At 48.0% G+C, this 124,823-nt stretch overlaps 3 protein-coding genes across 3 annotated transcripts; 1 reads left to right on the top strand and 2 right to left on the bottom strand.

The window, feature by feature from the left end:
* Positions 1-10,040: 10,040 nt before the first annotated feature.
* Positions 10,041-32,666, top strand: LOC119978760 (conserved oligomeric Golgi complex subunit 7-like). Its single transcript, XM_038820617.1, has 11 exons — positions 10,041-10,258; positions 18,059-18,186; positions 20,672-20,826; positions 21,395-21,511; positions 23,870-23,935; positions 25,718-25,904; positions 26,040-26,180; positions 26,461-26,544; positions 27,241-27,355; positions 27,771-27,914; positions 31,618-32,666. Exons 1-11 carry the CDS (start codon positions 10,153-10,155, stop codon positions 31,779-31,781), a joined length of 1,407 nt encoding a protein of 468 aa, XP_038676545.1. The 5' UTR covers positions 10,041-10,152; the 3' UTR covers positions 31,782-32,666.
* A 15,251-nt stretch (positions 32,667-47,917) lies between these two features.
* Positions 47,918-76,560, bottom strand: LOC119978761 (amiloride-sensitive sodium channel subunit beta-like). Its single transcript, XM_038820618.1, has 12 exons — positions 76,241-76,560; positions 74,148-74,421; positions 73,740-73,930; positions 71,157-71,260; positions 66,927-67,090; positions 64,589-64,687; positions 59,853-59,970; positions 57,796-57,874; positions 55,107-55,164; positions 53,389-53,450; positions 52,342-52,417; positions 47,918-49,038 (listed from the first exon to the last, which is right to left on the bottom strand). The coding sequence occupies exons 1-12, from the start codon at positions 76,558-76,560 to the stop codon at positions 48,676-48,678; spliced, it is 1,908 nt and encodes a 635-aa protein (XP_038676546.1). The 3' UTR covers positions 47,918-48,675.
* Positions 76,561-91,447: 14,887 nt separating this feature from the next.
* LOC119978615 (amiloride-sensitive sodium channel subunit gamma-like) lies at positions 91,448-124,396 on the bottom strand. Its single transcript, XM_038820393.1, is given in 17 exon segments — positions 91,448-91,584; positions 91,587-91,727; positions 91,730-91,817; positions 95,474-95,549; positions 100,066-100,127; positions 102,327-102,384; positions 102,727-102,804; positions 103,507-103,606; positions 103,609-103,627; positions 103,722-103,820; positions 107,863-107,924; positions 107,927-108,025; positions 112,775-112,878; positions 115,993-116,192; positions 121,637-121,949; positions 122,752-123,091; positions 124,319-124,396. Coding segments are annotated over 16 exon segments (1,947 nt in total). The 5' UTR covers positions 123,072-123,091; positions 124,319-124,396; the 3' UTR covers positions 91,448-91,456.
* Between the last annotated feature and the right edge of the window lie 427 nt (positions 124,397-124,823).

Below are 124,823 nucleotides of genomic sequence, written 5' to 3'. Positions count from 1 at the left end.
TCTCGGATCGCCACCCCCTGGGCCGTCTGGGTCTCCAGCAGCTTGTCAATTGAAGCCTTCAACGGCTCCAGCAGCTCCGCTTTAAGCTCCCTGAAGCAGCGCTGGAGAGTCTCCTGCTGCTCCTGCGCCTACTGCCTCCATGCCTCCTGGTCTCCGCCCGCCGCCATCTTGTGCTTCTTCCCTCGCTTCTGCTTTGGAGTTGCAACCACTTTCTTACTCGCCCCACTCCTGGCTCAGGCCATATACTGCTGGGGAAACTTGCTGATTCCTTCCCATGTCGGGAAACGTCGAAAAAGTACCGCGGGGGGCCCTAAAAAGAGCTCAAAAGTCCGATCCTGGCGGGAGCTGCCGAACGTGCGGCTTAGCTCCGCAGAGCTGCAACCGGAAGTCGGCTATACCTGTTTTAACAGTAGTGTACCAGAGAAGTTATGATGCCAATGGAGGCAGTGCTTAAACCATTGTGCCCTACAAAAGTGCAGCTCTGTAACCCACAGTAATTAGAAACAAGCATCATTGCTGTTAAGAAAGGGAATTTGATGCATAGTTGAAAAGGAAAACAATTACAGGCTGGGGGAAATGTTTAGAGGAGTGAAATTAATTGAATAGCTCTTTCAAAGATTCGCACAGGTACAATGGGCTGAATGGTCTAATGTGATGTATCAGTCTAGAAGGATGGGTAAACTCCACTCTCACAACATGAAACATAAAAGAAGCACCGAGAGATATGCATATATTGTTGTGAATATATATTTATCCTGACTTTGAGACTTAACTGGGGCAAATCAAGTTGTTCTATCCAGTAATATATAGCATATTATGAGAAGAGTTGTGCAATGCCTCGGTACATTGGAGACTACAACCAAAAAATAGGCTGAATATAGAAAGTTCAAAGGAGAATTGGAAGAAGCAAAAAAGAGAAGCAAAGAGTGAGTATGAGAAGAGACAGGCAGCTAACATAAAAGGGAGTCACAAAGTCTTCTACAGATATATAAACAGTAAAAGGAGGAGTGGGGCCAATTAGGGACCAACAAGGGGATTTGTGGAGTACATTGCTGAGTATTAAAATAATGTATTGTAACTGAATTTACCAGTGACCAAGGTGCTGCGCAGGACATGGTGGAAGAGGAGGCGGTTCAGATACTTGAACGGTTCACAATTGATAAGGAGGACGTATTGGATGGGCTCCCTGTGCTGAAGAGTTGATAAGGCACTAGGATTGGTTGAGATTCATCCCAAGAATGCTATGGGAAGTAAGAGTGGAAATTATGGCCTTGCCCCCTGGCCCGGGCACCCCTGTATGCCCTGCCATCCGGGGTATGTGGGTGCATGCGTGCAACTGCCCCCGGCCTTCCTCCCTCCCTCTCTGTCTTATGCTTCCTCTCTCTCGTGCACTCTTGCTCTCTCTTGTGCTCATGTCTGATGTCTCGTGTGTGCCCAGTTACTGTTTCTGAGCTTTGGACTTGTCAGGAGCTCAGGAACGAATGATGACAGTGGGCATGTGATAACCTAGGATGGGTGTGTCCCTCGTGCTTTATCTTCCCCCTGGTAAATACTCTGGGGAGGATTTTTTAAAAACTATTTAATGTCATGTGAGCATATCACTGCAAGGCCAGCATTTGTTGCCTATTCCAAATTGCTTTTCAGAAGATGATAGGGAGTTGCCTTCTTGAACTGCTGCAGTCCATCTCGTATAGGTAAATCCATGATGCTGTTTGGGATAATTTCAGTATTTTGACTCTGTGATGATGAAGGAACGGTGATATAGTTCCAAGTCAGGATAGTGTGTGAGTTGGAAGGCAACTTTCAGGATGTGATGTTCTCATTTGTCTGCTACCCTTGTCCTTTGAGGTGGAAGATGTCGTGGGGAAGGTGTAGTCGAAGGAGCCTTGATAAGTTGCTGGAGTATTTTTTTTTAGAATTAGAATTAGAACAGTACAGCACAGGCCCTTGGGCCCTCGATGTTGTGCCGAGCAATGATCACCCTACTCAAACCCACGTATCCACCCTATACCCGTAACCCAACAACCCCCCCCCATTACCTTACTTTTTAAGGACACTAAGGGCAATTTAGCATGGCCAATCCACCTAACCCGCACATCTTTGGACTGTGGGAGGAAACCGGAGCACCCGGAGGAAACCCACGCACACACTGGGAGGACGTGCAGACTCCGCACAGACAGTGACCCAGCCGGGAATCGAACCTGGGACCCTGGAGCTGTGAAGCATTTATGCTAACCACCATGCTACCGTGCTACCCGCGCAGAGTATCTGCTGTTACTCTGCATGAATGGTGGAGGAAACGATTGTTTAAGGTGATGAGTGGGGTGCCAATCATGTGGGCTCCTTTGGACTAGATGGTGTCAAGCTTCTTGAGTGTTGTTGGAGTACATTCAAATTGGCAAATGGAGAGTATTTCATTGTCCTGACTTGTGTTTTGTAGATGGTGTACTGGCTTTAATGAGTTGTGAGGTGAGTTACTTGCTGCAGAAATCATTTATATCAGCAGGAATGTATCTGGTGACAAATTGACTGTATCCCAGCAGGAGTCAATCTCAGTACCAGGGCAGCTGTGGACCCAGTAGGGTAAGTGTTGTTTTCCTGTACTGGTGGAGCTGGCTGGAGCGGAGTGTGTGGCTGTGAAGGACAGGAAAAATTTACAACAGTTAAGTGCCTCGTTTTGATGTGGGCATCACAGCTCCATAATGCTAAGTGAAATTGTGCAAGGGCAGAGTAGTTCTCAGCTGGCTGCAGGTATCGCAATGTGCCAGTTTTTATGTTCCCATAACAGTAAAAAGAACAACACCTTGTCAATTTAGCTTCTGAACTGATGCAGATAACAAGTCCCATTAATCACTGGAATGCGTCCGTGGAATTTGTTCAATGACAACCTGTGAACTGGTTGTTTTCTGGTGCTCTAGTGTTCTGAATGTGCTTAGTATTAGGGCAGCACGGTAGCATAGTGGTTAGCACAAATGTTTCACAGTTCCAGGGTCCCAGGTTCGATTCCCGGCTTGAGTCACTGTCTGTGTGGAGTCTGCACGTTCTCCCTGTGTGTGCGTGGGTTTCCTCCGGGTGCTCCGGTTTCCTCCCACAGTCCAAAGATGTGCAGGTTAGGTGGATTGGCCATGATAAATTGCCCTTATTGTCCAAAATTGCCCTTAGGTGGGGTTACTGGGTTATGGGGATAGGGTGGAGGTATGGGCTTGGGTAGGGTGCTCTTTCCAAGAGCCGGTGCAGACTCGATGGGCTGAATGGCCTCCTTCTGCACTGTAAATTCTATGAAATGTCTCTTTTTATTCTCCCTCTCCTCTCCAAGTCTCTGAATTGACAGTCAGCTGGAGATTCCAATAACTGCTATCTATACCCAGCCCCTGTCTGCCCTGCTGTCCACTGTAAATGAATCACAGCAAGTCTGGGCATTCCTGTTTCAATCTGTGACCTCTGCTGAATTGGCTGACCAACTGAGGTTGGGGTTAGGATCCTGAAAAGTGCATCAAGCTTGCGCTGGAGGGCGAAGTGAAATTACCCAGAGTTCCCACTCTTTGCCTATAGAGTGGCCGCCAGTAGCAAATGTGAGCTTTGATTGCACCATTTGAATGTCACTCTCCCTTATCTGGTCTTTTGCTCTCTCAAATAATTTAATATAACACTGAACAAAACACTCTTATCATTTACAGTCAGCTTTTATACCCTTTAATGGAAATATTCCCCTCTGCCCCTTCAAGCATTTGTTAAAATTCTTGCCTTCCTTTCTAATTGTTTCCCAGAGGGTATAGTCTCCAGTCCAGTACGAATTGTTACAAATGTATTAAGTGTTCTGCCTTATCTCTGATCTGTTTCCAAGAATAAGTTTGTGTTAGCAGATTAAACATTACTTCCGAAAAGCAATAAATGTGAAATGTCAGGTAAAATATCTTCGGATCTCGCATGCCGTGTTCCATAACTGCAGGCAACTTATTTAGGGCAGCCAACCATAGTCAAGACTCATATTAACAGAGAATTAAGTCTTTGACCGGAACTTTACCTGCAGCTAGACATGTGATGAGAAATAAAGGGGAAGCAGTCAGAGAAGGTTCAAGTCCCACGCCAGTGACTAGAGCACGTAGCCCAGGTAGACATGCCAGTGACTAGAGAACACAGCCCAGGTAGACATGCCAGTGACTAGAGAACACAGCCCAGATAGACATGCCAGTGACTCAAGAACATAGCCCAGGCAGACACTCCAGTGACTAAAGAACATAGCCCAGGCAGACACTCCAGTGACTAGAGCAATAGTTCAGGCAGATACTCCAGTGACTAGAGCAAATGGGCTATCCAGGTAGATACGCCAGTGACTAGAGAACATAGCCCAGGCAGACACTCCAGTAACTAAAGAACATAGCCCAGGCAGACACTCCAGGGACCAAAGCACGTAGCCCAGGCAGAAACTCCAGTAACAAGAGCATAGCCCAGGCAGACACTCCCGTGACTAGAGAACATAGCCAAGGCAGACATTCAGTGACTGGGGAACTCAGCCCAGGCAGACACACCAGTGAATAGAGAGCATAGCCCAGGCAGACACACCAGTGAATAGAGAACATAGCCAAGGCAGACACTCCAGGGACCAGAGCACGTAGCCCAGGCAGAAACTCCAGTAACGAGAGCATAGCCCAGGCAGACACTCCAGTAACTAAAGAACATAGCCAAGGCAGACACTCGGTGACTAGAGAACATAGCCCAGGTAGACACAATAGTGACTATAGAACATAGCCCAGGTAGACACACCTGTGACTAGGGCACATAGCCCAGGTAGACACTCCAGCAACTAGAGAACATAGCCCAGGTAGACACACCAGTGACTAGAGCACATAGCCCAGGTGGACACTCCTGTGACTAGAGCACATAGCCCAGGTGGACACTCCTGTGACTAGAGCACATAGCCCAGGTAGACACACCAGTGACTAGAGAACATAGCCCAGGTAGACACACCAGTGACTAGAGCACACAGCCCAGGTAAACACTCCAGTGACTAGAGCACATAGCCCAGGCAGGCGCTCCAATGACTAGAGCACATAGCCCAGGTAAACACTCCAGTGACTAGAGAACATAGCCCAGGTAGACAGACCAGTGACTAGAGAACATAGCCCAGGTAGACACACCAGTGACTAGAGCACATAGCCTAGGCAGACACTTCAGTCTTTCAGATGAAATGTTAAATCTTAGCTCCATTTTCCCTTTAGATGGATATAAGCAACAAAGTATTGAAGAGGAGCAGAGGAATTCTCCTCTGTGTCCTGGCCAATATTCCTCAACCAACACCTTAAAAAAACCCATATTATTTGATCATTATCATGTTGCTTCTTGTATCTTGCAATTGGCTATCACATTTTCTACATTACAGCAGTGACTGGACTTCAGAAGCACTTTTTTGGCTCCAAAGAGCTTGGGCATCCTATAGTTGCAAAAGACCAGTTAATAAGGAAGTCTTTCTGTTTCTATAGGGGCACACGAGAGAGTAAAATGCATGGGATGATTTCTATTTGGAAAATAAATCTGGAATCAAACAGGAGAAGGTAGAAGCACAAACTAAAACACCATCGCCATAATAAAATGTTACTGTGGGGGTGAATTTGAACTCCCAAGCAGGTGTATTGATTCTGTTATTAGACTTAAGAGTCCAGATAATAATTCCAAAATGTGTTCTTCGAGTTCAGGTTTTAAAATAACTGGAAATAAAAAAACTGGTCTCAGTAAAAGTAATGATCAAGCTGTTAGATTTTTGTTTTAAGGGCGGCACAGTGGTCAGCACAGCTCCCTCACGACACTGAGGTTCCCGGTTCGAATCCCGGCCCTGAGTCACTGTCCGTGTGGAGTTTGCACATTCTCCCCATATCTGCGTGAGTTTCACCCCCACAACCCAAAAGATGTGCAGCGTAGGTGGATTGACCACGCTAAATTGCCCCTTAATTGGAAAAAAAATAATTAGATCTCTAAATTTATTTTTTAAAATAATGTTTTAAAGAAAAAAGCAACTGGTTCACTAATATCCCTTCAGAGAAGGAAACCTGCCTTTCTTACCCATTCTGGGCCTATATGTGGCTGCAGTACCACACCATTGCGGTTGACTTTTAGTTGCTCCCTGAAGCAGTCTGGAATTTTTATGAAATGACTCCCAGCATTTCGAGCAAGTTCACCCCCAACTTCCCAGAACTAGGGATGGGCAATAATTGTTGACCTTACTGAATGTGCCCATGTTCCGAGAAGGTATTTTAAAAAGGGTGGAGATGGCAGAAAGTTAGCGCTGGGGAACAAAGACACAATCACAAAGTAGGTAGGGTGAGAGCATGGGTGGATTTGAATCACCACGCCGCCCACAAATGTAAGAAAGGACTTTGGATTTATGGCAAGGCTTTATCAATTCTCAAATTACCGATAGGATAGATAAAGGAAAGCCCTTGATGTGGTATGTGTTGATTTTTCAGAAGGCCTTTGATAAGAGGCTACTTGGCAGACAGTGAAGAGAATTGTGAAAGACTGAAGGAAGACATTGGGTAGCAGAATGAGAAAACAGGTACAATTTAGTGTGTGATAGGAAAATTAAGGATAGGTAGAGACCTAGGGATTCAGGAATTCCCTGAAGGTGAGGACATATGTAGTTAAACCTTTAGAAAAGGTCAATAGTTAAGTTTCGATAAAAATTTGAATAAAAATAATTTTAAAAAAAAAAAAAGAAAAGGCCAATAGGGCAGCATGGTGGTGCAGTGGTTAGCACTGCTGGCACACAGTGCCGATGACTCGGGTTCGATCCCGGCCTCAGGTCACTGTCCATGTGGAGTTTGCACGTTTTCCCCATGCCTGCGTAGATCTCACCCCCACAACCCAAAATATGTGCAGGGTAGATGGATTGGCTATGCTAATTTATCCTTTTTTTAAAAATAAATTTGGAGTACCTAATTCTTTTTTTTTCCAATTAAGGGGCAATTTAGCCTGGCCAATTCACCTACCCTGCACATCTTTGGGTTGTGGGGGTGAGACCCACGCAGATACCTGGAGAATGTGCAAACTCCGGGGTCTTCGGCGCCATGAGGCAGCAGTGCTAGCCACTGCGCCACCGTGCTGCCCTTAAATTGCCCCTTAATTGGAAAAAAAATGAATTGAGTACTTACAATTTATAGGAAAAAAAGTAACGGCCAATAACATTTGGGAGCTTCATAACTGGACGGTATAGAATATAAAATTGGCCTCCTTCTGAACTGTAGCATTTTATTCTAGAACAACACCAAGAAACTAGAGATATGAGGTATGATTGAGAAAATGATAACTTGCGCTGGAGCAGTGGAGGCCAAAGGAACATTTAATAGAGGTTTTAAAATTCTGAAGGGCTTTGGTTCCGTGAATAGGGAGTCTGTGTTCCCACCAGGTAATGACAAGGGACCATCAATTTAACATCAGCTACAGTGAGAAGAGAGTTTAGGAGATATTTCTTTACACTCAAGGTTGTTGGAGTGTGAAATTATTTGCCACAGGGAATGGTTGAGTAAGAGGCCATTGTATCTCCTTCTGTATTGATCTTTGATTTTGCCTGGTGGCAGACCGTGTTTTCACTCTGTATGTGAACTTCGCAAATGTATTTCCTGTTTACATGGATTTCTCAGAAGGGAGTAAATCCTGACATCAGGTCGCATGTCCACACAGGCGGGCTGCTGGACTGCAGTGACAATTTTCCCAGCGGCAGCTTCTTAAATAGCCATCTCTGGGCTCACCATTCAATTAAGAACGCTGTGCTGCCCAATTGGAGGGCTGGCAGCTGTGCATCGTCAGTAGCAATACACAGAGCCAGCCACACCACATGGTGACAGCTGCTCCTCCACTAGCTAACTAGATGGCCCTCAATTGGGCCTTTAATTGGCTACATTTACCACCTGCCGAAAGTCAATGGATGGGCAAGCCGCTGCCATTCCCACCACTGTTAAATGGCCTGGAGGGAGGGCAGAATGGTGGCGCAGTGTCTAGCACTGCGGTCTCACGGCGCCGAGGTCCCAGGTTCGATCCTGGCTCTGGGTCACTGTCCGTGTGGAGTTTGCACATTCTCCTCGTGTTTGCATGGGTTTTGTGGGTTTCCACAACCCAAAGATGTATAGGGTAGGTGGATTGGCCACGCTAAATTGCCCTTAATTAGAAAAAATGAATTGGGTACTTTAAAATTTTTATTTTTAAAAAAGATGGCCTGGAAGGGAATGTCCTGGAGGGGAACTATGATGGGGAAGCCCCTGACCTGGCTGCCCAGCAATTTATCGGCCCCCACCAATCCTCCTAGCCTGTCACCCAGGGGCCTGTAAAATCTTGCTCTATGTGATCAGATTAGTACAAAGAAATGTTGAATGGCTACACCAAGTGTGTGTTTGGCATTCCTTGGTCGCTTTCATATTAACTCATTCAAAATGTCATCTGTAATATGTTGGTTGGTTTGTGTATGTCAGTGTTTGGCACACAAAAAGATGTGAGAATATAATATTATAAACACCAGGAAAGTTCTGGCTCTTTGCTATAAGAGACCTTTTAAATGGTGTACAGTACATTTTTTTTTAAATTCCCAAACAAATGAATAACCAACAACCTGTTGAAACCATGTTCCCCAGAGGCAAAAAATAAAAATAATCAGTTCCCAGGGTCTTATTCAAAGGAGAAAATAAAAACAGAGGTTTTAACCCTTTAACAACCAAAGACTTTCCAGTCAACAATACTTTAAACTCCTTTTCTGGAAAGAACTTGAAGTGATTTTAGATACTCTCTTTAGGTACCATGCCCTAAGATGGCATTGGCAACCACGGATATCAATGCATCGGTCCATGGTTATGCTTGGCAAGGTACTGTAGTGATTTGCCATTGGCTTCAGCAGGTTCTAGCTGACTTGGAGACTCCCACTCCAATCGACCTGTTTGGCCACGGAAGGTGCATTCATAACATGTCTCGGAGTGGGACTGTAACCTGCAGCTTATGGCTCAGAGGTAAAGGCACTTCAATTGTGCCACAAGGGCTCATATTTTAGATACTGCACATTTTTATTAAAAAAAGGTTTATATATAAGTTTTACAGGATGGGATTTACCGACCAACCCGCCGCGTGATTTTCCGGCGGCGGAGGTAGCCCGCCAGCAGGATCGACCGATCTCGCCATTATCAATAGGGTTTGCCAGTGACCGCACCCCTCGTCGCCAGGAAACCCATGCATTGGTGTGGGACTGGACTATCCAGGCGGTGTGAACAGCCAGTAAATCCCGCCCATAGTGTTTTTCACACATTCAAAATGTCTCCAAGCCTGTACATCAAATTATGTACTTCAGAAGTGTACTCACTATTGAAATGTATTGTTAGATATAGCCCAGAATACCAGGGTGAACCACCCAGTTCTTCTTCAAAAAGGTAGGTGGGGTCTCATTTTAGCATCTCATCCGAAAGACAGCACCTCTGAGAGTGCCACACTCCCTCAGTACTGCACTGCAATCCCAACCTGGCTTATGTGTTCAATTCTCTGGAGTGTGACTTGAACACATGACCTGCTAACTCAGGCGAGAATTCTATCCATGGAGCTGCGACTGCCAGTTTTACCTACAAATAGTTTTACCTATAAAAGTGTCAAGCATCGTGTTCTCAACACATTTGCTACCGCTTGGAGTATTTTAGGTTAATAGCATAGATAGATTTAAGGGAAAGCTAGATAAACAATTGAGAGAGAAAAATAAGCGGGTATGCTGATGGGGTGGCAGGAGTCTTGTGTGAAGCATAAATGCCAGCATACACATTTTGGGCTGAATGGCCTGTATCTGTGCTGTGATACTTCCCATACATTACATGCTGTAGTCTTTGGTTTTGTATGGAATTCACTGGATGAAAGGTGAGGATTTATGGTCCAAAACCGATTGATATTTTCACTAGTAGTAAGTGAAGTATTAACATTTAATTAAATCTCTTCATTACTTTTTAATGTTATGATTCTTGCTGAAATTTGTTCCAACTTTAACTAGTTCTGTACTTTGAGACTGTTAAAAACTGTAGCTAAAAAAACTTTTATGTTGACCAGGTCTTCAGAAACCCCTGCGAGATTGTTACTGTGCTACAGATCCAGACCCTGGGGGCCATTGTTCCATCAATCCCTGTCTGCCTCAGCACAGCAATGGAGAGAGCAAGCCAGGAGGACAAGCTTCACATGCTACTGGAACTCCATGGCAGTACTGTTCACTTTGCTAAGGGCCTGGAGGCAGCAATGCATCCACACCTAGGTATGTTGGCACACTGAATCTGGCATTGTACAGGAATAGCAGGGGTGCAAGGGAGGGCATGCATGTATGACAACATATTGGGCCGTACCTTCCTTGGAGTGGCAATCGGGTCGGTTTGCCACTTTGCATCCACTTACCTGTGCTAAATTTCTTCAGTGCCTGTCTCGCCCAACCTTCCAAACTCAGGCTGAGTGCGATTCACGCAGCGCCAGACATCGGATGGGCGTTGGGGGTGGGCCGGACATCGGATGGGTGTTGGAGATGGGCCGGACATCGGATGGGCGTTGGGGGTGGGCCGGACATTGGATGGGTGTTGAGGGTGGGCCGGACATCGGATGGGTGTTGGAGATCGGATGGGCGTTGGGGGTGGGCCGGACATTGGATGGGTGTTGGGGGTGGGCCGGAAATCGGATGGGTGTTGGAGATGGGCCGGACATCGGATGGGCGTTGGAGATGGACCGGACAGCGGATGGGCGTTGGGGGTGGGCCGGACATCGGATGGGTGTTGGAGATGGGCAGGACATCGGATGGGCGTTGGGGGTGGGCCGGACATCGGATGGGCGTTGGGGGTGGGCCGGACAGCGGATGGGCGTTGGAGATGGGCCGGACAGCGGATGGGCGTTGGGGGTGGGCCAGACATCGGATACGTGTTGGGGGTGGGTCGGACATCGGATGGGTGTTGGGGTGGGCCAGACATCGGATGGGGGTGGGCCGGACAACGGATGGGTGTTGGGGGTGGGCCGGACAATGAATGGGCATTAAGGGTGGGCCGGACATGGCATGAGTGTTGGGGGTGGGCCGGACAACAGATGGGCATTGGAGATGGGCTGGACATCGGATGGGTTTTGGAGGTGGTCCGGACTTCAGATGGGGGGCATTGGGGGTGAGACGGACATCGGATGGGGGGGTTGGAGATGGGCTGGACATCGGATGGGTTTTGGAGGTGGGGGGCATTGGGGGTGAGACGGACATCGGATGGGGGGGGTTGGAGATGGGCTGGACATCGAATGCGAGACATGGGGGTGGGCCAGACATCGGTTGGGGGGCGTTGGGGGTGAGCTGGTCATCAGATGACGGGAATGGGGGAGGGGGGGATTTGGGGTGGGCCGGATATCGGATGGAGGGGGAGAGCGGTTAGACAACGGTGGTGAGATGGACAACTTGGGGGATGGTGGGAGTGATCCAAGTGGGTGGGGGTGAGGACAAGTCGGGTGGTGGGAACCTCCTGTGGGGTCGTGAGTGTGAGGGTTTGCCCCATGCGGGGACTGATCTGGGTATTTAAAATACTTAGACTGAAGTTAGAAATGGGTTTATTTCCTCCTAACCTTTTCAGAGTAACTATTAGTGGCAGAATCATTTGAAGGTAGAGATTTAAATCACTTTGTCAGATGGTTTCCAGCGAAGCGCAATTATCCAGGATTCCCCAGCGCTTCTTTCCAGCAGCAGCCCCCCCCCCCCCCCAAAAACTCTGATCTGATACGGTGGATCTAGGAAGTTACAGGCCATTGAGTAATTCTCCTCTTGGAGCAGAAGAATTCCGAGGAACAGGACAACTAGCAGAACCTATGCCTGTGTGGTAGATCGATCCTGCCTATGTATTCGGCCGTAAATTCACACTGGTCTGCCCCCAGAAGGAAATGCAGGGTAGAAGGCTAGTCCGTGGCTGTCATAGCTCTGTTTCCAACACTCCAACACTTTGACTACAGCTCCCATTAACAGTGCAGGACTAGTGGATTTACCCCCCTGTTCCTTAATCCCTGATGCACCTGGTCACCTGGAGAACTTTTTCAACTGCCTGCTTCAAGTCTTGTTCCACATAGCAGCTGTACCATGTACAAAATGCAGTGAAGCTTCACCATGGAGATTCCTGCAGAATCAATCCAGATTGAGCATCTGAGTGCACTGAATGTGACATGTGTGTTCTTTAGGAATCTATATTGGGGTTTAAGTTTTACACTCACTTGGATCAGTGTAAATTCTATGATCAAGGAACAGCATTCCATATTCAAGTTTGCAGACAACATTAAGTTTTGGAGTACGCTAGTATTGTGGCTATGTTACTATACTAGCAATCCAGAGGTCTCGACTAATGATCTCAAGACAAGTTCAAATGCCATTATGGCAAATGAGGATTTAAAACTCAGTCAATACATTAAAAGTTGGAGCAGCGCGATGGCGCAGTGGTTAGCACTGCTGTCTCACGGCGCCAAGGACCCAGGTTTGATCCCAGCCCAGTGTCACTGTCCTTGTGAAGTTTGGGTACTCTAAATTTATATTTTTAAAAAAGAGTCAACTATGGTGGTGTGGGTCTGGAGTGACAGACAAGTCAGACTGGGTAAAGCCAGCAGATTTCAGTCTCTAAAAGAGCATTAGTGAACCAAATTGAATTTTACAATAATCTGGTAGTTTCATGCTTCTGATTACCAATGTTAACTTTTAATGAATTTTTAAAAATAAATTTAGAGTACCCAATGCTTTTTTCACCCTCAATTAAGGAGCAATTTAGCATGGCCAATTCACCTACCCTACACATCTTTTGGGTTGTGGGATAAGACACATGCAGACACGGGGAGAATGTGGACATGGTTGTCAGTGTCAATGTCTGCATGGTGTATTCTGGGACATCACGAGGCACATTCTGTCAGAGTACGTCCATTATGCCTACCCTCTGTCTCCTGCCTCAGCAATTTCATAACCAGTTCATTAATTTGCCTTCAATTCCATGAGCTTTAACCTTGACTAACAGTCTCTTATGAAGGACTTTATAAAATGCTTTCTGGAAGCCCATAAAAATATCAAAGCAGCAGTGGTTAGCACTGCTGCCTCACGGCGCCGAGGTCACAGGTTCGATCACGGCTCTGGGTCACTGTCCGTGTGGAGATTGCACATTCTCCTCGTGTTTGCGTGCAACCCAAAGATGTGCAAGGTAGGTGGATTGGCCATGCTAAATTGCCCCTTAATTGGGGGAAAAATTGAATAGGGTAAACTAAATTTTAAAAAAAATAATTTCAATAGACATCACCTGTTCTCTACTTTAATCATCTTTTCCAAAAATTCAGTCAGATGCATCAAGCATGCCCTACTCTTTACAAATCCAGCTCTCTCGATCAGCTGAAAATGTTTAGTGGGGCAGCACAGTGGCGCAGTGAGTTAGCACTGCGGCCTCACGGCGCTGAGGTCCCATGTTCGATCTCGGCTCTGGGTCACTGTCCATGTGGAGTTTGCACATTCTCCCCGTGTTTGCGTGGGTTTCACCCCCACAACCCAAGCGATGTGCAAGCTAGGTGGATTGGCCATGCTAAATTGTCCCTTAATTGGAAAAAAATGAATTGGGTACTCTAAATTTATACATAAAAAAAGAAAATGTTTAGTCACCCTATCCTTAATTATAGACTGCAGTAGTTTTCCAGCAATAGATGTTAAGCCAACTGGTCTATAATTCCATTCCCCCTCCCACGTTTCTTAAAAAGCAGAGTGACATCTGCAGGAACGGTTGCCGGATTGAGAAACTGAGAAGTTTATAGTTAAGGCATCTGCAATGTTCTCCGCTACATCTTTTAAACTCTGGGATGGAAACTATCTGTTCCTGGAGACTTTAGTGGCATTAATTTTCTTCTTCATTATTTTTTTACAAACATTGATCTGAGTGAGTCCCTGGCCCTGAAATGCTGTCCACTTCCTTGACTGTAAATGTGCATGTCTGTTGTTTTCTTATGCTGATCAAGAACGTCACCTCCGATTATCAGTTATTAAGGCCGCCTCCCCCCCCCCCCCCCATTGCTCTTGACCACACTTTTTCATAATGTAATTTTTATGTTAATTTTGATACCCTTGTAAGTTTTTCTTTGTACTCATGTTTTGTAACTCATATTGTTTGGCACCCTTTGTTATTTGTGTTTTTCCATTTGCTAGGATCTGTACCGTTTTCATTTTTGTATGTTTTTAGTTATATGCTGTCTCTTATTTGTCCATCGCTGTCTTTTTTCACAAGTATGAACAAGGGGTATGAACTAGTTTTACGTCACATTAATTTTTTTTTAAATGTTCTCCTTTCTCAGAGTTGCAAAGCAAATATGTACAGTGGATGGGGCAAGCCCCTAATCCAATTCAAATTCAAGTCATCCAGACTCGAAATGTCAGCTCCCTTCTCTCTCCACAGATGCTGTCAGACTTGCTGGGATTGTCCAGTATTTCCTGTTTTTGTTTCATCCAGCATCAGCAGTAATTTGCATTTATCAAATTTAATCCCCACAAAGGAAACAAAATAGATCCAAGGTGACGGGAACAGCATTCACCTGATTTTTTCTTTTGAAAAAACATACTTTATTCATAAAATATCTGAAAGAACATTGCAAACATTTCACAATGGCCATCACACAAAGTGCAATAATGTTCAGGTTTTCTACACACACCGTGTTGCAGTTTGAGGTGATGTAATACAGTTCAGGTTTTCTACACACACCGTGTTGCAGTTTGAGGTGATGTAATACAGTCAAAGAAACATTACAGACATTTCAAAGCAGTCGTTACAACTGGTACAAAGGTGTTTAAGTTTTCCCTATAGATCAAGTTGCACTTTGAGGTGCGTCCGTGCAATTGTGATACATGTAATATTCACTGTATACATTCAAGTCATACAGCCCAACGGGGTTCTATACAAATCCCCTCCCCTCTATTCACTATGGCTGAAGGGTCTTGTACAGTGATCTTCCCCCATTGCGCCTCTGCGGGGCTGCCCCAAGCTTTAGTGCACCCCTCAGCATGTAGACCTGGGCTTTGGAATGTGCCAGTCTACAACACTAAATCTCAGAATGTATGCTCTTTTGTTGGTTATTTGACATATTGCAGCAGAAAACCATCCCAGATACAATCTAGAACCTTTCTGCCCTTCTGGCATGTGCTAGTGTGCTAATCCTAATCTATGTGAAGTTAAAATTCCTATTAAAACCACAGCCTCTACCAGGGTCCTAAACATAACCCCCTTGTGCTCTTAAATCTTTTTCTATTTCTTAATTCTACCCTCTCCACCGCCTGTTTGCTAGTTATGTTTTCCTTTCTTGGCACTCTGGCGGTTCAGAACGGCAACCTTCCATCATGTAGGATTATGGTTTGCGTGTGGTGGTCAACTAAACGTGAGAGTAAATTAGTGAGAAACATAAAAACAGACTGTAAAGTCTGCTGAAGATATGTAAAATGGAAAAGATTAGCAAAAACAAACACGTGTCCATCACAGGTGGAGTCAGAAGAATTTATAATGGGGAATAAGGAAATAGCAGAGAAACTAAACAAATACTTTATGTTTGTCTTCATGGAGCAAAATACTGAAATCCTCCGACAAGTGCAAATGAAGAACTGCAAGATACTAATATTCGTGAGGAAAAAAAGTACTAAAGTTAATGGTACTTAAAATAGATATATCCCCTAGTCCTAATCCCAGAGTGTTGAAGGAGGTGGCTGGAGAGATAGTAGATGCATTGGTGCTTATCATTCAAAAATCTATAGACTCTGAAATGATTCTTGCAGATTGGAAGGTGGCAAATGTATCCCTTTAAGAAAGAGGGAGAGAAAAAATCGGGGGAACAACAGACCTGTTATATTGATGTCAGTCATAGGGAAAATGCTGGAATCTATAATAAAGGTTTTAACAACAGGATACTTTGAAAGTAATGGTAGAATTGGGCAGAGTCAACTTGGACTTATAAAACAGAATTCGTGTTTAACAAACTTGTTGAAGTTCTTTGAAGATTTAACAAGCAAAATAGATAAGGGGGAGCCTGTGAATGTGGTATATTTAGATTTTTAGAAAGATTTTTAGAAAGCTTTTGATGAAGTCTCAAACAAGAGGTTTGTAAACACAATTAGAGCATTTGGGATTGGGAGTAATATACTGACATGGATTGACAACTGGTGAACAGGCAGAAAACTGGGAGGAATAAATGGGTAATTTTCAGGTTGGCAGGCGGTGACTCGTCGGGTGCAAGGATAAGTGCTTGGGACCCAGCTATTCACAATCTAAAATCAATGATTTAGATGTGGGGATTAAATGTAATATTTCCAAGTTTGCAAATTACACAAATCAGGGTGGAAGTGTGAGTGGTGAGGAGGATGTAAAGATACTTCAAGGGCATTTAGAGAGACTAGGTATGTGGGCAAAGAATTACTGGATGGAAGACAATGTGGAGAAATGTAAGATTATCCATTTTGGTAGGAAGAAAGGCAGAGTATGTCTTAAATGGTGCAAGGCTGGGAAGTGTTGAACTTCAAAGGAACTCTGGTGTCCTCATTCATGAGTCACAAAAAGCTAATGTGCAGTTACAGCAAGTAATTACTTGTTACAAGAGATTTTGAGTACAGGAGTAAAGATGTCTTACTGGAATTATATAGAGCCTTGGTGAGACCACACCCTGGCATATTGGGTGGGATTCTCCCCTACCCGGCGGGACGGGGGGTCCCGGCGTAGGGGAGTGGCGCCAACCACTCCGGGGTCGGGCCTCCCCAAAGGTGCGGTATTCTCCGCACCTTTGGGGGCTAGCCCCGCGCCGGAGCGGTTGGCACCACGCCGACTGCCGCAAAAACCGGCGGCAGCAGCCTTTCAGGCCCGCCGCCTGGCAGTGGGGCTGGCCGAAAGGCTTTCGCCGGTTCGCGCATGCGCCGGCGGTGACATCAGCGGCCAGCTGACGTCACCACCGGCGCATGCGCGCTGTGGGTTTCTCTTGCGCTTCCGCCGTGGCGGCGGCGGAGGAGAAAGAGTGCCCCCAGAGCACAGGCCCGCACCCTGATCGGAGGACCCCGATCGCAGGCCTGGCCACCGTGGGGGCACCCCCCGGGGTCCGATCGCGCCCCCCCCCTCCCCAAGGACCCCAGGGGACCGATCCCGCCGCCACCAGAGGTGTTTCAAACCTCGGCGGCGGGAGAGGCCTCCCAGCGGCGGGACTTCGGCCCATCGTGGGCCGGAGAATCGCCACAGGGGCCTCGCCAATCGGAGTGGCGTGATTCCCGCCACCACCACTTCCCGGGTGGCGGAGAATCTCTGCCACGGCGGGGGCAGGATTCTCGGCGGCCCCAAGCGATTCTCCGACCCTGCTGGGGGTCGGAGAATTTCGCCCATTGTGTGCAGTTTTAGTCTCCTTACCCAAGGAAACATATACTTGCCATAGAGAGAGTGCAACAAAGTTTCACCAAACTAATATCCTGGGATGGATGAAGAAAGATGAACTAGACTGAGCATTTATTTTCTGACGTTCAGAAGAATGAGACGTGATTACATTCAAACATACAAATTTCTTACAAGACTTGACAGGGTAGATGTTTCCCCCAGCTGTGGAGGTCTAGAACCAGGGGGCGCAGTCTCAGAATTAGAGGTAGGCCATTTAGGACTGAGATGAGGAATAAATCACTGAGAGGGTGGTGAATCTTTGGAATTCTTTGTCCCAGTGCGTTGTGAAGGCTCAGTCGTTGAGTGCGTTCCAGACTGAGATTGTTAGATTTCTATATATTAAAAACTTCAAAGGATACAGGGATTGTGGAGGAAAATGTCATTGAAGTAGACAATCAACATGAAGGCCTTGAAGGTGCAGGCTTGAAGGGCTGAATGGCCTTCTATTTCCTATGTTCTTATATTCTAGTCTGGATTGTTTATATCTACTACTTTGTTACTCTTTTCCTAAACAATAGCTTGTTCTAAATACTGGACAAAAAATTTAAATACTTATTGCCTCAAGCTTATATGAACCAATACATTCAGATTCTGTGAAATTGCAGCAAGCTTTTAAACAATTGTTACTTTTCATTGATTCGCAGGTGAAACCAATTTGGTGAAAGTTACTGAATTGGTTGCAGCAATCCACAGCCCATATCTGCCTTATCAGCTGCAGTACGGAGACCTAGAAGGGTCAAACCTGCTTATCCAGATCAGTGCAATCCAACTGGTAAGACCCAGACTATACTGCCCGGATCACTGTCTGCCACCCTGCTGATGTAACAACAGTGGAAGAGATTGTAATGGAGTTGGGAGGGGGTTATATTGGGGACAGGGGTGGGCTGTACTTGGGACAAGGGAAGTTTTGGCATCATGGCAACTGGTGCTGGTCTTGATGTGAAATTATTGCTGAACCTTAGTTTTAAAAATCTGACAGAAAGGGCTATGGTATGATGTGTACTGCTTTAATTTTGTTTTTAGTGATTATGTGGAATGAGGAGGACTGGACATGATCAGTATAATCTGTACTCTGCAAAACTATCCATAGAATGGCATGGTCTAATACCTGGAATTATAACGTGTGCTGGAGCTTGGTCTCAACACACGCCATGAAAGGAAGGCTTGCAGGAAGTGCGGCACCCAATTTGCTCACAGCCAGCTTCCATAACAGCAATGTTGTAATGACTAGATAATCTGTTTTTGTTTCGTAACATAAAATTGGCCAGAAAAGTTCCCGGCTTTACTCATTGTCTGTGCGGAGTCTGCATGTTCTCCCCGTGTGTGCGTAGGTTTCCTCCGTGTACTCCGGTTTCCTCCCACAAGTCCCAAAAAACGTGCTATTAGGTAATTGGACATTGAGTTCTCCCTCTGTGTACCCGAACAGGCGCCGGAGTGTGGTGACTGGGGGCTTTTCACGTAACTTCATTGCAGAGTTAATGTAAGCCTACTTGTGACAATAAAGATTATTATTATATTCTGTGGTGATTAACTCGGGGATGGGATGTTTCGGCGTGGCCGATTCGGCGGGGCCAGTTCGGCGTAGCCGATTGGAATGGGACGTTTCGGCGTGGCCGATTCGGCGGAGGAGTTTTTCGGCGGAGGGACGTCAAATTAGTTATAGTCGCAAAATGTTTGTGCAGCCCATTTCTTGTATTTTTTCCTTCCAGCCGCCTCAGATATCGTGTTTGTGCACCAAACTGGGTCTGACTTTACACAGCCGGTGTTACTGAAGATATTGTGACTTTACACAGCCGGTGTTACTGAAGATATCGTGTTTGTGCACCAAACCGGGTCTGACTTTACACAGCCGGTGTTACTGAAGATATTGTGACTTTACACAATGTGTTAAGTCAGACAGCAGTGTAGATCACTGGGCAGCTGCTTCAATACTTTCAGTAACACCGGCTTTCTTTAAGAGACCCGGCTTGGTGCACAAACACGATATCTTCAGTAACACCGGCTGTGTAAAGTCAGACAGCAGTGTAGATCACTGGCGAACTGGTTTAATGTTGGTGCCTTTCTTTAAGAGACCCGGTTTGGTGCACAAACACGATATCTGAGGCGGCTGGAAGGAAAAGATACAAGAAATGGGCTGCACAAACATTTTGCGACTATAACTAATTTGACGCCGAAACGTCCCTCCGCCGAAAAATTCCTCCGTTGAATCGGCTACGCCAAACTAGCCACGCCAAACTAGCCATGCCGAATCGGCCAAGCCGAAACGTTACAAACCCGATTAACTCACCTCTTGACTCTCTAGAGCCTGTCCACCAGCTACAAAGCATGTCAGGAGGGTAATAGAATACCCTCCACTTACCTAGATATGTCCAGCTCCAACAATACACAAGACGTTTGACACCATCCAGGCAAAAGCAGCCCACTTGATTGCCACCTCATCAACCACCTTACATTAACACATTCCACCACCGATACAGTATATACTGCCTTCAGGTTTCACTACAATAGTTTGCCCAGCCTTTTTCAACAGGATCTTCCAAACTTTTTATTACCTTGAAGGACAAAGGTAGCAGATACATGGGAACACTGCCACTGCAACATCTCCTCCAAGTCACACACCATCCAGACTTGGAACTATATCACTATTCCTACACTGGGTCAAAATCCTGAATTTCCTCCCTAACAGCACTGTATGTGTACTAGATGCACTGCATCAGTACAAGAAGATGGCCCATCCCCACCTTCTTGAAGGTAAATTGGGATGCAATATTACATAGAATTTACAGTGCAGAAGGAGGCCATTCGGCCCATCGGGTCTGCACCCGCTCTTGGAAAGAGCACCCTACCCCCTACCCAAGGTCAACACCTCCACCCTATCCCCATAACTCAGTAACCCCACCCAACACTAAGGGCAATTTTGGACACTAAGGGCAATTTATCATGGCCAGTCCACCTAACCCGCACATCTTTGGACTGTGGGAGGAAACCGGAGCACCCGGAGGAAACCCACGCACACACGGGGAGGATGTGCAGACTCCGCACAGGCCGTGACCCAAGCCGGAATTGAACCTGGGACCCTGGAGCTGTGAAGCGATTGTGCTATCCACAATGCTACCGTGCTGCCCTAAATAAATGCAGTGTTGCTCACGTCCAGTAATTAATTTAAAAAAAAAGAATTTGTTAACCTGCCCTTTAGTATTTTAAATGTTCATCTTCATTTGTTAATAATTCCCTTTTTGTCTGCCTTTTCCCTTCAGGAGTGTGGAGAGGTGATCGACTGTGTCCAGGAACTTAATCAGTCAGTGAATAAACTCTTCAGCCTGGCCAATGGGGCAGTGGACAGATGCATCAAACTAACTGATGGACTTGCAGTTTGTGGCCTACACAAAGCACTGAAATCTCTCTTCTCAAAGTGAGCCCCCTTTCGATTATCCAGTGGCCGCATGCTGCTGCATGGCCCAGCACCCACACGTTGATGCAGTTTTCTGACTGCAGGCCGTTGCATCACCTGGTGCCTGCGGCCTGCTGCGCCGCCTGCTGCGCCGCCTGGTGCCTGCTGGCCGTGGGCTTCTGTGCCACCTGGTGACTGTGTGTCAATCATGTAAGCTTTCAAGAATTAGTGGGATAATGCGACAGCAGTCCAGAGGAATTTTTACTTGACACCTTTTTCTGTGTTGCCTCGCTGCTGCCTGACTTTGCATTATAACATCTACACATACAAAATTGTTAATCTCAGTTGCCACCTAATCATATTTTATATACATACAGCAAGTATTCAGATTATTGTACTGCAATTCAGGCCCTTGTAGCAGGAAAATCATCTGATGCACTCAAATTGGACATTATCTATATCAACCATTTAAATTTGTTGCATGTTTTTCTGTGGTGGAGGTTATTCTGGATCAAGTTAAATTCTCAAGAGAGGAAGATGCTGGCTCTAGGGACGGTACGCTGGCTCATATTTTAATTCTTTGTTCCAGATATGTGTCCAGCTTCGCCAGCGTTCTTCAGTCTATTCGCAAGAAATGCAAACTGGAGGAAATTTCCAATGGATCCTTGTTCCAGGAAGACTGGACTGCGTTCCAAAACTCTATCAGGTGATGGGGTAGTGAGTGAATGCAGAGCAGAACCATTCTCCCCCCCAACATCACATATATCTGAGTTATATGCTTCTTCTCCACCCAGATTGGCAATATAACATACTGTTTTACCTGGAAATGTACCCGGTCCTCAATGTAACACACACTTGTCCACATGTTCCTTTCTTCACCGCTGCACCCCCTGCTAGTCTTTTCATGCCCCTCCTCACATTGTCTGTCTGATTGGTTTCAGGGTCAGCAAAATGTTTTAAAATATGATTTCCCAAGGACAGACATTTTCTACATCCTATTCTTTTTTGCTGTGAGTTACAATGACAGTTGCTATGAGAGCAGACCTGCATTTCAATGAGGACTGACTGACCCTTCCCACATCATAATCATTCGGTATCAGAGAGGAAAGAAGCTGCTGTGTTTTTTTTAAATTTAGAGTCCCCAATTATTTTTTTTTCCAATTAAGGGGCAATTTAGTTTGGCCAAGGGCAGCACGGTGGCGCAGTGGTTAGCCCTGTTGCCTCACGGCGCCGAGGTCCCGGGTTCGATCCCGGCTCTGGGTCACTGTCTGTGTGGAGTTTCGCCCCCACAACCCAAAAATGTGCAAGGTAGGTGGATTGAATACGCTAAATTGCCCCTTAATTGGAAAAAATTAATTGGGTACTCTAAATTTATTTTTAAAAAGAAAAAAAAATTTAGTTTGGCCAATCCACCTACCCTGCACATCTTTGGGTTGTGGGGGTGAGACCCACGCAGACATGGGGAGAATGTGCAAACTCCACACGGATAGTGACCCAGGGCCGGGATTCGAACCCGGGTCCTCAGTGCCGGAGGCCCAGTGTTAACCACTGCGCCACCGTGCTACCCTCGGAAGCTGCTGTGTTTAGCGGTGGTGATGTTTGAGTTCAGTCAGGCCAGTAACCGCAAGCTCCTTCTTCAAGAATTCTTGGCAATCCTTCTTTTGACAACAGCAGATTGTATTTATACAGTACCATTAACATAATGAATCATAGGGCAGCACGGTGGCACAGTGGTTAGCATTGCTGCCTATGGCACTGAGGACCCGGGTTCGATCCCGGCTCTGGGTCACTGTCTGTGTGGAGTTTGCATGTTCTCCCCGTGTCTGCGTGGGTTTCGCCCCCACAACCCAAAGATGTGCAGGGTTGGTGGATTGGCCACGCTAAATTGCCCTTTAATTGTAAAAATGAATTGGGCACTCTAAATTTATATTTTAAAAAAAGGGAAAGGTTAAGGTGGAAATTCCAGAGCTTAGGGTCTAGGCAGCTGAATTCACGGCTGTCAAATTAAATTAAAGTTGTGAATTCTCGAGATCAGAATGAGTAAAGGTGCAGATATATGGGAGGTTGTCTGACTGGAGGAGACTAGAGAGAGAGATGGGGAATGACCATGGAGAGATTTGAAAACAAGATGAGAATTTTTCGTGGCGCTGCTTGGCAAGGAAACAATGTAGGTCAGCGATCACAGGGGTGATGGGTGAACTGGGCGGCATGGTGGCACAGTGGTTAGCACCGCTACCTCACAGCTCCCGGAACCTGGGTTCAATTCCTGCCTCGGGTGACTGTCTGTGTGTAGTTTGCACTTTCTCCCCGTGTCTGCATGGGTTTCCTCCGGATGCTTTGGTTTCCTCCCACAGTCCAAGGAAGTGCAGGTTAGGTGGGTTGGCCATGATAAATTGCCCCTTTGTGTCCAAATCAAAATGTTAGGAGGGGTTATGGGGATTGGGGGGGCGGCTTGGGCTTGATTGGGTGCTCTTTCCCACGGCCTGTGCCGACTCGAAGGCCTCCTCCTTCTCCGCTGTAAATAAATTCTATGAACTGAACTTGCCGCAAATAAGGACATGGGCCACGGATATTTGGGTGATGTCAAATTTACAGAGAGGAGGATGTGAGAGCAGACCAGGAGTATTTTAGAAATAATATAAAAGGCTTAGATGAGACAGGGACAGAGAGGCGATGTTATGGAATTGGAAATAGATGGAGGGCTGTCGATAGGTTCTGTGTGTCCTGGCTTTCATTCATTTCAGTTTTTAAAAATAAATAAAGCGCCAAATTCTTTTTTTCTCCTCATAAAGGGACAATTTAGCGTGGTCAATACACCTACCCTGTACGTCTTTGGGTTGTGGGGTGAGACCCACGCAGACACGTGGAGAATGTGCAAACTCCACACGGACAGTGACCCTGGGCCGGGATCGAACCCGGGCTGTGAGGCCGCAGTGCTATCCACTGCGCCAACCTGTCGCCCTATTTGTTTAAATTTTGACCAAAGTTCTCAGTTTGTTATGACTGCTATGACTGACTATTAGATTCTTTTTCATTCTCTAATTGTGCACTATTTTATTTTCAGAATTATAGCAACCTGCGGTGAACTATTACGGCAGTGTGGGGACTACGAGCAGCAGCTGTCCAACAGGTTAGCTCCAAATACCACACACATGCTTCTATTAGAGCCAACTGAAGGATTGATAGCATAATGGGGCTACTTGCGAAGATGGAGTAGGAAACCTGTGAGTCTGCCGAATGGGGCTGGGGATTGGAGGGAAGTTGAATATTCCTCCAGTGAGGCTAGCTATGTGCGAAGTGGTTTTAAGGCCATAAAGTGGGTAGGATGCCTGCGCAGCTGGTTACAGTGGGGTACGGATGGCTGAGCGTGTCGATTTGGGTTATTGGGAAACAGTATGCTAGCCAGGAGAAGCTCAATGCTAGGCATCAAAATGAAGGAAACATCTTGGAAGGGGAAAGGTTTTTAAGGCTGGTGGCTGGTTCACAGCTTAAAACTAAATGCAGCCATTCCAGAATTATGCTTCCAGTCTTTAAGCAATGTTGACATTTTCTTGCCATTTTTCTCCCTTCCTCTTGTGGCATTGAGTACTTGCTGGGGTACATTTCCTCAAGGTCTGGTCCCCTTTCTATACCTTGCCCAAGTGACAGTTATGCAAGGGTTAAACTTGATGATGAGTATTGGCTGCCTGTTAGCCGAGGGGCAGCACAGCTGGGTTGTATCCCCTTGGCCACTTCAGCTGAGGTCAGCCCACGCTCTGCTTTCCTGGTCTGTAGAGGTTGGCCATTCACTGCTTTGAGTCCTTGAGGAAAGGACTCTTAATACCCGGCAGCATTAGCATCCAGGGGCGGAATTCTCCTATTTTGAGAATAAGTGCTGTGGCGGGGGCAGGAATGTGGAATGATTCCCACTGCGGACGCTGGAGGGGAAAACACACCAAATCTTCTAGCCCCAACCATGCTAATTATTCACCCGGGTGTAATGCACTGTATTCAATGATGGGGCATGCGGGGGATGGTGCATAGTTTGCCGTCACGCCTGGGTGCCATACCACAAAGGCGCCCAACATCACTATTGAAGAAAGAAGGTTGACCTCCTCACATTGAAGATGGATCTCCAGGAACACTCTGAGGCTGGGAGATGGACCCCAGGACACCAAATTTGGAAGGTCCACCCACATGCTCCCTCAACCCACTGCTGTGGTGGTCCAGGGTTGCCGGCAGTCTCCACCCTGAGCTTTGGAGGCAGCCCCAGACATTGTTCGGGTGAGGTCCGACGTCTGCATGGGGGGGATCAGGCCTTCATTTGCATTAATGGATGCAAATGAGGTTCATGCCAGTCTCTGGTGGGTTCCCTGACCCACCATGGCAGGCACCAACGAAAGATCCGGCTGTAAATTCACAGCAGCGTAATTCTGATTTCTGGGCCTTCTCCATATTCTTCCCCCACGTCTATCATCAAGCCCACCGATGAGGGCTTGGAAGAATTCCACCCCAAAAGTGCAAGTGCCTAAGGCAGACGGTGACTGCTTTCTGCAAATGTGTGTTCCCACCCAACCTAAGCGCTTCAGGTAGGGAAATTCCACTGATCAGCGACTGAAAGACTCACAGGCATGAATTCATTGGGAGGTAGTAAAGAGTGTGGTTAAAATGTGGAATTTTCTTTGACCATTGTTGAAGCAGTCTATAAATTCTTGTACAGAGGATTCGAGACCTGTTTGAAGAAACAAACTATAATGAGCATGAGGAAGAAGGTGATTAATGCAGCGATAGTATAATGGCATTGTTTAGTACAGTAATAGTCTATGTATTGGGGAGAGACCTATTGAGATACTATTTTCGACTTTACAAATGCCTTGCCATGTTTAAGCTGAATTGTGAGCAGCTTTTCAATCCTTTGGGATCCCTCTTGCAGGATATTATCTACTGCAGGGAAGTATTTGTCTGAATCATACAGTCCGCACAGTCTAACAGGTATACAAGAAACCAGCTTCTCCGACAAAAAAACCTCCATCAAGAATCCTTGGCAAGAGTATAATTATTTACTGAAGGCAAATCCAAGTGAATATGCCAGTCTGATGGAGATGCTTTATATGTTGAAGGTAAGATTTCATTCCTTACTACAGAACAGGAGAGAAAACTGAGAGGGGGGCAAGTCGAAACTCTTCCAAACGTCAGATATAATGAGACCCTGTGTTAAGGGTTCCTCGCTAAAATTCCTTCCTTCTGCTTTGTAGGAAAAGGGAACAGGGAACAATAACTTGTTGTCGGAAGCTCGCGCAGCACTGACCCGGCTTAACCAACAGGCACATCAGCTTGCCTTCGACTCTGTGTTCCTCCGCATCAAGCAGCAGCTCACACAGGTGCCCAGAATGGAGGTGAGTTGGGAGAGAGGGTTTGGTTTTCAGCTCATTGGAGCTTATCCCTCCCTCACTCAGCTTTATAGGATGAGGTATTTGGTGGTGATTGAGAGGAGGGGGGCAATCAGCTGTGGTTGATGGGGGAATGTCTGTGGGGACGAGTGGTCAAGATTGGGAAATTACAATGCGGATGAAAAGGAACTTGGCACAAATACAGATGTTTATGTTGGTTCCATGATTGTCAGTTTCTCTATCACATGTACACTAATCCCTGTGATTTCCCTTCCTTCCTGAAAAGATCTGGAATACGGGAACAATGGGAGAGACACTAACTGAGGATCTCCCAACATTTAGCCTTGCTCCTCTTGAATACATCAGCAATGTAAGTGTCTTGTTTTCTTGAGAAGCAGTTTTGTCTTTGTTACAACTGGTATGTGTAATTTTTCCCTTGTTTCTGCACCCACTCTGACCAGGTGAGTGATCACAAATAAATATCTTTACTATGTGGGTGTTACAGGCAAGGCTAACATTTACTACCCATTTTTGATTGGTGTTGAGAAAGTGTTGGTGAGCTGCTGCCTAGAACTGTGTGGTGAAGATACGCCTACAGTACTGTTGGTGGGGATTACCAGAATTCTGACCCAGCAACAATGAAGGAATGGCCACCATATTTGAAAGTCAGGATGGTATGTGTGACTTAGAAGGGAACCTGGAGGTAATGGCGTTCCCATACACTCTGGTACTAAGTGGTGGAGGTCACGGGTTTGGGAAGTGCTGTTGAAGAAGTCTTGGCAAGTTGCTACAGTACTTCACGTAGATAGTGCACTTTGGAAATAGAGCTTTGAAGGGAGTTGCCAGAATGGTCTCGGGTGGACAATTCTACTGTGAGGGAAGCAGCTACCCTCTACTTCATGTGACCATTTCCCCAGGACCTCATCGAGAGTCCCTGATATATGGGAAATTGTGGGATAGAAACACGCAAAACATGCATAAATGCCCCAGGTATCTGGCACTGTGAGGCAGCAGTGCTAACCACTGTGCCATCTAATTGTTTACTGGTGATATCTGTTATTTCCAGATTGGCCAGTACATCATGTCCCTACCTCTGCACCTGGAGCCCTTTGTAACACAGGAGGATCCAGCACTGGAGCTGGCACTGCATTCTGGGAAACTTCCATACCCTCCAGAGCAAGGTAAGAGCGGTTGGGGGGGGGGGTATGTTCTGAGAGATGAGTGAAGGTTAGATGAGATAGTGTTTTTATAGAAGGGAAGCAGAGTGTTCAGTCTGAGAGAGTTGGGCCAAGGGTGATCGGAAGAGGAGGGAATCCAGACTCTGAGTTGGAAGCTGAATGGAGAATCTTGTAGAGGTATAAAGAAACTGGCTTCAGCACAAATAGCTCTAAGATTTGGAGGAGGGTATGCAGGGAGCCAGTGTAGAATATTGAGGTATGCAGGGAGCCCAAATGGGTCAGTGGGATAATAGGTGAGTGGGAAACTGATGAGGGCTGTTAGATAAGTTATGGGGCAGTGATGGAAGTACGTGGATTTTCAGTTTGTATTCACTTACGGATGCTATTTGACACTTTGTATGCTTGTAATCCCTGATAGGCGATGAGCTGCCAGAGTTAGACAACATGGCTGATTACTGGCTGGGCTCTATTGCCAGGGCGACAATGCATACTTACTGTGAATCCATTCTACAGACCCCAGAGCTCACACCACACACAACCAAACAGCTCGCCACAGATATCGGTAAGTGGAACGTATACAGGGAAGACATTTGTGTGTTTTATTGAGACTGTTATGGTCAGTGATAGAATCATACAGCACAGAAGGAGGCCATTTGGTCCATCTTGTCTGTGCCAGTTTTTTGAAACAGCCATTCAATTAGTACCATTCGCGGGTGCAGCATTGGGCTTTGTTGTTGGTGGCCCACAACTATGCTTTTCAGCACTGGCTTGGGGCACAAATTGCTAATGCATAAAGTTGCCTACCCCTACCCAAAAGGATTCCACCATCGCCTGTACCCCAGGAGATCATTCTAGCTTTAAACGTCCTAGTCACTCTGCCAGTGTCCATGGGCCACATTCGTAACCGGACCCAAACACACCCACTTCTCTTAAAGGATAAATGATTGATACAGTCTGGCTGGCGTTATGAGAAATCCAAACAGCTGAGGCCCTGCTTTACTCGTCAGGATGAGTTGACATGTTAAGATGGTGTGATTCCAAGGGGATCATGGGTGGTTGTTCCACCTCAGGCCAGGGGGCCCCTCCTTCAGGAGTTATGTGGCGCCCACCCAGGCTCGGCCTTGAGGTTTGCAATGGGATCAACAGGCACAGCGCAGAACTAGGGCAGACCAGGATAAAGATGCTGGTTCGGAGTTACCGTCTGGTGGCCTGACATACATTAAGCCATTGAAGAACTAGTACAACAGTGCCACCCTTGCCAAATGCAGAAATCTTTGCCGTCTTCCGCCACCTTTTGGAATGACCAGGTTGCCAGTGGACGAGGGTCCACGTTGATTATGCAGGCCCGTTTATGGGCAAGATATTTTTGGTGCTAGTGGATGCCCTGCGCCGAGTGTTCATCATTCAAGGGTTTCCCGAGTCAATTGTTTCGGGCAACGGCACCCCCTTCACCGGGGATGATTTCCAGGTTTTTGTGTGGGCCAATGGCATACGCCATATGAGGACAGCCTCCTACCATGCCGCAACGAACAGTCTGGCTGGGAGGGCCGTCCAAACTTTCAAGACTGCCATGTAATTATTTGTTGTACAACTCAACCCCTCATTGAACCATGGGGGTCACAGCAGCTGAGCTGCTCATGGGCTATCAGTTGAGAACCCGATTAGATCTCATATTTCCAAATTTGGCGGGGAGGGTGAAGGCATACCAAACCTCCCAGAAGAGTCGACCATCACAGCAGAGGGGTGACAGGTCATTCTGTGTGGGAGACCAGGTTTGGTCTGTAATTTCGCCTCAGGTTCGCCTTGGTTAGAAGGACGGGTTGTGGCCCAGTCAAGGCATGTATCATATGCGGTCAGTGAAGACCATCAGAAAGCATATCGACCACTTGAGGAGTTGAAGACTGGCGATCCCCAACAGGAGTCGGCAAGTCCAGCAAGCATTATGAAGTCAGATCTAACTTCCTGAAAGTGAACCCTCGGAAGGCGACGGGCCCGTCGGGATCACTGGTCGTGCACTCAGAGCCTGCACGGACCAGCTGGCAGAGGTGTTCACGGACATCTTTAACCTGTCCCTATTTCACTCCGAGGTCCCCACCTGCTTCAAGAAGACCGCCATCGTACCGGTGCCAAAGAAGAACCAGGCAATGTGCCTCAAGGCCCTGACTTCAGTTGTAATGAAGTGCTTTGAGAGGTTGATCATGAAACGCATCAGATCCATACTCCCAGAGCGCCTTGATCCACTGCAATTCGCATACTGTCACAACCAGTCCACAGCAGACGCCATTTCCCTGGCCCTACACACATCCCTAGAGCATCTCGACAACAAGGACTCCTACATCAGACTCCTATTTATTGACTACAGCTCCGCCTTCAACACCATAATCCCAGCCAAACTCGTAACAAAGCTCCAAAACCTAGGACTTGGCTCCCCACTCAGCAAATGGATCCTCAATTTTCTGACCAACAGACCACAATCAGTAAGAATGAACAACACCTCCTCCACAATAGTCCTCAATACCGGGGCCCCGCAAGGCTGCATACCTAGCCCCCTACTCTACTCCCTGTACACACATGACTGCATGGTAAAACTTGGTTCCAACTCCATCTACAAGTTTGCTGACGATACGACCATAATCGTCCGGATCCCGAATAACGACGAGTCAGAATACGGGAGGGAGATAGAGAACCTAGTGGAGTGGTGCAGCGACAACAATCTCTCCCTCAATGCCAGCAAAACTAAAGAGCTGGTCATTGACTTCAGGAAGCAAAGTACTGTACACACCCCTGTCAGTATCAACGGGGCCGAGGTGGAGATGGTTAGCAGTTTCAAATTCCTAGGGATGCACATCTCCATAAATCTGTCCTGGTCCACCCATGTCGACGCTACCACCAAGAAAGAACCACAGCACCTATACTTCTCAGGAAACTAAGGAAATTCGGCATGTCCACATTAACCCTTACCAACTTTTACAGGTGCACCATAGAAAGCATTCTATCTGGCTGCATCACAGCCTGGTATGGCAACTGCTCGGCCCAGGACCGCAAGAAACTGCAGAGAGTCGTGAACACCTCCCATCCATTGACTCCATCTACACCTCCCGCTGCCTGGGGAAAGCGGACAGCATAATAAAAGACCCTTCCCACCCGGCTTACTCACTCTTCCAACTTCTTCCATCGGGCAGGAGATACAGAAGTCTGAGAAAACATACGAACAGAGTCAAAAACAGCTTCTTCCCCACTGTTACCAGACTCCTAAATGACCCTCTTATGGACTGACCTCATTAGCACTACACCCTGTATGTTTCATCCGATGCCGGTGCTTATGTAGTTACATTGTATACCTTGTGTTGCCCTATTATGTATTTTCTTTTATTCCCTTTTCTTCCCATGTACTTAATGATCTGTTGAACTGCTTGCAGAAAAATACCTTTCACTGTACCTCTGTACACGTGACAATAAACACATCCAATCCATTGTGAATAACCCTGTAACTCCGTCAACTGAAGGGCAGCCAAGGACTCTTGTTTCTGCTCAACCAGCTGAGCCTGTAGAGGCCGGTGAGGCCACTTCGCCTGTCGTTGAAGTGGTGCATCCTGAGGTGGCACTGACCGTAGACCACTCGATCTTCCAAAATAGTGCCAAGCCTCTTGCAGGGCTACGGAGGTCCAGGAGGATCCAGACGTTTCTGGACAATTGATTTTTTTGATGGAGTATTTTCCCTGTTGTCTCTGTTAACATTTGTAATTTCTGTATGTAGTTTCTGGGGTAGTTGTAATAAGGTACTTAAGGAGGGACGGATGTGGTAACATGGTCTGTTTCAGAGGATAGATTCCACAGACCGTGTGACCAGCTCTAGGCCAATTGGGCATGAGTGCGTGAACGCTGGCCAATGTGGAGTTTGCGTGGGGCCCCTGGAGCAGGACCCCGGGCAGTGTGGATCAGGAAGCTGAAGTGTTAAAACCTGTTGGATAGTGTTCTATGCCTGTTACGTTACTGCCTTTGCCTTTCATCTATAAACCCTTTTGTTAACTATTGGGAACCTCCAGTGTACGTCTCAAGCCACCACACTCGCCTTGTCTCTATCTCCTATACACATATAAGCTTTAAAAACCCACAGTTAATGTGACCTAAATGAAGAATCCTCTCCTGTTTCCAATCTCGATTCTGTTCTGCAAAATGCACTATATAAATGGAAGGTGCTGTTTGGTGAATTCTATAATGAAGTTTTCTTACTTAAAGGAATGTTGCATTTCTTCTGTTCCCAGATTACCTCAGCAATGTCATGGATGCTCTTGGTTTACAGCCATCCCGGACTCTGCAGCAGATTGTGACTGCCTTGAAAGCGAAGCCCGAAGAGTTTAGGCAAGCAGCGAAGGGATTCCCCCGAAGATTGACCAGCGCGATCACAGCCATGAGGAACATCCGTTAATGACCGACAGTCCTGCTCACAAAACAATAGTACAAGTACACTACATACTGACAAAATCTGTCTTTCATTCTGTTGCATGAGGACTGTCCTAATTTTGGATTGGCTCTCAATCAACTGCTAAGATGCTTTATGCTGAAGACGTGCTCTTTTAGAAAGGTTTATGTGGGGGGGGATCTTTTGATGGTTTTCAGTCCTGACTTTCTGTCCCACTTTTGTATTTTACTTGTGCTGTCAGTTGGGTTGGTGATTGGAATGCTGGTAGGAAGGGAGAAATGGAATAAGGCTTTGATTGCTATCCAGAGACACATAACCCTATAACCCCCTCCCCGAAGCTGAAGATTGTGTGTGATTGGGAGGATGGGACCAGGATCAACTTGATGGCCTGTTCATGCTTCCTATTCTGCTCACATAATTGAAAACGATTCTTTGAGTTGTCCCAGCACCTAATATGCAGTCAACATCTCCAAGAGCGAAGGGAAGAACTGAACGTTTAAGGTATGTTCCAGAGAGGAGTGAATTTTGGGTAGCGCAGTGTAGCGTGGTGTAATGATGCCATTGCACATCTCCCCACTGCCTCCCACCCGTGGCAGCTTGCCCATTCCGACTTGCTCCAGAGAAGACCCAAGAAGGGAAGTAAAGAGGCTCGTCTCATGGTCCACTGAGGCTGACCAAAGGACCATGTTGATCAAGCGGAAGAGGTTACTTCCACACCCTCATGAGAACTAAGGAAGAATAAGTGTGCGTGGTTCTGTAATAAGTTGAATTAAATACCTAAGTCACAAAGTGTTCATGGCTGTGGTTTGTACAGGCTGCAAGCGCTTGTGGTAGAATTTTACTTCAACATCCGGTGCTGGAATCAAGATAAAATTAGTGGCTATGTTTTGATGAACTGAGGCTATAAGAATCATTTGTTGTAAGTGTGTGGTGGAATATTGTATTTACAACATCTTCTGTCTGAGGAATCTCCATAACCATGGTGGTATGGTGGTGCAGTGGGGAGCACTGCTGCCTCACGGCGCTGAGGACCTGGGTTCGATCCCGGCCCTGGGTCACTGTCCTTGTGGAGTTTGCACATTCTCCCCATGTCTGCGTGGGACTCTCTCCCCCCCCCCCCCCGGCCCACAAGACAAACATGTGCAGGATAATTATGAAAAAAAAAAATTGGGTACTTTAACTTTATAAAAGAAACAAAAAAATAGAATCTCCATAATGGATATTGTTGGGGGAGGTGTCTCACCAGGGGAAGGCAGTAGTAGCCAGGCTCATGGCACCGTGGCTAGCTCTGCTGCACAGAAGGGCGGGAAAAAGACTGGCGGGGTATAGTCATAGGGGATTCAATTGTAAGGGGAGTAGACAGGCGTTTCTGTCTGTGGTCGAAAATGAGACTCCCGAACAGTATGTTACCTCCCGGGTGCTCGGGTCAGGGATGTCTCCGATCGGCTGCAGGACATACTGAAGGGGGAGGGTGAACAGCCAGTTATCGTGGTGCATATAGGCACCAATGATATAGGTAAAAAAAGGGATGAGGTCCTACAATCAGAATTTAGGGAGTTAGGAGATAAGTTTTAAAAAGTAGGACCTCAAAGGTAGTAATCTCAGGATTGCTACCAGTGCCATGGGACAGTCAGAGTAGAAATTCAAGAATAGTCAGAATGAATACGTGGCTTGAGAGATGGTGCAGGAGGGAGGGGTTCATATTTTTGGGACATTGGAACCGGTTCTGGGGGCGGTGGGACCATTACAAACCAGATGGTCTACACCTGGGCAGGACTGGAACCAATGTCCTAGGGGGTGCTTTTGCTAACACTGTTGGGGAGGTTTTAAACTAATGTGGCAGGGGGATGGGAACCAGATTAGGAAGTTAGACGTCAGTAAAGAAGCAGCAACTAAAGCCAGTAAGGTACGAGACAATAAATTCAATGTGACTAAGGGGAAGAGTAGACAGGGAAGAGATGATGAACGCAAAGTTGGTCTGAGGTGCATTTGTTTTAATGCGAGAAGTGTAGCAGGTAAGGCAGATGAACTTAGGGCTTGGATCAGTACCTGGGAATATGATGCTATTGGTATTACTGAGACTTGGTTGAGGGAAGGGCAGGACTGACAACTGAATATCCCAGGGTATAGATGCTTCAGGAGGGATAGAGAGGGAGGTAGAAGGGGTGGAGGAGTTGCATTACTCGTCAGAGATGATATCACAGCTGTGATTAAGGAGGGCACGATGGAGGATTCGAGCACTGAGGCAATATGGGTGGAGATGAGAAATAGGAAGGGTGCAGTAATAATGTTGGGACTTTACTACAGGCCTCCCAAAAGCGAGCATGAAGTAGAGGTACAAATATGCAGACAGATTATAGAAAAATGTCGGAGCAATAGGGTGGTTGTGATGGGAGATTTTAACTTCCCCAACATTGAATGGGATTCGTGTAGTGTTGGAGGTGTAGATGGAGCAAAGTTTGTAAGGAGCATCCAGGAGAGGTTTTTTAGAGCAGTATGTAAATAGTCCAACTCGGGAAGGGGCCATACTGGACCTGGTATTGGGGAATGATCCCGGCCAGGTGGTTGATGTTTCAGTCGGTGATTACTTTGGGAATAGCGATCACAATTCCGTAAGTTTTAGAATACTCATGGACAAGGACAAGAGTGGTCCGAAAGGAAGAGTGCTAAATTGGGGAAAGGCAGAGTATAACAAAATTCGGCAGGGGCTAGGGAATGTGAATTGGGAGCAGCTGTTTAAGGGTAAATCCACATTTGAAATGTGTGATTCTTTTAAGGAAAGGTTGATTAGAGTGCAGGACAGACATGTTCCTGTGAAAATGAAAGATAGAAATGGCAAGATTAGGGAACCATGGATGACGGGTGAAATTGTGAGACTAGCTAAGATGAAAAAGGAAGCATACATAGGATCGAGGCAACTCAAAACTGATGAAGCTTTGGAGGAATATCGGGAAAGTAGGACGAATCTCAAACGCGCAATAAAGAGGGCTAAAAGGGGTCATGAAATATCTTTGGCTAACAGGGTTAAGGAAAATCCCAAAGCATTTTATTCGTATGTAAGGAGCAAGAGGGTAACTAGAGAAAGGATTGGCCCACTTAAAGATAAAAGAGGAAATTTATGCGTGGACTCAGGAAATGGGTGAGATTCTTAATGAGTACTTTGCATAGGTATTCACCAAGGAGAGGGATAAGACGGATGTTGGGGCTAGGGATGGATGTTTAAATACTCTCGGTCAAGTTGTCATACGGAAGGGGGAAGTTTTGGGTATTCTGAAAGACATTAAGGTGGACAAGTCCCCAGGACCGGATGGGATCTATCCCAGGTTACTGAGGGAAGCGAGGGTCGAAATAGCTGGGGCCTTAACAGATATCTTTGCAGCATCCTTGAGCACTAGCTAGATGGATAAAGAACTGGCTGGGCAACAGGAGACAGAGAGTAATGGTGGAAGTGAGTGTCTCAAAATGGAGACGGGTGACTAGTGGTGTTCCACAGGGATCCGTGCTCGGACCACTGTTGTTTGTGATCTACATAAATGACCTGGAGGAAGGTATAGGTGGTCTGATTAGCAAGTTTGCTGATGATACTAAGATTGGTGGAGTTGCAGATAGCGAGGAGGACTGTCAGAGAATACAACAAAATATAGATAGATTGGAGAGTTGGGCAGAGAAATGGCAGCACCGGCCCTTGGAAAGAGCATCCTACCTAACCCTACTCCTCCATCCTATCCCAGTAACCCCTCCTAACATTTTTTGGACACTAAGGGCAATTTATCATGGCCAATCCACCTAACCTGCACGTCTTTGGACTATGGGAGGAAACCGGGGAGAACGTGCAGACTCCACACAAACAGTGACCCAAGCTGGGAATCGAACTTGGGACCCTGGAGCTGTGAGGCAACTGTGCTACGTGCTGCCTTCTCCTCCCCGCTCTCTATCAGTGCTACTGCATGAATGTTAAAAAACTGATGGTCTGTAGATTCTTTCCAGCTGACAAATCTTTGGCTGCCCTGTGTATTTAATTGATTCAAATTATTCTGAAATAAAAATACTGGTGATTTGGTTTCCCTTAGAACATAGAACATTACAGCACAGTACAGGCCCTTCGACCCTCGATGTTGCGCCGACCTGTGAAACCACTCTAAATCCCATCTACACTATTCCATTATTGTCCATATGTCTATCCAATAACCATTTGAATGCCCTTAGTGTTGGCGAGTCCACTACTGTTGCAGGCAGAGCATTCCACGCCCTTACTACTGTCTGAGTAAAGAACCTACCTCTGACATCTGTCCTATATCTATCTCCCCTCAATTTAAATCGATGTCCCCTCGTGCTAGACATCACCATCCGAGAAAAAAGGCTCTCACTGTCCACCCTATCTAATCCTCTGATCATCTTGTATGCCTCAATTAAGTCACCTCTTAGCCTTCTTCTCTCTAACGAAAACAGCATCAAGTCCCTCAGCCTTCCCTCATAAGATCCTCTCTCCATACCAGGCAACATTCTGGTAAATCTCCTCTGCACTTGTACTTCAGATCTCCCATGAAAATGTTTTGTCAATATAACTGACTCCTGCTCTCAGCTACTGTCGCAAAGACGTGAGAGTTTATTTTTGGTTGTCATTTCTCACTTGTAGCCCCCATTCTCTGGCTCTCATACCCTCACACTTTCTCTTCCATACTTGCTCTCGTATTCTTCCATCTTCCGTGCTGTATTTCTCCTCGGCGCCAATGTTCACTCATTCACTGCGTCCCTCATTTATTCACATTCTACCTCTGCGTACTTAGCCCCTACTGTGCTCCCTATACACATATGACTGTATGGCAAAATTTGGTTTCAACTCCATCTACAAGTTTGCTGATGACGCGGCGGTAGTGGGTCGTATCTCAAACACCGACAAGTCAGAGTACAGGAGGGAGGTAGAGAACCTAATGGCGTGGTGTAACGATAACAATCTCTCCCTCGACTTCCGGTTGCGGCTATGACCAGCTAAGTCGCACATTTGGCAGCTCCTGCGACAAAGGTGTTTAAGGGCCGATTGGAGGGCCCCGACGGTACTGTAAAGACGAATCCCGGTGGGGGAAGGCTCCCTGAGGAGAGTGAGACCAACTTTATGGTCGGTACTCGGAGTGGGGCGACAAAAAAAGCAGCAGCAGCTCCCCGAAAAAAGCGGGGGAAGAGGACCAAAATGGCGGCCGGTGGCGCGCTAGAAGATTGGAGAAAATGGGCGGAGGAGCAGCAGGCCGCTCTCCTCCGGTGTTTTACGGAGCTGAAAGTGGAACTCTTAGAGTCCATGAACGCGACGACCACAAGGCTGATGGGGGCCCAGGCGACCCAAGAGGCGTCGATAAGAGAGCTGCAGCAGGAGATGGCGGTGAGGGAGGAGGAAGCCACGGTCCTCGTGGGAAAGGTGGAGGTGCACGAGGCACTCCACCTGAAATGGCAGAGCCGCTTTGAGGAGCTGGACACTCGAATGAGGCGGAAGAACTTGAGGATCCTGGGCCTAGCAGAAGGCCTGGAGGGGCCTGATCTCCCGAAATATGTAGCGGAGATGCTGAGCTCCCTGATGGGAGAGGGGGCCGGTCCATCGCCCCTGGAGCTGGAAGAAGCATATCGGGTCATGGCTAGGCGGCCTAGGGCGAACGAGCCCCCGAGGGCGGTGCTGGTGCGATTCTAGCGTTTCTGTGATCGGGAGAAAAAGTGCTGAGGTGGGCCAAGAGGGAGAAAAGCAGCAAATGGGAGAATTCGACGGTGCGGATATATCAGGACTGGAGTGCGGAGGTGGCAAAGCGGCGGGCCCGGTTTAACCGGACGAAGGCGGTGCTGCACGCAAAGAGGATCAAGTTCGGAATGCTGCAGCCAGCGCGTTTGTGGGTCACCTACAAGGACCAGCACCATTACTTTGAGACCCCAGAGGAGGCATGGACTTTTGTTCGGGAGGAAAAGCTGGACCTGAACTAGAACTTGGGAACGCCGGCGGTCGAGGCCGCCCGAGTACCCTTGACTGATCAAGTGGCCCATGTGTTTCTTAGGCCAGGTCGGAACTTGGTTAAAGTTGATGGATCGTTTGGTTTCTTTGAAACTTGTGTTATGGGGGGTTTCTTTGTTCCTTTTTGTGTGTCTCTTCCCGTTGCCAACTTCCCTTAATTATTGTGGTTGTAGGGGGGGCCTTTTTTGTTTTTTTTTACTGCTTTTTGATCTGTTCTTTAAGGGTTATGGTTACTGTTCTGTTCGATGGAGGGTGATGGTTAAATACGTTATTATTGGGTAGTTATTTAGTTATGCAGGCATAGTTATGTATTTATGTATTTATTTGAGATTTGTTATTTATATTGTTATATTGTTAAGTTGGGGAGGCGGGACGGGGGGGGTGCAAGTTGGTTGTGCGTGTTTTCTTTTTCTCTTTTTTCTTCCTCTCGTTTTAAGGGGGCTTTTTTATGGGCTTGGATGGGGACGGGGGTGGAATTGAAGATGGCGGGGTAGGGTGTGGCCGGGCGAAAGCGCGGGCTTTCCCCTGTTTCCCGCGTGCGGGACGGAGGAAGGGGGAGGAGAGAAGAGTGGGGTGTGGCCAGCAATGGCGGCTTTTCCCGCGCTGAAGCGGGGTCAGAGAGGGATGGCAAGGGGGGGGGGGAGGCCCCTCCCCCCCCACATCGGGAGGAGTCGGAGTGTGGCAGGGGCAGCCGGGTCAGCGAAAACCAGCTGACTCTCGGGAGTACGATGGTGGATACACCGCGGCTAGGAGGGGTCCTAGCCGGGGGGGGGGGGGGGGGGGGGGGGGGGGGGGTGTTAGGGGGGGATACCGGGTTGCTGCTGGAAAGGCCGAGGACGGGAAGGGAAGAACGGGAGGAGAGAGGGGGAGGGGCCATCGCCATGGGGAACGGGTCAGAAGGGGAGGGTCGACCCGGGGCGAACAGGGGACAGGACATGGCTAACAGACAGGGGAAAGGGACGGGTCGCTCCGCGACACGGTTGATTACTTGGAACGTGAGGGGGCTGAATGGGCCGGTCAAGAGATCAAGGGTTTTTTCACACCTAAAGGGACTGCAGGCGGATGTGGCAATGTTGCAGGAGACTCACTTGAGAGTAGTAGACCAGGTACGCCTGAGAAGGGGGTGGGTGGGACAGGTGTTCCACTCAGGCTTGGACGCAAAGAACCGGGGGGTGGCGATTTTGGTGGGAAAGAGGGTGTCGTTCGTGGCGGCGCAGGTGGTAGCAGATAAGGAGGGTAGGTACGTGATGGTAAAGGGTAGGCTGCAGGGAGAGAATGTGGTGCTGGTGAATGTGTATGCCCCGAATTGGGATGACGCGGGTTTTATGAGGCGCCTGTTGGGCCTCATTCCGGGTCTGGAGGCAGGGGGCCTGATCATGGGGGGGGACTTCAATACAGTGCTCGACCCTGGGCTGGACAGATCGAGTTCCAGGACGAATAGGAGGCCGGCAGCGGCAGAGGTGCTAAGGGGGTTCATGGAGCAGATGGGGGGGGTAGACCCTTGGAGATTTGGCAGGCCAAGGGCGAGGGAGTATTCTTTTTTCTCCCACGTCCACAGGGTGTACTCCAGAATAGACTTTTTTGTACTGAGCAGGGGGCTGATTTCGAGAGTGCAGGACACGGAGTACTCGGCCATTGCGATTTCGGACCATGCACCACACTGGGTAGAGGTAGAACTGGGGGAAGCACGGGACCAGCGCCCGTTGTGGCGCCTGGATGTGGGGCTGCTGGCGGACGATGAGGTGTGCGGAAGGGTCCGGAAGGGCATTGAGAGATATCTGGGCACGAACGACACGGGCGAGGTGAAGGTGGGGGTAGTCTGGGAGGCCCTGAAAGCAGTGATCAGAGGAGAGCTGATCTCCATAAGGGCACACAGAGAAAGGAAGGAGAGGCAGGAGAGGGAGAGACTGGTGGGGGAACTTATAGAAGTGGACAGGAGATATGCGGAGACACCAGAGGAGGGGCTGTTGAGGGAGCGGCGCAGTTTACAGGCCCAGTTTGACCTACTGACCACTAGGAAGGCGGAGACGCAATGGAGAAGGGCACAGGGCGCGGTCTATGAGTACGGGGAAAAGGCGAGCAGGATGCTGGCACACCAGCTGCGCAAGCGAGATGCAGCCAGAGAGATTGGGGGAGTGAGAGAGAAGGGAGGGAACGTAGTGCAGCAGGGGCAAGAGGTGAACGGGGTCTTCAGGGATTTCTACAGGGAATTGTACCGGTCTGAACCGCCCAGGAGGAGGGGGGGAATGGAGAACTTCCTCGATAGATTGAGGTTCCCAAAGGTCCAGGAGGAACGGGTGGAGGGGCTGGGGGCGCCGATAGAGCTGCAGGAGCTAGTTAAAGGGATAGGCCAGATGCAGGCGGGGAAGGCGCCGGGGCCGGATGGGTTCCCGGTGGAATTTTATAAGAAGTATGTGGACTTGGTGGGTCCAGTGCTGGTGCGAGCCTTCAATGAGGCGCGAGAGGGGGGGGTTCTGCCCCCGACAATGTCACAGGCCCTGATCTCCTTGATCCTGAAGCGGGACAAAGACCCTGTACAGTGCGGGTCCTACAGGCCTATCTCCCTCTTGAATGTAGATGCCAAACTGTTGGCAAAGGTCCTGGCAACCAGAATAGAGGATTGTGTGCCAGGGGTAATCCATGAGGACCAGACGGGGTTCGTAAAGGGACGACAACTTAACACAAATGTCCGGAGACTGTTGAATGTGATTATGATGCCAGCAGTGGAGGGGGAGGCTGAGATAGTGGTAGCACTGGATGCGGAGAAGGCATTCGATAGGGTGGAGTGGGAATACCTGTGGGAGACGATGGAACGGTTTGGGTTTGGGGAGGGATTTATCAAGTGGGTGAAGCTGCTGTATTCGGCCCCGATGGCGAGTGTGGTTACAAACGGGAGGAGGTCAGAGTATTTTGGGCTCCATCGAGGTACCAGGCAGGGATGCCCCCTATCCCCCTTACTATTTGCATTAGCGATCGAACCGTTGGCGATGGCACTGAGGGGTTCAGGGGGGTGGAGAGGACTGACAAGGGGAGGGGAGGAACATCGGGTATCACTCTATGCGGATGATTTGTTGTTGTATGTGGCAGACCCGGAAGGGGGAATGCCGGAGGTAATGGAAATACTAGCGGAGTTTGGGGACTTTTCGGGATATAAATTAAATGTGGGTAAAAGTGAGGTCTTTGTGATACACCCGGGAGATCAGGGGGAGGGAATTGGGCGGCTCCCCTTTAAGAGAGCAGTAAAGAGCTTCAGGTACTTGGGGGTGCAGGTGGCAAGGAACTGGGGGACCCTCCACAAGCTGAACTTTTCAAGGCTGGTGGAGCAGATGGAGGAGGAGTTCAAGAGATGGGACATGGTACCGCTGTCGCTAGCAGGGAGGGTGCAGTCAGTCAAAATGACGGTCCTCCCGAGGTTCTTGTTTCTGTTCCAGTGCTTGCCCATCTTTCTCCCCAGGGCCTTCTTCAAGAAGGTAACTAGCAGCATTATGGGCTATGTGTGGGCACATGGCACCCCTAGAGTGAGAAGGATTTTCTTGGAACGGAGCAGGGACAGTGGAGGATTAGCGCTACCCAATCTTTCCGGATACTACTGGGCGGCGAACGCATCGATGGTGCGCAAGTGGGTGATGGAGGGGGAGGGGGCAGCTTGGAAACGTATGGAAAGGGCGTCCTGCGGCAATACAAGCCTGGGGGCGCTAGTAACGGCACCATGGCCGCTCCCCCCACAAGGTATACCACGAGTCCGGTAGTGGCGGCCACCCTTAAAATCTGGGGGCAGTGGAGGCGACACAGGGGGGAAGTGGGGGGTCTGATGGCGGCGCCACTGAGAGGGAACCACAGATTTGTCCCGGGGAACGCTGGCGGGGGATTCCAGAGCTGGCACAGGGCGGGCATCAGGCAACTGAGGGACATGTTCATAGAGGGGAGGTTTGCGAGCCTGGGAGAGCTGGAGGAGAAATTTGAGCTCCCCCCGGGGAACACGTTTAGATACCTGCAGGTGAAGGCATTTGCCAGACGACAGGTGGAAGGATTTCCCTTGCTTCCCGATAGAGGGGTGAGTGATAGGGTGCTGTCAGGGGTCTGGGTCGGAGAAGGGAAGGTCTCGGACATCTACAAAATAATGCAGGAGGTGGAGGAGGTATCGATAGAGGAGCTGAAAGACAAGTGGGAAGCGGAGCTGGGAGAGCAGATAGAAGATGGGACATGGGCGGATGCCTTAGAGAGGGTCAATTCGTCGTCGTCGTGCGCAAGGTTGGGCCTCATCCAATTTAAGGTGCTGCACAGAGCCCATATGACGGGGACTAGGATGAGTCGGTTCTTCGGGGGTGAGGACAGGTGTGTTAGGTGTTCGGGAAGCCCTGCGAACCATGTGCATATGTTCTGGATGTGCCCAGCACTGGAAGAGTTCTGGGAGGGGGTGGCGGGGACGGTATCGAGAGTGGTGGGAACCAGGGTCAAACCAGGGTGGGGGCTAGCGATTTTTGGGGTTGGGGTGGAGCCAGGAGTACAGGAGGCAGGGGAGGCCGGAATATTGGCCTTTGCGTCCTTGGTAGCTCGGAGAAGGATCTTGATTCAGTGGAGGGACACAAGGCCACCAAGTGTTAACACCTGGTTAAACGACATGGCAAGCTTCATCCAATTGGAAAGAATCAAATTCGCCCTGAGAGGGTCGGTACAGGGGTTCTTCCGGCGGTGGCAGCCCTTCCTTGACTTTCTGGATCAGAGATAGGAACTGGAGGCCGAAACAGCAGCAACCCGGGGAGAAAGGGGGGGGGGGGGGGGGGGGGGGGAGGGAGGGGGGAGGGGGGGGGGGGGATAGCAACGAAGGGAGCACGTCAGCGGAGGGTCGCGGGCAATGACTGCCCGAGGCCATCAGTAGAAAGGGAAAAAACGGTTTGGTTGCTAGACTGGTAGCGCGGAGGGGGGGGGGGGGGTGCGCGCGGGGTGAGGGCGTGGGGGGGATTTTCCAGGGGGGATTTGTTGTGTTATAATTTAAAATGTAGTAGGGGTAAATGTTTGTATCGAAAAATTTCAATAAAAATTATTTAAAAAAAAAAAACAATCTCTCCCTCAATGTCAGCAAAACTAAGGAGCTGGTCATTAACTTCAGGAAGCAAAGTATCGTACACACCCCTGTCTGCATCGATGGTGTCGAGGTGGAGATGGTTGACAGCTTCAAATTCCTAGATGTGCACATCACCAACAATCTGGTCCTGGTCCACCCACGTCGACGCTATGACCAAGAAAGCACAACAACGCCTCTACTTCCTCAGGAATCTAAGGAAATTTGGCATGTCCACATTGACTCTTACCAATTTTTACAGATGCACAATAGAAAGCTTCCTATCTGGCTGCATCACAGCCTGGTATGGCAACAGCTCAGCAAAGACCGTAAGAAACTGCAGAGTCGTGGACACAGCCCAGTCCATCAGGCAAATCCTCCTCCCATCCATTGACTCTTGTTACACCTGCTGTCTTGGGAAAGCGGGCAGCATAATCAAAAGATCCCTCCCACCCGGGTTATTCTCTCTTCCATTGGGCAAGAGATGCAAAAGTCTGAGAACACGCACTAACAGATTCAAAAACAGCTTCTTCCCCACTGTTACCAGGCTCCTGTATGATCCTCTTGTGGACTGAACTGACCTCTCCATGCAACTTCTCTACTGAACAGCACTACACTCCGTATGCTTCACCCAATGTATATGTTTGCGTTTACATCGCGTATTTATTGTATGTTCTATGTCTTTCATGTATGGAACGATCTGCCTGGTTTGTGCGCAGAACAATACTTTTCACTATCTCAGTAAAAGTAACAATAACTAATCAAATCACTGAAAATGTTGCACACACACTTTATCTGCCTAACTCTCAATCTCTCTCGCTCTGCATCTCTTTCACATTCACTTTCTCCCCTTATTCCCAGTCTCTCGAGAGCATGTGTTACCCTTAAAGGGACAATCGCCACTGAGCAGTACCCGAGGTAATGCTCCATCACTTTCCAATATTCTTGCATTCTTTTCATCTCTGGGTCCGTGGCACCTAGGGAGTGTTTGATGGGGCAATATAGAAAGAGCTGGCATTAGCTCGTCACTGCAAGAGCCAAAGATTGTACCTCTAGTTTCTACATTATTTTTTTAGACCTTCAAACAATTTTCTTTCCCATCATTAAGATCTTGCTGCCTTGCTGGTATATATCGCTGGCATGCTCCAATACTAGGTTCATGCCTGATTCTGGGCAGCCTGTGGAAAAAGCCTTCTGCAGCCAGATGGAAAGTTGTACCTGACCTTGTCCTTGAGCAACATCCATATGTAAATAGTCCATAGAGGTTGCTGGAGAGACTTCAGGAGCTGGAACCTGGCTGATTCTGTATTCTGTCCATGTTTACCATTTGAAGCTGGCAATGACCAGCTAACTCAGGCTAAGGCATCGGCCCTGGTCTGTCTGTTGCTGGTCATTGAGCTTCATAGTAAACATTCTCACTCTCAGTAACTGAATAATTGATTGCTTTTCTGCCAATTACATATTTTGCCACAATCCCATGTAGATTCACACTGCAGAGAAATATGCCATTTGGCCCATTGCACCTGTGCAAACTCTCCATAAAAGCCACTATATTTTATTAGTTCCACATTCCTGCTCTTTCCATGCAACCCTGCAAATATTTCCTTTCTTAAGCATTTGTCCATTTCTCTTTTAAATGCAACTACTGATTCTGCTTTCACTGTGTTTTCAGGCTGTGCATTCCAGATCACCGCCACTCGCTGCATAATAAACAAAAATCACCTTCTCACGTTCTTTTTCCAATTATCTTAAATCTGTTTCCTCTGTTTCCTAACCCTCCTGCCAGTTGAAACAATTGTAAATATGTCGTACAGCCTGCTCTCTCTTTAAACTCAACTTAGTAACAACCAGTTCTTCAGAGACATGCTGTCAGGTTCTTGTCAAAACGTCTCTGAACAACAGATAAGCAATCCTAGACAATTGACTGGAAGTGCATTCAGTGCACATTGATAATTACACCTTTCTTCCTCTTCCATAACCCCACTGTCAGTTCACAGGCACAGTACCTTCTCACACCTGGTTGCAAAGGATTTTGGTTGTGAGTTCTGGCCAGTTTGATCCTGGTCAAACCTGTACTCGGTCTGCCTTTTGTGCAGTTCAGTAACTAGCTTTATGTGTTTTGGTTGTGTTTCTTCTGCCTTTGCCGAAGGGTGGAGAGGATCTATTTTCACCTTTTGTTAATAAAGCTGTCTCTTTCTGGTTGAACAGTTGCGAGAGGATCTGTAAGCAGTAGAAGTGCAGGCAAAAAGCCTAGCCTGGCTGGAGTTCCAGCTATTTAACGCAACTCCATTTCAGCAGCTCATGCCAGTGGTGGACTAAATTACTACAATCCTGTGCATTAAACTCTTATTATTCTTCATTTGTTGTCAGAATGTAGGCATATCTGCCAAGACCAACATTTCTTGTCCATCCTCTTTTTAAAATATTTTTATTGATCATTTTTTTTAATGAATACAAAAACAAACCGTAAAACAACCAGCCAAAAATAACAGCATCAACCCAACAGCTGACGGTGACTAGCTCGTTCAAGAACACAATAAAGGCCGCCATCTTTTGTGGAACCCCTAATTGCACCCCTTAACGTTTACCTAATTATCTCAAGATGCAAATACGCCACGAGACCGCCCACCACACCACGGCACTGGATGGAGAAGCTGACCAACACTCCAATAGAACCTGCCGGCGAATAATCAACGAGGCGAAGGCTAAAACATCTGCCACCCACCCCACCCCCACCCCATCCTGTCTGCAACTCCAGCAGGTCTGACACCTCAAATATGGCCGTCATGGGCTTCAAATTCATCTGTAAAATATCCGACGTGATGGTGAAGGAGGCGATCCAAAATCTCACTCAGGACACGCCCAGAACACACACACATGGTGTAACTGCCCCCCCCCCCCCCCCCCCCCCCCCCCCCCCCCCCCCCCCCCCCCCCCCCGCCACAGCACTCATACTTACCTTCCACCTCCTCAAACTCCCAACTCAACCTAGTTCTAGTAAAGTGTGCCCGGTGCACCACCTTCAGCTGTATCAACCCCACTCTTGGGCATGAAGAAGTGGCATTCACCCTATGCATGGCCGCACACCATAACCCTCCTCTAATGCCACCCCCAACTCTTCCTCCCACTTGACCTTAATCCCCATCAGGGACACAGTATCCACCTCCATTATCCTTCCGTACATTCCCGAGGTACTCCCCTCTTCCATTCCCACGGGGGTCAAAACCCTTTCCGACAGTGAGGATGGCAGCGCTACCGGAATCAACGAAAAAACCTTCCTCGCAAAGTCCCTCACCTGAAGATATCTAAAGCTTTCCACCTGTGAAAGCCCAAACTTCTTTGACAGCTCCTCCAAACTCTGGAACTGCCCCTCCAGAAACAAGTCCCCCCACCCCCTTATCCACCCAGCCTCAAAAGCTGGCATCAAGTCTTGCCTCTCGCCGGTTCAAACATATGATTGTTACAAATCGGCGCCCACTTCGACATCTTACCTAATTTAAAATTGGCAGCAAATTTTCAGCGTTGTGATTACCACCGGGTTACCCGAATTCTTCCCTGGAGAGAACGGCAGTGAGGCTGTCGCCAGCACCCGCAGCCCCGTCCCCCTACAGGAGCCCGACTCCATCCTCACCCACACTGCAACCTGATCCCCAAACCAACCCAACACCTTCTCCGCATTCGCCACCCAATAATAATAGATCAAGCTTGGCAATGCCAGGCTCCCCCGACTGCGGGTGCATTTGCAGGACTGTTTATCAAAATTTCTTGGCCATCCTGAGTTAGTATAAAAGGCGATTTGAAGCAACCGAGGTGCCTCTTTACTTCTAACCTGTATGTTTTGTGCCTTGGGATGGAATAATATAGCGTATCTAAGCTGCATTTAATTTGGAAAGTGGGTAATTGTCCCATTTCCCAGCAGTTATTTCCTTCACCTTAACTTTATCCTGCATTTCTAGGATGTATGAGTTGATGTTATCGTTTGCCTTATCCTCACTATAAACAGGGTAGAGTGTTATTAACCCCCTAGCGTTCTGCTCCAGATCGGAAACTTTCAGTGTTCTGCTGCAATGTAATGGCATTCTGTAATTCTCCATAAACATCGAGAGAGAAAAAATGTAAAACTTGGTCACCGTCTTGTATCAGTTCCAGGAAGGTGGAATGGGGAGATTTTAAGGTGGGAAGGTGGTGGGGATGGGGCAGCAGGTAAGTTAGGTCCCATCTCAATTTGACTCTGCTTTGTTCCCAACCTTAAAAGTGGAATTTCTTTAATTCACTTTCCCCCTTGTCGACTGACGGTGCAGACCCTTGATTAGATGTGGTGTTCGAGAATGCCATCTGTTATGTTCCCATGTATCCATTAATTATTGGTCTGGACTGTGTTGACTCAATGTTTGACAGCGATGGGATGCAAGGTAAACCCACGTAGCCCTGTCCCTTATATTCTCTACCCCACCACCACCACACACACTTGTACAGTGGCTGCCTGATGCTCTACAGGCTGATTTCCTGCCCCATTTCTTTTGCATCATAAAACCAATTGTAGTATCTCTCGCACAAGCTGAGATCAGCTAACTCAGCACGGACCAGTGATTGAACTGTCTGCCTGAAAGGGATATTGAAGCTGTTACAATATAATTAACAAGATTATAGCATCCTTTTTCATATTTAATTTCAGATATGTATTTGTTTTCAAGATCTCCACTGCAATTATTCCTCACCCCCACGAATGTTGCTGAGTGGACATGGGAGTTAACCACGCAGTGTAGGATTGGACTTGTAAGTAGATCAATGCAGATATGATCCTTTCACGAAAGGATCATATGACGATCTGGCACTTTTTAAGCTCACTTTCCCTGGTTCAGCCCGCTAATTACCACATTCAGCCAATTCAACTTCCCATGTTGGGATTTTAACTCCACTGCCCTGTCCATGTGATCAACTGGTGCATTATGAACATTATGAGTATTTCTGGTAATGCCCATGGTTGCTTCGGTTTCCCACAAGCCTGCAGCTGTGAGAAGTTTCTGGAATGTCGATATCCACAAGATGCACACTACTCAGACTCTCTGGAATACTCATTTATTTCCATCTTTTTCAATAGCACATTTTATTTTAACAAATATATTTTTATTTTCTCAAATCAAAGGATTGTTAACAAACTCTTATTTAACTTTTGTGCCTTGTTCAATCCATCACATTTGAAGCATAGGTCTGGCTAAACATTTCAAATTACAATATAGTCAATATTTCCGATGCTCAGTGTAGTGCCAATCATGGCTCAGTGAGTAGTGTTCTTGCCTCTAAGTCAGAAGATTGTTGATTCAACTCACACTCCAGAGATCTGAAGCGGTAATCCAGATTGACTCCCTTGGTGTGGTACTGAGGTAACACTGCACTTTTGAAGTTCCCATGTTTCAGATGAGATGTTAAATCTAGGCCACAGCAGCCCTCTCAGGTGGCCATAATATATTCAATTGTACTCTTCCAATTAGAGCAGCATGTTCTCCCCAGTATCGTGACCAATGTTTATTCCTCAGCCAACCACCAAAACAGAGTACCTGATTACTTATCTTGGTGTTGTTGTTGTGGGATCTTGCTGTGTATTAATTGGCTGTTGTAATTCCTAAAATACAACAGTGACTACACTTCAAAAGTACTTCATTGTGAAACAACTTGGGACATCTTAAGCTCATGAATAATACAAGTTCTTATTTACAAATTGCAGTACGTGATTGGGAATGCATATGTTTTGGGGGGCATGAACTTGATAGATTGTGCCATGCAGGTACCTGCACACATGAAGAAGCAGCGATGATTTTGCTTGCGTTGTTGGAATGTGGCTCGAAACATTAATTCTCATCATTCCAAGTTATGGCACGCTGGTGAATTGGGTGTATCCGGAGTGAGTCGTACTGAGGAGGGGGTGTCCCTGGGATCGCCAGGGCACACGGCCTCTCCATACAGGCTTCAGGCTGGTCTGGTTGGAATCCAGCATTCGTGTGAGCTTGGATTGACTGGGCAATGGTTGACGGTGAGTCAGAGTGATGCTTCCGTGCTCGACGGGCTCTGCGCTCCACATACCACTTCACCACCTTGATGACAGTGATCCACAGGCAGTCAATCAGGATCTCAGTCAGCTCAATGATACAGAGAATAGAGCCACCCATCCAGAATCCAAATTGGCCGCCGAGTTTGGAGGGAAGCCAGTCACTCTGGAAAAGAGTCAGAGAAACATCAGGAAAAGGTTTCTCTTGCAATCTAAATGTATACAAGAGTAGAGGAACTGTGTGGTAGCATAGTGGTAATGACATTGGACTGGAAATCCAGAGACCCAGGTTAATGCTTTGGGGACACTGATTCAAATCCCAACAGGGTAACTGATGGAATTTTAATCGTAAATTAATTTGTATTCAAAAACTATTTTCATTAATGGTGACCATGAAACAATCAGCAATTGTTGCAAAAATCCTTTAGGGAGGAAATCTGTTGTAGTTACCTGGCCTGGCCTAGATGTAACTCCAGACTTACAGCAATGTGGTCGACTCTTAAATGTCACCTAAAATGTCACTTAGTTCATCAAACCACTACAGAAAAATTAAAAAGGAATAAAGCTTGACAGGCCATCTGGCACGTCAGCCCTCTGAAGTCCTCCTTTCTAATGTCTGGGGCCTTGTGCCAAATTTGGAAGAACTAGTCAAGCAACAGCCTGACATTGTCTACATATTGTGATCTGCGAATTTGATAACCATCCTCAACCCTGGGTATATCCAGTCCCAAGGGCAGAACCGATCTTGCAGAGGCAGCGGCACAACGGTATAGAATTGGGAAAGTGATGCGCTTAGAGTCCTCAACATTGACTCGAGACTCCTTGGAGTCTCATGGCACCAGGTCAAACATGGGCAAGGAACTTCCTACTGATGATCATGTACAGCACTGCTCCCCCCCCCGCCCCACCTTCCCACACACATCCAAACCTGATAAATCAGTTGTCCTCCATGCTGAACACCAATTGAAAGAAGCAATGAAGGGGCAAGGATTCAGAATGTACTCTGGTGGGGGACTTCAATGACATCACCAAGAGTAGCTGGGTAGAACCACTACTGATTGAGCTGGCCAAGTCCGAAAGGATATAACTGCTAGACTGGCCTGCAGCAGGTGGTGAGGGAACCAACAGGAGGGAAATGTCTACTCCACCTGGTCCTCGCCAATCTTCTTGAGAAAAATATTTTTATTGGTTTTACAATTATTTACAGTAACATTTGCTATGGATAATACACAATAGCTTTTTTTAAATGAAGAAAAATGGGAATCTACAAAATGGGCATACAAAAGGAAATAACGAAGGACAAACAAACCATTATATATTCAAGAAAAGGAACCTAAGGGATGGCACGGTGGTGCAGTGGTTAGCACTGATGCCTCACGATGCCAAGGACCCGGGTTCATAGAATAGAATTTACAATGCAGAAGGAGGCCATTCAGCCCATCGGTTCTGCACCGGCCCTTGGAAAGACTTAAGCCCCATGCCTCACCCTATTCCCTTTATCCCTGTAATCCAACCTAATCCTTTTGGACACTTAAGGGCAATTTAGAATGGCCAATCCACTTAACCTGCATATCTTTGGACTGTGGGAGGAAACCGGAGCACATGGAGGAAAGCCACGCAGACACGAGGAGAACGTGCAAACTCCGCACAGACAGTGACTCAAGCCGGGAATCAAACCGAAACATGGACAAAGAGCTGAACTCAAGAAGTGAGGTTAGAGTGACTGCCCTTGACATCAACTCAACATTCGACCAAGCGTGACATTAAGGAACCTGAGCAAAACTGGAGTTAATGGGAATCTGGGAGGGTGTGCCGACTCTCCATTGGTTGGAATCATACTTAGCACAAAAGAAGATGGTTGGAGGGCAATCATCTTAGTCCCAGAGGTTCCCCAGGGTCCTAAGCCAAACCATCTTCAGCTACTTCAATGACCTTCCCTCCATCATAAGGTAAGAAGTGATGATTGTGCAATGTTCAGCACCATTTGCGACGACTCAGATACTGCCTATGATTCTATGAAGCGGCGAGTGGCCATATGCAGCAAGACCTGGACAACATTCAGGCTTGGGTGGATAAATGGCAAGTAAATCTTGTGGAACACAAGTGCCAGGTAATGACCATCTCAACAGGAAAGAATCTAACCATCTCACCTCGACATTCAATGGCATTATCATCCCCACTATCAACATCCTGAGAGGTACCATTGACCGAAACCTTAACTGGACCAGTCATGTCAATACTGTAGCTACAGAAGTGGGTTTGAAGGCGCTGAATAGCCTATACCTGCTCCAATTTTTTTTTTTCAAAGACCAGATCAGAGGCTGGGAATTCTGTGGCAAGTAATTCACCTCCTCACTTCCCAAAGCCTGTTCACCATCTACAAGTCACAAATCGAGAATGTGATGGAATACTTTCCATTTTCCGGGAGGATTGCAGATCCAACAATACTCAAAAAACTGAACCCCATTCAGGATTAAGCAGTCTGCTTATTTGTCACTCTATCCACCATATTAAATATTCACTCCCTCAACCACCAATGCACAGTAGCAGCAGGGAGTACCATGTACAGGATGCACTGCAGCAACTTGTCAAGCCTCCTTTGACAGCACCTTCCAAACCCACAGCCTCTCCCACCTAGAAAGACGAGGACAGCAAATGCATGGGAACACCACCACCTGCAAATTCCCCTCTGAACCAGACTTGGAACCCTATCACCTTTCCTTCAGTGTCACTGGGTCAAAATTCTGGATCTCCCCTCCTAAAAACACTATGGGAGTACCTTTAGCGCATGGACTGCAGTAGTTCAAGAAGGCAGCTCGCCACCAACTTCTTGAGGGAAATTGTGGACGGGCAACAAATGCAGACCTAGCCATTGATGCCCACTTCCCATGAAATAATCCATTAAAAAAAATAAACCAGTTGGAACATTAAGTCACACGCCTTGTACAATCACTCCCTATTGCAGACACTACCAATACATTGAATCGCCTTCCATGCCCGAGTAAAAGTGAACTATTCACTCCAGCCTGGTCCTGTGCACTGCATGGTGCAACAGTGTCTGGCACTTTGTGCCTTTTATGGGCCTCAACTGCAAATGTGTGGAGCCACAAATACTTTCAAAATCATAGAATCCTTCCAATGCAGAAGGAGGCCATTTGGCCCATCAGGTCTGCACCAACCCTCTGAAAGAGCACCCCATCTAGGCTCACACCCCAACCCTATCCCAGAAAACCATTAGCCCCACCTAACCTTTTGGACACTAAGGGGCAATTTAGCATGGCCGATCCGTCTAACCTGCACATCTTGGTCTGTGGAGGAAACCGGAGCACCCGGAGGAAACCCATGCAGACACTGGGAGAACGTGCAAACTTCACACAGACAGTTAGACAAAGTTAGAATCAACCTCTGCACCCCACCCCGCTTTGGGGAATATAGGTTGAAATGGTTGATGTGCACCGTAGAAACTTACTGTCAGGGCAGGGTCCTCCTGTATCGTCCTGTAATTAATCTCTTGGAAGTAAAGGTTTAATTTCAGAATATTTGTCCTGTAAAATATTTCAAGTCATGATTAAATGTTTCATGTTTTATTCTCAGATATATTCTGCTCATTTACATATAGCAGTATTTGTGCTCATTTCAATGCTCCAGGATATATATTCAGTTCTTTATTTTCATTTCCGCATCTCTAATTTTAAAGATTATGCCCCCTTATTATGGGTACAGCATAAGTTATTAGCTAGGAGCTGTCTCCATGCTTATCTCTGCACATGTCTTTGTCCAGTACAAGACTGCCCTCTAGATTTGGGGCATGTGTTCCTTTACATGAGTGTTGGAATACTGTACCCAGTCCCATGTTAACCCTTTCTATGCCAAACTCTTATAATACAGGGGACACCTTGGCTGTCAAACTTTGATAGGGAATAGATAGGATAGATGCGGGCAAGTTGTTTCCACTGGTGGGTGGTAGCAGAACTAGGGGGTATAGCCTCAAAATAAGGGGAAGTAGATTTAGGACTGAGCTTAGGAGGAACTTCGTCACCCAAAGGGTTGTGAATCTATGGAATTCCTTGCCCAGTGAAGCAGTTGTGGCTCCTTCATTAAATGTTTTTAAGATAAAGATAGATAGTTTTTTTGAAGAATAAAGGGTTAAGGGTTATGGTGTTTGGGCCGGAAAGTGGAGCTGAGTCCACAAAAGAGCAGCCATGATCTCATTGAATGGCGGAGCAGGCCCGAGGGGCCAGATGGCCTACTCCTGCTCCTAGTTCTTATGTTCTTATGATTCTGTCCTGCAAAACACCTTGAGACATTTTTCTACATTAATGGTGCGTGATAAACGCAAGTTATTGTCGTAAATCCTAATCCATACATCAGACAATACATTCCCTACTTTGTCTGCTGCTCATAGCCCATAGACAGATTACCAGTGCCGGTGTTGGAAAGCTCGAGCATCCTCTCCAAATATATTTTAGGATCAGGGAGCATGAACCCTGATAGTTGGCTGACTCCAGGAGCTTACCTTTTTACAGTAACAGCAGCCGAGGAATCCCTCTCGTACGACAAGACGTGGTAAATCCAGTCCTGAATTTAAAATTTTTTAAAAGATTTTAGATACTTCTATTGATGAGTTTCTGCAGCAGACTTCCTGTTGATGATCAGATTTATCCAATGAATTGCTGATTCATAAAAAACAGGATCTCCCAGGTTTGCCTCTGTGGGCTGCACTAAGAGGGCTGACTCCAGCCAGGAGGACAGAGTTAGATAACTTTGCATTAAGGAAAGGTCAAATCAGCAAAGGTTGATGCACTCCGTCATTAATACATTGCAAAGAGCTTGCTGTGAACAAACTGTCTGTTGCACTTCCCACATTACAAAAGTGACTGCAGTTTAAAAGTACTTTGACCATATAGTATATTGGGACGTCCAGAAAACATGAAAAGTTCTTTATTCTTGTTTGCTTGGTCAGTTTATGGGTGGTCACTCTCAGGCCAGCTGACCAGGGTCTGAAAGAATGAACCAGCAAGTGGGAATATCTGGGCAGAGGTCCAAGTCCTGGAACTAGAACTAGTCAGTACAATAAGTAGGCACGCTACTCACTTTTTTTTTGAAAAAGAAATAGATGTTAGTGGACAACCTCAGGTATGGCTCAATCATAATCCTGACATAGTGCTTAACTCTTCAAACTATAGACGTAATAGTGGGAGGCCATTTGCCCATTGTATCAATGCTAGATCTTTGTTGCACCAATCTAACATTGATTCTTAGATCCCACTCTCTCCCCGTAGCCCTGTATCAATGAATACTAATCCCTATGCCCTGCTCTGTCCCCATAGCCCTGTATTAATCCAAATTTACGCCTACTGTTTCTCACCCCATAGCCCTAAGCTTACTCTGATTGAAATATTTTCCCTTGAGGCTCCAATGTCTCTGCCTGTGCTCCAACCATTCTCTGTGGCAAAGCGGTCCATGCACCTCCTGGAAAAATAAATTTCTCCAGACGTCTCCTCTCATTCTCAGTCATAATTTAAAATCGAATTTAGAATCGTTTTCCTAGTTTAAAAATAAATAAATTTAGAGTACCCAATTAATTTTTTCCAACTCAGGGCCAATTTAGTGTGGCTAATCCACCTACCCTGCACATCTTTGGGTTGTGGGGCGAAACCTAAGCAAACACGGGGAGAATGTGCAAACTCCACACGGGCAGTGACCCAGAGCCGGGATCGAACCTGGGACCTTGGGGCCGTGAGGCAGCAGGGCTAACCCACTGCGCCAGCGTGCTGCCCTTCGTTTTCCTAGTTGATGTGAAATTGCCAAGATACATTGACTACCTTCCCTGTCTTCCATCCCCAATGTGCGTAGATCTGTTAGTCTCATTTACACTGTCCCTTCCCCAAGTGACCATGTATGAGCCTGGCTATTGGGTGTCGGCATCACAGACAAGCCACAGCAGCTCTTCCGAGCAACTGTCGAGAACAGGAAACCTGGTTGATTTCAGTCCTCTCCCACGCCCGAGGACAATGAGGCCAATGATCACTTATAGACCCCACCCCAGCTGGTATCAGCACACAGTGAGAAGTGTGTGTGTATGGGGGGGGGGGGGGGGGGAGTGCAGGGAAGGAAACTGTTTTCTGTGATGCTCCTGTTTTGAATATCTCATTACCACAAGTGCCGTTTCCATCTCAGCCACTGAGGGAATGGGTAAATATTATTCCATTTGTACTGGAAGTTCAGACCTACCTCGGAGGATTCGGATGGCCAATCTGCCATGGATATGGTCAGTCTGTACTCGGTCTCACTGTAAGAAAACAAGATGCTTGAGTGAGTTACTTCCAACAAATCCCATCTGACTTTATCTCTCAGTCACCCTCTTAGTCTCTTTGTCATAGCATCTCTCATTCTTTCTTACTCGTCCCCATTATCCACCTGTCTCATTTCTCCTCAATTCCTTTCTCGGTCATCCCTTCAACTCAATCTCTCCCCCCCTTCTCTCATTTTCTCGTCTTTCATTCATCTTTTCTCACTCACTTTTCTGATTTATCTGTCTTTATTCCTTCTTATTTTCCCTTCTCCTCTCTTCCATTTGTGTTCATTAAACGTATAGTAACATCCCAAAACACAATAACTTCATAATCCTTCTGATTTACAAGATGATCTATTGCCTTGCTTTCCGTACCCTCCAATTGCCCTTCATTTCACCATGTATTCTCTATGACACCGGACCCTGTTTCCCATTGCTAGGGCTGTTGGGCCTCATTCCCATCGCTTTGCAGCCAATTTACTTACATACGAACATATGAATTAGAAACAGGAATAGCCACTCGGCTCTTCAATAAGATCATGGCTGATTGTGACCTCAACTCCTATTTCCCACATAACCCCAATAGCCTTTCACCCACTTTACACTGCAGCAAAAATATTCAAAGATTCTGCTTCCACCGCCTTTTCAGAGAGAAAACGTTTCTCCTTATCTCAGTCTTAAAATGGACAACCACTTATTTTTAAACAATGACCCTCTAGTTCGAGATTCTCCCACAAGAGGAAACATCATCCCCACATCCGCCTTCTCTAGACCCTCAGGATCTTATGTTTCAATCAATTTGCCTCTTACTCTTCTGAACTCCAGCAGATACAAGCCTATCATGTCCAACCTTTCTCAAAAGACAACCTGCCCATTCCTGATCCACAGAACCCACGTCCAGTAACACAGGCGCAATTCTCCGACCCCCATGCTGGGTGGGAGAATCGCGGGAGGGCCAGGCGAATCACGCCACACTGCCCTGACACCCCCTGCGATTCTCCCACCCCCCCCAAAATGACCTGGTCGCTGTCGGCGTGAACATCGCACGACAGCTGCATGTGGGGCCTGTGGGGGCGGAGGGAGGATCGAGCACCACGGGCGTGCTCAGGAGGTGTCTGGCCCGCGATCGGTGCCCACCGATCGTTGGGCCGGCGTCTCTAAAAGACGCACTCTTTTCCCTCCGCCACCCCGCAAGATCAAGCCGCCATGTCTTGCGGGGCAGCAGAGGGGAAGACAGCAACCGATCATGCGCGGGTTGGCGCCGGCCAACCTGCGCATGCACGGCTGACGTCACTTAGGCGCCGCTTTGACACAAGTATCAAGGCCCGGCGCCCGAGATTCACGCGCCGCCGCTCCTATCCCCTGGGGGGGGGGGGGGGGAGAGAATAGGGGGCGAGGGGCGGCCTCCGACGCCGGGGGGGGGGGGGGGGGAGAATAGGGGGCGAGGGGCGGCCTCCGACGCCGGAGTGAAACACTCCGGGTTTCACTCCGGCATCGGCTGTTTGTCTCCCTTTGGGAGAATTGCGCCCACAGTTTCTTAGGTTGACAATCATACTTAGTGAGCGATCACGGAAAAGTAGAAGCTTCCAATGCATTTACATCCTTCCTTAAATGAGGAGACCAACACTACACAACATAGATGAGATTGGTGCAACACAAACTATAGATAGAAGCTGGATCCTTGCTGTTGTGTGTCACTCAGTACAAATGGTGCGTTCACCATTCTGAGCTCTGTGCTGCTTATAATGGTCTTTTTTAAATTCATTCTCGGGATGTGGGTGTCACTGCCGAGGTAAACATTTGTTGACCATCCCTAGTTGCCCATGAGAAGATGGTGATGACTGCCTTCTTTAACCACTGCAGTCCATGTAGTGTAGGTACACCAACAGTGCTGTTAGAGAGGGAGTTCCTGGATTTTGACCTAGCAACAGGGAAAGAACGGTGATATATTTCCAAGTCAGGATGGTGTGTGGCCTGGTTGGGAACTTCCAGGTGGTGGTGGTACAGTATCTGTTGTCCTTGTCCTTCTGGATAGTTGAGTTTGTGGGTTTGGAAGGTGCTACCTAAGAAGCCTTGGTGAGTTCCTGCAATGCATCTTGTAGATGGTACACAATGGGACAATTAAAGATTAATCAGTGTGCTTGCGCAATAAGGGTCCTAAAGCCTTTGAGCTTGTGCATGAGTTTGGGAGATATAGGAATCCTGATATACTGGTGACCCTGATTCTGAGCCCCCACCTTTCCCACAAAATCTCATATGCGTCACATTTTTTGAGAGGCATCATGTGCACCGATTGTGGGTTGGTGGGGGTGTGTGTGGGAGAAGTGATGCCAGTTGGATGCCCTTTGGAGGTTTGGCAGAGGTACCCTCCACCCTACCACAAAGAAAAACGATTCAATTCGGCAATTTTTATCATGGGGTTGAACTGAACAATTGGGCTGCTGCGCATGCAGGATCTTGCAGTTCCTGATCAAGGACAAGAGAGTACCTCAGTACCTTGAATGTCCTCCAGGAGTGGAGACAAAAGAGACAAATTGAGGAGGCCGGGGTGGGGTTAGGGGGTGAGGGAAGGGCCCTAATGGCTTCCCTGGACCATATGTTTGAAAATTGAGCAGTAAGAATACTCACTTGCAGGGCTGCTTGCAGCTCTCCAGGCACTCTGAATGCTCTGCTTCTATCTGCTGCTTCAGGTGGTAGTAGCAGTAACCTAGTGGAGAAAGAACAGTGGACATTAGATACACAGCACAGGAACAGGCCATTCAGCTCGAGCTCTGCAACTCACTCTAGTCCCAACTCCCTGACTTGTTAACACGTTATATTTCCCTCCCTTCAGTGTTTATCTAATTTCCCTTCTGGGAATGAGTTTGCTAATCTAAGAACGGAAAAATCTCCTTTTCTCCCACTGTACACTACCAGTCCTAATGCTGCGCTTATGTTCCTTTTAGTGATCCATTCATATGTGAAATCATTTTTCAGTATTGCAATATTAACATCTTATCGACATGAACAAAAAACAGAGTAGAAATAAATGGAACAATTTTGGGTTGGCAGGCTGTAATGAGTTGGATACCGTAAGTATGAGTATGGGCTCAGCTTGTTACAGTCTACATCAATGACTTAGATGAGGGAACCAAGTTAATGTACCCAAGTTTTCTGATATATAGTTAGGTGGGAAAGTAGCCGCAATAGGATATAGGCAGTTTAAGTAAGCGGACAATAAGATGGCAGATGGAATATAATCTGGGGAAATGTGAAGTTACCTACATTGGAAGGAAAAATAGAAAAGTGGAATATCTTTTTTAAATGGTGAGAGAGTGGAAAATGTTGGTATCAAAGGGAATTGGGCGTCCTTGTGAATGAACCACAGAAAGTTAAATTGCAGGTTCAGCAAGCAATTAGGAAAGCAAATAGTAAGTAATTAATAGTAAGTAAATACAAAGTGATTAGAATACAAGAGTAAATGAGTCTTACTTCAATTATATTGATACAGTGAGAACATCTGGAGAATGTGTAGAGTTTTGGTCTCCTTACTTAAAGAAGGATATATTTGCCTTAAAGGAGTACAACAAAGTTTCACTAGACTGATTCTAACAACAAAGAGATTTTTCTACGATGAGAGATTGAGTAAACTCGACCTATAAATTCACTAGCATTTTGAAAAATAAGAGGTGATCTAATTGAAACTGAAAATTCCTTGACCGGATAGATACCAGGAGGATTTTTCCCCTGGATGGGGAGTCTGGAACTAGGGAATCACAGTCTCAGAGTAAGGTGTCAGCCACTTAGCACTGAGATGGAGAGACATTGTCTACTCAAAGGTTGTGAATCTTAGGAATTCTCTCCCCAAAGGAGCTGTTCATGCTCATCAGTAAGTCTATTCAAGACGGAGGACATTAAGTTTTTGGATACTGATAAAATCAAGGAATATGGGGATATTGTAACAAGGTGGATTTGAAGAGATCATTCATGATTTTAGTGAATAATGAAGAAGGCTTGGAAGAAAAAATAGCCTACACCTGCTCACGTTTCTCAAGTTCTTACTTACAAGAGCCAGCATTGAAACCAGATTAATTCACTCTCAATATTCAGTGCATGTGGGTTTCCTCCGGGTGCTCCGGTTTCCTCCCACGGCCCAAGGATGTGTGGGATGGGTGGATTGGCCACGCTAAAATGCCTCTTAGTGTCCAAAGGTTAGGTGGGGTTATGGGGATAGGGTGGGGGAGTAGTCGTGGGTAGGTGCTCTTTCAGAGGGTGAGCACAGACCCGATGGGCCTAATGGCCTCCTCCTGCACTGTAGCGATTCTATGATTCTACATCTGTTTAATATACTCTGCATTCAGAAATGAGATCCTTCAGGTTCAACACAGTCTCAATATTCGGAGATGGTCCCAGTTGGTTTAATTCACTCTCTATATTCAATTACAGGATCCTGTCATTTAAGACACTCAATGTTCAGAGATGGAACCAATGTTTCTTCTAATTTTTGTTTGCTGTGCGTTGTGGCACCATGCATTCCCTTTAATATTGACATGACTGCGTGTGCATGCTTCTTAATGAGAGCATTGTTTGTATGCAGCCTGCCTGTTTCCCTGCCTGGCAAGTTCCCGATTGCTATGTGGTTACCCATCCACACAGCTTAGAGGGAATGTTGCACAGGATCCTGTCAGTTTAAGTCACAGATTTACCCCAGTTCGGATTGTCCTTGTTGTTACAGTAATATGCTCCCTCTGGTAGAGGATAGTTGTGATGTCCACACCCACAAAACTTCACCATGTGATTCTGGAGACAGGAACGCAGACAGGTCTGAGGATAAAATACAACCAGAACATTAGAGAAACTCATGGGGGCTTCATTTCCAGGCAAAGTAAATTTACTACAATTTACTGACCTGCCAATGAATATGCACAATCTTAATCCCAATGAACCAAACCCCTTCCTATTCACCTTCAGGATCTCAATTAGACCACACCCCTTCCAGTGAGAATCAGTCCCATGGAGCCCATACCCATTGGGAGCCAGTACCTGTGGAACCTATACCCCATTGAGAACCTGAGTCTGGGATCCTTGCCTCAGTTAAAGCCAGTGCTTATGGAACTCCCATCCAGAAAAACTAACCTCAAAGTGGAAATCCGGTTGTGAATGAGGCTAGGTTTTGCAAAAGGGAAATTGTGTTTAACTAATTTATTTAGAGATTTTTTTATATATATATATATATATAAATTTAGAGTACCCAATTCCTTTATTCCAATTAAGGGGCAATCCACCTACCCTGCACATCTTTGGGTTGTGGGGGCGAAACCCACGCAAACACGGGGAGAATGTGCAAACTCCACACGGACAGTGACCCAGAGCTGGGATCGAACCTGGGACCTCGGCGCCATGAGGCAACAGGGCTAACCCACTGCCCCACCGTGCTGCTCTTTATTTAGAGATTTTTGAGGAAGTAACAAACAAGGTGGATAAAGAGAACCTATAGATGTGGTGTACTTGGATTTCCAAAAGGCACTTGATAAGATGTTACATCAAAAGTTATTCCACAAGCTAAGAGAACATGGTAGGGGGCAACATATTAGCATGGATAAAGGATTGGTTAGCTAACAAGAAGCAGAGTGTAGCAACAAATGCATTTTTGGGGGTCAGGCAGGCTGTAACTAGTGAAATAGGAAGCCTTGTGCTAGCACCCCTACCACTGGACCAGAAGCTCCGGGTTCAAGTCCAACGCCAGGACTTGTTGGCCACGGAAGAGGCATTCAATAGGGTTCACTGGGCTGATAATCCACTCGGAAATCCTTCCACCACCATTTCCCCCACTGTTCCCCAAAGGGTACAAAAACAGTATATGGGTGTGAAGATACGCTAACAACATCTAATGGAGATCAGTGCTGACTTGGCTGAAGGGACCACATGTTTTTTGGTGCAGAAGGCAGATTTTCATCTATTCCCTCGCAAGCTTTTTCCTGGAACAGGTCTCTCGTCTGGCCCCAGAGACTTATTATTTTAGAGACTCCACTCTGCATCAAGCATGGTTGACCAGGAGTCTGTCCCAATTTTACTGCCTGCCATTAGCATGTTGGAAGGATTGTGCAGGTTAACACTCAACCTGTTGCCCACGATATGAACTCACCTTCCTTAGCCACCAAGTCCAGGGGTGGGACTCGAACCTGGAGCTTCTGGCTCAGAGGTAGGGACACCACAAGATCACCAGGGACCAAATGGAGGGGAGATAAATTTGTTGATGACATCAGGGTAAGCCGTTTATCGGCTTCTTTGAAAAGGACTAAGCTGTCAGTGGGGGAGGGCGGGATTATCATAGATTATCATAGAATTGACAGTGCAGGGCAGCACGATGGCCTAGTGGTTAGCACAACCGCCTCACGGCGCTGAGGTCCCAGGTTCGATCCCGGCTCTGGGTCACTGTCCGTGTGGAGTTTGCACATTCTCCCCGTGTCTGCGTGGGTTTCGCCCCCACAACTCAAAAATGTGCAGAGTAGGTGGATTGGCCACGCTAAATTGCCCCTTAATTGGAAAAAATAATTGGCTAATCTAAATTTAAAAAAAAAAGAATTGACAGTGCAGAAGGAGGCCATTCAGCCCATCTAGTCTGCACCGGCTCTTGGAAAGAGCACCCTACGCAAGGTCAACACCTCCACCCTATCCCCATAAACCAGTAACCCCACCCAACACTAACGGCAATTTTGGACACTAAGGGCAATTTATCATGGCCAATCCACCTAACCTGCACATCTTTGGACTGTGGGAGGAAACCGGAGCACCCGGAGGAAACCCACGTACACACGGGGAAGATGTGCAGACTCCGCACAGACAGTGACCCAAGCCGGAATCGAACCTGAGACCCTGGAGCTGTGAAGCAATTGTGCTAACCACTATGCTACCATGCTGGGTTAAAAAGGGGAGGCATGGGGAGCTGGGTAAGGTGGGGACAGGTTGGTGGGGAATTGTTGTTGGAATGTTATTTATGTAAGCCATGTTAGCTAGGGTTTTCTTTCTTTTGGTGTGTGGTTGTTTATTCTGTTAACATTTATAATATAAATCTCTCAATAAAATATTTTTCAAAAAGAAGAAAGAAAGTACCTGTAAATTGACAAGATAAAGAGTGTACAAAGGGATTGGATTTATTAGATTTGATTTAGTATCAGGGCGGCATGTGGCGCAGTGGATAGCACTGGGACTGCAGCTCTGAGGACCCGGGTTCGAATCCCGGCCCGGGGTCACTGTCCATGTGGAGTTTGCACATTCTCCCCATGTCTGTGTGGGTTTCGCCCCCACAACCCAAAGATGTGCCGGTTAGGTGGATTGGCCACGCTAAAAGGACAGCACGGTAGCACAACTGATTAGCACTGTGGCTTCACTGCGCCAGGGTCCCAGGTTCGATTCCCTGCCGGGTCACTGTCTGTGCAGAGTCTGCACGTTCTCCCCGTGTCTGCATGGGTTTCCTCCGGGTGCTCCTGTTTCCTCACACAGTCCAAAGACGTGCATGATAAATTGCCCTTCGTGACCAGAAAAGTTAGGGGATGCGATTCACCGATTGCGGGACTAAGTGTGAACGCCGTCGCGTTTCACGACGGCACGAAACGGGTGCGGGCAGTAGAGATTCTGGCCCCACAGGGGTCCAGCACGGCGCTAGAGCGGTGCACGGCGCTAGAGCGGTTCACGCCGCTCCAGCCTTACATCCTGGCGCGGACTGGGGGCGGCGCCAACCCACGCATGCGCAGTGGCGAAGCGCCAACCGACGCATGCGCCGGTTTCGAGTCTAGATGACCCTTTGTCAAAGCCACCGAGCTTTGACAAAGGTTCATCTGGACCCGGAACGTTAGCTCTTTTCCCTCCCTACAGATGCTGCCGGACCTGCTGAGATTTTCCAGCATTTTCTCTTTGGTTTCAGATTCCAGCATCCGCAGTAATTGCTTTTATCCTATGTAAAGACATAGACACAGCCATCAGATGAAGCACACGGAGTGTAGTGCTACTCAGTAGAGACGATGTGTGGAGAGATTGGTTCAGTCCATAAGAGGGTCATTCAGGAGTCTGGTAACAGCAGGGAAGAAGCTGTTTTTCAACCTCTTAGTGTGTGTTCTCGGACTTTTTTTTATCTCCTGCCCAATGGAGCAGACTGGAAGAGAGAATAACTCGGGTGGGAGGGATCTTTGATTATGCTGCCCGATAGACTGAGTGGGAAAAACGTTTTTTTTAAATTTAGAGTACCAATTCATTTTTCCAATTAAGGGGCAATTGTGGCCAATCTACCTATCCTGCACATCTTTGGGTTGTGGGGGTGAGACCCACGCAAGCACAGGGAGAATGTGCAAACTCCACACTGACAGTGATCCAGGGCCGGGATTGAACCTGGGACCGTGGCGCCGTGAGACAGCAGTGCTACCCATTGTGCCGCTGCGCTGCCCCAAGTAGGAAAAACTTAGGTACATAGCCTACAATGTGACAAAATGTGAACTTTTGACAGGAAGAATGAAAAAGAAGTATATTATTTAAATTGGGAGAGATTGCAGAACTCGGTGGGGTAAATGGATGTGTGTGTCCTGGTACAGGAATCACAGAAAGGTAGTATGCAGATACAGCAAATGACTAGGAAAGCAAATGGAATGTTGTTGTTTATTGCAAGGGAAAGGAATACAACATTAGGGAAGTTTTACTGCAACTGGACCGAGTCTTGGTAAGACCACATTTGGAGCACTGTACAGTTTGGGGTTCCTGACTTGAAAAGAGACATAATTGCATTAGAAGCAGTACAGAGAAGGTTCAATCGACTGATTCCTGGGATGAGGACCTTTTCATATAAAGAAATGTTGAACAGGTTGAGCCTATGCTCATTGGAGTTTGAAACATGAGAGGTGATAATATTTAAACATACCTGAGGGAACTTGACATGATAGAAAGCGGAAGGATGTTTCCTCTTGTCAGGGAGACTAGAACTAGGGGACACAGTCTAAGAATAAAAGGTCTCCCCTTTAGAATATAATAATAATCTTTATTGTCACAAGTAGGCTGACATTAACACTGCAATGAAGTTATTGTTAAAAGCCCCTAGTCGCCACATTCCGGCGCCTGTTTGGGTACACCGAGGGAGAACTCAAATTTTAAGACAAAGATGAGGAGAAACATTTTCTCTCGAAAGGTGGTTAATATAATTCTCTTGTCCAGAAAGAAGTGGAGGCCAGGTCATTGAACATATTCAAGCAGATAGACAAGGGAGTCAAGAGTTATAGGAGGCTGACAGGAAAGTGGAATTGAGACCACAGCCAGATCAGCCATGATCTGATTGAATGGCAGAAAATGCTCAAAGGGCTGAATGCCCTACACCTGCTCCCAAGGCCTATGTTCCTATGAAGGGAGAGGAAAACATGGAAAAAGAGACAGGAACATGTCTGATTAAGGACTAAAGTACCTGCATTGTGTAGGTGGTATTGTAGAGAATCTTCACATCCACATCTGAACCATCAAATGTACAGTGACTGTAGGAACCGCCCAGGCGCACTATTTCATCCTGGCCGGAGACAGAAGACATGAGCACTTAAGAATGATAAATATGCATTTAAATAACACAGTTCATTCATAACCGCAGGATATCCTGCAGCTCTTTTCAGTCAATGAAGTGCCTTTGAATTTAGTTGCTGTTGTAATGTAGGAAAACGAACAGCCACTTTACGCACAGGATAACACCAGAAACAGAAATGTGATAATGAGCAGGTCATCTGTTTTGGTGATGTTTGGGGAGGGATAAATATTAACCAGGACACCATCAAGAACTCCCCTGCTCTTTTCATAGAGTGCTTTTGGAGCAGGGGGGTCATGCAATGTGAGCGTGGGGGGGGGGGGGGGGGGGGGGGGGGGGGGGGTGGTTGGCTCATTTTTGTGAGCTCTGCTCATCTTTTAATCTATTATTTCATCCCGATGCACATTTCATAATTGCCTTTTTGGGGGGGCTACATGGCTTGTGCTATGTCCCTGGAAGTCCCTGATTTTTTTTAGCGAGGAAAAACCGAGATGAAAAGTTAACACCCTTGTTTGTTCATGGTGAGCCGGGGTGGGGCCCAGTTTCCAGTGGCACAGTAACTGCTGAGCGGGCTCTCGCCTGGGTGGTGTTGTGTGCAGCTGGATGTTGGCTGCCATTAAAAATGCTGTTTTGGCTGAACCTCTCGACTCGACGGTGCAGGTCATCAGAGCTCACTGTGAAGAATCACGGGGTATTGTTAAAAGGGGACTGGAGGCACACGAGAAGGTTCTGGTTATAGAAAGGGCACTTTCCTTAGGATTAGGGTCCACCTTTGTGTTGTCGACTTCCTGCTGCATGATGTGTCACCTGTCCTGACGGGTTCAGGGGAATGGGACTGGAGAGGGTGTGCCCCCGAGCCTGGCCCCTGGCGAGAGGTGGAAGGCTAGTTCGAAAATTGCCTGCCATGCTTTGGTACTCTGGATTTGGAGGCTGGTGTGTCAAATTTGTCTTTGAGGCAGGAGTGGGCTGGGCCATCACTGCTCCTGTACTATCTGGTTCTCAATGCTTGTAATGAGAGGTTGGAGGTGGCCGAAGTCACCCCCCTAGCCAGGGCCCTAAGCTGTGGACCGTCTGGGCATCAGTGAGACGGCATGGCAGGAGTGATGGTGTTCTGTGAAATGATCATTGGAATCCTTGAGACACCCTGAAGAGTGTTCGTTGATCGTGCCTTAACTTAGAACAGTACAGCACAGAACAGGCCCTTCGGCCCTCAATGTTGTGCCGAGCAATGATCACCCGACTCAAACCCACGTATCCACCCTATGCCCGTAACCCAACAACCCCCCCCCTTAACCTTACTTTTTAGGACACTACGGGCAATTTAGCATGGCCAATCCACCTAACCCGCACATCTTTGGACTGTGGGAGGAAACCGGAGCACCCGGAGGAAACCCACGCACACACGGGGAGGACGTGCAGACTCCGCACAGACAGTGACCCAGCCGGGAATCGAACCTGGGACCCTGGAGCTGTGAAGCATTTATGCTAACCCCCATGCTACCATGCTGCCCTAACCTTTCTCTTCTCGTGCAACATGAAAGATGTCTTTATCCTGCAGTTTGCCCTGCGGTTCTGTTATCTTGGTTGTTATTCACTGTTAATCATGTTGTTGAATATTGTTGCTGTCTTTTTTCCTACAGGAGACTGCAAAATGTGGGCACAATGGCCTGTGTCCTGATCATATTACAAATCATATTAGGTCAATTATGAGGAGTGTGATGGGTATGATGAATCCATTCTTGGCTCCTGGCTGGGTTTGATATCTAAGGAGAGGAGGCTATGATGGGTCATTAATGCCTATGGCGCTGCTGGGATCAAAGGAGTTGTATATTGGTGCATGTCCGATCACCGCGAGATGTTTATCCTGATTTTGTGTGGTGATTGAGGACCTGTGCAGATTGGGGAGGTGTGCACTCTTTCAGCACAGAGTGTAAAGGATGATGGGTAAATCCAATGGCTCAGAGGGTAGACAGAGCACCACCCACTGTGACACTGAGTCAAACAAGCTAAGGAAGATCTTGGCCTCTGCTGATTTGGCAGTCATCAGCTGGACCAATGCTCCTATCAATAAACCAAAATGGAACAGCTGAGAGCTGGAGCAAGGATCATCTCTCCTCCATCTTACAACAGGTGTCTGGTTTGTATTGCAACTCAGTTCCTAGAGTGAAAGAGAGGGACCCTTGCCCCTCGCTCCCACAATTTGTCAAGCAATGCCAACTGTTACACCTACCACAAATATGCCAATGGAGGTCTCGGTGCCAGGCCTGGCATATAGGCCCAGATCCTGGATGAACGGGTAGCTATTCTGCTGGTGTAGCATGAACCTGACTCCAGCTGCAATGGAGAGAAAGGGGTTGTAATCCTCCTGAGAGATATCCAGCACCAGCTTCAGCCCTGCACACAAAGACCAACAATTAGTTCAAGACAGATCCTTTCGGCTGTATCACTAGGAAGATGGAAGGACATTCATCGCTATGACACCGAGTAAAAAATGCTTTTTATTCAGTCTCAGGGTATGGGTGTCACTCACAAGGTCGGCAATTATTACCCATCCCTAGTTACCCTGTGCCAATTGTCATGAGAATGTCGCTTTAAGAAATGTTTGGCTGCTCATGTTACTGCAGTGATGTCAGAGTGTGGGTGGAGCTAAGCTCTGGTTCTGCTTTTTAGTTTCACTTTGAGAAAAGCTTGGGTGTGTGTCTTTTTGGTTTTGTTTTTCAGTGTGTTGCAGCTGAAGTCAGACAAAGCAGTTGTACTGTTGTTCTCTCTGCCATGAAGGACTATCTCTTGATCAATTGGTGAATTCAGAATTATAAATGTTTTCAGTAGTGAATATAAACTCTGATGTGCTTCTGTTTAAAGGGTTGTTAAGTCTTCTGGGTGTTAAAAGGACAGCATACAGATTACTTAGTGTTGTATTCTTTAGAGGGTATATTTGATTTACTGGTTGCTAAGATGTTCACTGTGTGTTTTAGAAAGGTTAACTTGAGTTCATAGAATAAACATTGTTTTGTTTTAAAAAATACTTTTCCATTTCTGCTGTACCACACCTGTAGAGTGGGCCGTGTGCTCCCCATACCACAATTATTAAAAGTTGTGGGTCAGGTGAACTCCATGATACACTTTGGGGTTCTCTAAACTCTGGCCCATAACACAATGTTTGATGGACTGAGTTAGTTGCTGGGCCACTTCAGAGACAGTTACAAGTTGATGTGGCCCAAACTGAATAAGAATGGTAGATTTTTCCTGTGTCTCTCAATTGAACAGTGTCACTTGATTTGGCATTTGAGAGAGATGGAGAGAAATAGAGAAGGTGATAGAAACATAGAGGAAAGGGACAACCAGAGAGCAGAGAGGTGGATAAATAGAGAAAGAAACAGAGTGAAAAAGAGATGGACAGAGAAAGGTAGAGTGAAAGGGAGGGAGACTGGCGCATACACAAATATACAAAATGTTTCCCCATGTCTGCATGGGTCTCACCCCCACAACCCCAAGATGTGGAGGTTAGGTGGATTGGCCTTGCTAAATTGCCCCTTAATTGGAAAAAAAATGGGTACTCTAAATTTAGAAAAATATATCTAAAATGTTGTGCAGGGAAATCTATGGAAGATTTTAAAGATATGGGGCGGGATTCTCCGTTTCATGATGCCAATATCGTAATTGCGATCAGGCGGAGAATCCCTGTTTATGACCAAATCGGGGGTGGCACCTGTTTCCAGATGCCCCGCCCTCTCCAAAACAATGCCATCGGGGAGTATGGCGTGGGCTGTTGAGACGGCTTCAGGAATTACCTGAAGGCACTTCCCCGATACTCCGCCCCTGATAGGCCGAGTCCCCGATGGCGCGGTTCACTTGTTTTCTTGAACCCGGCGTGGCGGCTACAGACTGTGTCCAGCGGTGCCACAGTCGGGGGGGCGGAGAGCCTTGCCGGTGGCCAGGGGGACTTCAGCGAGGGCTGGGGGACTGGTGGGGTGTGGCCCAGAGCGGTGCCATGTTGTACGGTGCGACCGCTGCAGGCTGTCGCCATGCGTGTGCGCCACAGACCCGGCAATTCTCCGGCCATTAATTTCTTGAAGGCAGTTTGTTTTACGTGGCATGGCTGCTATCCCCTCACCAGTCATAAAACTAGACATTTCCTCCGGATATAGCCTTGAAATCGGAGAAGCCAGCCCACAAAGTGAGATTAGACACACTGAAGACTTGGAGCTGCCACTGGTGAATTATGGCAGTGTTTTTGAAACTTCTTTTCCATTTTCACAGTAACTTCATTGCAGTGTTAATGTAAGCCTACTTGTGACAATAATAAAGATTATTATTATTAAGATCCATTTTTGCCAACTGGCGAACCTTTAGGACTCACACCAGCTGATCTTTGGGACCCACGTCACGTTCGCTTACCCAGTCTATCCTGAGTTTTCCTCTTCTTAATCACTATCCAGTAGCCTCTGGTGCATTGGATTTATGTCAGCATTGTGTGAGGACAGGATCAGACATGCCTGTGATGTCCTCCTATCTATAAAGGTTCATTGTGCAGGGTCACACATGAAGAATAGTTACTCATGAGGGATACCGGAGGGCTGCCAACAATTGTAGACCTGCATTAAAGCCTGCTTTAGGGCGCATTAGGCGGAGTGTTTCTCAGCGGCTGCAGTGCTGAGATTCAACCTCCCTATTCACCGGCACTTTGATGGTTCTTTTGGCCTCAGTGAGTTTCTCCCTGCCGAGGCCGCACTTAGTCAATTTCCTGCCGGTGAGCTGAGCTGAATTGGGCTTCTTGCAGATCGAGGTGCCACTCTCAACAGTGGCCTCAATCTTTCTCTCCACCCCCCATTTAGCCCCCCCCCCCCCCCCCCCCCCTCCACCCCAGCTTTTTGACCCCCCTTCACACCCCGCAACCTTCCCGAGGCCCCTAGAACCTCCTCTTAACCGCCCTCCAATGGGCAGCCCCCCCCCCCCCCCCCCCCCCCCCCCCGCAGCCCGACCGCTGGCAGTGCCACTGCCACTTCCAGGATGTCAGACTAGCACTGCCAGGTTGCCCAGTAGCACTGCCAGGCAGGCAGTACCAAGTTGCTCAGGTGCGCGAGGGTCTTTAATGATCTGTGAGACCACCTGCAGTGTCGTTATGCCTGGGAAACCATTGCTAAACAGCACCCTGGCAAGGTGTCACAGGCAGGGTCAGTGATCTCCGGGCGCCGGGCACATGCAGAGTCCGGATAATTAAATGAGCCGAATGGTTCATTTAAATATGCCGATCTGGACCTTTCCCAGTGAAGGTGAGATCCAGATCGCGCTGGGCGCAATGAGTCGGGTGACTCACAATCGGTCCAGTACGAAGCCTAATTTAAGGCTCTCGTGCGATTCACCCGTTGTGCCCGGATCCGCGCTGGGCACAATGCAGTCACTGAATTGGGCCCAGTGTCTTATTGACCGGCAGATGGATTAACTTGCCCACCTTTTTTCTAAATTTAGCGTAGCCAATTATTTTGTTCCAATTAAGGGGCAATTCAGTGTGGCCAATCCACCTACCCTGCACATCTTTGGGTTGTGGGGGTGAGACCCACGCAGACAACTTGCTCGCATTACAATTTACATTTACATTGCTCATGGTTTTTTAAAAGCACTATTCTCAGGGCAGCACGGTGGCCCAGTGGTTAGCACTGCTGCCTTACGGCACCGGGGTCCCAGGTTCGTTCCCCGCTATGGGTCACTGTCCGTGTGGAGTTTTCACATTCTCCTCGTGTCTGCGTGGGTTTCGCCCCCCCCCCCAAACCCAAAGATGTGCAGGGTAGGTGGATTGGCCACGCTAAATTGCCCCTTAATTGGAAGAAATGAATTGGGTACTCCAAATCTATTTTTTAAAATGCAATTCGAGTCAAATCTCTAGGATGAAGTTTCTGCCATAATCTCATCACTTTCTGCAGCAACCAGTGATCAAACAGGCGGCGAGACCCTGCTTCTGGCCCTCTCTTAACCCCCCTCTCCCACTGTGGGGTTGACCATGGCGCAAGTTCACCTCGGGGACGGCTGCTGCCAAAAACCTCGCAACCAGTGCGTCCTGTGAACTGCAAGAGGTTGCCGGGCGACCTGGTGGCATATATGCCTGTGCTATCGGTAGGTTCCCATATTTGCTTGCTTACCGACCAGTTATTTTTATTGACCTTCTGATATTGCCGTGCACTAAGAATTACTGCTTTCTCCCATGGTGACACATGGTGACATTTGAATAACTGCCATTGTCTTTTAAAACGTCTTCACATTTAAAATGGGCCCCACACAGGTTATGTATGAAAACCATCGCTCCGCGACCCTTCTGACACCCGCCCCAGACCCACCCATGGGTTGTGACCCACACTTTGAAAAACCATGAATTTTGGGATTGTTCCATTCATACAACTAAAGTGAAACTTTGGTTTCAAGAAACTATAGCTAACTCGCATAAAGAATATAAAGCAAGCTGTACCAAACTCTGCCCCAGGATTAGATGTCACCAGCGCCTCTGTCTCAGAGCCCCAGTTGAAGATGTAACAGTTTCCATAGGTTGGATGCATCAACTGTGTGAAGTTCCTGAAAGACAAGAGAGGCATTTTATCCTCATCCTCTTGTTTTTGGACAACGCTGTTTTTATTACCCCATTGGCTCAATGAGCAAGCAGATGCCAGATACACTCTGGTCTGCATTGTGTTGGCTGACAGCAGATGCCAGATACACTCTGGTCTGCATTGTGTTGGCTGACAGCAGGTGCCAGATACACTCTGGTCTGCATTGTGTTGGCTGACAGCAGGTGCCAGATACACTCTGGTCTGCATTGTGTTGGCTGACAGCAGGTGCCAGATACACTCTGGTCTGCATTGTGTTGGCTGACAGCAGGTGCCAGATACACTCTGGTCTGCATTGTGTTGGCTGACAGCAGGTGCCAGATACACTCTGGTCTGCATTGTGTTGGCTGACAGCAGGTGCCAGATACACTCTGGTCTGCATTGTGTTGGCTGACAGCAGGTGCCAGATACACTCTGGTCTGCATTGTGTTGGCTGACAGCAGGTGCCAGATACACTCTGGTCTGCATTGTGTTGTCTAAAAGAACAGTGGGACCATCACAATACCCTAAAATTAAAGAGGTTAAATTAGAGGGGAGTCTTCCCTCTCTGCACTCTGCTCAGGCCGCAACAGAATTCTACCCCATTGAATTATGGATTTCAAACCATGAGGGACGGGTTCCAGCTCTTTGACTAGTGTTACATGTCAACTATAGGCACTTGGATGAAGTATTAGGCTTAGCCATACAGCGGTACCTAAAGGAATGGAAACCCACAGGGCAGAATCTGGGTTCATTACCAAGCAGAACTAACCTTCCTCCAAGATTTGGGAACCTCCCATCTTTATTCCTGTTCTTTCATGCTTGGAATGTGAACATCACTGGCAAGGCCAGCATTTATCATCCAACCCTAATTGCCCTTGAGAAAGTGGTGGTGAGCAGTCCATGTGGTGTAGGTACACCAACAGTGTTGTTAGAAAAGGGGTTCCAGGATTTTGACCCAGTGACAGTGAAGGGCCAGCAATATAGCTCCAAGTCAGGATGATGTGTGGTTTGGAGGGAACTTTCAGGTGATGATGTTCCCTTGCAACTGCTGCCCTTGTCCTTCTCAGTGGTAGAGGTTGTGGTTTGGGAGCTGCTGCCCAAGGAGCTTTGGTGAGTTACTGCAGTCGATCTTGCAGAGGGTATACACTGCAGCCACAGTGTAACTGGTCCCATCAGTTAGGTGGTGCAAAACTGTTTGGAAGATGATCTCTCCCCAGTTGGGTAAAACAATTAGACCTGTGGCGGTTTTGCAACTTAAGACCCTTCGAAATGGTGCTTCCTTCCAGTGCAGGAGAAGAACTAACAACTTACTCAAGGTTATAGAGCAGCACGGTGGTGCAGTGGTTGGCACTGCTCTCTCATGCCGCCAAGGACCCGTGTTCAATCCCAGCCCCGGGTCACTGTCTGTGTAGAGTTTGCACATTCTCCCCGTATCTGCGTGGGTCTCACACCAACAACCCAAAAAGATGTGCAGGGTAGGTTGTAGCCATCTCAGATGGCCACCTGCCAAGGACCATGGGAATTATGGCCAACCCAGGACTCAGACACACTCAGAGCTTGTGTGTGTATTTGCAACCCAGATAGCTAGACGCAATCGAAACCCTCACTCATTTGCATTCTAATGGTCCATTTCCCCAGAACAAAAGGACTGTACTCAGGTAACCGATACAGATGCAGACTAACCGGCACCACTCCCTTTGCTAAGAAAGCCCAAACAGCCACGGTCAATGACCGCTCAGGACACGCCCAGCCATCAAGGCACCCGCCCCTTTACTGATCAAAATCGAAGGCAGTGATCGAAGCCTGTCGAATTATTGGGTCCAAAGCTAAGGACCGCCCCAAAGAGCACAAAATCCCAGAGGGATAAAAAGAGACACAGCCATGTGATCGGTCTCTCTTGGATCCGGCCTATGCCAACCCAAGTGCAGCATTAAGACCAGAAGACAAGTTGAAGACCAACGATCCCTACCAGACGGATGAGCCCAGCAGAAACAAAGCCACTTCTTCTACCCAGCCATTCAAGATCTGAACAAAGACCTTGTTCATCTGCAAAGAGCCGATTGCCCTGAAGTTAAGTATAGGTTATTGTCGTTGTTAGATGTAGTTTAACTTGTAGTGTTTATGTTGTATGCCGAAGTAATTCTTGTGTGTAAATAAACTATCTTTGAACTTGAACTGACTAACTGGTTGTTTGGTCTTTGATCGCTATCCGGTAAAGCCTTGTGGTGGTATCATTTGATACCTGGCGACTCTTAAAAGCAATATTATCATTAATAACTGCCATATCTAGTTAATGTGGCCACATTATTGGTGCCGATTGGTGGGATAGTATTCCACTCATTAAAAAGAGCAACATTATTGGTGACTCCGGTGCCGATTGGCAACAAGGTGAATTGGCCACGCTAAATTGCCCCTTAATTGGAATAAAAGAATTGGGTACTCTTAAATTTTTTTTTAAAACTTACTCAAGGTTACAGGGCTGCCCACCGAAAACACAGGCCAGAATGAAATCCTCCCCCTGTTCACCCATCATCCTGCGAAGTGACCGAGGCGTATTGGACAGGATGTTCATGTAGTGGAGGGAGTACCACTCACTCACCGCCTCCAGCACCGTGCTGAAGTTTCTGTACATACAGCCTGACCTGTCTTGGTTGCACTAGGAGGAAAACAGAAAGAAGGCATCACACTCAACGTTCACAATTTATTCATTGTGCCTACACTGTAAACATTACATGTGTGCTCAAACTACACACACTGTACATATTAACTTAAGGCTACACCAATGCTGCTTGAAACACTGCAAAACACACCCAAATGCAGTCCAACATGTGTGCACACAACCACATGCATACACGAGCACTGCCAATTCTTACCAGTTGCAGTGCCATCTTGTAGGTCCCTGTCTGTGGCCGGTTCCATGTTGATGAGTGGGTTTGACTTTGATCAGATCCCAGGACGTGGAGCACAGTCTCCTCCCCCTGGTCACTCTTCTCGATGATCACTAGGGATGCCACCTTGCTCCAGTTTGTCTGTGATTGCAGGAAGTCCTCTGGAATTGTTCCATTCTGGTTGTAAATGTAAATACGTTCCAATGCAAGTTTGGCAAACTCGTCTAAATGCTGCAGCAACTGCTTGGATCGTGTGTATCTGAAGCAGAGAACAGACTGTGTGAAAGAACCAAGAGACCAAGAAAGGAACAGTGAGTCACATATTCCCTCGAGCTAGTTCCACCATTCAATGACAATAAGGCTGATCTATGACAGCAACTATGCTCCAAATCCATTAATATCTTTGGTTAGCAAAAAATCTATCAATCTAATATTTAAAATTCACAATCGATCAAGTGTCAATTGCTGTTTGTGGAAGTGAGTTCCAAACATCTGCTACCCTTTGTGTAGAAATGTGTCCTGGGGCGGCACGTGGCACAGTGGTTAGCATTGCAGCCTACGGCGCTGAGGACCTGGGTTCGAATCCCGGCCCTGGGTCACTGTCCATGTGGAGTTTGCACATTCTTCCCGTGTCTGGGTGGGTTTCACCCCCACAACCCAAAGATGTGCAGGTTAGGTGGACTGGACATGCTAAATTACCCCTTAATTGGAAAAAAAATGAAATGTGTCCTAATTCCCTGAAATTAATTCCCAGTGTCCCCCAATTCTAGACTCCCCCCACCCCCACCAGTGGAAATAGTAAGTCCATGCTGCATCCCCTCCAAGGCCACTATATCCTTCCTGAAGTGCAGTTGCCAGAACTTCTCTCAGTAGTCCAGTTGTGGTTTAACCAGGGTTTTGTACAGTTGAAGCACGAATGCTTCATGATGGATCATGATCAGGAAACAGTAATCTTTCTCTCCTGAAGGCAGTAGTTCTGGCTGGGGAAAAGAGCAAGAAAGCTTCAGAATTATTGGAGATTGGTCAGCCCTCCTACTAGTTCCACCATACCATTATGTGATGGCTGAACTGTAACTTCACTTCCCTGTGTCAGCTTCTGAGGAGGGATGTTGATAGAGCAGATAAGGCGAAACTTGTCAGGATGTCAGTATCCAGAGGACTCAGACCTTAGATAGTTTGCAACAAAAAAAAGGACAAGGTGAGAATTTCTTGATGCGGTGGTTGTAATGATGGAATGCACTGCCGAAAGTGTGACGGAAATAAATTCACTGATACCTCTCAATGGGAAATTGGATAATCCTGCGAAAAAGTACAAGATTCTGGCTGTGGAGAAAGAGCAGGTGTGTGGGACGAATGAAATAACTCTTCCAATGAGTCCTCACAATGGTGATGGCCCAAAAGGCCTCCTCTCTGCTGTATCTTTGATATTTTTACTCAACAAAAATCTATCCATCTCAGTCTTGTTAGTTCCAATTGCCCTCCAGCCTCCGCAGCCTATTGGGGGCAAGAATTCTGAATTCCATTACCATTGCATTGTGAAGAAATGTCTCCTGATTTCACTCCCAAATGGTCTGACTTTCATTTTACTAATTGACCCCAAGTGCCAGTTTGGACTGTGATCGTGGGTACAGCTTTGAGATCACCAAAAGACCCAATGCTGTTGTTACCCGGTATCCATTTGGATTGAGAGTCGATGGATCATGATCAGGAAACAGTAATCTTGCCCAATTCCGCTCCCTGGCCACTGAGCCCATTGGCAAAGCCAATCACTGCCAGTGTGCTGAAATCAGCTCTCTGAACACCGGGTGGGAGATGGCACTGGAAACTGTTTGCCTTGCTCTGGTTAGCGCCTTCCCATCTTGTACTTCTGGTGGGAGCGCCAATCACAAAATCAGCCATGCACTGTGTAAGACTTTCAGGATTAGGAAACTGCCTAGTTTGAAATTCCTTGTGCCCCCTTCAGACAGGTGACTCTCCCTGCCAGAAAAGCTCCACATTTCTGAGCCTTTCATGAGGGAGGGAGGGGTGGGTGCAGGGGGAAATCCCTCAAGTGAAATATGTCAATGGCACAGCTTTACCTGAAAGGATTCGTGTTGCAGATGGTGACAGCAGGGAAGTTCATTGCCCTGAAGCCAGTCCGCAGGTTCATACTGACTTCCCAGGCCAGGTAGCTCTGGATCAGGATCCCCCACTGCCAACACACCAGCCCTGTGAACACCAGAGTCAGAATGAACCACACCATCCGCTTCTTGGGCCCCTCAGTTACAATGCGCTTGGGTCCGTGTGTGTTAGTGTTCTCACAATACCAAACCAGGAGCTCAGTGTAGGTGTAACCTGGTCCTTTCTGTAGCCGATGCAGAGCACGGATGAAATATTGCTGTACCTTCTTACAAACCATCCTGCTGGGCACAGAAAGAAAGATCAGCTCGGACAGCACTTTATCACAGTTCCAATGCTTCACTTTAAATACTTTCACTGAAATCATTCCAGCCAGTAACCTCCTCATGAGTCAGTCGTGGCTCAATGTAGCACAATTACCTCACCATCAGGATAGAGCTTGTGTTTAAAGATTTGAGCACATAGTCCTAATTGATATTCCCAAACTAATCCCACTGCCCTACACACCCTGCCCCTCGCCCTGTATCAATCCCAAACCAATTCCACTGCCCCACACTCTCTCCATCGCCCTGTATCAATCCCAAACTAATCCCACTGCCCCACACTCTCCATCGTCCTGTTTCAATCCCCAAACTTATCCACTGCCCCACACTCTCCCCCTCGCCCTGTATCAATCCCAAACTAATCCCACTGCCCCACTCTCCCCATCGCCCTGTATTAATCCCAACTTATCCCACTGCCCCACACTCCCCCCCTCCCCCTGTATCAATCCCAAACTAATCCCACTGCCCCACACTCTCCCCCTCCCCCTGTATTAATCCCAAATTTATCCCACTGCCCCACTCTCTCCCCATCGCCCTGTATCAATCCCAAACTAATCCCACTGCCCCACTCTCCCATCGCCCTGTATCAATCCCAAACTAATCCCATTGCCCCTCTCTCCCCATCGTCCTGTATCAATCTGAAACATTTGGAACAAGCCTCTGTAAAGAAATTGCTCCGATTCGCCACTCGTTGTGGTAATTTTACATTGGGTTTGGTTTATTTCTCACTGATTCCCAACCCAGAGAAAGAGCTCTCTCCTCGATTCAGTATGAACCTCATCCCCGCTCTCCCAGCCCTTCGGCCCCTCGCCCCCTTCCCTTGCCCGAGTGTGGAGTGCCAGCATGGCTGTGTTGTTAGTATTTACCCAAATTGGAATTACCTTCAGTTGTAATGGGTGTTTGCCTTTGACAGGTTGATTTGTGTGCAAATTTGAAATCGGCTGGGGCTCCTTTATTAATCTCTCGGCTCCTTGAATCCCGTAGTTCAGAAACCAAAAGCGGGACAGTGTGTTCACTTTGGGATAATCTCAGAGCTCCGGCCAATCGCCCTCCTCCCCGGGGACTCGCAGCAAACTGTGCCCGCTGTAGGGGCGCTAACCCTGGCTGAGGGGGAGCCCCTGGATTTTCCACACAGGAATCCGGCCGAGAGACACACACATCCGGTAACTGATCCACCTCAGAGAAAAACCTGAGTGTTTAATATTTTAAGAATATTATAAATATCGAGACATCAAATACATCTCACATGTAAAGACATTCACCCGATATAATTACATTTTTTAAACTTCAAATCTGAGCAGCTATATATTTGACATTTTTGTGAAAAGTTAATTAATCATGCAAATTAAGCAGTGGTTTAGAAACCCAGTAGCGGTGAAACTATTAGCAGCTATTGTGTGTTTTTGGATTTTGACAGAAGTTTCTGGACCAAATAATAATCACGGTCCATTTTCTAGAATTTGGATCTGACAGTTTTGCTTGACTCCAGTTTGAAGACATCTCTGTGTTTTACCGAGACTGGTCCAGCGCTAATTAAGTAGTCACCGCCAGAAACATAGAAACGCTCTCCGGTAAATTATTCACCTTAAAACTTTACCCAAATACGAGACAAAAACAAGCAGGTCCGAGATAAGGCAAAACTTTAGTCTGCGACAGAGACTGACAGCAATTCGCACTCAGCAGAGAGACAGAACATAGGAGAGGTGGCGAAAGGTCAGCCTTACCTTCTGATCTGCTCGAGTGTGTGGAGCTAACAGAGGGATCGAGGCCGGCACTCAAACCGAACAAATCCAACCAAATCTGGATCATTAAACTGACCTCGTCAGCAAGTCATCCAGATCAAATAGCCGGGCCAGCTACTGATCACACACACACACACACAATCACATATATATACACACACACACAATCACATATATACACACACACACAATCACATACACACACACACAATCACATACACACACACACACAATCACATACACACACACACACAATCACATACACACACACACTCACGTACACACACACACTCACTTACACCACATCACATATATACACACCACACAATCACATACACACACACAATCACATACCACACACACAATCACATATACACACACAATCACACATATACACCACACCCAATCACATATATACACACTCAGTCACATCATACACACCATCACATTATACACACACAATCACATATTACACACACAATCACACAATATACATATACACACACACACAATCACATATATATACACACACAATCACACACCACACACAACATATATACACAATCACATACACACACACACAACCTCACGCACATACACACACACAATCAATCACATACACACACAATCACATATATACATACACAATCACATACACACAATCACATATATACACACAATCACATACACACAATCACATATATACACACACAATCACATACACACACACAATCACATACACACAATCACATATATACACACAATCACATATATACACACACAATCACATATACACACACAATCACATACACACACACAATCACATATACACACGCTCAATCCATATATACACACACTCCATCACACATATACACACAATCCACATATATACTGTTGCTCGTTATGCTTTCCCTTAATTTGCTCTGTTTTAATTACCTGTGCTCAAGAGTCGCCAGATATCTTTCTGATACCACCAGAGGGTTCAAAGCCAAGTACTGATCAATGACTCGATACACCAGTTAGTAAGTTTGAAATCAATACACATTTATTTACACACACAGTCAATTATTACTCATGCATAAACTTTACTCGCTAAACAACAACTACTACTAAAGCCTATACTTAGCTTCGAGTGGCCCACTCAGTCAGAGGAACAATAGCCGTTGTCCGGTTCTGATACTGCTGGTTTCAAACTGGTATGGGATAGTAGCTAGGAGCATCTATCTCGTAGCGTGCGTTGACCTTAGACTTACTGGTTGGTGCTTGAGAACCAAATGCCAAGGTGAAGGTGAAGAGGAGTAAGAGATCTTCCAAGAGCTTCCAAGAGAGCGAGCTGACCTTGGGGACTCTGCTTTATACCCCAAGGGGTTTCGCGCCCTTCTGGGCGGACCCCGGACTTGGTCCCAATTAATTGGACCATGACCCAATCGTTCGTATTGATTTTCTCAATACCGGAGTTGTTCCCTGATCGTTGGGCGGGCCCTAGGTGGCCGTTGGCCTGCCTTTGTTTTAGCTTCCACTGGCGCCGGGAAGTCTGTCCTGGCACCGATTGTTTCAATGTTTCTTTTTGTCCCCGGAGATAGCTCATTACTATGCTAATGGCTAGTAGTTTCAGTTCTGTCTAGGTTCTGCAAGTCCTAATACACAGGAACCTTGCACCTGCTTGTTTCTCTAGTGCTGTCCATTTTTCCCTGCACTCTTTGCGAGTATCCATTTTGGAATCGGGATGTGGCCACCCCAGGTGGCTACCATACACAAAATCACACATATATACACACACACACACACACAATCACATATATACACACACACACAACAGCACATATATATACACACACAATCACATATATACACACACAATCACATATACACACACACTCACATATACACACACACAATCACAGACACACGCACGCACAATCACATACACACACAATCACATATGTACACACACACAATCACATATATATACACACAATCATATATGCACACACAATCACATACACACACAATCACATATGTACACACACAATCACATATATATACACACACTCAATCACATATATACACACAAAATCACGAATATACACACACAATCACATATATATACACACAAACACAATCACATATACACACACATATACAATCACATACACACAATCACATATATACACACACAATCACATATATATACACACACACACAATCACATACACACACACACAATCACATATATATACACACACACAATCACATATATATACACACACAATCACATACACACACACACAATCACATATATACACACACAATCACATACACACACAATCACATATATATACACAATCAAACACATAATCAGATACATATATACACAATCGCAATACACAATCAGATACATATATACAATCACAATATCACATGTAATCACATACACACAACACAATCATATACACACGCAATCACATATACACACATACTCACAAAATCACACACATAGTCACACACATCACGTACACACACAATCACATATACACACACACAATCACCTACACACACACACCACATCATCTATATACACACAATCACATTTATATACACACACACAACCACATATATACACACAATCACATATATATACACACAATCACATAGATATACACACACAATCACATAGATATACACACACAATCACATATATGCACACACAATCAATCACATACACACACAATCACATATACATACACACACACACTCAATCACATATATACACACAAAATCACGAATATACACACACACAATCACATATATATACACACACAAACACAATCACATACACACACACACAATCACACACACACACACACATCACATAGATATACACACACACATCAACATAGATACACACACAATCACATATATACACACACACAATCCATAAGTATACACACACACAATCACATACGCACACAATCACATATATACACACACACACACACATACAATCACATACACACACACATCACACACACACACACACAATCACCTATATACCCACACCATCACTTACACAAACACAATCAATATACATGCACAAAATCACATACACACACAAAGAAATCACATAACAATCACATAATATACACACAATCACATACACAAAATCACTTACACACAATATCAGAAACCACACACTCACATATATATACAGAGCACGGCCACAGCCAACACATATACACATCCCATCATATACACCCCAGTCATAGATATACACATATATACACGCACATCACATATATACACGACGAATCAAACACACAATCAGATACATATATAGCACAATCCACATATGATACAGGACATCACATACACACACGCAATCACATACACACACACACAATCAATCATATACACATACATCACAAATCAACACACACAATTCACATATAGCAATAAATAAAGGGGATTAAGGGTTATGGTGTTCGGGCCGGAAAGTGGAGCTGAGTCCACAAAAGATCAGCCATGATCTAATTGAATGGCGGAGCAGGCTCGAGGGGCCAAATGGCCTACTCCTGCTCTTAGTTCTTATGTTCTTATATACACACACACACACAATCACCTACACACAATCACATATACACACACACAATCATCTATATACACACAATCACATATATACACACACAATCACATACACAAAATCACTTACACACACAATCATATATACACAGAATCACATATATACACACACAATCACATATATACACAATCAAACGCATAATCAGATACATATATACACAATCGCAATACATCAGATACATATATACACAATCACATACACACAATCATACACCAATCACATATACACACATACTCACAAAATCACATACGTAGTCACACACAATCACACACAGACAATCATATACACATACAATCAATACACACAATCACCTACACACAATCACATATACACACACACAATCATATATACACACAATCACATTTATATACACACAATCACATATATACACACAATCACACACACACATAATCACGTACACACACAATCATATATATACATAATCAAACACACAATCAAATCCATATATACACACAGAATCACATATATATACACACAACCATACACACACAATCACATACATTTACACGCAAAATCACATAAATACACACACACAATCACATATATACAGACACACAATCAATATACACTATCACTATATACATACAATCACATACACATACACAGTCACATATATACACACAGAATCATATACACACAATCACATACACACACAATCACACATATACACACGCACAATTAAACACACAATCACATACACACACTATATCACATACACACACAATCACATACACACACAATCACATATATATATATATGCACACACATAATCAAACACACAATCACATACATACATACACACACATATACACACGCAATCACATACACACACAATCACATTCATACACACAATCACATACTAAGGGCCAAAAAGGCTTGGAGGTGTTATTGGGTTACGGGCATAGGGTGGAAGTGAGGGCTTAAATGGGTCGGTGCAGACTCGATGGGCCGAATGGCCTCCTTCAGCACTGTATGTTCTATACACACAATCACATACATGCACACAATCACATATACACACAATCATATATACGCACATAATCACATATATACACACATCACACACATATATATACACACACATATACACACAATCACATGAAATGAAATGAAAATTGCTTATTGTCACGAGTAGGCTTCAATGAAGTTACTGTGAAAAGCCCCTAGTCGCCACATTCCGGCGCCTGTCCGGGGAGGCTGGTACAGGAATCGAACCGTGCTGCTGGCCTGCTTGGTCTGCTTTAAAAGCCAGCGATTTAGCCTGGTGAGCTAAACCAGCCCCATATACATACACGCAATCACATACATACATACAGACACACAATCACATACACACACACACAATCAATACATATACACACAATCACATACATATACACACAATCACATACGTACATGCAATCACATACATAGACACACAATCACATACACGCACACACACATAAAATCACATAAATACGCACTTATTTAGTGCTGAGCAGAGAGATAGTCGACATATCTGTCAGATTACAGAGCACCTGACACCGCAGGAGTATGAGGGAGAACATCCGCTCCCAATGGTGTCAAGGTGATGGTTGCCCTGAACCTTTATGCGAGGATCCTTTCAGGCGTCGAGTGGGGACCTGTTCGGGATCTCACAGACCTCGGTGCACAGGTATATCCGTACAGTCATGGAGGCCCTATATGCCCAGGTGGCTCAATACATCCATTTCCATGTGGAACAAACCCACTAGGGTGCCCGGGCAGCGGGGTTCGCCTCCATCAACGGGATGCCCCGGGTCCAGGGGTGATCGGCAGGATGCATGTCACCCTAGGAGCACCTGTGGATTATAGGCCGCTGTACACAAACCAAATGGGGCTCCACTCGATGAATGTGCAGCTGATATGTGATCATCGGATGCGCATCATACACGTCTGTGGCGGTACCCGAGCAGTGTGCATGATGCCTTCATCCTGACACTCTCTACGATTCCTGACATGTTCATGATGCCCACCCCGGCTGGGGGGGGGGGGGGGGGGTTGGTTCCAGAGTGACGGGGTTATCCACTACGGTCGTGACTGATGACTCCTATCCAGAGGCCACGCACTGATGTGGGACCCACTACAACAATGCCCATGCAGGGACTAGTGGTGTGATCGAGCGGTGCTTCGGCATCCTGAAGATGCGGTTTAGGTGCCTGGACTGCTCTGGAAGGGCAGTCCAGTATGACGCTGAGAGGATCGCCTGCATTGTGGCGGCCTGCTGTTTCTTCCACCACATCTCACAGCAGAGGGGTGATGTGTTGAAGGAGGAGGAGGAACGCCAGGCCTTCTCCGTTGAGAAGGATGTGAGGGAGGGGAAGGATGGGCAGGACTATGAGCTCAGGCTAATACAGGAGGCCGCACAACATGTGCGCCAGGGCCAACGTGCACGGGATACTCTGATCACCTCCAGGTTCACCGACTGACGGGGTGGAGGAGAGGGACTGGCCAGGGCCATGGCCTGCAACTCCCTTCATGATACATACCTGCGATGAGCTCTGGTGCTCCGTATCGTACGACGATGTCTGACTCCTGCCTACAGCAGCACTTCCCACCTGGGTGATCCCTGCATGCGAGCTGTCCAGTCCATCACATGGTCCCGTTTAATTCCTGGGGTGGCAGTGGTGGGGATGGTTGTGGGGGGGGGGGGGGGGGGGTGAGGACCCGAGCCACTCACAGGGTCTTCCCATTCCCCCCCCCTCCCACCAACATCCGCCCATTCTACTCCACCCTCCCCCTCCCCCCGCCTGCCTGGATACCCACCCATCAGACAGAGCACCGAAGCAGGTTGTAACAGTGGTAACAGGTGTTTAATGTGAATGAATATATACAGATTTGTACCCTCGTCCCGATAACTAAACTGTGCCCTGCACCTGTGCCAACTTAACTAGTGTCTAACTTCCTGGCCTTACGGACCCTAACGCTACGTCCAGGTAGACAGCCTGCTGTGATTCCTGCCCTGCGCCCGAGTCCCCTTTGGCGGATATCTTCTGGGGCGATCAGGCCTGGGTGGGCCTGGCTGCTGCTTGGGTGTCCCAGGTGGCGTGGTGCTGCCCTGTAATGCCTACTGCCCACCAGATGCACCAGGAATAGGATCGCGATGGGGCGTGCCACGACTAATCGCTCCGCAACCCTCTCGACACCCGCCCGCACCACCTGCAGATCGCGACCCCAGGTTTGATAAACTCTGCTCCAGAGGATGTCTGCCAAGACCATCAAAGGCCACAGGGTGCAGAAAGCAGCAGGCTGTCCCCCACCTCTGATGCGCATCCTAGGGACACTCTGAGAGATAGCACTCGACCACGGACGATTGAGAAGAGTCAGGAGCACAGAATGGGCACTGGTGTGGTCATTATCTGTAGCTAGGGGAATGGAAATCTGTCACAGTAAAATGTTGACTATTAAAACATGTCACACTTCATACTCTGTCACGTTAATCTTCACAGTGGGCCTGCCCGCATCCGCACCCACTGTTGCCCTCCGCTTCCCAACTCCCCTGTCCTCGGGCACAGTGGTCCAAGATCAAAGGTCTCCGATGCAGAGTCCGCTCAGAGGGTGTGTGTGAGCTCGCTGTCAGCAGAAAGTCAGAATTTAGCAGAAACAGAGGAGCACCAGAGCTAACCTCACAGTGAGTTATCATCACTCTCCTTCCCTGTATAGTGACCAGCTGGCACTGCCAACGCAGGCCCATCGCCCTGGAATAATGTTACACAAACTCTTGGAGGGGGTAACAGGGTGGTCGGGGAGAGAGCGGTGTGAAGGGGGTGGGTTAATGGGGGGGGGGTAAATGGGGGGAGGGGAAATGGGGGAAGAATGCAGGGGAAGGGGAAATGGGGAAGGAGAATGGGGGAAGGAAATGAGGGGGTGGTTTGAGCTGACATATGCAGCTTCATCCTAGGGGAATCTGGAGATGATGAGGACCTCCCTGGTCCTCCTGGCATGTCAGACCCTTGCCGCTGCCTGGCCTGCATTCACTGGCTCTTCTTCCAGGTCCCCCGCATCCTCCTCAGATGAGACACATGTCCCTCTGCCTCCTCCTCCTCCACCATGTCACCCCTCTGCTGTGTCAGACTGTGGAGTGCTTAGCAGACAACCACAAAGTGGGAGATCCTCTGGGGGTGTACGGCATGGCACCATACCTTGAGCAACCTCATGCACCACTCAATGACAGCATGGGTGGCAAGATGGGCCTCATTGTATTGGGTCTCCAGCTTAGTCTCAGACCTCCATGATTGACTGTTATGTTTTGTTTTGACCCGGAATATACAGGTAGATGTTGGTCTGTACATTGAGCAGGGTGTGGTTTGTGTTTGGGGGATTGCTCTTGCATTTGTTTTTGTTTGTTTTTTCTTGGTTGCTTATTTGATGAAAATGTTGAAAATGAGGAGAATAAAAAGATTTGAAGAAAGAAAGTAAATGAAATTAAAAACAAACAAATGCCAGAAATGCCCAGCAGGTCAGGTTGTGCGGGAAACAGATCTCACATTTCATTCCAGTACTCTGACTCTCTCCACAGATGCTGCCGGACCTGCTGAGTATTTTCAGCATTTTCTATACTTATCTCAGATTTCCATTGCCTGAGTGTTTGCTTTTGTCTCAGGTACTAATTGATGAGCCATCAATTGCACGAGAGACGAGTTGCTTTACAAAAGTTAGGCTTTAATAAACTAGAACTTAGCCCTGCAGTTGTCTACAATAAAATGGACGACCGCCGGGCGTTTGACTATTTATACCTCGGCAAGGAGGCGTGGTTAACTCAGCCTCTCGACAATCGGTCGAGAGGCACATGACGACCAGGGCCAATGGTAAGCCGGTGTTCTGCCCCAATGGCAGACAGCTATGCAAATCAAAACACCACACTAATAATAATTTTATTAAGATTTTCACAAAATATAAACAACAAAACAATATTAACAAAACAACGTGGTAAAAACCCAATAACACCCACCCAACTATAAAAGCAACTATGCAAAGAAAACAAAAAAAAACACCCAAACAACAAAAGGAAAAGAGATAACACCCGCCACATCCCACAAACCCATGTACAATTCTCCCTCCCACCGAACCAAACCCACTCCCCTCCCCCTCCCTCCCCCCACCCTCGCACAGGAAGAGGAGGAATTCACTCTCTCCAGGGGCTTTTCACAGTAACTTCATTTGAAGCCGACTCATGACAATAAGCGATTTTATTTCATTTTTACATTTCATCCGCCCACGTCCCCTCCTCAATCCTCACCCAGCACATCTTCCCATTTCCCCTTCAGTTCCTCCACCGAGGCCTTGTCTACCTCCTGCATTACCCGGTATGTGTCCAAAATCCTCCCTCCTCCAAACCCATACCCTCGAGAGCACCCCTGTCCGTAACCCCACATGGGGCAGCAAGGGGAACCCCTCCGCCTGCTGCCTGGCAAACGCCCTAACCTGCAACATACCGAAACATGTTCCCCGGGGGAGCCCAACTTCCCCTCTAACTCCCCCAAGCTCGCGAACCTCCCCTCCACAAACAGGTCCCTCAACCTCCCTAACCCCTACCCTGTGCCAGGCCAGCATATCCGCCTCAATGCTCCCTGGGACAAACCGATGGTTCCCCCCCGTATCGGGGCCTCCATCGAGCCCCCCACTTCTCCCCTATGCCGTCTCCATTGCCCCCAAATTGAGGGTAGCCGCCCACCACGGGCTCGTGGTATACCTCGTTGGAGGGAGCAGCAACGGCGCGCCGTTACCAGCGCCTCCAGGCTCGTGCCCACACGGGACGCCACCTCCATCCTCTTCCATGCTGCCCTTACCCGTTCCATTACCCACCTTACGCACCATCGCTGCGTTGGCAGCCCAATAGTACCCACAGAGGTTGGGCAACGCCAGCCCCACTATCCCTGCCCCGTTCCAGGAACACCTCTTCTCACACTCGGACTCCCATGCGCCCACACAAATCCCGTAATAATCCTGTTGACCCTCCTAAAAAGGGCCTTCTGGATAAGGATCGTCGATAACCTCGGGAGCACCGTCATCTTAACGGGCTGCACCCTCCCGCCAGTGACAGCGGTAACATATCCCACCTTTTGAACTCCTACTCCATCTGCTCCACCAACCTTGTGAGGTTTGAGCTTGTGCAGGGCCCCCCAGCTCCCAGCCACCTGGACTCCTAGGTACCTGAAGCTCTTCCCTGCCTGCTTCAGTGGGAGCCTAACAATCCCCTCCTCCTGATCCCCCGGGTTGATCGGAGGCTTTTAACCCCACCATCCCTCTGCTGCCTTTGAACATAGAACATACAATGCAGAAGTCGGCCATTCGGCCCATTGAGTCTGCATCAACCCACTTAAGCCCTCACTTCCACCCTATCCCCGTAACCCAATAACCCCTCCTAACCTTTTTAGTCACTAAGGGCAATTTATCATGGCCAATCCACTTAATCTGCACGTTTTTGGACTGCGGGAGGAAACCGACGCACTTGGATGAAACCCACAGACACGAGAACGTGCAGACTCCACACAGACAGTGACCCAGCGGGGAATTGAACCTGGGACCCTGGCGCTGTGAAGCCACAGTGCTATCCACTTGTGCCTCCGTGCTGCCCAAAGAGTTAGCCAATTAATAACACTCCCTGCTCTTTCCCCATTGCACTGTACATGTTTCTCTTTCAAGACCTTGTCTGAAGAAGGACATCTTTGGGGTGGCACTGTGGTTAGCACTCTTGCCTCACAGCGCAGGGGACCTGGGTATAATTCGGACCTTGGGTCACTGTCTGTGTGGAGTCTGCACGTTCTCCCCGTGTCTGCGTAGGTTTCCTCCGGGTGCTCGGTTTCCTCCCACAGTCCAAAGATGTGTGGGTTAGAGGATTGGCCGTGATAAATTGCTCCTCAGTGTCCAGGGATGCACAGGTTAGGTCATGGGGTTATGGGGATAAGGCGATACGAACATGGGTAAAGTGCCCTTTCGATGTGTCGGTGTAGATTTGATGGGCTGAATGGCCTCCTTCTGCACTGTAGGGATTCTATGATTCTCCAGTTGTCTTTGGGTGGTTACTATTGAACCTGCTGTCCTGTCACCCTTTCAGGTAACACATTCCAGATCTTGATTTGCTGCAGCTCATCTCTGCTTCCTTTTCCAATTATACGACTTAACAGAGTTTGTGAATGGACAGGAGGCACAGAGGTCAGGAAGTACCTCAATACTGCAGCACAGTACAAAACCAGCACCATTAATTCCTCACCTTTCTAAATACAAAATAAAAGCACAGCCAACATCCTACCCTAAACCTGAGACACATACAGCACCAGAAAACAGCTGGGGCAGACACTGAGACACACAGACCGCACAGCACTGGATTGGACTAAAGCATTTGTGATTTTAAATCACCTTTTTATTTTTACAATAAAAGTTGTTGGGTACACTTTCAAAAATGATTTACAATTTGTGACTTTTGTTACATGTTAGAATCAAACACAGAAGAACTACTTATATACGGATTGGACCGGTTCCAGCTGGATGACCAGTAGTTTGTTATTGGCAACAATTTGAAACAGCGTTTATTACTGATTGGATCACAAAGGTAAGAGGGAAGAAGACTGAATACATTCCTGGACTAAAGGTATCGTCTGCTTTGATGATCGTGTTTTACTAGTTCATGTCTCCCGTGAACTGGCTCACGTCTCTGTGCTCACTCACCCTACACCGACTTATTCCCACATCTAAGTGGCACGGGAGCATAGTAGTTAGGCACTGTTGCTTCACAACGCCAGGGACCCGGGGTTATAATATAATAATCTTGATTAGTGTCACAAGTAAGCTTACATTAACGCTGCAGTGAAGTTACTGTGAAATTCCCTAGTCGCCACACTCCGGTGCCTGTTCGGGTACACTGAGGGAGAATTCAGAATGTCCAATTCACCTAACAGCACATCTTCCGGGACTTGTGGGAGGAAACCGAAGCACCTGGAGGAAACCCACGCAGACACGGGGAGAACGTACAGACTCCGGACAGGCAGTGACCCAAGCCAGGAATCAAACCCCACAGGTGCCGGAAGATGTGCTTGTTTGGTGAATTGGACATTCTGAATTCTCTCTCAGTGTACTCGAACAGGCATCGGAGTGTGGCGACTAGGGGATTTTCACAGTAATTTCATGCAGTGCTTTTTAAAAATAAATTTAGACTACTCAATTCATTTTTTCCAATTAAGGGGCAATTTAGCATTGCTAATCCACCTACCCTGCACATCTTTGGGTTGTGGGGGCGAATCCCACGCAAACACTGGGAGAATGTGCAAACTCCACACGGACAGTGACCCAGAACCAGGATTGAACTGGGACCTCGGCGCTTTGAGGCAGCAATGCTATTCATAGCAGTGTTAATGTGAGCCTACATGTGACACTTTCAAGATTATTATCCTCTTATATGGTATTATTTTACTGCTAAACAAATTAAATAATAGAATAGAATCCCTACAGTGCAGAAGGAGGCCATTCGGCCCATCGAATCTGCACCGACTCTCTGAAAGCGTACCCAAACCTAGGCCCACTCTCCCCACCCAATTCCCGTAACCTAGTAATCTAACCATTGGACATTAAGGGGCAATTTAGCATGGCCAATTCACCTAACCTGCACATATTTGGACTGTGGGAGGAAATCAGAGCACCCGGAGGAAACCCACGCAGACACAGGTAGACTGTGCAGATTCCACACAGTCACCGAAGGTCAGAGTCGAACCCAGGGTCGGAGTTGAACCCGGGTCCCTGACTCTGTGGGGCAGCAGTGCTAACCACTGTGCCACCCCAGCAAGTGTATTTGCACTCATTCCTTAAATTGCAAATATTGTGAATGGGACAGGTCTGTTGCGAGGCTTCAGTCTCTCAATAATCCCTTCATTAAGAGTTCCGACTCCACTTTCTTAGATGGGGCCTGGAATATCTCTGGAGTCCACAACATATTGGTGGATCGCACTTCGGCTCACCAAGAGCCTTGTTTACTGTATTGCTGCGAGAGAGCCAAAGTAAACCGATGGATTATGTATATGGCAAGTAAAATGATCTTGCAAGAGGAACACGGAAGCCAAGTGCCTTTTAAAACAGATTGTGCAATTTACCCAGGAAGACGAGGGAAACCGGGAAAACTAAATATTTCCCCTCTATGCGGGCAAGTGTTAGAACTTCTGAATGCATAACATAGGTTGGTGCCTAAGCCCTGCTAAGTTGGTACCTTCCGAGTGACCCCACAAACTTGATCTAGGGGTTAGCTGGGGTGGGGGTGAGAGGTCAAGAGAGCACAATTTCAACATGTGGAGGACACAATCGCAGCGTGGGAGACATGTAGATCTGGTACAGCTGTACTGGGATGATCTAATATTTTAACAGTACTGAGAAATGTTCCTTGGCCCTTTGACGTATAGAACTTAATTAAATTAAAAATCATCAAAAGCCCTTGCAAAAATGCAATCAGTGGCTGCCGGACTCCATAGTGGAGATGTCTGGGATGAAACTGCTGCGAATCCGCAAGGTTTCATAAGTGGGGGGAAGTGTGTCTGGGAAAGGGGGTCGAGGCAGCTGGAGGGCAGAGTTGAAGTTGGTGGGTCTTCATCACTGACGCAGAAAGGAGCTCCATGAGCTGAGTTGCTGATGGTTGTGGGCAACTCCTCCTGTTCCTTCTGCCACCACTTGCGTATGGTCTGCACACATTTCCGCCCGATTATCAAGAACATATCAAGATGAACACTTCAACAATCTCAATGATGCAGACTACAGAACAGCTCATCCACAGACCCAGCTGGCCTCCGAAGTTTGAGAGTAAGGTGACGATCTGAAATGAGAGAGGTGGAGTATTAGAATGACTGCAGGGTCACTTATGTGGCCTACACCCCTGAATTGGTGAAATGGGAAGGGGGGGTGGGGGGGAGGTGCAGAATGGGATGAGGTGCAGATCCTGAGTCAGACACTGTGCTGGCACCATTTTTTAATTATTCACAGAATATGGGCTTTGCTGGCTAGGCCAGCATTTGTGCCCTTTCTGAATTGCCATTGGGAAGTTGGCAATGAGCTACCTTCTTGAACCGCTGTAGTCCATGTGGCCTAGGTACACCCACACTGCAACTAGGAAGGGAATTCCAGAATTTTGATCCAATGACAGTGAACAGATGACAATATAGTTCCAAGTCAGGACGGTGTGTGGCTTGGAAGGGAACTTGCAGGTGCTTCCATGCATCTTGTCCTTCTAAATGCGGAGGTCATGGGCTTGGAAGGTGCTGTCGAAGGAGCCTTGATGAGTTGCAGCAGTCCATCTTGTAGATGATACACACTGCTGCCATTGGGCATTGGTGGCGGAGGGAGGAAGGTTAAGATATTTATTTATTTTAACTTTTTCAAATAAGGGGCAAGTTAGCGTGACTAATCCATGTAGCCTGCACATCTTTGGGTTGTGGGAGTGAGACCCACCCAGACACAGGGAGAATGTGTGAACTCCACATGGACAGTGACCCGGGGCCGGGCATCGAACCCAGGTCCCCGGCGCCGTGAGGAAGCAGTGCTAACTACTGCGTCACCGTGCTGCCCTGTGAATGTTAAGATAATGGATGGGATGAAAATCAAGTGGGCTGCTTTGTCCTGACTGATGTTGAGCTTCTTGGGGTTGTTGGACAAATGGAGAATATTCCATCACACTCCCGACTTGTTGGTTGGAGAGGCTTTTGGGAATCTGGAGGCAAGTTACTCGCCCTCAGAATTCCCAGCCTCTGACCTTTTCTTGTAGCTATAACATTCATATGGCCTGTCCAGTTCAGTTTCTGGTCAATAGCAACTCCCAGGATGTGATAGTTGGGGTTCAGCAATGGTAATTACCATGAATGTTAAGGGGACATAGTTCGATTTTTCTTGTTGAAGATGGTCATTGCCAGGCATTTGTGAGGCATGAATTTTACAGGCCACTTATCAGCCTAAGGCTGAAAGTTGGCCAGGTCTTGCTGCATATGAACACGACTGTTCAGTATCTGACGAGTCCCAAATGTTACTGAACATTGTGTAATCATCAGTGAATTTACTCACTTCTGACATAATGGTGGAAGGAATGCCATTGCCATTAATGAAGAGGCCGAGGATGGTTGGGCTTAAGACCACTACCTGGAAGAACTCCTACAATGATGTCCTGACCTCCAATTACCACAGACATCTTCCAATGTGCTAGGCATGACTCCAACCTGTCAGGTATGACTCCAGCCAGGAGTTTTCCCCTGATTGCCACCTCACTCCTTGATGCCACACTTGCCCACCTTCTCAACCTTGCCCCTCACCTGAGGTGTGGTGTCCCTCACCAACAGTCAGCTCTCCCCAAAGGAGAGAGCAGCCTGTGGTCACCTGGGACTATGGGAACTTCCATTGCTGAGTAAGGGACACTTGATAGCAATGTTAACAACAACTTCCGACACTTTGCTGATGATAAAGAGTAGACAGATGGGGTGGTAATTGGTTGGCTTGGATTTGTCCTGTTTTCGTGTACAAGAAATACATGGGCAATTTTCCACATTGCATGGCTAATTCTGAAACACGCGTCTTCAGTACTACTGCCAGAGTATTGGTGAGGGCCATTAGCCTTGGCAGCATCCAGTGCCTTCAACCATTTCTTGACATCATGTGCTGTGAATCAAATTAGCTGGAGGCTGGTAGGAGTGATGCTGGGAACCTCAGGAAGCCTGGTAACTAGGGTTGCTTATCAACTTTTAATGATTTCCTGCAGTAATTTACTTCACTAAGTGAGCTTTTTGTTTGGATTAGATAATTCAATTAACATTCAACATTTTATTGCAAACAGCATGGGGTTGGAAGTTCACTTACAGAAAGTGACCAACCTCATTGATACAATGCAATGAAGAACCTAGGCACAATATCTACATAGGCATTGAGGGTACAAGTCTTATTCTGCCATCTCTCATGACTTCCACTGATTTCCAGTAAATCAGTGCCTCAATTTTAATGTGGTGAAATTTAAATTCAATACAAATCTGGAATCAAAAGTCTAATGATGACCATGAGTTGATCGATTGTCATAAAAACCTATTGTTCACTATTATCCTTTAGAGAAGGAAATTTTCCCTCCTTACCTGGTCTGGCCTACATGCGACTCCAGATCCATAGCAGTGTGGTTGACTTTCAAAAGCCCTCTGAAATGGAGGGCGGTTAGGGATGGGCAACAAACGCTGGCACAGTCAGTGACACCCACATCCCGTAAATGAATAACCAAAAACCCTCCTATTACATTTAATTCAGCAAAATTCTCTATATCCTGTATCCCTCCCTTAAACTATTGTTTGAGTGCATTAAGAGACGAGTGGGAATTTCATGGGACTGTAACCCCTTTGATGTAGTTTCATCTCCATTTCTTTCCTTTTCTCTCCAGTATAAAAGGCGTTAAATTACCTTTTTCCATCATTTTCTCCCTTTCTCTATGGGACTAAATGGGTTAAAGTACGAGAATGGGTTGCATAGATGAGGTTTGTATTCCCACACGGTAGCATTGTGGATAGCACAATGGCTTCACAGCTCCAGGGTCCCAGGTTCGATTCTGGCTTGGGTCACTGTCTGTGCGGAGTCTGCACATCCTCCCCGTGTGTGCGTGGGTTTCCTCCGGGTGCTCCGGTTTCCTCCACAGTCCAAAGATGTGCAGGTTAGGTGGATTGGCCATGATAAATTGCCCTTAGTATCCAAAATTGCCCTTAGTGTTGGGTGGGGTTACTGGGTTATGGGTATAGGCTGGAGGTATTGACCTTGGGTAGGGTGCTCTTTCCAAGAGCCGGTGCAGACTCGATGGACCGAATGGCCTCCTTCTGCACTGTAAATTCTAGGAAAGTGTGGAACATTAAAGGGTGATATAATTAAGGTGATTAAAGGATTTGACAGGCTAGATAGAAATTATTTTCCCTGGTGAGGGATTCCGGAACAATTAGAACAAGGCGATTCAGGGATAGCAGATGGAGAGTGGAGTTTGGGAACTCTTTCCCCCATTGAAAAGCTGGGAGAAGGGGGGGGGGGGGCGCGGAGGGGTAGACTTGATGGGTTGTTCTCAGGCAATCTGGGTTAATAAACCAAGGCGGGTCAGTGAACTTAAAATACAAATTAACCACAATCTAAATGAATGGCAAAGTAGACCCTAGGGCCTAAATTTTCACTGGAGACTATTATTTATTCACATGCGATCCTCGGGAGTGGTAGTCATCAGGCTATTTAATCACAGAGGTATCTCATCCCTGTAGTCACCCAATTTCAGTTATGTCCACTTCTGGTCTGAACCTCTGGATTGGGAACCTGTAGCAATTTCCTAATCACTAGCCCATTGGTGCGGAGACTCTCTGCCTTCGCTGTTGTCCAATTTAGCTAACCACAGATTGATAAACAAACCTGGGATCCCCCTGCAGTGTTTGGTTGAAAAACTCACATTAACGGATACAATGAGTATTATTGAACACTTACGTCATTGGCAGCTGTTTCAGAAATGTTCCTCTGATTGAGATCTTTGTAGAAGATGCCCAAATTGGCTAACTCATTCCTGTTAGGTGGAAATAAGACCATGATGTCTCAGTAAAGTCTGTGAACTCTTTTATGTACATGCCTTCTGCACACAGACGTAAAGCATGGAATATGCTGAACCCATGGCCCCTTATCCTATTGTATGGAATCCAAGTGAAAGAAGACTTCCATGTAGATATTGCTTTTCACAACCTCAGGACATCCCACTGTCTTTAAAGCCAATTAAGTATTTTTTAGGGTATTGTCATAGGAACATATCAGAATTATATCTATCTCTTTCTTGAAACCATTTAATGACTCCAGTCTCCCCCGCACTATGGGGCAGTGAGTTCCAAAATTCACCACCCTCTGCGAGAAGCAGTTGCTCCTCATCTCAGTTTTAAATATACCACCTCTCAATCTATATCTGTGATCTCTCATTTTGTCATTATCACCCTCACTATACAGAATCTCAATGGGGCAGCACGGTGGCACAGTGGTTAGCCCTGCTGCCTCACGGCGCTGAGGACCCGGGTTCGAATCCCGGCCCCAGGTCACTGTCCGTGTGGAGTTTGCACATTCTCCCCGTGTTTGTGTGGGTGTCATCCCCACAACCCAAGATGTGCAGGGTAGGTGGTTTGGTCACGCTAACCTCAGGGCCAGGGCTGGGGTTCAGTCACTCAATCTTGGGGGGAGGGGTCGCTAGCAGGCCTTACCTTCCTTTATTTCAGGGCGCCCCTTTCTTTAAGGGGCTCTGGAGGCTGGCATGCAGGCATAGCTTCCTGTGACCTCCTTGCTGGGCTTGTGGCCAAGCCATCACTGAAGGAGAGCCCGTCCTTAGTGCGAGCTGGAAAATGGATTGGAGGAGGTGAATACAGAGGGTCAGCACAAGGGGCAACTGTGAGGTTATTGGGTGGGGTCCCATGGGAGCCAGACTGTAAGGGCAGAATGGGGTTCTCAGGAATGGCTTGCAACTGTATCTCATGAGGAATGAAGATCCTCTCAATTGGGGAAGCACAATCTAACTGGAAGTAGAACCCCCACACTCCCCAGTGATTGCAATGATGAAGTTTCCCTGGACAAGCGAACAGCAGGAGGCCGCCAAGAGCATGGCATGATTCATATGGGGAAGAAACTTTCAAAATTCCGTGAAAAATCCAATGGCGGGAATTTGCACCATTTTTCTCACCAGAACTGACATGTTGCCATTTTTTGGTAAGATTCCACCCATTGTTTCAAGTCCATAACATAGCTGATTCGGAAAGTAAGGTCCAGAATTGTAAGAAAGGAAGCTATGATGGTATGAGGCACAGGCTGGCTATGATGGATAGGGAAACTGATAGATTACAGGTTTATTGATTTACTAATTGTTTCATTGATTTATTTGGGACCTTTAAGAATTGATGTATAATTTTTAATTCAGTACTTAGACAGAATATGGAATTTCCACAAAGCCAAAGTCATGGTTTCATATAGAAATATGAGAACTGCTGGTCAAAGCCAATATTGTTTCAAAAAACACTTTCATAAGGCCTTCATAATGAATAGGTCATTGTTCCATAATGCATTTAGTAATAAAAATGTATCAAAAGCAAGGTTAATGCCAGCACCTTACCAATGTAGAAATGGCATACATGGCAGATGCACGTAGACATTTAATTAATTTGATGGGACATTGGTGAATTTTAAGTAATGACCAATGCCTGGATAACAAATCAGGTTCTAAGTGACAGACAGTTGTTAGAATAAATCAGAGAGCCTCAGCTGAGAATTAGAACCAATGAAACTAAGTAAGGGGCTAAACCCAGATAAGGATTCCCTTAAGAATGTAATCTGTATAATTGATTAGAGAGAAGAATTTAGGTCGTCCGAGATCCTTGAATCATTCGTGAAAATTACTTTTAAAAAGGACTTTTGTTGAAACGATTTTAATTTGTAAATCTGGAGTCACTTTTATCTTGAAGTTTTTTGTTTTCACTCTTCAGTGTCTCAAAGTACTCACAAAAAGTTTGTCGATTTAATTTTGTGTAAATGTACCAAACAAATTCTTGAAGAAATAAAAGTGCTTTATACACATATTCAACCGGACTGAGACCTATGAGTGAGAGATAAGGGGAATCTTACAGAAACGTTACTCAAAGGGCTGAGTGTGGGTAGGCAATAGCAAAGAAGCACTTGGGGGAACTGCAACAATTGTTTATTCCTGTCTGCTGCAAAAGTAAAATGGGAAAGTGGCCAAACCATGGCTTACAAGGAAAATTAGAGATAGTATTAGATCCAAAGAAGAAGCATACTAATTGGCCAAGAAAAGCAACAAACCTGAGACTTGGGCGCAGTTTAGAATTCAGCAAAGGGATTGATTAAGAAGGGGAAAATAGAGTACGAGAGTAAGCTTGTTGGGAACATAACAACTGTTTGTAAAAGTATCTGTAGGTAGGTGAAGAGAAAAAGATTGGTGAAGACAAATTTAGATCCCTTACAGTCAGAAACAGGGGAATTTATAATGGGGAACAAAGAAATGGCTGAGCAACTACATACTTTGGGTCTGTCCTCACAAAGGAGGACACAAATGTTGGGGAACACAGGGTTTAGTGTGAGGGAGGAACTGAAGGAGATCAGTATTAGTAAAGAAATGGTGATGGGAAATTGATGGGATTGAAGACCGATAAATCCTCAGGGCCTGATAATCTACATCCCAGAATAATTAAAGAAGTGGCCTGAGAAATAGTGGGTACATTGGTGGTAATCTTCCAAGATTCTATAGAATCTGGAACAGTTTCTACAGATTGGAGGGTAGCTAACCCCACTATTTAAAAGGGAGATAGAGGAACAGGGAATTATAGACCAGTCAGCCTGATGTGGCAGTGGGAAAAATTATAGAATCCATTATCAAAGATTTATTGCAGAGCACTTAGAAAACAGTGGCAGGATCGGACAGAGTCAGCATGGATTTATGAAGGGGAAATCATGCTCGACAAATCTACTGGAATTCTTTGAGGATGTAACTAGTAGTGTTGATGAGGGGGAGCCAGTAGATGTGATTTATTTGGACCTTCAGGAAGCTTTCGTTAAAGTCCCACATAAGAGATTAGCATGTAAAATTAAAACGCATGGGATTAGGGGTAGTGTGTTGAGATGGACAGAAAACTGGTTGGCAGATAGGAAACAAATGGCAGGCATTGACTAGTGGTATTGCAGAGATCATAGCTCCAGATTTGCAGAGGACACAAAGCTGGGTGGGAGGGTGAGCTGTGAGGAGGATGCAGAAATCTTTCAGTGTGATTTGGACAAGTTGAGTGGGGGGGCAAATGAATGGCAGTTGCAGTATAATTTGATAAATAATAATAATAATCTTTATTGTCACAAGTAGGCTGACATTAACACTGCAATGAAGTTACTGTGAAAAAGCCCTTGTCCCAATTTCGGCGCCTGTTCGGGTAAACAGAGAGAGAATTCAGAATGTGAGGTTATCCACTATTATCTGAATGGCCGTAAATTAAGAGAGGGGAATGTGCAACAGTACCTGGGTGCCCTGGTACACCAGTCACTGAAGGTAAGTATGCAGGTACAGCAGACAGTAAAGAAGACATGTTGGCCATCAGAACGAGAGGATTCGAGTGCAGGAGCAGGGCCTTGGTGAGGCCACACATGGAATATTGGGTACAGTTTTGGTCCCCTTATGTGAGGAAAGATATTCTTGCCCTAGAGAGTGCAGAGAAGGACTTACGGGACTGATTCCTGGGATGGCGGCGGTACTGAAGTACGAGGAAAGATTGAGTCGGTTAGGATTATATTCGCTGGAGTTTAGAAGAATGAGGGGGGAATCTCATAGATTCTAACAGGAGTAGAAGCAAGAAGGATGTTCCCGATGGTGGGGGTGTCCAAAACCAGGGGTAACAGTTTGAGGATAAGGGGTAAACCGTTTAGGACTGAGGCGAGAAGAAATTTCTTCACCCAGGGAGTTGTAAGCCTGTGGTATTCATTACCACAGAAAGTAATTGAGGCCAAAACATTGTTTGTTTTCAAGAAAGTTAGATATAGCACTTGGGGATCAAAAGATACGAGGGGAAAGCATGATCAGGTTATTGAGTTGGATGATCAGTGATGATCATAATGAATGGTGGACCAGGCTTGAAGGGCCGAATGGCCTCCTCCTGCTCCTATCTGCTATGTTTCTATGTATGACTGTTCTTCTGAGCTGGTCTGACTCAAAACGTTGACTTTGTGTTTATCCCACAGATGCCGCCAGACCTGAGTTTTCCAGAATTCCCTGTTTTTAGTTAGGATTTCTAGCATCCACAGAATTTTGCTTTTATTTTAATGTTTTTTCTAATGCATGTGTTGGTAAGTTGTGTTTGCACACCCAATCACTTGGTTCACAAAGATCCTGCCAGGTACAGTATTATGTGCCCGTTTGATAACTGCTCAGTGCCACTTACTGTCCAGAATCGCACATAAGGAATGTCACTAGGCGACTCCAGCTGAGTGATAGCCATCCCGTACGTGTGAGCCAGCACCCTCAAGAAATTAAGGCAAGTTAACAAATCAGAGCTTACTTTCTCAATGTTCTGTTTCCACGGAGCCCTTTTTCCCAGCTCAGAAGACGAAGAATCCATTCCTATTGCAGGAAGGACAATGAAGTGAGATAATTTCATCACATTCCACCAAGGGTCAGAATGGGAGTAGTTTATTCACATGTCAATCTGGTTCTCTCCTCCCTTTCACCACGTTTAACATATTCTAACACTCCATCAACACAACTCCTTTAGAAACCCTGAACATTCTCTGTTCCACCTACCATGGAGAAGGTAAACAAGCTCACCGGTACAGAGTGTGTTAGCTGTGGTTTAGTTCCTAGTATTCTCACCTTCCTGTACTGGCCTCCCCGAACAGGCGCCGGAATATGGCTAGGGGCTTTTCACAGTAACTTCATTGAAGCTTACTTGTGACAATAAGCGATTATTATTATTATCATCCAAGTCAGAATGTGGTGGTCCAAATCTCACTTCAGAGACAAGAGCACCAAAATCAGGACTGATTTCCCAGGGCAGTACTGAGTGTGTGCTACACTGTTACGGTGAGATATTAAACTGAGGCCTATCTGATTGTTAGGAGGTGTGGTGTAGTGGTAATCTCACTAGACCAGTTATCCAGAGTCTCTGGGGACACAACAGGGTAAAATTTATTCTCAATTAAGCAAATATGGAATTGAAAGTTGGTCTCAGTAATGGTGATGATGAAACTATCATTGATTGTCATAAAAACCCATAGCCTTCACTACTGTCCTTTATGGAAGGAAATCTTCTGTCCTTACCTGGTCTGGCCTACCTGTGACTCCACATCCATAGAGATAGGGTTGACTCTTAATTGCTCCCTCAAATGGTCGAGCAAGCTGCTTTAGTTCAATGGCAATTAATAATAATATATGTGGGCAGCACGGTGGCACAGTGGTTAGCATTGCTGCCTACGGCGCTGAGGACCCGGGTTCGAATCCCGTCCCTGGGTCACTGTCCGTGTGGAGTTTGCACATTCTCTCCGTGTCTGCGTGGGTTTCACCCCACAACCCAAAATGTGCAGGATAGGTGGATTGGCCACGCTAAATTGCCCCTTAATTGGAAAAGGTAATTGGGTACTCTAAATTTATTTCAAGAAAAATAATAATAATATAATATTTATTATTGTCACAAGTAGGCTTACATTAACACTGCATGAATTTACTATGAAAATCCCCTCGTCGCCACACTCCAGCACCTGTTCGGGTACACAGAGGGAGAATTCAGAATGTCCAATTCACCTGACAGCACGTCTTTCGGGACTTGTGGGAAGAAACCGGAGCACCCGGAGGAAACCCACGCAGACATGGGGGAATGTGCAGACTCTGTACCGACAGTGACCCAAGCCGGGAATCAAATCTGTGACCCTGGTTCTGTGAAGCAACAGTGCTAATCACTGTGCTACCGTATCGCCCTTAGCAATGGATTACAAATGTTGGCTTTGTCAGAGATGCCCACATCATTGAAAGAATAAATTTAAAACATGAATATAAATAGATGCTACTTTGAAGAAGGGCAGGAACATATCCCTGGAGTCTTGGTCAACCCACATCACAAGAAACAGATAATCCACTCATTAATCAGTGGATTTGTGGGAAATTGCTGTGAGCAAATTAGCTGCCAAGCTTCCTATATTACATTGGGCGGGATTCTCCGTCCGTTCACGCCAGCGGGATTCTCGGCAGTGTTCACGGCAGCGGGATTCTCCCGTCCTGCTGTGGTGAATGGAGGATTTAGCTGTGCGCCAAATTCTCCATCCTCGCTTGCAACGGTAGTGGGGCGGACTCGCAACGGAGAATCCTGGCCATCACATACTTTGTTGGCTGTAAAGTGCTTTGGGATGTTACGAGGTGAGGAAAGGCACTATGTTTATGCAGATCTATCTATCTTTTCAGTCTGTATGGGTGTGTGAGTGTTTGTGTCCATGAGTTTGTTTGTGGTCTCAGTGGTCAGTTTGCATGTGTGTGACTAAGTGGGAATGAGTGGGCGTGTGAGTTAGTGTGAATGTGTATTTACTTGTGGTGTCCATAGATGTGACTGGGTTTGTGACGGAGTGAGCAGGGGTGTGAGAGAGTGTGCGAGTGCATTGGAGGATAATTAACTTGTTTGTTGTGTTTGAGTAGAAAGTGTGCATGTGGCCACCTGTAAACAATACTTGACTCCCAACGATGTTTCCTTTGAAAGATTTCTCATTTGACACAGGCTGACTATGAATAAATAATCCAGTTGCTAGAGGTGGGGTATATCTCCCCGTTACTGCTCACCTCAGATGGTGATGAAGGCCACTCAGCATCACTAATGGTCATTGTCCATTCCTTGGAACTGTGGGAAAGATCACACAAAGCATTATTAGCAAGCTGAGTCACTGAGATAAAGTGAGAGAGAAGTTGAAATAGGGCACTGACTCTACAGGACCAGCATTGAACCAGAAACTGGCCTTTACAGCAGTGAATTGGACTACGATTGTACAGAGAACGTTCTTTACATCTGTTCAGGTGGCCTGATAATCTAAAGACAAGGAAGCAGATACTTTTCTCTGTAATGAGTCCTGCGGAGGTTGTAAATGTCATGGGGAATAATTGCAACTCTGCATCTTTGGTGCTCTCTCCAGACATGTCTCAGAGTTGGGGAAGGATGGTCAGGTTTTGGGACTGGGGAACTTACTGACAGGCAGGTCGACAAGTTTTCTGGCAAACCAACTGCTCCTGAATAAACTGGTTGCGCAGTCTGTAATGCAGGAAACTGTGGGGAAAGAAAGCAGTTTCTTAAACAATCACAGGTAACACAATAATCTCAAATGATATTTACACAGAATCAAATCCATATTGTTTCAGATCTTCTGAATGACCTAGTTCTAAGTTTAAGGTTAGTACTCCTTGTTCTGGACTCTGCACGCCCCCCCCCCCCCCCCCCCCCCCCCCCCCCCCCCCCCCCCACCCCCCCCCCCCCCCCCCCCCCACCCCCCCCCCCCCCCCCCCCCCCCCCCCCCCCCCCCCCCCCCCCCCCCCCCCCCCCCCCCCCCCCCACCCCCCCCCCCCCCCCCCCCCCCCCCACCCCCCCCCCCCCCCCCCCCCCCCCCCCCCCCCCCCCCCCCCCCCCCCCCCCCCCCCCCCCCCCCCCCCCCCCCCCCCCCCCCCCCCCCCCCCCCACACCCACCACTGGAAGTAGCTTCGCCTATTAAATCATTTTTTTAAGCATCTCGATCAGATCTTTTCCTTACATTCTACCAGCATCCTGCAACACTCCTTCACTAACCATCACTGTCTAAACTTGGAGACTAACTGGAAATTAAAATTGAAGCACTTTTTGGGATCTTGCTGTGCATAAAGTGTCCCCTCTACCGAACCACATAACAGGTCAAATTGCTTCAAATTTATTTGTTATTATGATCTTTGGATGTAGAATTCTACGCAACTGGAGGTATCGGCAGAGAAAAGTGTGAACTCACTCCACCCTGGGTACTTTGTGTAGTCGCAGTATTCTGCTTCTGGTGGCAATGGCTTTGCGTAGTGAGCACAGCCACAGCTACGGACCATTTCCATTGAAAGCACGAGTGCAGACACATCTATAGGGAAATAGAAAATCAGCCAGGTTAGACTCCGGCCTCTATCCTCAACCCTTAGGTTTGTTTTGTCAGCTGTAGTAAGTTGAATCCTTACCTGCAATGAGTAGGTCTTGTTATAGAGATTTGTCATAGGCACATCAAATCCATCCATAGTACAGTCACTATATGGGCTGCTCAGCCTCTTCAATACTGTCTGAAACAACAGCAAGGGAGTTCTGAGAGTCTTCAGGAAAAGGCAAATTGCAGCAACAAAACTATCGGTCAAGATTGGGGGTACACACACTTAATATGTTCATAGAATCATGTGTGCTACTTTGCAGGTGTTAACGCATAAGAGAGAATTTAGTACAGTGCAGCACGCCTTTGTACACGGCTGAATTAATCTATTATAATCTATTGTAGAACGGGTACAGCAGAGAAGGTGGCCATTCAGCCCATCGTGTCCATGCTGACTGTCTGTCAGAGACAGCTAGTTCCACTCCTCTGATTTCCAGTGGCCCTGCCAAGTGTTTTCTTTCAGATGCTTACCCAAGAATCTTTGAAAAAATACAATTGAATCTGCTTCCGCCAGTCTCCAGTAGAAACTAAGCAGTCATACGTGAAAAAGCCTTTCCTCATGTCACTATTGATTCCTTTTTCCTCTGGTTCTTGACCTTACCACCAATGGGAACAGTTTCTCCCTGTCTCCTCTATCCAGACACCTCATGATTTTGAATACTTCTGTGGAGTCTCCTCTCAACCTTCTCTGCTCGAAGGGAAAAGCCTCATCTTTTGCAATTGATCCTTGTAACTAATGTCCTTCATCACTGTCACCTGTTTAATGACTTTGCATCCATCCTGAAGTGTGGTGCCTAGAATTGGACACAATACTCCAGCTGAGGCCAAAACAGTGTTTTATAAAGCATCACCATAACTTTCTTTCTTTTGTAACCTATGGCTGGGATTTTCGCTCCTGCTCGTCAGGTCGACGATGGATTGGAAAACATGGCAGAACAGCAAAGTAAGTTTTCCGATGATGTAAATGTGACTCGATTGTCCCTTCCCTCCGTCATTGACGGGCGCATTTCCCAACGTTCAAGTGTAGATCATTATAATAAATCAACATATGGGGTGGCACGGTGGTGTAATGGTTAGCACTGCTGACTCATGGCACCGAGGACCCGGGTTTGATCCCGCCCGAGTCACTGTGCATGTGGAGTTTATACATTCTCCCCCTCCTCCCTATTGAAGAAGACTTTGACTTTGGCTGGGTCTGGTGGGACGGTTATTTTGTGCATATAAGGTGATACCTATCAGCGGAGTCCGCTTTGTTGAATGAGATAAAGGTGAAATTAGAGGGTGAGTTGAATCCCATTCTGGATGATAAGTATGGAGCGAGGCCCTTCACAGGGTCAACTCCACGTTCTCATGTGCGCGGCTTAGTCTCATCCAATTCAAGGCGGTGCACAGGGCTCACCTGACTAAGGTGAGGATGAATGGATTCCTCTCTGAGGTGGAGGACAGGTGTGGGCGTTGTTGTTGGGGCCCGGTTCACACTGCTGTTACTGTGTGTCAGTGGTGAAGGGAGTGAATGTTTGTGGAAGGGGTGCCAATCAAGCAGGCTGCTTTGTCCTGGGTGGTGTTGAGCTTCTTGAGTGTTGTTGGAGCTGCGTTCATCCAGGCAAGGGGAGAGTATTCCATTACACCTGACTTGTGCCTTGTAGGTGATGGACATTAGGGAGTCAGGAGGGGAGTTACTCGCTGCAGAATTTCTAGCCTCTGACCTGCTCTTGTAGCCACAGTACTTACATGGCTTGTCCTGTTCAGTTTCTGGTCAATGGTAACCCCCCAGGATGTAGATGGTGGGGGATTCAGTGACTGTAATGCCATTGAATGTCATTTTTGTTGGTGATGGTCATTGCCGGGCACTTGTATGACACAAAATTGTTTGCTACTTGTCAGTCCAAGCCTGGATCTTGACCTGGTCTTAATGTTTTTGGACCTGGACTGCTTCAGTATCCGAGGAGTCATGAATGGTGCTGAACATTGTGCGATCATCAGCGAACACGCCCACTTATGACCTTATGAGGGAAGGAAGGTCATTGATGAAGCAGCTGAAGATGGTAAGGCGTAGGACCCTGATAAACCCCTTCAATGATGTTCTGGCCCTCAATTACCTTCCTTTGTGCTAAGTATGACTCAAACCAGTAGTGAGTTTCTATCACTATTACCATTGACTCCAGATTTGCTAGGGCTAATTGATGTCACACTGGGTCAAATGCTGCCTTGATGTCAAGGGCAGACACTCTCAACTCATCTCTGGAGTTCAGCTCTTTTGTCCATGTTTAGACCAAGACTGTAATAACTCCAGGGGCCATGTGGCCCTGACAGAACCCATACAGAGTGTCAGTATGCAGATTATTGCTTTGTCAGAGCTGCTTCATAGCACTATTGATTACATCTTCTCCCTAATTTTAAATTATGCATAGTGTTGTTCCTGGCAGGCCGTCCTGCACTCTTCATTGAACCAGGGTTGATCCCCTGGCTTAGTTGTAATGGTAGAGTGGGAGATAGGATAAACTATGAGTTACAGATTGAATACAACTGAGTACATGTCTGCTGCTGATGATGACCAGAGTTCAGGGATACCCAGTTTTGAGGTGCGAGACTAGTGGTACATGGTAATTAGCAAGAGGTTTCTTTGTCCATGTTGACCTGATGCCACGGTAGCATTGTGGATAACACAATCGCTTCACAGCTCCAGGGTCCCAGGTTCGATTCCGGCTTGGGTCACTGTCTGTGCGGAGTACACATCCTCCCCGTGTGTGCGTGGGTTTCCTCCGGGTGCTCCGGTTTCCTCCCACAGTCCAAAGATGTGCAGGTTAGGTGGATTGGCCATGATAAATTGCCCTTAGTGTTGGGTGGGGTTACTGGGTTATGGGGATAGGGTGGAGTTGTTGACCTTGGGTAGGGTGCTCTTTCCAAGAGCCGGTGCAGACTCGATGGGCTGAATGGCCTCCTTCTGCACTGTAAATTCTATGAGACTTCATGAGGTCCAGAGTCAATGTTTTTAAAATAAATTTAGAGTACCCAATTAATTTTTTCCAATTAAGGGGCAATTTAGCGTGGTCAATCCACCTACCCTGCCCACCTTTGGGATGTGGGGTGAAACCCACGCAGACATGGGGAGAATGTGCAAACTCCACACAGACAGTGACCCGGGGCCGGGATCGAACCCGGATCCTCAGCGCCGTAGGCAGCAGTGCTAACCACTGCTTCCCATGCTGCCCTAGTTCAGAGCCAATGTTGAGGACTCCCTGGGCAACTCCTTCTCAATTGTATACCAATGTGTTGCCAACTCTGCTGGGTTCGTCCTGCTGGTGGAGCAGGTGTGCTCCAGGATGCTGATAGTGGTAGGGATGTTATTTGTAAAGTATGATTCCATGAGTATGGCTACGTCAGGCTGTTGCTTGGCTAGTTTGTCAGACAGCTCTCCCATTTTTGGCACAAAGCCCCTGATGTTAGTTAGGAGGACTTTGCTGGGTCGATAGGGCTGAGTTTGCCATTGTCGATCCCGGTGCCTCGGTCAATTTTGGGTAGTCCATCCAGTTTAATTCCTTTTTATTAACTTTGTAGCGGTAGAACTGAGTGGCTTGCTAGGCCATTTCAGAGCACAGTTAAGAGTCAACCAAATAGTTGTGGATCTGGAGTCACATGTAGGTAAGGACAGCAGATTTCCTTCTTTCAAGGACATTAATGAACGAGATGGCTCTTTACAACTATTGCCAATGGTTTCATAGTCTTTTAATCCCTGTTTTTTTAATTGAAAGCAAATTCCATCATCTTCGGTGGTGGGATTCGAACCTGGTCCCCAGATCATTACCCTGGGTCCTCTAGATTACTAGTACAGTGACAATACCACTACACCACTGCCTCCCTAAAAAGGGGAAAAAAGCAGTCTAAAAATAAACTTTATCAGAACATATCCGCCCTGCCTCATTCTTATTCCTATTCCCAATGAACAGCATTTGAAAATCACATCACCACAGTTCTGTCTGTTCCATTAAGAATCTTTTGGTTAGGTGACCTCAAAAGTCAAACAGAAACAGTCCTGACATTTGAAGTTAATTCCAAACCAAGTTTGTAGAACACCGTAAGGTTTGCTATGGCATCTGTTGACCTGAGATTATTGGCTCATGCATGATGTTTAGTTCTCCCCCAACCCCAATGAACAAGGTCCCTTTTGGGTGGTTTACCTTATCAAGGCCTATGGCTGTCTCAGTTGCTGTCTGTATCTCAATCCCCATGTCTTCAACAATGGCTGTTCATTCTGATCGTGAATGACAATTTTCGCTCCCATTGAGGTGAACAGATATGGATTATACTCATTCTCATCCAGGTGCAGAGTTACCTTCAGGCCTGTGAGAGAGAAAATAAATAAAGACTTGTGCTTATGTAGTGCCTTTCATGAATTCCGTATATCCCAAAATGCTTTACGGTCAATAAACTGTAGTTACTGTTGTGATCTAGGAAACACAGTAACTAATTTGTGTACTGTGGGCAGCACGATGGAGCAGTGTTTAGCACTGCTGCCTACGGCGCTGAGGATCCAGGTCGATCCGGCCCCAGGTCACTGTCCGTGTGGAGTTTGCAAATTCTCCCCATGTCACTTCCACAACCCAAAGATGTGCAGGGCAGGGGATTGGCCATGCTAAATTGCCCCTTAATTGGAAAAAAGAATTGGTACCCTAAATTTAAAAAAAACTAATTGACGTACAGCAAGCCGTCACAAACAGCAATGGAAAATGGCCAGATAATCTGATTTAATTAAAAATTTCACCTACCCTGCATATTCTTTGGGTTGGGGTATGAGACCTCCGCAGTCACGGGGCGAAAGTGCAAACTGCACACGGACACTGACCCGGGATCGAACCCGGGTCCTTGGCACCGTGAGGCAGCAGTGCTAACCACTGTGTCACCGTGCCGCCCTATAATCTGCTTCAATGATGTTGGTTGAGGGATATTGTCCAGGACAGCACTAAAAACTCTACTGTTCCTCTTCAATTAGTATAATGGGATTTTGTATATCCACCCCGAGGGGGCTGATTGAGGCTTGGTTTATTGTCTCATCTGAAAGGGGTGGGATTCTCCGTCCCGCCGCACCGTTTTCTGGTGCGGCGCAGTCCCGTCGGCACCGGGATCCTTCATCCCGCCAGCTGGCCAATGGAGTCTCCCATTGTGGGCACCCGCGCGCTGTCGGGAAATCCACGGGCATGAGTGCACCTCGAGCGAAATGGAGCATCCCGACAATGGAGAATCCAGTCCAGTAACTCCAACAGAGCAGCACTCCCTCAGTAGTGACCCTCTGACAGTGCAGCACTCCCTCAGTACTGCCCAGATTAGAATGTCAGTCTGCATGATGTGCTTAAATCCCTGGAGGGGGTGGAGTTTGAACTCATGACCTCCTGACTCGGAGGCAAAAGATATATAATGAGCCATGACTGACATGGCCTTTGACCATTAATACTCCAGTGTGATGTAAGTTTATCGCATTGTTCCCTCACCGCCTCTTTGTTCTTCTCCCAATCTTTCCTGAAAGCAGTTGGTAATTGGGGGATAAAAATACTTTTAAGAGCAAAGGGAGAATTTGAAGAAATTTTCTTCCGCAGAGGGTTGCTAGGATATGGAATGTCCAACTGAAATGGTGGAGGAAGCAGAATTTATCACAACTTTTAAAAGAAAAGTGGATAAATACTTGAAAAAGAAACATTTCACAGGATCTGGGGAAAATAATCCTCTTTCGAAGAGCCATCGTCACAGGTACAATGGACTGAACGGCCAGCTCCTGTGTTGTTCATGTGAGTAATTTTAATAGTTCCTGCGTTCACTCACGCATGTATCTGACAGTGTTGAAAACGGTGGCTTAGAGGACATTGGTTCAGAGTGAGTAAAACCTTGAGATGGCTATCAGTCAGAGTTTATGATGGATATCGGTCAGACCTTATGTGCAAGAAGTGGTCTATCATGAAGGTCATTTACTTTGTGGTAATTATAGCAAAACCTAGGAGGGGAATTGCAACTGCTGGAGGAAAGAGAAATAAGGTTGTAATAACTATAATAGAGATTTTAAATGGTTTTCCAATGGCTTGTTGACTTAATCCAGTCAGTAACTGAGCTTTACAAGCCGCAAAGAATCCAGAGTTGAGCCTTGTCCTGTGCTGTTAGCTGATAGTAGACTGTACCAGCTAGGGCCAGAGTAAAGGGTCGGCCACATCCTGGATCTAAGTAAAGGTAGGCTGCACCCAGGGCCATACGATAGACTGCATAAACAGAGTAAGATGTTGGACAAAATCATTTCCAGTTCCATTTTCTCTTGAACTTTTGACGACAGACAGGATTATCCATTTGGGCAACCATGGGCGGAATTCAATGGAAAACTTTCTAAGTTCATTTGTGACGTGTTTTTCAGGAAGTTTCCCGCTGGCTCTGTCAGCGAGTTTCCCACAGCTATTCAAAGACACTCTGTCACTTTCTTGGACCCTGGGGAGTTTCTCACCGGTTTAGCCCACACTTAGAATTTTCATTAGCGCTGAGAAGCTGAACTCAGAGATCACGCCGCCATTTTGAAAGGGTATCCCAATCTCTCAGCGAACTTGTGGGTCCCCCACACACCCTACCCATGGGCAATGTCGTCCCCACGCACATAGGCACTGCCCCACGCTCCACCAAGTGAGCACACCCTGCTATAGGGTCCCTGGGGGTCCCTCTTCTTCAGGCCTCCCCACGCCTCCTTCCAGGCCCCCCCTTGCAGGACCCCCATCCGTCAACCCCACAACCTCCAACAGTCCCCTTCTTACCTGCCATGCACCCCTGCCCATTCTTCAAACCCCCCCCTTCACCCTCCTTTCATGGGCATGGTCGTCCTCAGCCCCTGGACCTGGCAGTGCCACCCTAGCAGTGCTCGTGTCAGCTTGGCAGTGCCACCCAGGCACTGCCAAGGTGTCTACGTTCTGGGGGGAGCCAGCGAGACACCCTGCATTGACCCTGACCACCATGGGATCTCCGCTAGCCTAGGAGACTCCCCCCACCCCCCCCCCCACCCACCCCCCCACCCCCAACCCCCCACACCCCCACCCCCCAACCCCCCCCCCCACCAACCCCCCCCCCCACCCCCCCCCAACCCCAACCCCCCCCACACCCCAACCCACCCCCACAACCCCAACCCCCCCCCCACAACCCCAACCCCCCCCCCCCCCCAGATCCCGGGTAAGCTCGTTGACTTCGGCAAGTGCCATTTGGTCACGCCCCTTTGGCCATGATTCTGATGGACTTGGGTAAAGCCTGTGAGGCGTGAAGGCTGCTGGGAAATCCGCAGGAGGCTTCTCCCAGCATCCAGCATCGGCCTCACCGCGCTCAAGCGAGAGCGTAACACAGCCGGTGGATCATGCCCTATGTGTTGATGCCGGCACCGGCGTCGGGTGCGGTTCCCGTTCCCGTTGGGGACACTAATCGGTAAGAGAGTCAGGTCAATCAAATAGGGCAGCACTCTGCTGGCATGAATTCTGAACAATTCCTGGCCCAGTAGGCATTCTAACCCTAAAGAGCCTGGCAGCTGGAGCTGTTTTTAAGCACTCCATTTACCACACTGCAGCCTCGCAGATCAACCATGATTGAATGGTGGAGTGGACTCGATGGGCCGAATGGCCTTACTTCCACTCCTATGTCTTATGGTCTTATGGTCTTATGTCTCACAGAAGATGTACCCCCCTGAGGTCGGCAGTCCGAGGTGGACCCACAGCTCCATGTGTGTGTGGTGTGGAGGGACACCTTCTTCCCCTGGGTGGGCCACAGGCCCAAGCCCACCCCCCTGAACAGAGCCTGGGAATTGGTGACAAAGGCAGTCAAGTGCCGCCAACCTCACCAGGAGGAGACAGTTGTTGATCCCGAGGGGTGGCGGGGTCACTGGTAAGGCCTCTGCCCTGAGAGGGGCAGGAAACCAGGGAGGTCTCCAAAGACCATGGTGCGGGTGTCCTCTGGTTGGGGCGAGCTCCGTTGATCCCCTGCTACCTTTGCAGTGGAGCAGTGCTTCTGAGGGGTCCCAACACCTGGTGGGCTCCTTTTCATCATATAAATTTAGAGTACCCAATTCTTTTTTTTCCAATTAAGGGGCAATTGAGCATGGCCAGTCCACCTAACCTGCACATTTTTGGGTTTGTGAGAGTGGGACATGGAGAGAATGTGCAAACTTCACACAGTGACCCGGGGCCGGGATCGAACCTGGGCCCTTGGCGCCGTGAGGTAGCAGTAACCTGGTGGGCTCCTGATTGAGCTTGGCATTGTTGATGTATGCAGGTATGTCCAGAGTGGCAGCCTGGGTGGGCCACCAGATGACCAGAGGCCTTCTGAACATTCAAACGACACAGGCAGCCCTCAGCAGTGTGAGCAGCCAGGAGTCTGTAAGTAGCACCAAGCGTTGTATTTGAAAGACTGCAGCAATGGCAGACTGAGCCAGGTCATCCCAATCCCGAGCGGGACACCCTGAGTCCACAGACTTGGCACCAAGTTGCTCCCCGCTACTGCCCCCGGCCCAGGCAAATACTTGTAGTAATTTGCGCCTGCGAGACACCCACCTGAGAGGGGTGGAGCATCACGAAAGGGCAAAGCATGTTCTGTCCAAGCCGCTAATCATGATTTAACTGCATGTAAATGCCAGTTTGCATGCCCACACCGTAGTGGGGCACAAATCCCATTTCTCGCATCTGGGGAGGGTCCGGGGTGAGGCACCCGAATGGGGTGCAAACTATGATTTGTGCCGGGCGCCCGATTCTCCGCCCGTTCGCAATTCACATTTCCGGCGTCGCAAAGCGGAGAATCAGCCCAACGTCTTTCTTTATTCTTTTTTAATCTAGAGTACCCAATTATTTTTTTGTCCTAATTAAGGGGCAATTTAGCATGACCAATCTACCTAACCTGCACATCTTTGGATGTGGGGGTGAAACTCACCCAGACATGGGAAGAATGTGCAAACTCCACATGGACAGTGACCAAGGGCCGAGATTCGAACCTGGGTCCACAGCGCTGCAGTCCCAATGCTAACCACTGCGACATGTGCCGCCCAGCCCAGCGTCTTTCTGTCGGAGACAAGTACTTTCGCCCAGTGGGTTTTACCATTTTCGTGACCGCCGGTGATGGTCTTGAGGATGATGTCGTTCTCACCACCATTGAAGGTGAAGCAGTTTCCATGGAGGGGGTGGTGCATTAAACTGAAGTTCCTGCAATAGGGAGAGAGACACAAACCTAAGTAACTCGACAGGAAAAGCAAATCAGCAAGGGCTGGTCAGTCATTGGAAACAATGGACAAATGTTGCCACTTATACAGCAAGTATTGTCACTCTGATAGTGTGGTTCTTCCTCACTAACATCCCTCAGACAGTGCAGTACCCCCTCACGACTGCTCCTCTGACTGTGTGGTTCTCCCTCAGTGCTGACCCTCTGGCAGCACAGTACTCCCTCAGTATTGCACCTCTGATAGCACAGTACTCCCTCAGTACTGTCCCTCTGACAGCACAGTGCTCCCTCAGTACTGTCCCTCTGACAGTGCAGCAGTTATTCACTATTGTCCCTCTGACAATGCAGCACTCCCTCAGTACTGACCCTCTGACAGTGCAGCACTCCCTCAGTACTGACCCTCTGACAGTGCAGCACTCCCTCAGTACTGACCCTCTGACAGTGCAGCACTCCCTCAGTACTGACCCTCTGACAGTGCAGCACTCCCTCAGTACTGACCCTCTGACAGTGCAGCACTCCCTCAGTACTATCCCTCTGATAATGTAGCACTCCCTCAGCACTGTCCCTCTGTCAATGTAGCACTCCCTCAGCACTGTCCCTCTGACAATGCAGTACTCCCTCAGTACTGTCCCTCTGACAATGCAGTACTCCCTCAGTACTGTCCCTCTGACAATGCAGCTCTCCCTCTGTACTGACCCTCTAACAGTGCAGCACTCCCTCAGTACTGACCCTCTAACAGTGCAGCACTCTCTCAGTACTGACCCTCTGACAGTGCAGCACTCCCTCAGTACTGACCATCTCACAGTGCCGCACTCCCTCAGTACTGTCCCTCTGACAATGCAGCACTCCCTCAGTACTGACCCTCTGACAATGCAGCACTCCCTCAGTACTGACCCTCTGACAATGCAGCACTCCCTCAGTACTGACCCTCTGACAGTGCAGCACTCCCTCAGTACTGTCCCTCTGACAGGGCAGCATTCCCTCAGTACTGACCTTCTGACAGTGCGGCACTCCCCCAGTACTGACCCTCTGACAGTGCAGCACTCCCTCAGTACTGACCCTCTGACAGTGCAGCACTCCCTCAGTAGTCCCTCTGACAGTGCCGCTCTCCCTCAGTACTGTCCCTCTGACAATTCAGCACTCCCTCAGTACTGTCCCTCTGACAATGCAGCACTTCCCTCAGTACTGACCCTCTGACAATGCAGCACTTCCTCAGTACTGACCCTCTGACAGTGCAGCACTCCCTCAATACTGACCCTCTGACAGTGCCGCTCTCCCTCAGTACTGTCCCTCTGACAATTCAGCACTCCCTCAGTACTGACCCTCTGACAGTGCAGCACTCACTCAGTACTGACCCTCTGACAGTGCAGTACTCCCTCAGTACTGACCCTCTGACAGTGCAGCTCTCCCTCAGTAATGACCCTCCTGACAGTGCAGCACTCCCTCAGTACTGACCCTCCTGACAGTGCAGCACTCCCTCAGTACTGACCCTCCTGACAGTGCAGCACTCCCTCAGTACTGACCCTCTAACAGTGCGGCACTCCCTCAGTACTGACCCTCTGACAGTGCAGCACTCCCTCAGTACTGACCCTCTGACAATTCAGCACTCCCTCAGTACTGACCCTCTAACAGTGCGGCACTCCCTCAGTACTGACCCTCTAACAGTGCGGCACTCCCTCAGTACTGACCCTCTGACAGTGCAGCACTCCCTCAGTACTGACCCTCTGACAATTCAGCACTCCCTCAGTACTGACCCTCTGACAATTCAGCACTCCCTCAGTACTGACCCTCTAACAGTGCGGCACTCCCTCAGTGCTGACCCTCTGACAGCGCAGCACTCCCTCAGTAGTCCCTCTGACAGTGCAGCATTCCCTCAGTACTGACCCTGACAGTGCAGCACTCCCTCAGTACTGACCCTCTGACAGTGCCGCACTCCCTCAGTACTCACCCTCTGACAGTGCCGCACTCCCTCAGTACTCACCCTCTGACAGTGCAGCACTCCCTCAGTAGATACCCTCTGACAATGCAGCACTCCCTCAGTACTGACCCTCTGACAGTGCAGCACTCCCTCAGTACTGACCATCTCACAGTGCCGCACTCCCTCAGTACTGTCCCTCTGACAATGCAGCACTCCCTCAGTACTGACCCTCTGACAATGCAGCACTCCCTCAGTACTGACCCTCTGACAATGCAGCACTCCCTCAGTACTGACCCTCTGACAATGCAGCACTCCCTCAGTACTGACCCTCTGACAATGCAGAACTCCCTCAGTACTGACCCTCTGACAGTGCAGCACTCCCTCAGTACTGACCCTCTGACAGTGCAGCACTCCCTCAGTACTGACCCTCTGACAGTGCAGCACTCCCTCAGTACTGACCCTCTGACAGTGCAGCACTCCCTCAGTGTTGTCCCTCTGACAGTGCAGCACTCCCTCAGTACTGACCCTCTGACAGTGCAGCATTCCCTCAGTACTATCCCTCTGACAATGCAGTACTCCCTCAGTACTGACCCTCTGACAGTGCAGCACTCCCTCAGTACTGACCCTCTGACAGTGCAGCACTCCCTCAGTACTATCCCTCTGACAATGCAGTACTCCCTCAGTACTGACCCTCTGACAGTGCAGCACTCCCTCAGTACTATCCCTCTGACAATGCAGTACTCCCTCAGTACTGACCCTCTGACAGTGCAGCACTCCCTCAGTACTGACCCTCCTGACAGTGCAGCACTCCCTCAGTACTGCCACTCTGACAGTGCAGCACTCCCTCAGTACTGACCCTCCTGACAGTGCAGTACTCCCTCAGTACTGACCCTCTGACAGTGCAGCACTCCCTCAGTACTGACCCTCCTGACAGTGCAGTACTCCCTCAGTACTGACCCTCTGACAGTGCAGCATTCCCTCAGTACTGCCACTCTGACAGTGCAGCACTCCCTCAGTACTGACCCTCTGACAGTGCAGCACTCCCTCAGTACTGACCCTCTGACAGTGCAGCACTCCCTCAGTACTGACCCTCTGACAGTGCAGCACTCCCTCAGTGCTGTACTTCTCTATTCAGTTGAATGTTAATGAGATGTATTTGTATAAATCTCAATGAAAGAACCTTGAATCACATGGAAGTCCATCAAACACACAGCTTAATATGAGGTCATCAGCAGAGTAACTCATCTGAACTTTGGCTTTCTGGGGCACCTGTGCCATGATATTGAGGTAGTGCAGCCGATACCATTCCTCGATAGCGGTTATTCCTGAATTGAATGTGTAGATGGTGCAGGCAGCATTTCCGTCATCATTTTCTTCGCACTGTTTTCATAAAGAGGGCAACAAGAGAAAACTCATTATAAAAAAGCACAGCAGCAATAAAAGTCCATCCTCGAGCTCCAGTCCAGAATAGTCCACTTACTCCAATCAGTACCAGTCTCTCTGAAATGAATGAAAATTAAAATGAAAATCACTTATTGTCACAAGTAGGCTTCAAATAAAGTTACTGTGAAAAGCCCCTAGTCGCCACATTCCGGCGCCTGTTCGGGGAGGCCGGTACGGGAATTGAACCTGCGCTGCTGGCCTTGTTCTGCTTTACAAGCCAGATGTTTAGCCCACTATGCTAATCCAGCTCTGGTACTGCTCCGGTCAGTACCAGACCCCCTGCTCTGGTCAGTACCAGTCCCCCTGCTCCGGTCAGTACCAGACTCCCTGCTCTGGTCAGTACCAGTCCCCCTGCTCCGGTCAGTACCAGACCCTCCTGCTCCGGTCAGTACCAGACCCCCCTGCTCTGGTCAGTACATGACCCCCTGCTCCGGTCAGTACATGACCCCCTGCTCCGGTCAGTACCAGTCCCCCTGCTCCGGTCAGTACCAGACCCCCTGCTCCGGTCAGTACCAGACCCCCTACGCCGGTCACTACCAGACCCCCTGCTCCGGTCAGTACATGACCCCCTGCCCCGGTCAGTACCAGTCCCCCTGCTCCGGTCAGTACCAGACCCCCTGCTCCGGTCAGTACCAGACCCCCTGCTCCGGTCAGTACCAGTCCCCCTGCTCCGGTCAGTACCAGTCCCCCATCTCCGGTCAGTACCAGACCCCAGCTCCGGTCAGTACCAGTCTCTCTGCTCCGGTCAGTACCAGACCCCCTGCTCCGGTCAGTACCAGTCTCTCTGCTCCGGTCAGTACCAGACCCCCTGCTCCGGTCAGTACCAGACCCCCTGCTCCGGTCAGTACCAGACCCCCTGCTCCGGTCAGTACCAGTCTCTCTGCTCCGGTCAGTACCAGACACCCTGCTCTGGTCAGTATCAGTCTCTCTGCTCAGGTCAGTACCAGTCCCCCTGCTCCGGTCAGAATCAGTCTCTCTGCTCCGGTCAGTACCAGTCCCCCTGCTCCGGTCAGTACCAGACTCCCTGCTCTGGTCAGTACCAGTCCTTCTGCTCCGGTCAGAACCAGACCCCCTACGCCGGTCAGAACCAGACCCCCTACGCCGATCAGTCCCAGTCTCTCTGCTCCGGTCAGTCCCAGTCTCTCTGCTCCGGTCAGTCCCAGTCTCTCTGCTCCGGTCAGTCCCAGTCTCTCTGCTCCGGTCAGTATCAGTCTCTCTGCTCCGGTCAGTACCAGACCCCCTGCTCCGGTCAGTACCAGACCCCCTGCTCCGGTCAGTATCAGTCTCTCTGCTCCGGTCAGTACCAGTCCCCATGCTCCGGTCAGAATCAGTCTCTCTGCTCAGGTCAGTACCAGTCCCCCTGCACCGGTCAGTACCAGACCCCCTGCTCCGGTCAGTACCAGACCCCCTGCTCCGGTCAGTACCAGACCCCCTGCTCCGGTCAGTACCAGACCCCCTGCTCCGGTCAGTACCAGTCCTCCTGCTCCGGTCAGAACCAGACCCCCTACGCCGGTCAGAACCAGACCCCCTACGCCGGTCAGTCCCAGTCTCTCTGCTCCGGTCAGTCCCAGTCTCTCTGCTCCGGTCAGTCCCAGTCTCTCTGCTCCGGTCAGTCCCAGTCCCTCTGCTCCGGTCAGTATCAGACCCCCTGCTCCGGTCAGTCCCAGTCTCTCTGCTCCGGTCAGTATCAGTCTCTCTGCTCCGGTCAGCACCAGACCCCCTGCTCCGGTCAGTACCAGACCCCCTGCTCTGGTCAGTACCAGACCCCCTGCTCCGGTCAGTATCAGTCTCTCTGCTCAGGTCAGTACCAGTCCCCCTGCTCCGGTCAGTACCAGACCCCCTGCTCCAGTCAGTACCAGACCCCCTGCTCCGGTCAGTACCAGTCCTCCTGCCCCGGTCAGAACCAGACCCCCTACGCCGGTCAGAACCAGACCCCCTACGCTGGTCAGAATCAGTCTCTCTGCTCCGGTCAGTACCAGACCCCCTACGCTGGTCAGAATCAGTCTCTCTGCTCCGGTCAGTACCAGTCCTCCTGCTCCGGTCAGTCCCAGTCTCTCTGCTCCGGTCAGTCCCAGTCCTCCGGCTCAGGTCAGAACCAGACCCCCTGCTCCGGTCAGAACCAGACCCCCTGCTCCGGTCAGTCCCAGACCCCCTGCTCCGGTCAGTACCAGTCTCTCTGCTCCGGTCAGTACCAGTCTCCCTGCTCCGGTCAGAACCAGACCCCCTTCTCCGGTCAGTACCAGTCTCTCTGCTCCGGTCAGTCCCAGTCTCCCTGCTCCGGTCTGTTCCAGTCTCTCTGCTCTGGTCAGTACCAGACCTCCTGCTCCGGTCAGTATCAGACCCCCTGCTCCGGTCAGAACCAGTCTCTCTGCTCTGGTCAGTCCCAGTCTCTCTGCTCTGGTCAGTCCCAGTCTCTCTGCTCTGGTCAGTCCCAGTCTCTCTGCTCTGGTCAGTCCCAGTCTCTCTGCTCCGGTCAGTACCAGTCCCTGTGATCAGTGCTCGCCCACTCACTGCAGTCAGTGCCAGCCCACTCACTGCGGTCAGTGCCAGCCCACTCACTGCGGTCAGTGCCAGCCCACTCACTGCCCACTCACTGCGGTCAGTGCCAGCCCACTCACTGCGGTCAGTGCCAGCCCACTCACTGCCCACTCACTGCGGTCAGTGCCAGCCCACTCACTGCGGTCAGTGCCAGCCCACTCACTGCGGTCAGTGCCAGCCCACTCACTGTGGTCAGTGCCAGCCCACTCACTGCGGTCAGTGCCAGCCCACTCACTGCCCACTCACTGTGGTCAGTGCCAGCCCACTCACTGCGGTCAGTGCCAGCCCACTCACTGCGGTCAGTGCCAGCCCACTCACTGCGGTCAGTGCCAGCCCACTCACTGCGGTCAGTGCCAGCCCACTCACTGCGGTCAGTGCCAGCCCACTCACTGCGGTCAGTGCCAGCCCACTCACTGCCCACTCACTGCGGTCAGTGCCAGCCCACTCACTGTGGTCAGTGCCACCCCACTCACTGCGGTCAGTGCCAGCCCACTCACTGCGGTCAGTGCCAGCCCACTCACTGCCCACTCACTGAGGTCAGTGCCAGCCCACTCACTGTGGTCAGTGCCAGCCCACTCACTGAGGTCAGTGCCAGCCCACTCACTGCGGTCAGTGCCAGCCCACTCACTGCGGTCAGTGCCAGCCCACTCACTGCGGTCAGTGCCAGCCCACTCACTGCGGTCAGTGCCAGCCCACTCACTGCGGTCAGTGCCAGCCCACTCACTGCGGTCAGTGCCAGCCCACTCACTGCGGTCAGTGCCAGCCCACTCACTGCGGTCAGTGCCAGCCCACTCACTGAGGTCAGTGCCAGCCCACTCACTGCGGTCAGTGCCAGCCCACTCACTGCGGTCAGTGCCAGCCCACTCACTGCCCACTCACTGCGGTCAGTGCCAGCCCACTCACTGCGGTCAGTGCCAGCTCACTCACTGCGGTCAGTGCCAGCTCACTCACTGCGGTCAGTGCCAGCTCACTCACTGCGGTCAGTGCCAGCCCACTCACTGCGGTCAGTGCCAGCCCACTCACTGCGGTCAGTGCCAGCCCACTCACTGCGGTCAGTGCCAGCCCACTCACTGTGGTCAGTGCCAGCCCACTCACTGCGGTCAGTGCCAGCCCACTCACTGCGGTCAGTGCCAGCTCACTCACTGCGGTCAGTGCCAGCCCACTCACTGCCCACTCACTGCGGTCAGTGCCAGCCCACTCACTGCGGTCAGTGCCAGCCCACTCACTGCGGTCAGTGCCAGCTCACTCACTGCGGTCAGTGCCAGCCCACTCACTGTGGTCAGTGCCAGCCCACTCACTGCGGTCAGAGCCAGCCCACTCACTGCGGTCAGTGCCAGCCCACTCACTGTGGTCAGTGCCAGCCCACTCACTGCGGTCAGAGCCAGCCCACTCACTGCGGTCAGTGCCAGCTCACTCACTGCGGTCAGTGCCAGCCCACTCACTGCCCACTCACTGCGGTCAGTGCCAGCCCACTCACTGCGGTCAGTGCCAGCTCACTCACTGCGGTCAGTGCCAGCCCACTCACTGCGGTCAGTGCCAGCCCACTCACTGCGGTCAGTGCCAGCCCACTCACTGCCCACTCACTGTGGTCAGTGCCAGCCCACTCACTGCGGTCAGTGCCAGCCCACTCACTGCGGTCAGTGCCAGCTCACTCACTGCGGTCAGTGCCAGCCCACTCACTGCCCACTCACTGCGGTCAGTGCCAGCCCACTCACTGCGGTCAGTGCCAGCCCACTCACTGCGGTCAGTGCCAGCCCACTCACTGCGGTCAGTGCCAGCCCACTCACTGCGGTCAGTGCCAGCCCACTCACTGCGGTCAGTGCCAGCCCACTCACTGCGGTCAGTGCCAGCCCACTCACTGCGGTCAGTGCCAGCCCACTCACTGCGGTCAGTGCCAGCCCACTCACTGCGGTCAGTGCCAGCCCACTCACTGCGGTCAGTGCCAGCCCACTCATTGTGGTCAGTGCCAGCCCACTCACTGCGGTCAGTGCCAGCCCACTCACTGCGGTCAGTGCCAGCCCACTCACTGCGGTCAGTGCCAGCCCACTCACTGTGCTCAGAGCCAGCCCACTCACTGCGGTCAGTGCCAGCCCACTCACTGCGGTCAGTGCCAGCCCACTCACTGCGGTCAGTGCCAGCCCACTCACTGCGGTCAGTGCCAGCCCACTCACTGCGGTCAGTGCCAGCCCACTCACTGAGGTCAGTGCCAGCCCACTCACTGCGGTCAGTGCCAGCCCACTCACTGTGGTCAGTGCCAGCCCACTCACTGCGGTCAGTGCCAGCCCACTCACTGAGGTCAGTGCCAGCCCACTCACTGAGGTCAGTGCCAGCCCACTCACTGCGGTCAGTGCCAGCCCACTCACTGCGGTCAGTGCCAGCCCACTCACTGCGATCAGTGCCAGCTCACTCACTGCGGTCAGTGCCAGCTCACTCACTGCGGTCAGTGCCAGCCCACTCACTGCGGTCAGTGCCAGCCCACTCACTGCGGTCAGTGCCAGCCCACTCACTGCGGTCAGTGCCAGCCCACTCACTGCGGTCAGTGCCAGCCCACTCACTGCGGTCAGTGCCAGCCCACTCACTGCGGTCAGTGCCAGCCCACTCACTGCGGTCAGTGCGAGCCCACTCACTGTGCTCAGAGCCTGGACCCTTGATTTAATCCTTTGGCTGCTCAACACCCAGGATGTCTTCACTGATCAATCGCAGAAACAAGGGCATCAAGTTGGGACACAGCTTATCCAGAGTTTACTCTCTGACATCTTCATACATCTTTGTGTCCTCCCCCTCTACCTTGCACTCTAGTGGAGCCCCAATGAGCTTGATTTTAAGCTGGAGGTGCAACTTACCAGCTTGAAGCCGACTGTTTTGGCTTGGGACTGTGTATTGATGCTCTCAAACAACTTGGTTTTCATTGTCCCATTGATCTCATGCTGTTTCTTGGTGATGAGGTCAGTCACAATGATATACTTGTGGTCCACCAGCTCAATCAGCAGCAGCGGAATGTTCTGGAACAATATGTCATTTTGGCTGTTTGTGGCGATCTTGTGCAGAGTTTTCACCTGGCTGTTATTGGGACTATCTGTGAAGCAGTACAGCTCCTTGATGGCAATCAGAGTCTCCTGGTCTAGTTTCTCAAAGAGGTGTCTTGTTGCATTGTATCTGTGAACAGATATGAATAAACCTGGGCTAAATAGAAATTGTTGCACCTTAAAATCCAAAGTCCATAATGTTCACTTTCTACCACCTTGGTCCACATGATGCAACAAATATGGAGTTATTGACTAATTATAACAATTAACCTCGATCAATTAGTCCTCAACAAACCCAGATATGGGGCAAGGAAAACCACACTGGTGAAATCCATAGGTCCAAAAACACATTTTACTCCAAAGCTGCACTCTCCACATTTCAGGTTTAAAATTATTCATGTAGTGTATTCCATAATATTGTTTTCTCAAGATATTTATTTAATTTGCATTTGAATGTAACATCACGAACCATTCCCATCGTCGCCCGAAGGAGTTTGTTCTATAGATTGATATCTCACTCATTATCTCCCCAGGCAGAGCATATTAAAAAATATATTAAACCAAGGCCCCCTTTTGCTATCTAAGTGGGATGTAAAAAATCCCAAGGCACTACTTTGGAGAAGAACAGTGGAGTTCTCCCAATATCGTGGTCAGTATTCATCTCGCAATCAACATCACTGATGCACATTCGCTGATTGTTACCTCATTGTTTTTGGGAGCTTGTTGACTGCAAATTGTCTGCTGCATTTTCCCACATTGCAACACGCGATTACACTTCGGAGCTAATTCAGTGTCTCTATGTCCTGAGGTTGTGAAAAGTGCTATAGTTCATTCTTTTGGACATACCGTGGGCTTCACAGGGAGCGTAGGGTTAGTGAGAGACTGAGGGTTGGGAATTGAGGGACTACAGTTCAAGAGACGCAGACACTGACCTGTACGGGTTTATGTTGCAGATGGTGACGGCAGGAAAGGTGATTTCCTGAAATTGGACAGTGATGGTGACCGAGGCAGTGTAGTAGGAAATGATGAGGAGAGCGCACTGCCAGAAGATGATGCCCACCGTGCTGAATGTCAGGATTACCCAGGCAGCCCGGCGTAGCCGGCCTCTCGATACCACAATTCTGCGGCAGCCATGGGTGTTGGTGTGGTAGCAGTACCATTTCACCAACTCGCAGGCACTCGTTGCCTGTGGTCCAGTCACTGGCAGCTTCTCTTTGATCTTCTCCTTCAGTCGCTTTGTTCCTGATTCCATGGTATCTCTGCAGTGGGCTCCTGGCACAGAAGATTTCACAGTAAAGTGATAGTCATGCTCCCTCCCCTTCCTCTCCTCACTTGTCCCCCTTTGCCACTTTGCCACCCAGCCCGTACCCCCCACCCCTTCACCCTCCCCACCTGGCCCATCACCCTCCCCCTCCACACCCCGCCATTCCCTCAAAATGCCACACAGATCCTCCCCCAGCCCCTTTCTTTTCCCCTCCTCATCCAACCTCTCCACTTCCCCATCCCACCTCACCTCACCATGACCACCGGCCCTTCAGCATGCTCTCTTCTCCCCATCCTCTCCCATCTCACCACACCCCTCATCATGCCCCCCCCCTGCTCCCTCCCCATATCCCAAGTGTCCCTCCCCTTTCTTCTCCCCCTCCCTTTCCACCCACCCCACTTTCTTTCCACCCACCCCACTTTCTTTCCACCCACCCCCCCCCCACTGCATCCCGTCCCTGTCTGTCCACTACCTCTTCCCATCCCCCATTCTTCTTCCCTCCTCCCCATCCTCCACCCTCCCAACCCATTTCGCTCCTTCCCTCTCCTACCTCCTTCCCTCCAGTCACTCTTCTCCCCTTTCCCGCCCCTACCACTATTCCAACCCCTCTTCCTCGTGTCCCTTCCCTTCCCCATCCCTCCACCTCCCCTCACCCTGCTCACTCAGTTGGTGTTTTGTGAAATGAGTTCCAGCCAATAGCTGGGTTAAAAACGCTGCGCTCCTTTCGCAAAACATTCGACTAAATAAAAACCTCTCGCGCGTTTGCTTCTTTCGAAGTGATCAGGGTTGGACCTGCTCGCGGAACCGTCAATCATGAAGTAAATATTCATTAATTTCAACATCCCAGAGGATTTGGGTGATTTATTCCTCCTTCCCACTGTTTAAACAATTTGAAGTGTTTTTTCTCTAAACTTTTTCAGCGCCGCTAATTAAAAGAATAAAACAACGAAACTCCAAGGCACCAGCTCCTGGAGTCATATTGGAACAAATTTACCAGAAAACGCCCTTTCTCATATCAAACAATCCCATTCAAGCCCAGTTTTAAAAGTTCGAGGGGGAAAAAAAAGTTTCAGTGCAACAGAGTGGTTAACTAATCGTTTTAAAGTTTCACCAACACCCCAGTGAGATTTTGTTTAGATTGTCTCATTTATCTGTACTAATTGAGAAAGTTCACTTCAGTATTATTAGTTTACGCTATTTTCTGACTGAAGATAATTCGCGCGTTAAATACATACCTGTTTCGGGCGTGAGACACAGCTGCAGAATAATTAAGCGACCTCTGGAAACTGGGATAGCAGAGCCTCTGTGCGTGGCTTGTTGGAGAGAGAGACTGGATTAGATTGGCAGCTCTGGCTGCTCAAAGTGACACCTCATGGTACAGCCCCTGGTCAATGACCCTTTTCAGCACCTTTTCTATATTATACAAACGAACCGTTTTATGTCCCAGAGGAATTGAGATTTTAAATTTTTTTTATTGTACCCAATTATTTTTTTCCAATTAAGGGACAATTTAGCGTGGCCAATCCACCTACCCTGCACATCTTTTTGGATTGTGGGGGTGAGACCTACGCAGACACGGGGAGAATGTGCAAATTCCACAGAGGCAGTGACCCGGGGCTGGGACCGAACCTGGGTCCTCGGTGCCCTGGGGCAGCAGTGCTAACCACTGCGCCACCGCGCCGCCCTAGAATCGAGAAATGTTTTAATAGCGGGATGACCAAACTACAGTTCAAGAAAGCG

The sequence above is a fragment of the Scyliorhinus canicula genome, chromosome 15 (genome assembly GCF_902713615.1).
Source record: "Scyliorhinus canicula chromosome 15, sScyCan1.1, whole genome shotgun sequence".
NCBI classification, from domain to species: domain Eukaryota; kingdom Metazoa; phylum Chordata; class Chondrichthyes; order Carcharhiniformes; family Scyliorhinidae; genus Scyliorhinus; species Scyliorhinus canicula.
The sequence above is the reverse complement of the archived record's forward strand: the minus strand, read 5'-3'. Positions and strand labels throughout refer to the sequence as shown.

Bases quoted from the DNA above. Each gene is read 5' to 3' on its own strand.
- LOC119978760 (XM_038820617.1), top strand. From the start codon at position 10,153: ATGGAGAGAGCAAGCCAGGAGGACAAGCTTCACATGCTACTGGAACTC. The intron at 10,259-18,058 runs GTATGTTGGCAC...ATTGATTCGCAG, and splicing joins AGCAATGCATCCACACCTAG to GTGAAACCAATTTGGTGAAA. The intron at 23,936-25,717 runs GTTAGCTCCAAA...TCCCTCTTGCAG, and splicing joins GAGCAGCAGCTGTCCAACAG to GATATTATCTACTGCAGGGA.
- LOC119978761 (XM_038820618.1), bottom strand. From the start codon at position 76,560: ATGGTTTGTAAGAAGGTACAGCAATATTTCATCCGTGCTCTGCATCGG. The intron at 71,261-73,739 runs GTAAGTTTTAAA...CTTGTCTTTCAG, and splicing joins GGGCAGCCCTGTAACCTTGA to GAACTTCACACAGTTGATGC. The intron at 49,039-52,341 runs GTAAGTTTCTAC...ACTCTTTTCCAG, and splicing joins AGGAGGACCCTGCCCTGACA to AGTGACTGGCTTCCCTCCAA.